The sequence below is a fragment of the Amia ocellicauda genome, chromosome 1, assembly GCF_036373705.1.
Source record: "Amia ocellicauda isolate fAmiCal2 chromosome 1, fAmiCal2.hap1, whole genome shotgun sequence".
Classification (NCBI taxonomy): domain Eukaryota; kingdom Metazoa; phylum Chordata; class Actinopteri; order Amiiformes; family Amiidae; genus Amia; species Amia ocellicauda.
The window spans coordinates 57,192,235-57,298,696 of record NC_089850.1 but is presented as its reverse complement, the minus strand read 5'-3'; the positions used below and the strand labels follow the sequence as shown (position 1 = coordinate 57,298,696).

At 46.3% G+C, this 106,462-nt stretch overlaps 2 protein-coding genes across 5 annotated transcripts; one reads left to right on the top strand and one right to left on the bottom strand.

Moving 5' to 3' along the window:
- The first annotated feature begins 7,879 nt into the window (after positions 1–7,879).
- LOC136754180 (serine/threonine-protein phosphatase 2A 65 kDa regulatory subunit A beta isoform) lies at positions 7,880–33,192 on the top strand. The gene is made up of 15 exons (XM_066710497.1): positions 7,880–8,218; positions 10,171–10,261; positions 11,333–11,433; positions 11,618–11,850; positions 13,256–13,403; positions 14,143–14,298; positions 15,718–15,832; positions 16,563–16,633; positions 22,008–22,142; positions 24,268–24,441; positions 25,128–25,188; positions 30,077–30,231; positions 30,885–31,027; positions 31,187–31,278; positions 31,681–33,192. The coding sequence occupies exons 1-15, from the start codon at positions 8,141–8,143 to the stop codon at positions 31,695–31,697; spliced, it is 1,770 nt and encodes a 589-aa protein (XP_066566594.1). The 5' UTR covers positions 7,880–8,140; the 3' UTR covers positions 31,698–33,192.
- Positions 33,193–45,948: 12,756 nt separating this feature from the next.
- Positions 45,949–103,740, bottom strand: LOC136754147 (serine/threonine-protein kinase SIK2). 4 transcript variants are annotated; one of them, XR_010817542.1, is made up of 16 exons: positions 103,283–103,740; positions 95,694–95,810; positions 90,666–90,729; positions 73,225–73,386; positions 64,787–64,911; positions 64,297–64,420; positions 61,921–62,147; positions 61,559–61,711; positions 59,728–59,886; positions 55,075–55,306; positions 54,591–54,875; positions 53,635–53,798; positions 48,862–48,975; positions 48,604–48,710; positions 47,731–48,394; positions 45,949–47,586 (listed from the first exon to the last, which is right to left on the bottom strand). XR_010817542.1 is itself a non-coding variant. In XM_066710483.1 (15 exons), the coding sequence occupies exons 1-15, from the start codon at positions 103,418–103,420 to the stop codon at positions 47,791–47,793; spliced, it is 2,775 nt and encodes a 924-aa protein (XP_066566580.1). In that variant the 5' UTR covers positions 103,421–103,740; the 3' UTR covers positions 45,949–47,790. The 4 variants fall into 4 exon arrangements, 3 of the variants coding, with proteins under 3 accessions (XP_066566580.1, XP_066566593.1, XP_066566589.1); XM_066710483.1 differs by having other exon boundaries at positions 45,949–48,394; XM_066710496.1 differs by lacking the exon at positions 103,283–103,740 and adding an exon at positions 99,482–102,080 and having other exon boundaries at positions 45,949–48,394.
- Positions 103,741–106,462: the final 2,722 nt, after the last annotated feature.

Genomic DNA, 106,462 nt, shown 5'->3' with positions numbered 1-106,462 from the left:
TGCAACATGAGTGACACGTCAACAAACACATGCAACACTATGAGATTGACTGACAGCCTCAGGATTTCCCCTGTGCCCAATAGTTCAACATCACCTCACTTATTATTATTTAAATAATATGGCAAATGCCTCCATCCCCCAGCCCGCAGCGAGACAAGCTTAAATTGCTGTGAAATGTGTGTTGTCTCTCAACTACAGTGTCTTTTGTATCTGAAGAGCTCCATGTTGGACGACAGGTCTTGGTAATGTTGGTGGTGTCCTGTGGGTTGTGGGAAGTCGGCATTCCTTGTTTATTTTTTAAAAATGTTTTGCCTTAAGAAAAAGAAAAACACTGCATAACTTCCTGTGTGAGATAGTAGACTCAGCTGAGCTCTCCTGCCATGGAAAAGATGATGGAATGAGCCTTTCATTTGGATTCAGTTGAAGGCAAGAGTCACCGTAGTGTTGTTGTATGTTTTTAGGAGGCAGTTAACTATTACCCCAAACAGGAAGTGACACGGCTTGGAAACGTGCTCACGAAGCAGAGTGGTAAAAAAATCTGCTGTGTGGGAAGGAATGTTGTTTTCAACATTGTTTGGAAGTGTCAACTTGGTATATTGGCCTCTGATTGAAGGTGACAGTATTCCACAACCAGACCGCGAAACCTGGCGAACATCCGTAACCAGCAAAGGTACCACACACCACCCATCGTATTATTCTCGCCTTCCTTCAGGACATCAGTGAGGTCTCATCCCTTCGCGAGCAGCTTCATGTGTTTTGTGTGTTTAACTGTGTCGTCCGCTTGAATAGATTTTAAGGAGTGTGTCTTGTCCTGTGTCGTTTAATGTTTGTCTCCAGAATTCGCCACATTCCAGCTTTGTTCTCCCATAATCCTCAGCCAGGCTTAGTATACTGTACTTTTTATTTAATTTAGTTTTTTAGGCCAGGCTGCTAAATGGGGGATAAGGCCCCTCCAGTAATTGTTTACATTTTGACCATTTTGTGTGTTGTACAGGTTTACCAAAAAAAAGTGTTAACCATGTGAGGAAAACAATTAATAAAATTCTCTTCAAATAATTTTATTTTCATTATGTGTTATAACGGCCTCTCAGCAGGGCATAGTGTTGATGTGTTGCTTACAGCAAGCGTGGGTACACCTGCTCAATATCACTGCTTTGCAAACTGCAAACTGTAGGCGTCTTGTTTCAACCTGGGCCCATGCCTTGCAAGAAAAAAAATAAAGCACATAAAGGAGGCGGCTCAAACACAGCCTTTGTGTATCTGGGAGTAGTTGGTCCCAGATGCATTGGACTAGCCTGCAGTGCTGACGTGGGTGGGGGGGGGGCTTCTGATGCAAGGGTTCAAGATTTGCAGTCGTCTCATGTGCTGGCTGGTCAGTGTCAGGGAGGTAGGATCTGAGCTCTCATTGACGTCAGGCAGGGAATCCTGGAGCCGGCCGAGTGTCCCTGAGCAGATTAAGGTGAGAGGCAGACACTGTGTGCGAGAGAGAGAGAGAGAGGGGGGGGGTGTAAAAGCTCAGCAGGGAGGTGACCTTGAAACACCCTAAACTCACATGGCAGAGAGAGAGAAAGGACTGCAAAACACCCAATCTACCCAACACAAACAGCAGGGTTTCCACTAGTGTGTCTGTCTTTTTCTTTCTTTTGTCATTCTCTTTATTTCTTGTGTTCCTTGTCTCCCTGTTTTCCGCTCCCCTTTTCTGGTAGTACTTTTCCTGCTTCACCGCTCTGGTCGCCCTTTGCATTTTTCGTCTTTTATTCTTTGTACGTATTATTCGTATGTGTACTGAAGTGTGTGCATGTGTACCTGTGTGTCTTTTCAGTGTGTGCCTCCCTGAGGTGGATTAAAACGCTGTCTTCCCTGCCTGCCAGGTAAGCTGCCGGAGACACAGACAGAGATCCCTGTCAAACTGTCCTGTTGACACAAGCTTCTGTGACACTGACCAGCCGCTGTCGTGAGAAGGAAAGGGAGATGGTATTTCTTTTTTAGTCATGCATTTGTGTGTTTCCAGGTGCTATTCTTTTTCCGTTTATTATTACAGCCTTAAGCATGACACTAAGGCGCGTTTGATGACAACAAATCCTGGGAAAATCCACCTTTATGAAGGAAGAAGCCTATTTCTGACAGTGAGATCCGAGCAGAGATCCTGGAGATTTAAATGACTGGGAGAAAATGATGGACAGGGGCCATTTGTTGTCCACCCCCCACACTGAGGAATTTAACCCAAACCCTCTTATGGAGGACCAAAGGTTTGCAATATAATAAGGCTTTTTGCTGCAATGGGATGTGAAATAATTTGAAAGCAGCTCAGCATTCCCTCACCCACATTTTTAGTTTTCATTATTTAAACTGGAGTAAAGGCTTGTAGAAGTGTGAAGACATTTTAATACACCCCCCTCCCCCTCACACACACAACAGACTGCACCAGAGTAAAGATGGTGACTTGCTATTTTCAAACGTTTTGGAAATGAATCTGAAAAACAAAAGTAATTCACCAACAAAATGTCTCACATCCACTCCTCTCTCGCTGGCTCATATACAGTTACATGGACCTCCCGCTGAGTGGTTATTAACCAGCTAGGCCTATGTAGTTACACACCATAAAAAGAATAGTTTATATTGTATTCTAATGCATGAGTCAGAGAGGGATCAACCTTAGGCTTTTCCAAAGTACCTGGCGCATCATCCACAGCATTCCAGGGGTCAGGTTCCCTGCAGTGTGTCTTAAGTGGGATATTGGGTTTATTTCTCCCAAAAGCCCCTGTCATCAGTTGTGATTTATGCTGTTTTTGGTTCTTTCTCTGTGACTCATTTCACCACCATGTCTGTGACAGGAAGAGCTGCAGGTAAAAAGATGAGTGTGGCGCGGTGCTCCGGTGCCCACTGGCGGCACAGGGTTCATGCCACGATGATGTGTGGCAGGTCCAAAATGAGAGCGGATGACAACTTGTGAGATGAGGGGTGGCTGCGTGGCCCATCTGACAGAATAATCGATCTGTCCATTTCTGTGGTTGGTTCTAGTTTCCCAGGACACTCCGATTGAAGTCTCGCCTCCTTTCTCAGTCCCTAATGCTCCATTTTGTGAATTTACACTTGGCCGTGGCCTTGGCTCCCCCATCTTGTTTGTGCTTAATGAGATTGGAGATTCCCAGTACCCTGCTTAGGGCCTGTTGTCACTTTATGGTCGGACACCATACAGAGGTTTTTTGGTTCGTTAAACGGATATAGCTGACCCCTTGTTGTTTACACCACCTCCATCTTGACGGTGTGCTGAGAAGGACGCACCTTGTGCAGCGTGGAGAGAGCTTGTGTGTGCTACACAGGGTTAACGTCATTAAAGCACAGGGTCAGCAGTAATCTGGCATTAGGCACACAGGATGCACAGGAAAAAGAATTAAACAACACGGCTTCCTGGCTGGGACCCAGAACCTGCAAATTAAAAGGGCGCTGTTACATAATTGAATTCAACTGATCGTGGCATCGTAGATGTGCGTTTGCATGTGTCTGTGTGTGTTCGTTTCCCGATCTCTCGCAGCCGAGCTCAAGGCCCGGCCCTGGGTTCCTCTATAGCTGCGGTTGGCGGCCATCCCCTGGTCCTGGAGAGCCACAGTACATCCGGATACGTCTCTCTTCACCATCAATGAGTGAGTGAATAGTGAATAGCTTGAAACCGTGGAAGAATGAAGTCCAATAAGTGAATCGATTAAGGAGTTCACAGGTTGGATAAAACAAAAAACTGAAAGCACGGTGGCTCAGCAGGACCAGGGTGGATCCAACCCTGTAGGCCGATCTGTACTTCCCGTTACTACACCAAAGGTCCCCTGTGATCGGCTTTCTTGCTATGTTGTTTTAGGTACACCCCACATTTGGATTCTTCCTGCACTCCGAATTTCTAATGCATACAAAAAAAAATCTAAAAATATGAGAGATAGAGAGAGAATTAATTGAGAGAATGCAGTCCAATTAACCAATATGATCTAGGTCTAAACCCATGCCGGAAGGAAAACATTATTTAAGCCATAACGCCTCTGTAATCTGAATCTACTGATTGAGGCCACATCAGACATTGGACACTTCAGAATCCTTAGTGTTTAAAAGCTGAACTGCGGACTGGGTTTTTGCAATCACACAGCAGTCCCAAATCTCAACAAGAAAATAATAAAAGTGTCCTGCTCAGTAGACCTTTAAGATTTTCTCTTTTTAAAACTCGGGAGATCCACCTCAATCAAGATTCACCTCAATCATACCTACTACTTGCAACAAAATGAAAAAAAAACAGAGATTTATTGTGATGCGGCTCTTGATCTTATCCGCGACATGTTCGAGGAAGTGGGGCTGTCATTTCCAGTCGTTGCGGACTGCTGGGCCCCGCTCAGTTGATAACAGCCTGACTGGAAGAAGGGAACAGGGGAGGCAAAGCAGACTTGATTGCTCACAATCAGGAGGGAAGGAATTACATGCATCAGACAGCTAGCATCCCTTAATTGCTTTTCGGAGTATGGCTAATTTCCGTTGTGCTTGTGAATGACCCCATTGATCCTCGCATTTATCCTCCCTAACCAGTTACACCGGACGGAACGAATGCAGCGCACACAGAGACGATCAATAGAGTGATTTGCAAAGCTTTTTTGGTTCCCACTCCTCAGCTGAATTTGCCCTACTTTTTTATTTATTTCCCTGAAGGTTTAGGGAGTGTAGTGTAGTGTAGGGAAAGAGTGAAATTACAGTAATGTATGGACAGGTGTAGTACAGCATGATATGAACCATAGAAAAGCACAGCAAAGGAAAGTGGATGGGGAAAACATTATAGGAACACAGTGGTTTGAGGAGAATAGTGCTGTATTTTATATTTTGTTTTTTTCCACTAGTGCGTGCGTGCTTGGGCAATACTGATGCACAACAGAAATGGTAATTATGTAATCTATAATTGTAGCTAGGCCAATCTAAAAAAAGGGTCATATAGCTGAAGAAAACCGATGGGAATTGGGTCTGAACATTTAGAACATGACAGGCAAGGCAATGACAGGGAAACACACAGCTGGGAAGAAGTAGGAAACAGGGAGTCAAATGAGGTCAGATTCGCTAATTGTACTCGCAAATGTGCTGATGAAAGCCTCGGCAGCCTCCATTCACTGCCACTTCAAGGTTCACAAACAAATACACATCTCTCTCTCTCTCTCTCTCTCTCACTCTCATTTTCCTATTTACTTATTGCGTGCTAATGACATGAATAATGGATGTCTGCATTTTAGCAAGGCCTAAATCAATTAATGAATTAAATGTTTGGGCTTTAATGACTAAAAAGCCTGTGATGCAAACACAGACTGCTGAGGGTGTTTTTTTTTTCATATTGTGCTTGAGTGCTGTTCTTGTTTTCATTAGGTGTTTTGGTAAACACGAATTGCCTGCTTTGATTGGTGCCGGGCACTGGCTTTGATGACGCAGCTGGGCGAGCTGTTGTGATCGTCTGTGTCTATGTGACTCAAAATATCTAAGTGACAGCCCAGCTTCTGTCTGAGCTAATGCAATGGTCAAGAGTGACTAACATAGACATTATTTTCCCTGTGTACCCCATTCTAGACCAGGGAAGTCCTGCCTTTTGTTTTTATCAAATACAAAAAAGGCAATTGATGCTGGATAATCTATCAAAGTTGATAAAGTGGAAGTGGTGGGTGGAGGGAAGGTTGTGCCTGTGCAACCCTAAACCAATACCCTGACTATTTCCTGCCTCTTATTGCAGCAGTTTAAGCTGTTCTACCCCTTGAAGTTACCAGAATGACAAATATGCAGAAACAACACCTTGATGGCAAAATTCTCATACCACACAGGTGAAAGAAATTGAAAAAAGTGGATGTAAAACCTGATCCACGCCATGCCTTTCACTCTAGTCATCCAAAGTGGGAAGGGGGGTAGGTAAACTTGCAGTGTAAACCTGACCCAGGGAGAACAACAACACGAGCACAGTTTGCGGTTACATAATAGTGACGTGCAGTTTCTCGCTGCCCGGCACCTGGAATTGCTTAGAACACGGAGAGAAGGAACGAGGCCATGACACTCCATGAGTTGATCATGGAAAATGTGCAAAAGGAAAAAAAGAAATAAGACATTTGGGGAGAAGTGCACGGCCAATTTGAAACAGGCAGGGATTAGAGAGCAGCCCAGTGTGAGAGGAATGCCTGATGTTTGCCGGGATGGCCTCCAGCTATGTGATTACTATCAGCTGACTTCTCCGTTCACTTCCACCAGCTTTCTTGTGCCTAATTTTGGTTATTTTTTGCCTTACACCCCCCTCCCCCCTTCTGTTTTGAAAAATCCTTGGCTCCTGATTAAAGGCGCAACCCTGTTCGCCTCTTGTTTTCTTTCCCACTTGTTTCGTAACCTTTCTGACTGAGCCTTCTAGCCCATTCTTATTTCCCCTCATGGGTGAGGTCATGGGTGGCCAGACTGAGTGCGTGCTGGGAAAGTTACTGACTGGCTACGGCAACAAACAGTGTCTTTTTCACCATAATCAATTAGTGACAGCTGTAAGTCCCTGAGTAAGGACATCTGCTAATAAATAAATACATACATACATAAAAATGAAGGTACTGATTTTTCTTTCATTACCTACACAACTCAGTTCCTTCACTTCATTATCATTTGAACTCCCAAATCATCTCTTCTCACAAAGCTGGTAGAAGAAACCTTTGTTGATATATATATTTTACAAAACACTTTGGGTGGCGAAATCTCCTGTGAAAGCTGAGATTCAAAGGGACATTTGGGAATAATGTTATTCTCTTAATTACTTAAGGGAGACATGAGCTGTAACACTACACTGGCTCTCCCAGCACTGTTCTGACCATTTCTCCAAAACGTTTCTACATGAAGGCGTGAATACACCAAGGGCCCAGTGACTCTGTGGTCTGGCCTTCAAACACAGCAGGTTGGGAAGTTCACCGTGGACAGTCGCTGTGTTAAGATTCCCCGTGTCTGTCGTCAACCCTGCAGAGAGATATTATACATTGAATCAGACCTGTCCCCGTCTCTTTCAAACAAACAGAATTGTCTGAGGTCACCGCAGGGCCTATGGGAAATACATTTAAACAAACACTTTTATTTGAAAGTCACTTCATTTGATTTGACCTCCTGCCTTTTGTGAAATAAAATCATTGTCAACATTGTGTTTGCATTAGCACTATGCTATCAGAAATCATTCCAGTTTGGCCATTCTATAGTTGAAATTGTTTTTTCTGCAAACATATGTATTACTAACATAGACTTCATTTTATTTGTTTTATATGATATCTTGAAAATATGAAGAGAAAGTTAATTCAATAATAATAAGCATAACCTATATTATTATTAGTTTAAACGGAGGGAAAGCTTAGTCATTAATTCATAATTGAAAACATGTTCTGCTGAAGTAGCCCCATCATCTGCAGGGCATTAGGAATAATACATCTTAGACTAGCTCGAGTTTTAATTATGTGCTTTTTCCCGCACGTTTTATATTAATGTATTCGTATAAGAGGTAAAATGTAGAATATATAAATATATATATCTGTATGTAGGAAAATACAGATGTGTTTAAGTAATGCAAACGTTGCTTTATATTTTGTTTCACCTGTTCTACACATGCATGCAAAATACAATAAATACAAAAAACGTGTGCGCTATACTCAATCTATATTTGTATATACTCATTACTCATAAATAAATGATAAACTATACAACAAAAAACGTGCGTGCATTCGTTATTTAATTTGTGCATACTGCGGTACACAGACACCTTAAATAACGGTGCCCGCAACAAAGATGGCGTCTCCTTGCATAGCATTTGTGTACCAATGCGCATGTGTACTGCCCCTTCGTTCCATCACTCAACTTTATTGACACACAAGTGAAAAAGGCTGATGCTAAGGAAAATCATTTGTTGTCTCGATGCGCCGAAAGCACGCTAAACTTACATTAGGAAGCACGAACCTTTCTAGATTGAAAAGCAATCTCCGTCCGCATAAAAGAGGGCTCGATCTTTAAAATAAATAAATAGCAGGAATTAGAAAAAGAGGTTTAGCTCGTCGCCCCTGCCGGTTATTGTCTTTCCCGCAGGAAACCCCGTGCGCGGAGCAAGGCGGAAGCAGCAAACCCTGATTCCAAAATGGCCGGAGCCGACGGAGACGATTCTCTCTACCCCATTGCCGTGCTCATTGACGAGCTGCGGAATGAGGACGTGCAGGTAAGCCTCCAAAATGGGTCCGTCAGGGAGGCAGGGGTGCCTCCTCCGGGTTTTCGGAAAAGACGGCCGAAAAACAAGCGGCCCAAGAGCGTGGACATCCACAAATGACGTCTGGGGCCTGGTCTCCACATCCCAACCGGCGGGCGCAGTGTAGTGGGGAATAATGGGAGTGAAAATGGAGATTCGTGTTTTGTGTGGCACGGCATAAACAACACCCATGAGGGGTGTCCTATAGATCTAGAAATACATATTTGAAATACCAGACGCCGGGTCTGGAGTGTTTTTATTGGGTTTGGGGTGTGTACTGAGATTAGCTCCGGTATCCAGGTCACTAGGGAAGCTCCAGGCGCTTGTCCCGGGGAAAGGGTGGGGATCTGCGCCAGGATGTGCATTGCGGTGCGGGGCTCTGATTTTAATAATGCGCACCGGTACTGGACATAGGCACGAACTGCGGGCAAATAGGGGGTGTTGGCAGCCTGTAAATATCGGGTCAGATAAGGTGTAGTTTCTTGTCGATAATACATGGGTGTCTATATAGGCTGCATGGTTAACAGTGCGAGATGGGGGAGGTAAGAGTCTGACGTTTGATTTCGTTATGATGTTAAAATTTAGAAGACTTGCACATCTCTAACCACAGATCTATATTTGTTATGGGGTGCATGCTGTAAGGCCATACTAGTCACGTTTTGTTTTCAGCCTTGGTGTCTATTTGCAAATCTGGAGTTAACGTAACCTTTAAACTATAAACTATCACTTTGTTTCCTTATAACAGTTCTTGAAACGTCACTGAGTACATCGCATCACGCCAAACCTGCCCATTCATAATTTATATTGTTTGTCAATGATTCAGTGCCGAGCTGTTGCAGCCTTTTTTTAACCTCCTATCCAGTTTAACTAGTTCAATATGTTCTCCTATTCTCATTGTGCCGCTATCCAGAGTGGGGGCTTTATATTCGCTCACAGTAAAGGGCAGTAAAGCTGAAAAAAACGAAATGTTTATTTCAAACTGCATCATTCAGACAACACCAACACAAGCCATCTACCAAAGCATGACCCATCAAAGTATGAATTGCTCAGGAAGACTGTTTATAATCTTGAAGTAGATGCAGATCTAATTGTCTTTGTGATTATTTCTTCCTGCAATTATTTTATTTTGCATCTCTCCCAGTGGATGCCAGCTGCTAATTTGGCTCTGGCTCTTATATCTCATCTCTGCATCAAGACCTTTGACGTGATGAATCATGTTATTTTTCTTAATTAAACAAAAAAATCAAGTCGTGACACTGTGGGCATATTGATGCGATAACAGACCTGTCTATTAATGAGACAGCACCACCGTGATCTTTAGATCTGAGGCCCCAGTATCTTGCAGACCTGCCAATGTGGGGATTTGCAGAAGATGACTGGTGGTTGTATTAGTTAATCTGTTACCATGGCAGCCCTTACGATCATTGCTTCTCATTGCTTCCGCAGCTAAATATAAATCCTCTAGAAAATGCACTGAAGCACCACTACCATTGCTCACGATTTTCTCTGCTCAAAAGGATTTCGGGGTGAAAGCTTTTTGAACTCTTTATATATATATATATATATATATATATAATTGGAAACCATAACGGATGTAGCGTTGTAGACCTGATTAATTTCCTTTCCTGAACTACATTGCCATGTCATATTGCTGTTATTTATGATGGGTGTAAGAATTAATCATTTCGTTCTTAAAGTATTGGTTTACACTTGTTACCCCATGAATGCAGGTAAAATGAGCAAGCTTACAATAGCTCGTTGAAGCCAATTTTTCAACACCCCAATAAATCCCCATTTAAAGATGTGACATGAAGAATCATGATTTGAGCAGATGATTCCCGTTTTCACCCTGTGCTCCATCTGACGGAGGCCAAGGTTTCACTGCTTTGGTATCCGATGTCTAATTCTCTTTGTTTCCTCCACAGTTGCGTCTGAACAGCATTAAGAAGCTGTCCACCATTGCCCTAGCGCTGGGCGTGGAGAGGACACGCACTGAGCTCCTTCCCTTCCTCACCGGTACGTATTCCACCGCCCTACCAAAGAGGTTCTGAATATCCACACACGAACCACACCATTGCTTACACAACTTTTCTCATGTTTGGCATTCTGTTTTTAGTTTCACTTCAATTAATCCTCCATTGGATTGTATACAAAGCCCAATTTTTCCCTTTCTCTGTACTTGTATATAGAGGGTGTCAGACCATTTCTATAGACCAGTCTTTGTCAGACAAGGCTGCACAACACATAATCTTAGTTAAAAGCTGCACTTGAAAGAAAATTCCAAAATAACCACACACAGACACAAATGGCATCCACTTGGAACTTGTTGACCTTGTTTTTTTACTAGTATTATTATGACTTGTTGGCCAGCTTGTTACAAGATCAGAGGAAACCCATTTTCAGCTAGCAACCCCTGAGAGTGGTTTTCTGATGAAGGGTTTGCTGTTTCCATATGTGGTGGCTTAGTGGTCTTTGCCTCTGATTGTTGGATTGTACAGACTGACATGTATATTTGTTATAGAGAGAGTGAGAAAACAATGTTAAAACTGTTTTTTTTGTTTTGTTTTGTTTTTTATTATTACTATTTAACTATGTATGATGCCATACATCCTAATAATTTGCTAATTTAGCAACACACAATTTTAAAAATGTCTTGTTTCAATGCCAGCTTGAGACCAGTGTTAAATTAGTTGGATTGACCAAATAATTAGTTGAGAGAGAACTTGGCAGCCCAGTGGAAGGGGAGCAGTTCTAGCCAACTGCTGTTACTAAAACTAAAATAATGTGCCCTGGTTCACAGTTATTTCAGCCCATAAGCAAAGTGTTTCTTGTAAATAAAGTATAGGAGCTTAAATGCACAGCAGTCTTTTACAGTCCATTGTTCTCTTCTGCTTTACTTCCTGAGTTGCAACTGAATTTTGAAAATATTTTACTGTGACCTGCCATCAGCGCCAGCCTTTTGTTTTATTTCTGGATTTTCACATTCATTTGAAGTGATGCAGAATTACCCTACACACACCCAGAGCTTTTGCTTCCTCTGTCCCTTATAAACCTGTAATACAATCCTCTCCCCTATTCTCCCCCCAGACACCATCTACGATGAAGACGAGGTGCTCCTGGCTCTCGCCGAGCAGCTGGGCAACTTCACCATGCTGGTCGGAGGGCCCGAGTACGTCCACTGCCTGCTGGTGAGATCACATTCGGCAATTTCTCTCTCCATCCCTGTCTCGATTCTACTCGTTCTCCTTTAATGTTTCTCGGGGATGGAGCCACTGAAACCTCGGCCCGCCCAGATCTCAGAGGCTCTGTTTGTGGCCTTTTTTTAAATTTGTTTCCTTGCCTCGATCTCCCTCATCCTTTCCTGTCCCGCAGCCGCCCCTCGAGAGCCTGGCGACGGTGGAGGAGACGGTGGTGCGGGACAAGGCGGTGGAGTCCCTGCGCAAGATCTCCCACGAGCACTCCCCGGTCGACCTGGAGGTGCACTTCGAGCCCCTGGTCAAAAGGTTGGCCAGCGGCGACTGGTTCACATCCCGCACCTCCGCCTGCGGCCTCTTCTCCGTCTGCTACCCCCGGGTCTCCAGCACTGTCAAGGCAGAGATCCGCCAGTGAGTATCACCGCGCACGCACTCGTTGAGAATTTGCCAATGGTCCCGACAACACAATTTACAATCCGCTGTATTTTACTAGACCTCAACACGACACCCACAATGCACTGTGCGGATTCATTAGCTTTGTCCTTTATTGAGCTAGTGTTTAACACGCTAACATTATTTATAGTGCTCAGTTTGTGTTAATCAAATTACCAACGGAAAACCATCTCCAATCTTTGCCTGAGTGGGATCTGTGGAGAGAGAATAGTGTTGTGGGTTCGATTAACATCCTGCTCTCCTTTTGGTAGAATTCATACTGTTACTGTTAAGTCTCATAGTTTTACCTTCTTGGGCTGTTTATTGATTGACCTAGTAAGAGCTCCTTAAGTTCCTTATTTATATTTTTAATTCTTCAAAACATCTTCCATGGAATGTAACATGAAGAATACGTCAGAATATAAAAGTGTGTTCTGTAGATAGATGGAGAGCACTTGCTCATTTTGGGGTGTAAAAGAACTTCCCATTCAGGGTCTGGTGAAGGTCGGCTGCAGTTTGTGCCCATATGGATCTCTCCAGCCGTTTCAGATGGGCCATAAGCATAATTTGGGGTACTTTAGTGCCATCTGTAATTTAGTCCCTTTCTGCAGAGAGAGAGAGACCCAGTAATTTTCTCTAAGTGATGCTCCAGCACAGGCTATTCAGTAGTCCTGGACAATGACAAGGCCATTTTTTGCCGAACAAAATAAGATCACGAGAAAATCACTTGCAGGAGAAAAGAGGTCTGAAAGTCCATCGAGCACTTACCCAGACGGGGCTCTTGAGAGCAGAGAGTGGGCTGCAATTGCTGTCAATCTTGGGCTGTCTGAGCAAGAGGCAAAGCTTGCAGAGACGTAGGCAGTCTCGTGGAGAGAGCGAGAGCTGCAGGACTCGCTGTTAATGAAAACAAATGCAAACGCACAGCATGACCACAAAATGGCCAAAGAGTAATAAAAAAAGACCACATCTGGCTGTTAGCAAAAGCATTGAAATTAAACCAATCAGATAAATCCAGGAGTGGGGAGAGAGGAAAAATAAATAATTTCATTAGAAATTCTCAAGTTAAAAAAAAAAAAAAATGGTGTAAATGCAGTGGTGTCATTTTGACTGTACGTTGCCTTGGGGTTGTCAGCCCTGCTTCACTGCTGACATTTAACTTTGTGTCCCCTGCCTGTCCCATCTCATCCCCTCTCACTTGCATGTAAAACATGTGCAGTGCACACTCCAGCACTCAGCGGCCCATGTTCACTGTGGAGTCTGAGATCTAATTGTCTCCATCACTCAGGTTTTAATGAGAAATTGCAGTTCAGTGACTTCGGTGGCTTTTTGGGTACAGGGTGCCCTTTCCCTGGCTCCCGTTGAGACTCTGCCTTTGTGTCCCCAGACATTTCCGCACTCTGTGCTCCGACGACACGCCCATGGTGCGCCGCGCGGCCGCCTCCAAGCTGGGCGAGTTCGCCAAGGTGCTGGAGCTGGACTACGTCAAGAGCGACATCATCTCTCTTTTCACTGCGCTGGCGTCCGACGAACAGGTGAGCCACCGGCAACTGCCGCCGCCGCAAATCCTGCGTAGGGGCTGTGAGCGCCTGGATATTCTAACAGCGCCTTTACTTGTTCACCTGCACAGCCCACCCAGCCAGCCGTCCGTCCGTCCGTCCCTCCCAAACATCACCCGCATCCAGTGTCTGAGCCCTGGGGCTTCAGGATCGGCGCAAGTGTCTAATTGTTTCCATGTTGCGCATTTTTTGTTGATGCCAGCACTGGCTCTGTATGGGGCCAGTGAACTGCATCGCTTAAAAAAAAAAAAGCTAGATTCAGTACTTTTCACATTTACTTCTGTTGCCCCCTGCCTGCCTGTGTAAAGCTGTAATTAGCACGGTTAATCCATGTCAGTGTCCTGCTTAAACCACGGAAAATCTTGCCGAGCGCTCAAGCGTTTTATTAATAATTCCCGTCCATTAATTCACTGTTGGAATTGCGATCCGGTGATCCGGAGCGATGCACCCGTTCGAGTGATTAGCACAGCACCGTGCCTAAAAATAACAAACGAGATGCGATGGACTGTATGGGCGATAATGAGGTGTGAGGAGCGCTACTGCGTTGGGAGGCAGGTTTGGAGGAGTGTGCGCAGGAGAAGATGGGAAGATAGAGAGTGTATTGTTTGACTTGGGTGATGCTTCTTGGGGGACGGGGGACTGTGGGTGATCGGAGATGCCTTATGTTGTCGATCTGAGCCGTAGAACTGAAGTGTGCGTTTTCCCCCCCTGGCAGGACTCTGTGCGGCTGCTGGCAGTGGAGGCCTGTGTGAGCATCGCCCAGCTGCTGCCCCAGGAGGACCTGGAGACCCTGGTGATGCCCACTCTGCGCCAGGCGGCGGAGGACAAGTCCTGGAGGGTTCGCTACATGGTGGCTGACAAGTTCTCGGAGGTGAGCCTAGCGCACCACAGTGGTCCCCAGTTCACTGCTAAGTCCCAGGAATGGAAATCGGACTCGTGGTTGCTTAGGGCTCAATCCATTTCCGACTTGAAGGGCGGTGGTCCGTCCTGTGCGCGATCTCTGTAGTCTGGCATTGCTGGGCTTTGTGTTTGAAGCCATTAAGCTCCCCTCAGATGTGTGACTTGCAGGGGATCCCATGGCACAGAATGAGCACATCCAAATAATATAAATAAATAACTAATTTAATTACATTATGATTGTCTATTTGCCCAGTGCCTTTATCCAAGGTGACTGGTGTGTAGTAAAACATTTGACTGACGAAGGAAATAGAACAGTTACTCAAGGTGCACAAAATAAATATGGAGTACAACACTCATTTATTGGCAGACGCCCTTATCCAGGGAGATTTACAGGTTACAGAAGTGCAGTGATACAGTTCAATACAAGATTTAAAATTAAGCATTAATACAAAGTATAATTTAAGTGACAGAAGTGCAGAACATTTAATAAAACCCTCAAAACAAAGAACACATCCTAATTCAAAGCGGTATCAAGTGCCAGAGCTAAAGAGAGGGTGCACGTGAGAATTGCGCTATTGGATATATTGTTATACTGCGAATCAGGCAGATACTCCTTTCCATTTTGTTTGTCATTACTTCGCCCTGCCAGCAGTTCTATTATTTTTAGTGTAAGCAGTACATGCAGGTATTAAAGCCAGTAGTCTTCAAAACATAATGTTCTATCCATTCCGTTGTTTTTCTGTATATTTAAACTATCGCACAAGATGATTATTTACTCTGTTCAAACTACCTGGTCTATTTTTGATGATGTTGTTCGCTTTTCGCCTCCCGTTTTGGATTTAAACGGCGGCAGATGTGTGTAATTAGTAACCATAGAGACCATAAACACCTCTGAAAACATGATCTCGAAGTACCAGGCAATCAGACTGATTTGTCTGCAAGAACAGTAGCATTGCAAAATAGAGAGATCTGAAAAAGTGTATAGTTAGGTAGGAAAGCAAAAGGCTCCTTAAAATGTTCGTTTTATGGTAATCATGCAAGGGTGAGGAAGTGAGCGTCCTTGAAGGCTGATGATGAAAAGCACAAATTGTTCCCTTACTGGCAATGTTTTAGTTTTACACTGACTTAATTAGGGTCCTAATTACCAATCATGCAGAAATAAACGTGGTTTTGTGTGTTTGCAAGTTTTCCTAGGATTGAAGCCTAAAGATTCTTTATGGTGGTTCATTTAAGCAGCAGTGTGGAAGTGAATGCTGACATTGTCTTTAGAATTTAAATTTATTTTTGGTCACTTTTGGAACATTCAGTTCCTTAGGCATTGTACAGGCCCTACTGTTCTGTCTGACTTAAATATTCATCAGTGCCCTGTGCTGTGTTCCTGCCTCTCCAGCTCCAGAAGGCGGTGGGCCCAGAGATCACCAAGAACGACCTGGTGCCCGCATTCCAGAACCTGCTGAAGGACTGTGAAGCCGAGGTTAGGGCAGCAGCAGCCAACAAGGTCAAAGGTCAGTGTGGCTACATCCTACAGCAAAACAAGCAAAGAAGCTGTTGCTGGCCATTCAGCTTCTAACACCAGGGTTGGGGGTTCTGTTCCACTTCAATTCCAGATTCAGTTTGTCAGACACATTCCGAATTCCAATTCAGTTTGTTGCAATTCCAAGGCTCTGGAATTGGAATTTAATGAATAAAGGAATTGTAAATGGAATTTGAATGGAAAACCTCAAATAGAAGCCAGCCTTGTCGAACACCAGTCCAACGGGGTTCCGGATTCACTGTATTCATGACCTTCTGGAAGATAAATCTTTCCTCTTGGAAGTAACTGTTTTGTGGACATTGGCTCAGTTCCACGGGATCAGCACAAGGTCTTCTGTTTGCTTCCATGAGAGTGAAAGCAGATTGTCTTTGTTATTTGGGATTTTGGTCTTAATTAACAAAAACACAAGTCTTCCATCTGGAGTGAGATTGCAGATCGTTCTGTTTGAGTCCCCCTTTCATGAGCTTAATGAGATATCAAACCTCCCATCTGCACACCTGTTTTTTCCTCCTAAATGAAATGTGTAAGAGTATTCCTGGCCAGTATCAAGGAAGCAGACTTGTATAAATCCTCTTTAAATATATATATATTTTTAATGCACGTCTGCTGCATGGAAAGCATTGAGTTTTTCAGTGACTTGCCCATTTGACCTGCATTCCCAAAACCCCTTCCTTTGCTAACCGGTCTGGTTCTCTCTACAGAGTTCTGTGAAAATTTGCCAGAAGACAGCAAAGAGACCATAATCATGAGCCACATCCTACCTTGTGTCAAGGTAAGACGTTACTCGACAGTATTGGTGTACAGGTGTTAAAGGATAAGGGAGAGATTTCTAGAACTTTAAAAATCAAATCAAATCAGTCTTATCCTTGAATTCTTGTCTGCTGCTCCTGCTGTCTTTGCTCTCATTTCTTTCCTCTTTTTGCACCCGTTTGCTCAGGTAATTTACCTTTTACTTTCCCAAATAACTTGAACTGGAATTTGGAAACACAAAGTGTCAGCTGTTTCCTTCTTCCTCTTGACCCTTTCCCACAGTTGTCTTTAGAGAAGTCTATTCCAAAGCACTTATTCATTTAAGTTTTTATTCCCCTCCCTCTCTCTCTCTCTCTCTCTCTCTGCCTCTGCCTGTGTTGGTGTGCATTAGCAGAACATGCCAATTAGGATATACGGGCAAGGAATGGAAGAGCATAGCTGCACCAATGACCCGAAACTTGTGCTTTGAACACTTCCAATGGGTCTTGGTGGAGAATAGAAAGCTCCCGTTCAAAGGCTTTTTGCGTGACGTCTTTCGTTTGCAAGGCTCGGCCCTGGCAACAATCAATCACTTCAGTATTTTGTCCTAGGAGCCCCAAAGTACACAACTTTCTATTGCAGATCAGAACTACTTGATGTTCTGCAAATATTGAGCTGAGACTTACTGCTGACGGTATGATTACTCATTACCCGCCTCACGCTGTGCTTGCTGTGGCAGAAGTATGTGCTTACTGCAGGTGAAATAACAGGAGGACTCATCGGTCTGCAACCTTGACGTCTTGTCAGGCTTTATGACATAGGCCATTTTTTTTTAAACTAATTGCTCCTTTTCTCACGATGTAGAAGACTGGGCTTAACTCCTTCCCCGTCCTTATAGAAGTTCATTTCGCAGGAGAAAAGCTGATGGCAGTTGTTGATACCTTATAGAGGAATGGCTATTCAAAGTACCCATACAGAATTACAAGTAATAGGGAGATCAAAGTGGCTTCTTCAGACAATTGACCCATTGGCTAGAAGGTGAAGTGGTTTAGATTTTAATATTACAATATCACTAATGGTTAAGGTGTCAGCTCAGCTTTAAACAGATACTCTATACCTGCCTTTTACCCCGGCCAGGCATGAGTCTCCAGCCTCTGGAAGGAGTCTCAATGCGCTGTAGGACCCGAGTGTCACAGCTCGTTAATGGCAGCTCGTTGTGGACCGAGTCTGACACTCGCATGGGTTTTGTTGGAATCAAGCGGAGGAGGAGAAGTAATTCCCACTGACAAGCCTATGCGGGCAAATACGCTGCCTGGCTCCTTCGGCTGCTCTGGGCCTCTCGCTGTCAGGAGGTTCTTCCTGGTTCATGGAAGACGTCTCGTAGACTTCCCAGCCTCGAGGAAGATGAGTGGCCCGGTTTTCCCACAGTATTGTGAGCGCTGTGGTCTTGTGTGATTCGTAGACCACTCAAAGCTAAAGCTTAACTAGTGCATCAGCCCTGCATGTGACCTGGAAAATGGGGGGGAAATAATGGGCTCCCTAGAGCTGGTAAGGAGGATGGCATTAAGCCCATGACTTTCTTTGGATTTACTTCTGTACCCCTGAAGTAGAGCCTTTGCCCAGTCATTGCTAACCTGTTGAGCCTGGAGTGTCCGAGCCCAGCCTGTCGGCGCTCCACACTGCCTGAGGGGCACCTTCTCAGTAGAGGTCGCTGTTGCACATTCGTTTGATCTACGTGAACCTTGGGAAGGCTGATGCTGTTCTTGTTTTCCCTTGCCACAGCCAGTAGCTTCTCATTCTGGGCCTAGGAGGAGCGCTCTTGGCAAAAGATGAAGCCAAGGAGAATGGGTAATGCAAGTCTCTCGGGTAGCCGCCCACCTCTGGTTTCAAAGGGAGAGCGGGCTTTCAAAGATGCACTTGATATTGTGGAGGAATTTCAGGTGAAACATTTTGGTTAACTGATTTCAAGAACTGCTTTCTGCCTGGTGTGTTCATCCTTTCTACAGTTTTTGTAATTACCTCCCATTTGGAGGTATTTGACGATTCTCATTGTGGAGAAGCGTTCACAAATTAAAATTCTACTCTGGAAATCGGCAAGAAATTTACTTTACGATCCTGCCATTGGGTCAAATATGTTCAATATTCTTGGCTCAAAGTGAACCACAGAGATGGCTTTGTGTGTCTCTGAACACCTTTCCTGTGCTAATTTCCTATTTTCGTAAACCTGTGCTGGCGTGCCGCACCCGGGAGAGCGATGGGTTTAACAGAGCTTGCCTGCCTGCCTCCACTCAGATGGGCCTGTGTGTTCAGTAGTGGCCGTGGTGTGCGAAGCCGTTTGTCAACACCGCAGCAGGGCACCCCGTGACTTGGAGCGATTCTGTTGCATTTTCCCCTTTTTCCTCTTGTAATCTGCGGCCTCTCCGTATTGACTCTAGCCTTCAGTAGGTTTCCCTTTCTCATTAATAGATGCCTTATCTTTGCGTTAATAAGAGCGGGGAGATTAGGAGTGATAGGGCTGGTGTTTGACAGAGACCGTGTCCTACGCGGCTTTGTCTTAAACCTCCTACACTGGGTGAGGTAGTCCAAAGTGCTCAACTTGGCAGCCTTTTCTGTCTGTTGCCCTTTAGCCACACAATCAATTTTCTGTGTGTGTTAATTGTTTAGTATGTGAATTAGGAGGTAATTATCAATTTACATACGAACGTTAAGGTCCTTTCACTATCCTTTTATTATCATGGGAATAGCTAGGCCTGTTTCTGTAAATAGCTTAAATTCACACCTGTATGCGTTGCTTGCAGTGGAGGTTTAGCTATAGTGAACAAGAGCTGGGTGCGAAGCATGTGTGCTTGTGCTTCAGAGTCTGTCTTTTTTTTGGTGGGAAACCCTGCTATTTCTGTGTCCGTATCAATAGATATGTGTGGTTTAGAGTTGGCCAGAGCAGGTAGAGTCCTTGGTTTTACCACTCCCCCCCTACCCCCAGACAGTCCATAATCTTACAGCACTTGCACCAGCACACATTACAATGATATAACCTGAAATGATTAACCTGCATTTTTTTTGTTCTTTGTTGAAATATCTGTTTTATGGTGATAGTTCCAATAGAATTACCAGGAGCTGAGTGGATTATGTTGGTACAGCTTCTGGCTGGTTATATACACACTAGTGTTCCCTCCCCCGATATAGCCACGTAATCCCAGCACGAAAACATTTTCAAATTGAACTGCTTGAGCGAAACGAGGGAGGTTGTGCCGTGACCTGCTTTCGCAATAAGGCCCCCCTTTACCAAGCTTGGATTATTCCTATCATCCAGATTTTTCAACCGTAAAAAGCTTTGTGTTTATTTAACGAGCCCGAGAGAGAGAGAGGCTGCTTAAATATCTTGTGATAATAGTAAGCAAATAGCCCCAACTAGTTAAACATTAAAACTGACCCCTGTAGTGTTTTTCCAACGTGGCAGTCCCTGAATTGACTTTGCCAGGTCCCCATCGAGCAATACCATGCCTTACTGTTTATTTTCCTCGATCTGAGGTGACCTCCCTCAACTGACAGGGCTCAGTGACAGGAGACCTGGACCCAAAAGTGTCTGTACAGTGTGACACTCATCCAACTGATTACAGCTGAGTGGAACCAAGCCTCGCCCCCAAAATATCTTTAAACTTTAGCCTGTTCTGTCGTTCAGATTTGACCGTTAACCCTCTTCCCCACCAGAAAAAGTCCTGTAGGGCTCCTCCCTCTGTTATCCAACAGATGCAGCAGAACAATCTTGCTAGGAAGCTTTTGCAGGCCTGCCCCTGCCACAGATGTGTGACCAGCAGTCAAACCTTCCCAGAAATGCCTCTTTGCGTGTGCACTGGATAAGTCAGTGTGATGCGCGGCTGTCCGAGCCCGTGACTCTGTCCTGCTGTTTGACAAGCATGGTGTGAAATGCCGCAGCCCTCAGACCTGCCCCAGGAGCCTTGCAATCTGAGAGTCGCTCGGTTGAAAATCGGTCCTGTCCGTCAGTCCCTGACACGTGGCACATAACTGTCCTTGGCCCCAGTAGAGATCCCCACACGGGTCATTCATATAATCTGCCATCACTGTTCTTCTTCCAATTTGCCTCTGCTGTTTGGAGTTTTGGGGCAGCTTCTGCTGACGTATAAATTGAGGAATAATACCCAAGTGCTGTGGGGGACCTGTATGGGGTGTGCACAGGCCCAGTGCACAGTGGGCTTCACAAGCTGTCCCCCCGTGATTTATGTTCCCCTCTTCCACGCTGCAGATCTTTCCAGTTTTACTGGAATGCATTTGTTTAAGATTAAATGCCAGAGCTGTACAGCAAGTGAAATGGGTGAAGAAACGCAGCAAAATGTAACCAAAAAAAACCCCGCAACTGCATCTTTCGGTCTTTGCCCTGTAGTTGATGGTTGTGAAACCAGTTCATATTAAAGTGTGAGAAAAGGCGGAGCTTTGTCCAGAGATTGCTGTAGGTGTTTTCAACATGAGGGTAAAAGGGGTACAGCGCAACCCAATCAGTTTCACATTCAGCAGGCCTGGAAAGTGAGTGCAAGGATGCATGCCAGCACCGTTAGACAAAGGCTTCCAGTGCATTAGTAGCTCGGCAAAGGTCGTGGCTGCTCACCAGTAACAATGCGGGAACCGCGCCAGCTGTGTTACGATTCCCCGTAATCTAGTGAAAAAGGTCTTCGGCTCCAGGAGGTAAAATCTGGGCGTCTGACTCGGCGAATTAAGTGAGCTCCGGTGTGCGCTCGCAGCGGTGTGTCAATATGTGGTTAGGGCTGTGGTTTTCATCAAGGCAGCTGATTCTTTTTTTTTTTTTTAAATATTTGTTTTTGAAACAACGCAGTAATTCCAAGTCCTTCACAGCTAGGGCAACCCAAATCTTTCCTCCTGGCCGAGGTTAATGATCCGTGCCGTGCGCAAACACAAGCGAGGTGGCCATATGATCGGCAAATGTTTTGGTCTCCACTCTGCCTTAAGACAGCCTGCCCGAAGCCTGCAGCGCTCTGGTCTGCAGATGGGCTGCTTCACGGTCACTTGTGCGCCAGACTTGTCACTGTTCAGTGCGTCCTGCTGATAGGGGTCTGAGTGATGAGGAACAGAAGTCAGCTCCATGCCAGAACCAATTGCAGAATAAATATTTACTGGATCCTAATGTGTTTGCACATGTTGTAGTCTTGAATAATTAAAAAATAAATGTGTGTATATATATATATATATATATATATTTCTTTTACACGCTTTCGGGGCCATAAAAAAAAAAAAAGCAATTAAAAAGCACACCAACACGGTTCATTTTCTGCAGCAGGCATGACAATGAAATGATAAACTCAGTGCATGAGTGTGTGTTTCCAGCTCTCCTTCTTTCCCCCCTGTGTATTAAATCCTTGCTTCTTGTTTCCCCCCCCCCCACACAGGAGCTGGTGTCTGACACCAACCAGCACGTGAAATCGGCCCTGGCGTCTGTCATCATGGGCCTCTCGACCATCCTGGGCAAAGACAACACCATCGAGCACCTGCTGCCCCTCTTCCTCGCCCAGCTGAAAGACGAGGTAAATACCCCCCCCCCCCCCCTCTCATCTTCTCACCGCAGGGGGGTCAGGAGAGTAAGTCTCTGGATTTTACTAGTTTGTTTTGGCCACCTGTTAACCTGACCCTTCCCTGCGCTGGATGACACGTGGTAACAATTACCAGCAACACCAGATTGATTTGATTTATCCCCCCCTTTTTGTTCTTGACTCTTTTTAACCTCCTGACTTTGACCAAGTTCCATTTTCTCTTATTGTTTAGTGTTAGCCGGATACCCTCCCCAGCTGAAATTGTTCTTTCGTCTTCGTACTGGATGTTAATGTTTCTATTTTTCAATTTAATTCCCCCCCTTGACATTCTCAAGAGCAGTGTATGCTATTGAGAAGCATCAGATTAATGGCAAAAGGCATTTTTTTCCCTGTGTGATATACAATTACTTACTATTCAGCACTTTTTTCTCTTAAACCGGGCTGCAAATACCAAAGGAACTTCCAAAAAACATTACTAATCATTCGACTCAAGTGCTAGCTTCGTCTCCCAAGTCTGTAAGTCCTATGTCGGTGTATGAATTCAAGCCTGGTCTTTATGGAAAACAAACCTGGCGAAAGAGTGCCTGATGGAAAATATAATGTAAATCACATACAATGTTAATTGTTTTTATTCAGATCTTATGCAGGATCTGTGATACTGTGAAATTAAAAATGTAAATTGCAACTTTTTTTTTGGATGTACGGCTGAATTAGACCTCCTTTCAAGCAGCAGGAAAATTAGCAATTGTATGGTGAGTGCAGGTGGGCATCTGCAGGCCCGTGTCACAGACAAACACAGCTGCTGGGGAAAACATTTTCATTTGGTCGAACTGCGTCACCGTTCATGCAAAACTCTTGGCACCTTTAATTTTCATTTCCCCCCCATCCCTCTCCACCATTTTTAAGTGCAACATGCCTAATGCCTAACAGTCCGACAACAAAATGAAAAGGAAACCGTTTGTTAAGGGGGCCCTTCAGAATCACACACTTCCCAGCGTTGCATGAGTTAGTAACCAACTGTTCTCTCTCACTTCGCTACTGTTCTGGAAACTCGGCTTAGTTCTCTCTGATAAAGTAGTCCGACTTTGCAGCGCTTCTTAGATAAGTCTTGTCATCTGCCTAAATATTGGTGCTGGTGGTGAATGATGATCCATTAAAAATATGTAGTCTGTCCTGAGGAATGATATTTTGGAACACTTCACACAGCTGTTTAAACTATTGTATTTTTTCACTCCTATTATAGATTACCAAGAGCTTAGCTTTACAACCACAATAATATGTAGCCTTTTAAACAGCGGAGAGACGTACAACTTGGTTAACTGGGAATCTTCAGAAGATGCGGTCATGCAAGGTCAAGGAAAATGTTGCGTTGTCATATTGTGTGCTTGTCCGGTATGGGAGCGTGTTGAAGTGGCCCATTGACACCTATAAAAAGAAAAACGCAGCCCTCCTGAATGTCTATTAACTGGGAGGTGCTTGCCGACTATGCCTTTGACTAGAATAATCAAGTTTTGTCACCAGAATACGGCTGGTCATTCCTGCTGTCAGGGGGCGGATCTTTTAATGTAAAGAATAGGAAAGTCCTGGCTTTGCAACTTTGTAGTTTTTTTTTTTTTTTTTCCCTGAGCGTTTCAGTTGAACTTGAGGCAAACATTGTTGCCTTCATCTCTACTATTGAGTTTAAAGAATTAGGGGAAAACATGTTTGGTGCTGCTGTTTCATATTGTTTAGTAGGACACATCTAAGGCTTGTTTTGCCCCTCAGAGATGCCAAGAGCTCACTTGTAATGTCTTTATAAGGCTGCCAACACAGCCAGCGGCAAGAGCTGGAACTCTGTTACTGTGACTTTGAAGATCCTTTCACGAAAGCCTGTTCAAAAAGCCTGTCCTCATAATGAGATAAAGAGACACTGAACTGGAGACCTCGGTGTAGATAGGATCTGCAGGCCTTTTCTTTTTTTCTCGCACCCCCCGTTTCTTATCCAAAGCACCAGATGTTGGCAGCCGCTTTCTCGGCAGCCTGTTTGCGTCAGAAGAACCTCTGATAAGCCATTCTCTCTCTCTCTCTCGCTCTCTCTCTCTCTCTCGCTCTCCCCCCTCACTTTCTCCTCATCTCCCAGTGCCCTGAGGTCCGTCTGAACATCATCTCAAACCTGGACTGTGTGAACGAGGTGATCGGCATCCGCCAGCTGTCCCAGTCCCTCCTGCCCGCTATCGTGGAGCTGGCCGAGGACGCCAAGTGGCGGGTGCGCCTGGCCATCATCGAGTACATGCCCCTGCTGGCTGGTCAGCTGGTGAGTTTGGCCCTGTGCTGCCCCTCGCTCACCCAGCCGGTGGCAGGACGCAGAATCGTGTGATGCTTGTGCTTGTCATACCCCTTGGGGGCGCTGGAAACAAGGCTGCATGAGTACAAAATGCCTTCACTTCACCGAACGTGTCCCTGTGACACCAGGCTGCAAAAAGACACTCCCTTTAGTTATGATATGTGGGTACATTGACACACTGTTTGTGTTTAGATTTCCAGGTCCTTTGAATATCTTGTATGCATGCCAGCACTGTATGCTCTAATGTCAGTGCAGCGTTTGTATGCCCCTGTGGAAATAGACAGGGCAAACGCTTTTTAACAATACAAAAAAACAAAGCACTGTAATTTTAACCATGTAATATCTGCATCAGCATTCTCTTCCTGGATATAATGGTGGTGGACCATAAAGTTTTTCACTGAGATTGTATTTTCGTCCTATTGGCACAGCCCGTGGGAATTGTTCTCACCCAAACACAATGCGTTAATGAAAGAATTAATCGATTGAAAGTGGGGAAAAAAAAAAAAAAAAAAAAAGGCACTTTGGTGCACATTCCTGAAAGTGAATCAGTCTGAGAGGGAGAGAGAACATGCAGCTTTCCAAGATTTCACAGGAACGCAGCAGGTCACGGCAAGCTCTCGTGTTCATGAGTGTCTGGTCTCTTGTCTGTTTCTCAGGGGGTGGAGTTCTTCGACGAGAAGCTGAACTCGCTGTGCATGGCGTGGCTGGTTGACCACGGTAAGATCCACCTCACCGCCCTCCTGCTCACCCTTCTCCTTCTGCATTTATCAATCCTTTTGTGTGTTTCTCTCAGTCGTCACCTCTTGCACACAGGGCAAGGCAATGCAGGTGCACAAACTGGTGCACGAGCTTTAGATGGGCTTTTTGTTAATGTATAGAACCGGTCTAAGTCCTTGCAAAGTTTTTTTTTTTTTTAAAGCACTTCCTAAATCTTGAATCTTCATTGCAACCTCAGACTTTTTCCTGATGGTGTTGCTGGTGGTGGAGGTGGGGTAAGCTGTTTGGCTTGACTTCAGCTGGCCCCTCACAGCAACTGGGATCTGGCCTCCGGAGACCCAGAACCAGTGGTGCTCCAGTGGGATGCTTCCACCGCTGGACCTCTGCCAGCCCCCACGCATGCTCTGGGGGAGACGTGCTGGTCTGCAGCTCTCTGGCTCCCTTGCTCTGGGCTGACTGGCTGATGACGGGCCCTTGTTTGGCCTACGTGGGGGCCGATGAGTGTAGGTTGATTGGGTGTCGGAAAAGGCGTCCCTGCACTGTAAACGCAAGACGTCTGATAAGAGAGCCTGTGCTCGGGAAATGCCTGTGTACGCTTTCTTAATTGCTTTCCTGGCTTCGTTGACTGAACTATGCATGTTTTTTTTCATGCTCATTCCCAGACCTCTGTCCTTCAGTGGCCGGTGGAAAAGCCATGTGAAAAGCAGTGATACTGAAGAGGCTGAGGGTCAGGGAGAGATCTATGTTGACGCGCAGGCTATTTCTCTCGTTTCCTATGGGGATTTGAGCTTCCTAAAGGAGCTCCAGGTGCCACTTTTATTATTCTTCTGAGATCTGTCTTCTGTGAGGGGGGCCTGTTGTTCCCCAGTAAGAGGAGAGTGGGTTCATTCTTTGAGCCCTTTTGCTGATGTATATTGTCGCTACACTTTGGCAAACTGTTCAAACATGATTTTTTTTTTTAAATATTTGAATCGCTTCCTTCAACAAAGAACATACCGATGACCCAGTTGCCTTTTTATCAGCTGAAGATCTCGAGGTATCCTTCCCAGATGCTGAGTAACTGGCCTCAGGATTTGTGTAAATCGCACAACTAGAAAGATTTCAAATAACATCCACTGCTGGCTAACCTTCATGTCTAAAAGATCCCATTATCATTCCCACTAGGGCTGTGTGATATGACGATATATCGTATGATAGATGATCGTTTCATATTATGCTATATCGTGGTGTCGCAAATTGCAATCTTTACGGCAGTATTTTTCGTCATTAGGACGCTTTGCGTTCTTCCCGGTTCTTCCACACGTGTCGGATGCGGCAAGAAATGTGCATCAGAAACACAGACCGACATGAGGAGAGTGAACTGACACAATAACCAACATAACAAAGAGATACTTTAATGCGCAAGCGCACACGGTCCACCCCGCTCTCGTCGCCGGGCTGAACTTGATCTGCAAGCACCCCCCACCCCGCTAATATAGATTGATATCATTTGTATAAAATGAATAAGTTTGTTTGCATTTTAATGAATTGGAAAGCAATGCAAACACATGCAGAAAGTATAATTTTATTAAGATGGTGATTCAACAGTTGTAGTAGTATTATTATTATTATTATTATTATTATTATTATTACTATTATTATAACTATTTTGTATTAACAACGTGCTGTACTTGTAAGTAGAATCGAGACGCGACAGTCAGAAAGAAATGTCTCTGTCTAGTAGATGTTAATGCGCCACTATAAACCCGGCTGTGGTAAATCTTCCTGAATCTGTACCATTTTACATCGCATGTGTTGCGTGATCACTGTTACTTGTGTTATTGTTGTTATGTGACAGTAAATCATAATGTGTATATTTATATGTGCTCTGAGGAAGATAAGTCGAAACGCGTAGGCATTATGATGTTCACTTTTTCTCTAATAAATAAATTGAGACATCAGTGAATATGGACTGTTTTTAGATGGGAGCTGCTGTCCTTCCTTCCTTGACCGGATAATTGTTCTATATAAAATCCCTGAGATAAGGCACCCCGCATTTAAGATGTATTAAAACTATTGTAACACCAGCTATTTTTAAACTTTGTATATGTGTGTATGTGTGTATGTGTGTATGTGTGTGTGTGTGTGTGTGTGTGTATATATATATATATATATATATATATATATATATCACACACACCATAACAACATAACACACGCAATAGTAATCACACAACACTTGCACTGTAATGTGTTGCATTCTGCATATATTTACCATGACAGCCTGCATGTAGTATTTGTTAGTTTTGCTTATTGGAGGATTAACGAAATACTTGTAGTTTGAATGTCTTTGGTCTTATTTTGTGGCTTGATTGGATAAAAACAAGAAATATTGATATTGTGTATCGCCCAAACTTCTACAAATATCGAGATTATTTTTAAGTCATATTGCCCAGCCCTAATTCCCACACAGTTTCTTTGTAACCACTGTGGATGACCATAAAATGCTCTCACTCTTGATTCAAATTATTGTGTTGGCCAAAATAACCACCACGGTAGGAAAAAAACAAACTACGAAGGACACATTTTAGGATCTTTTACGAATGCCGGTACGATTTTCACACGCAAAGTAAAACTCGGGACTGTTTTCCGCCTCCGGGAGCTAGAGAGCCGAGCAGCCACCTTCCCTGAGCCGCTCTGTCGGGTGCCGAGGTTTGCGTCCATGTCCTCGGGCCGTGAGCTCTGAGAGGAACCCTTTCATCTCCAGTCACTACCCTTTGCGGAGAAATGCCGTCTGTCCCCCTGGCAGGCGGGAAAGGGCAGCACGAGATTAAGATCCGCTCTTTGTGGTAGACCTCGTGCCCCAGATGCCGAAGGTTTTGAACGTAAAATCCGTACTTGGCCGTTTGTCTCATTGGGAAGTCAGCGGGGATGCACTCGCTCGGTTCCGCCACCCCTCCTTGTCCTTCCCCCGGCACCCCGATGTGTCCGTCTTCTGCTGTACCTGGAGACTGAGAAAAGTCAGATGAGCGGTTTGTCCAATTTAGGTCTTTGGTAATCTTTCACACATCTGGTCAGAGCAACATCATCAGTTTGGGGTGAGGGGCAATGGAGAGGAAACCCAAAAAGTGTGTGTGTATATATATATGTATAATATGCGTTTATGTATTCCACTCTTTTTCCCCTTTCATGCTGTCTGTGTTTGTAAATAGACGCACTGGCTTCGCTGCTCTGAATGCAAGTATTGATTCCACGGCTGGCCTGGCCCAGTGTGTATTGAATGGCTCCTCATTATTGTTGGCAAATGAAACCTAGAAGCAAGTCAGTGAAGTTCATCAGCTGCTGTAGAATTTGTATAATGGTGGTATTTACAAATTCTACAGCAGCTGATGAACTTGCACTGGAGGGAGATGCGAGATCAGCAGCGAAGCGGAGAGCGATTTGGGGAGTAGAAACTGCAAGTGCGGTCACTTTTTTGGACAGTACTTCACCGGGGCCTATTGGTGACCTTCCTCAGGAGAATAATGATCTGTAGACATCCCGAGGTTTCCCCAGAAAGCCGCTTTCGATTAGTCCCAGCAGGCACTTGGATGGTCACCTTTTGCTTTTGTCACCTCGGGAGTTTGCTCGACATCCGCAAATCGATTCCAGGGCCATGCTGGGCTCTCGCAGTGTGCAGGATGGTCTGAGTTGGCTGCACAGATCGGTAATCTATCTGCGATCTCTCTCTCTCTCTCTCTCTCTCTCGGCATCAGCTGTGCATCAGAACCGAATGCAAGCAGGGTTCCTGAACAGAGTGGGTGGAATGAGAGCCGGGCACAGCGGGCATGGTACATTTGGAGGGAGGTTACATCAGTGGATTTTTTTCCTGCCCTTCCTTGCAGGGTGCAGGACAGCTATTTCTGATTACATAAGAGTGCCAGTCAAGCTTTAGAGGGACAGTGGGGGCGGGGGGCATGATTTCCAGCAGCTGCAGCACATTGCCTTGAAAGGCCTGGCGCTGTTGCTGTGGGTCCCAGGAAGCTGCTGTCGGCACGGCATCACTCAGGGCTTTGTTCTTTTGAGGCCTGAGAATTTTTTTTCAGGGCACAAAGCTTCTCTTATCTTGGTGTCCTTTGACTATCCCGGAGTGCTGTGAAGTCCCTAATATCGGGGTGGGAGTTGCGATTCTGAGACTTGGGTTAAAAATACCCTTTGCATCCATCCCACTTCTTCCTATGTACATTTTGAAGCTTTTTACCACAAATGTAAGGGAATAATCAAAATGTGACACAAGTGCAGATGAAAAGGTGCTCTAACACATGGCTGCCAACTAGGCCTTGGCTTTCCAGTGTGCAGTTGGGTCCAGTCAGGAAGGTCGTGCATTTGCTGTGATGGGGATCGTTTCTTGAGCGAGAGATCAGACTTTCTCGGAGCGGCGGATGAGGATGGTTCATGCGAGACTGGTGCGAAACGCTGCATTCGCAAGCAGGTCCTCTGATCTCGGGGGCGTTATCTTGTGGTTGATATGCTTGAGGCTCTTGTCTTCCCCAAGACGGCCTCCTCCTCCTTCATTGGCTGTGAAAACTGACGCTTTAAGGTTTACCTTTGTGAATTAAAGCTGGCAAATCGTAACGAGGGACAAATGTTTGTCACTTTTTTTCTATTCAGGTTTTATTTCCTTTTTTGTAAAGCTCCCCACACACACACACTTATTTCCTACCTTCATGACTGCCTTGGGAATTAGGCCTGGCTTGGGGTGGGGGTGATGCACTTGCTTAATTCACTTTTGGGGTACATCTTTTAGGACACAAGACCACACGGAGTGGGTTAAAAGACACACGCAGTAGTAAAAGCCACCTGCGGGTGACACTATGTACTCTGCTTGCCTTTCGGAGATGAATAAACCCCCCATGTCTTTGTTCCGCAGTGTATGCCATCCGGGAGGCCGCCACCTGTAACCTGATGAAGCTGGTGGAGAAGTTTGGAGCCGAGTGGGCTCAGAACACCATCGTGCCCAAAGTGCTGGGCATGGCCAACGACCCCAACTACCTGCACAGAATGACCACTCTCTTCTGCATCAACGTAAGTCAGCGAGCCCCTGTTGCAGCTGCACTCCTGTCTTTTCAGTAAGGGGGTAATGGTTCCTCTGCATGTTATGTGAGCACACTGCTTCTTGCCAGGACTGTTAGTGTTCATGCATTTAAAACTGGGTTTCGGTAATCGATTTGTTGTGCTTTGCAACCTTGCTTTTAATACTCCACCTCCGATTAAGCTAAACACTGCCTTCTCTCGTCCTTAAACTGGATAGATGGGCTTTGTTTCTAGGATCTCTCAAACCGGTCCATATTCAGTCCACATTGAGAACAATACGATTGACCTTGATTGCAGCCTTCAGTTTCCATAACGAACGCCCTGAAATGTGGAATTGCTTTCGGTTGCTATTGCAGTATCGGCTCTGTGTTCTTTCAAGGGTCTGGCAGACACCACTCTCTGATCCCGATACCTACTTCTCAAAATAAAGACCACTGCTCCTTTTTACTCTGAGAGCCCTAGAAGAGCACTCCAGCTGACGCAGCGAGTCATTTACAGTGCAGGAGAAGCTAAGAGGCTTTCAGAGAGGCCCACCTATTGACCTTTATGTTCTGCGATTTTGTATTCGCCATTTGGAGGGATGTCATCAGTAGAATTGTTTTCTAAGTGCCCCGATTTTTCATGTGCCCTTTGTCCCATTCCAGGCTCTATCTGAGGCCTGCGGTCAGGAGATCACCACCAAGCAGATGCTCCCCGTCGTCTTGAAGATGTCCAATGACCAGGTGGCCAACGTACGGTTCAACGTGGCCAAGTCCCTACAGAAAATTGGCCCCGTCCTGGACAGCAAGTAGGTTCACGTGCGGTTTTGCTAACTGTAATCAAATCATGTGTGAGCCATGGGGACGGGAGTGTAGGTTGGGGATGTACATTGTGCTTGTAGCCTCTTGCGTCCTGCAGAGTTACCATAGGCCACTCGTAGGCTGACTCAACCCCCTCCGTCTTGCAGTGCTCTCCAGACGGAAGTCAAGCCTGTGCTGGAGAAACTCACCACAGACCAGGACATGGATGTCAAGTACTTCGCCCAAGAAGCTATCAGCGGTACGGGTTTGTCTCCCTCCCCCCCTACTCACTCCACGCACCACCTTGATGTAGTGGGATCTTGGCCAATACTAGGTTTTCATCCGTCCGAGTTCTGGGAAGGCTTTGCTAGAATTAACTTATTGACCTAATTCACTGATCCCAAGCAAAGGTCAGATCCCTGCATTACCTCACACCAGCAGACAGGGCTCCATAAATGGACCTGACAGCCGAGCAGGTTTAGTCATCCTGCAAAAGAGCTGCGTGACGTTGACATGGTCTGGCGTGTGATCATGGACAGTGCTGCCTTAGTTACATCCTGGCTTAGTTAGGAACTGATGACACAGAGAATAGGCTTGACTCGTTTTCTTTTGGCCATTCGCTAATTTTTCTTTTTTTGTCTTTCTCTTGTTGTCTTTGCAGTTCTCGCCCTGGCTTAAAAAACACACAAAACCGAAACAAACGAAATTAAAAAATCAGCCGGCCGCTCAGTCCGTGCCGAACGTACAAGACATCCCAAGACTTGCCGTGACTCTATTTATTGAATTCCAGGATCTGGCTACTTTTTTTTTTTTAAACTGGCAAAATCTGTGTGTTCCCTTCTTTGCTTTCAATGGTAGTAAGTGTACAAGGGAAGTACAGGTTTCCACAGTATTGGCAACGCTTGCTGTAAATCTTTAATTGCACTGAATGAGCCTGTCCGTCTGTAGACTAGACTTCACACAGCTCCACCCATCGGACCTGCTGTGGCCGCTACTGCAGTCTTGCATGGGAGTTGTAATCTCTTACTGTATCAATATTTCTGCTTAGTCTTCACCCTCTCATTTTGTACAGTCTGCTTTTGTAAACCCTCACTTTCCAGCACCAGGATACAGACGCTCGCTGTGATCCCAGTGAGCCGGGGACGGCCGTGCCTGCATTTTAGCCAATGCATGAGAAACACAGCCAACATGAAACCTGACCAGTGCGTCATACGTGCATCTTACCCTGGTCAGTGCAGATTACAGCCCCAGCGGGTTACGGTTTAATGTGTGTGTTTGGCAAGAAGTTGGAACTGCTCCCCAGATTTTTCTGTGCAATTAGTTATTAACTTCAAACTAGGGACCATCAAAAAATAAATAATAATTACCTCTGAGTGAGGATTAATAGACAAGCGATGCCTAAAATCCATTAATGTCTTGTGGTGAATTGCCAGGGCTAGATGTCAAATTTGCCTCAGTTCTGCACCGTTAGTTTGGCTTTTTCCCTTTCTGTACATAGGTCTGCTTCTAGCTTGTGCGGCACAAGGTGTGATGCTGGTCGGTCGGTGATTTTGTTCTGTGTTCCAGCCTATTTTCCATCACATTTCTTGGGTGTCTTAGGATAAACTTACTCTCCTTGCCTGTTTGTGCCAATGACTGTGCTGTTGGAAGCATTCACTGTTGGGTTCAGTTTTCACCTCCTTTCTCAACATTATATAGGTAACTGTTTTTTATTTTTGTTTATTCCGTTTGTATAAATAAAGTAAATAGTGTTTTTTTTTTTTGGCATTAAACCACAAACGAGCCATGGGTCCCGTGTACAAATGCATTGCATGAGGAGTTGTATCTTGCAACACATTTAGCTGAACTTGCAACCATTGCAGCCAAAGAAGCTGGCTATGTGAAGTCTCACTCAGTGTCCCAAAATCCTCTGGGTGATACTCCATGTATCCGGGTATAGGGGGGTAAATGAATTCCCATTCTACAATCTAGTAATTAACCAATTAATTTACTTGCTTGCTTCCCTCACTCCTGACCCCCTCTCCACCATTTACAGACATGTTTTTGAGTTTAAACCTTGATTGTCCTGTGTCAATAGACTGTGCTTTGGTTTTATATAAATTTAAAATCCCCTTAGAAGGGGTGATGTACTGTATATCTAGGGGAGAACTTAATAAAGTAATACAACAAATTGTCGGTTCGCTCGTGTGTGTTTTGTTTGGTCAGTGACCTTCAACGTCCTAGTTCCTGGTTTAGTGCTCGGCCTCAGGGTCCTGCCTGGGGAGCGATCAGTCTATTCCTGCCCGGCGCGGTGTGTTTCCTAGAAAGCGGACTGCACTGTGGTTCAGCACTTGGTTATTGTTTTCATAACTGACCTGCCTAATGACATTGTGTGCTGCAGATGACACGTTTGTTATTCGTATATTTATTTTGTCGTCTGGGAGTCTGGCTTTTTGACCTGCCACAGCAGCGCACTCGTGCCAATGGCAAGTGTGGACTGTGTCGGAGAAGTTGTGAATAAGATGCAACACGTCTGGCTTCTTACTAGTCCTGAAATGAATCGCTTGGCTGGTTCTGGGGAAGGGAGGCGTCTCTGCATACAGGATTTAACCGTATAAGTTTAAAAACTACAGATGCACCCTGGTCCAACCAAGATGTGTTTATGTTCGTGCAATTCTCCTGGAAGTTTCAAATGGTCAGTTCATCCCTGGTCACTTTTTTTGACATTTGGAGGTCTTCATACGAGTTTAGCTTGCGCCGAGATGGTGTAGTCCTCTCGGGTTCTCATGATTAACGGCAGTACGTCACACGGGACTCTGCAGGGAATTGCAAGTAATGCACATGGTGGAGGGGAGAAAAAAAGCACCTGTTGTGTACAAATGGGAGGGAGAGGTGCAAAAGTGCAAACAAAAATTTGGGGAGCATAAGGACTCTGCAGCCTGACAGCTGTCTCTCTCTATCTACATAAACATTGCAGGTTAGGAGGATTAGGTAACCAGAGCATGTTCTCCATTTTGTTAGTAAAAGGCTTATGAAGAGAGCATGCTTTATAGGCACTAGATGAATAAGTTATTGGCATCATAGGACAACTGCCCAAAACCTGGGCATTGGTATTCCACACCGTACATAAGCAGTCTAACTGGTGCGGTGTACTCGTGTTCACTTCTGATGTGTGAACCTCTCTGCCTCAGTCTAAGAGCTGCAGTTCACGTGTCGCTCTCTGGGGTCTGTACTGCCCTCTTGATTCAAGACCTTTTCCTACAGTGATGAGCTTCTTCATGAGGATGTCTCTCGTCTGGGCCAGTGGGTGTTCGTTCACTTCTGATTGAGCGATACACCGTAAAACCATAGAATAACCTCAAATGTTCACCTTTTAAGTGAACATCTTCCTCAATTGATTGACAATTGATTTCCTCAGCTATTTAAACTGCTTGCTTGGGTGCTGCAATTTTGGTCACTCTACACAATGTACTTTTTGTCACTGTCAGTGTTTTACAGGTTTTCTATCAAAGCCCAGTTTGCTCCCAATAGGTTTTCTGTTTCCAGATAAAAATACCTGTGTGTGTGTGTGTATATTCAATACATTGCCTCTTGCTGTGGTTGCACCTTAAAAATATCCCACTGACTTCCAATAACCGTGAGTTAATGAATGTAGGGCCGGGGCCAAACGCTTTGAGTTCCCCCCTCATTAGTGTCTTGGACAGACATCTGGAATGCCGATTGGCCCATTCGATGTTATGAGAAGTCCTTGTGGTTTTATGTTCTTGTGATCTGACACCAGATTAACTCTACTCTCCCGCTGTGTGTTATCCGGAAGTTTCCCAGCCAAAATCGGCGCCTCCGTGCAGTCCGGACTCGGGCCTTGGCATATCTGAGAGCCTACACAAACACACCAGATTCCCTCTGCATTCTTGAACAAAGAATGAGTTACTCATTGGCTGTCCCGGAGTGGAGTTGACCCGGGTTCAGGGTCACCTTTAGCCTGGAGTCTGGGGGCCGAGTGGGCGAGGAGACAAACGGGGGAGTGTTTTTTTCCCGATAATTCCATGATGTCGGCATTGACTCTAGGTATGCTGTTGATTCAAAGCAGGAGGGGCCTAGTTCTTTGGGGGATTATTACTATTTATTTTTATTTTTTACCTGTGGGAATTTTTTGTTTGTCTTTAAATCGGAAGGTTATTTCCAGATAGGAGCCTTGCCAAGTTCTCCCCGCTACAAACAGCAGCTACATGGCCCCCAGAGGGAGCGACAGATTGCGAATGGGGAAAGAACCAGAGAGCGGGCCGTCTGCAGCGCAGTGGGTGAGCTTCCAGAGAGGAGCGGGGGGTTTCTGAGCAACTTGAGGGAATGGACAAGTGAGAGCAGAGGCCTGTGTCAGAGTACCCAGTGGTGAACACACCATTATGACATCATCTTCCACTTCAGGGCCACGACACTGAACCGTCTTTCAAAAGCCAATCATATTGCCGGGCTTAACATGTCAGCAGTTGACTTATTTTCAGTCAGTGTCTGCGAGCCAGCTCCATCTGTCCTCCCCACAGAACACGATACCCTGCTGCGACTTAACCGAATCCTTCCTAGTAGCATTGCAGTAGTGCGTGGGAACACCTTTTCTTTTCCTAGGCTGTTGAGGCAGAGGTTGCACCATAATGTAGCAGTAAGAGCTGCCTGTCAAAGGTCTGTCCCTCTCCCTCCCCTCTGGCTGCAGGGAGGGCCGGTCGCAGGTATTTCAGCGCATGTTCAGGGTTGCGCAATGGCAGCTGTGCTGGCTGTAAATTTTTAATAATCTGCGGGGTGGTTTGGGCAAAAGCAAATGCTTGCACAAACATGCACATGGCATGGAACGTCCCGAGTCGTACGCTGAGTGCCCCCGTTTAAACATGGATGAGTGCATTTTTTGTTTGTGTGTGCTTTGTCCTGTTTAGAACAGGACCCACCTCCAGGTTAAAACAAATCTCCCGGCCAATCGGTGATTATAGAGTTTGCTAAGGTATAAACTCTGACAGGTGGGGAGATGGGAGATGTATCAGTTATATTAAATATAAGCTATATATACTTCCTTTCCTAAGATGAAGGAGACATTGGATACAAAACCCATAGGCAACTATGAAAAACCATTGCTGATGATTATGATTGATTATTATTTTTATTAACTACTTATCTGGCCCATAATGTTCAATATTATAGTGGTGACATCACTCAGGATTGGACTGCCGTTGGTTGAGGGCCATGCGTTTCTCAAGACGTTTCCCCTCCTGGGAAGTTGAAGATCTTATGAAAGGCCACACGAAGCACCTCCAAAATGGAGTCACGGAATCCTGATACTGAATCCCGTTGATCGTTGGGTATTTAAAAATGGATGTAACTGCTCTGGACAGATATTGGACTGATCAATACAATATCGATAGACATACAATTCTTACATAAAAAAACAAATAGTATTTGTATATAAAAAGGAATAGACAGTCTTTTTTTGTTGCTGCACTTCATCAAATGAGGGAATTCATTCAGAGGCTTCCGTGTGTGCGTCTGCCCTAGTTGTCAGGATGCAGTGTTGTTCCCGGAGATTCAGGCAGCCAGACGAGCTTGCTGAAGTACCGCTCTAAATATATGGGCCTGATGTGATCAGCGGGGGGGGCAGCGTGGGCCTGTACCGAGTGCAGTACTTCTCATGTAAAGTAGGTTCTTCCCTGATGAATTAGCCCTTCACTTGTGCTGTGAAGTTCATTCCTCAACATAATAAAGGAAGTGTCAGTGAATCCTGCTCCCCTGCTCTCGCCTCCACAGATCTGTCGCACATTCTGGGGTGTTTTTTTATTGGCTGTTTCTTCTTTTTTTCACATTTTTCATCATAGAACCATTGCATCCTCTTTGGTCTTGGAATCCCCCCCACCCCATGTGTATTCTTCATAATAAATAGGAGCTGTTCATTTGTCTTGTCTGTCTGTTTATCCATCTGCCCATTTCTTGATGTATCAGTGTGCTCATTTCTCTGTTATCCTATACATGTATATGTATAATGATCTACAGCAGTTAAACCAGACCCGAGGAATGTTGTTATGCATTGCTGTGCTTGCACTTGTTGCAGCTGCTGTATGTCCTCTGTCTGCAGCTCAATTAGAAGTCTTCCACTTGTCCTTTGTGTTTATTAAACACTATTAAGAGGCGACTGTTTCTCATTCTCATGAATTAGAGATCAGTATGGTTGAGAGAGAGATGGAGATGGAGATGGAGAGACGCGTTTCAAGTGAAAAATGAAACGTCTAAGATGACACTAGCTCCAGACCTCGGGGGGGGGGGGGGGCGTCACAATGTCGGCAGGTTTTTGTTCCAACGGAGTCTTCAATTATTCAACGAATGTGATTATTTTCTCAAGTAGGCGTATCTACGACTTTCACGGTTTCGTTTTACAGCCGATCACTTCAAAGAGGTGGGTTTACTTTTTAAATTGTTAATTTGTGTTAATTTTGGCAGCTATTTTAGAATTAGTTTTAGTCTTACTCTTTTGACTAAAATGCTTCTGAGTTTTAGTCACGTTTTAGTCATTTCATCTTTCATTAGTTTTAATTCATATTAGTCGATGAAAACTCATTTTAGTCTAGTTTAATCAATGTATTTTTTTTTACTTCATTATAACCATTATGCATTATGTCTGATGCCAGATGTTTACATTAATTAGTGGAGTGATGCAAAACATAAACATATTGATTAACAAGTCACAAACAGCTATTGTAAACTTCATGGTCCCAAATTACTGTAATTCACTTTTTTTCTTAAGTTTGAAGTCTTGAATACAAGAACAGTATGGAAGCATATAGTGCAAATGTAATTTTTCCATTTATGCATGCATTATTTAGGTCAAAATGCAAATATAATCATCCTATTTGTGATGCCATCCCATCCCGAGAGCTAGGCCGGGACGAAAACCAGCCCCCTAGGACCAGATTTGGTCCCTCTGCTGTGGAGTTACTGTAGGGTTGGGTATTGTTAGATGGGGTAGGTCAACAATTTGCATTTGGATCTGAGGAAAAATACCACATGGTTTCCCTTTCCTGGCAGAACACCCACTCCATGTGACACGCCGCGTCAGGCGGCGCACAGAGCCTCACCTAGGGCCCAGTCAACAACATGGCAAGGTTATAACAGTGGAGAAAAAAAGAAACGCACACAGAAACCTGGCCACCTCACACAGGACCCTTTGTACACAGTTCACCCCTGCTCACCGCCGGCCAGCTCCTCTCGCATTGTCACAAGAGCCGCGGAGTCATGTGTTTGGCTGTGTTCATGACATGCAAGACGGGCTGAGCTGTTTTTCCTGTTGAACTCCTTCGGACGAGTTTAATGTATAAAAAAAAAAAAGCCCCCACTTTTAGTTTTTTCCTGAAGGCTTCTTTTTTTTTTTCTCAAATCAGGCCCAAACACCAAACAACAACACATCACGGGCTCCTCACACGTAACTGTTACATTGACCTAAAATTGCAACATTCGGAGTGAAGCGTAACTTTACTGTGTCTAGGGGGGATGTTTCTGGTGGCTTCGATACAAAGGCTTTTCCATTTTAAGGACCATGTTCTTAAAGGTCTTTTTCTGCCCCTACCACACCACTACGAAGAAGATCTCGCATATTCCTGGGACGAGACCAAGGATGATGACCTTAATCCCTCTCACCCCTGCTGTCCATTTAGACAGTATCCCCTGAAGGTGGCAAGATTGAGCTAAACGTGAACCAACCTACGATCCCTGCTGTTTATTCCACTGCAGTTTCACAAGGATGGTTTCTGTTGTTGTCCTCTCTCTCTCTCCCCGTTTTTGTTTTTGATGCGGCGGCGGCTGCTACCTGGCTTTTTGTCACTGATCCGGTCGTTTCATGGAGAAAATCACGACTCCTCATTGTGTTGCCGAGTGCCGCTATCTCGTCGTCGCTCGCTCGCTCACTGAGCTAATTAATCACCAGGGGGATTGAGAGACATGCTCACCGGCGCTCCCAACCCCCCTCTCTCTCTCTTTTTGTTTTGTTATGTATCTCATGTTATGTACTGTACCCATGTCAGCCCTCTGTAATCGGGTGACAAACTTTTTAGGACAGCAGGCCGCAGCCTCACTCCGTCTTTCGCCCTCCGTGTCTGAGGTCTGGACCCCCGTCTCTCTCCGCCTGCGTGACTCGCCGACCAGGCCGGCAGAGCAGCTCGGTCCGCCTCTTCGAGACAGCTTGTGCAAAATCACCATAAGCCTTTCCTTTCGTCTCTTGCCATTTTTCTGAACTTGAACTCGGTCACTGACATCATTAACCCCTCCAGACAGATTTGTGTCTGATAATAATCCAATAATGGCTTAATCTGTCCAGTGCGCTGCTGCCGCCACACACACACACAAGCTCTGCTGTTTGGCTCTGAGACCTAAGGGTTAAAATGAAGGGCTCTGTTCGTCCCCGTCTGAAGCCATCGTCACATTGTTCTAGCGGCGACTGTAGCCATGGCGACAGGTGACGTCAGTTTAATTACAGGAAGGAGCAGATGTTTGGAGGATGCTGGTGTGTGCGCAGCGCGAGCCCCAATCTGAGGGCTTTTTAAATTTATTTTCTTAATAAACTTCGCCTTCCCTCTCGCGCCAGGCTCCTGCTTTGGGCTGCCGCAGATCAGGTGTCCGTGCACGCATTGCCGCAGCTCCCACTGACACGGCAGACCTGTCGTATGGCAACAAGGGTGGGAGCCCCTGTCGCCTCTTTATAGAAAGATGATAGCAGGGGGTCACGTAGCATATAAAACTACGAGTTGGCCAGACTTTAAAGTCGCCACAAGAAGTGTGTGATGAGCTGTGGATGGAACATTACAGACATTCTGACATGAATACGGGTCCTTCTTTGTGGAGATCAATTCAAAATGTATATACAGATGGAAAGATTGATCGATGGGGTGATGTGAGCTGGATGAAAAATAAGATTTAAATACAGATGTCCTTCAGAAGTCCTTTTCAAAACTAGTGGAGGCATTTACCAGAGAAAGATCCACATCACACAGCAAGCACTGTAACAGTCCCTGTGAACTGTAGGTGACAGAAAACTTGAAAGATTAAACGGTTACAGGCTTTGTTTTCTGAGCACTAGAGAGCAGTGGCCGTGCTGGAGTGGAGTGCAGGTCAGGAGCCGAATCAGGTCAGCTGTAATCTGGGCCCACGTGCTCCGATGCCTTTTCTCGGCCGATTGGGTTTCCCCAGGGGGCCGTGTTGGGGTTTTCACTTCAGTGTCATTGATTTGGACTTCACCTTAATTCTCATTAGGCCTGTCATCCCGTTAGAGGGGAACGTGCGACTCTGTATTGGTCTGAGGAAGATCCCATTCGTGGATCTCTCAAGGCATTTGGTTGGCGTTGGTCCTCAACTCAACACCCAGTGTCAGCTGTGTCCACATGTCTTGAAGAGCAAATTGTGTGTGGATCTCTGTTTATTTTAAGTACTATTTCTGCATTTCTCCTTTCATAGCTGACACCCTGATGTTTTTTTTTTTTTAATTTCACATTGTCGTCTAGTATGAACCTTGTTTCAGGGGAAAGCATCTGTAGCTGACATTTCCTTTTGCACCTAGCAGAGGTGTCCGACAGCCAACGGAGGCTTTCTCTCTCTCAAATGATTCAAAGGCACAGACAGTGTTCGGAAGGAAGAGATGTTAAGTCTATTTCCTGTCTCAGGTTGACCGGGTTCCTCTGAGCTTCTGGTCAGGAGAAAGTGTGTGTGGAGGGGGTGGGGAATCAGTTGGCATCACGCTGTGCTTGGAAGCCTACTTTGCTGAAGCCGGGGTAACGCCTATCAACTTCCCCACCTTGTTTCCTCCCTTGTTGATCCCTCACTGAGTCGATTCAGAAGGAGACACTCTTAGGAGAGCTGTGCAGTTTGGCCAGAGAGCAAGAGCACAACTGGAGTTCAGCAGCTGTAGAAATTATTCTGTGAGATATGACAGTGTACGGTAACTTGGGGAGTGTTTATTCCTTTAATTATTCACACAGGAAGAGATGTTTACACAATACGGAAGATATTTGAATACAACAGCCTTCTACAGCTCTGAAATAGACAAAAAAGAACGTGGGGGTGCTATCCCCTTTAATAATCAAAGAATGATCTGAGGGGGAGTCTCTGTCAAAGGCACATACCTTCCTATAATGGCCTGGACGTCTCCAGGTCTGTGGCGGTTTATCTCGGTACGCCCTGTCTTGTGCTTTTGGTTATCAGCCCATCAGAAGTGAAACACAAGACCTGATCATCTGATAGAGAAGCAGCAGGCACAACAGCACAAGGCTATATTCTCATGGCTGTTTTTCAGTTTGCTTTGCTTTGCTTTGTATTGCTTTTTTTGGGTATTGTTTAACCTAGTTGCCCGATTCCAAATCACGAGACCAAGAAGCTGACGGGGATAATGAGATTTGTGGAGAGCGAGAGCAAGATCCCACTAGAGTGGCGATAACCTGATTAGGGGAGCCGGCGCGCTGTAGTTCATGTTGTGTTCGTGACTTTTGTTATTGTTTATGTTTTTTTCACTTGGTTGAGAGAGAGAGAAAAAAATAGAACAGATTGTGCCAAGTTTTTGGGATAACACCGGTTTTCATTTAATTTCTATGGCTGTCTCATCTAGTCTCAGTTCATTACCTAGGCCACGGGAGCTGTGTCTGTCTCGCCTCTCCACAGGGCAAGTATAGCACCCTACCTCACCCCACCAACAACACCCTTTAAGCTGTATTGTGTGTGTGTGTGTGTGTGTGTGTGTGATATGGACTGTGCTGCCCTAGGACCATGGGTCACAGAGGTTCGGGAGGTCAATCCAGCTATCCCCCATGGCCAACTAGCCAGCCTCCTGCACATGTCCACGTCTGTCTCTCCACAGTGCAGAGGATCAAGCTTCACTCGCCGCCATCCGCAGACTTGCAGAAACCCTATCCGATCGCCGGGGTCTGCCTGCCTCGTCTCAAAGAGATCTCCTTGAATGACACCCCCTTTCTTTTGTTTTTGCATTGTGATCTCCGACGGCTTGCGTCACGCCAGGCTCTCTTCGAACCTGAGGAGATTGTGAGACCGGATCGCTGCTTGTCAGGCCTTTTGAAGAACTTTAATAATTAATTTAAAACACAGCTCCCGGGCATTTAATACTGCCGGCCGTGACGCTCTCCCTGAAATGGTTTAGGCTCTGTGCGGTCTCAGCTTGCAGGTTAAGACGTCAAGTGGAGGTTAAAATAGCCTACAATCCCGAGAGGGAGAGAGGGAGAGAGAGACAAACACCCAGACAGATTACCTGTCCTGTCACCACAGCTCCTCAGCATCTCAATTTCACTCAAAACACATTCTCAGATCATAACCCTCTTTTCATTTTCCCTGAGGAATTTGTGGACAATACGCAGATTTCTTCCCTGAAACGTGAATCTCCTCCTCTTTACCATGAGCCAGTCCATCTAGGCTGCCGATGCACCATGCTGGAAGACAAGAGCCTTCACCTGATTGGTTAAACCATTCCAGAACAAACTCGGCGGCAGGTGAATCAATGAATGGACGTAATTGCTTGGCCTGTGGCATGCTGGGAGCTGTGGGTAGGTGTCAGGGCAGTGGTGCCTGACCTGATGTTGAGCTCAGAGCACTGTTGGCTGATAGTGGTAGATCGGTGATAACAAGTCATAATAAAGACCACCAGACTTGTGAGCAATGAAGATAGGGGAGGAATGACACTTCTGCTGGTACAAAACACAGGAAACCGTTTCAGTTGGACAGCACAATTGGTAATAACCTTGCCATGACATGGGGAGTTTGTACATCATTCAGGGGAATGAAACATTAAAACTACCTGGTGTTTTTCCTGCTCTAAAGAAGCCATCATTTAATGCCCGACTGTTGGTTCAGCTGGTTCATTTTGAGAACCTTACGAACGTGTAAGATGATTTAATTACTTATCATTCTCCTGTTCAGTCCCTCTTCCCTCGTTCTGTCTCAGAGTTGCAACAAAACCTTGTCATTGTTTAGGGGCATTACCCAACAAACTGGTTGCTGCTCCAGTTTCTCTATCTGCAAAGTACCAGGATGTTACAGCATTACCCATATTCAGAACAACAGAGCACTTTAGGAAATTAAACTCATCCACTGCAGTGAAATACAGCAGGCCTTAGAAACGCTGAAACATCGCCCGCGGAATGGATCAGAGAGAGTCTGTACACCCCCTCAGACGTCTGCCGTCTCGGGGACAGACACGCAACACAAACGCTGCAGCCGTGCTGGTAGCCTGCACAGTAATCCAGCCAGCTAAGCAGTCTCATAATCTTCAATGCGAATGCATCAGATGGCAAAAAAACAGAAATCAACAACAACAACAACCAAACTATAAATAAAACAATAAAAGACAACTGGAGCTCTTACATAAGTGTTATGCCACTTCCTTTCCAGTAAATTACCTAGATAACGCACCCGTTTGTACAGATTGTCTCTGGAACAAAACAGAACATTTCACATGAACCCAGAACAGCAAGATTTCTCTTCGAATTGCTGTGTTGAAGAACTACAGAGGGAGTTTTTGTCCTCTGAGATCAAGGAGGGTGTGTGTGTGTGTGTTGAACTTTGTCTTTTTCCCAGCACTGTTAAGATCTAATCATTAAAGCTCCGATTGAGCTCGGACATCTTCTCTGGTCTTTCTGATGTAATTTCCAGGCTTGTACTCAGATGAGCCTGATATTGTTAGGCAGAATATCTTGCTACCTGTTTTGTTTGATTCAATAAAATAGCCATTATAGTCAGCAATGTGCAGGGCTCTCAGGCAGAGGGCTGAAGGGCTTTCTCACTCAGATCTGCACAAGACTGAGGTATTTGTGTAGGCTTTGTGTACCTTTTCTGAGCATTAAAAGAGTATGGAGCCCCCTCTCAAACAAATGTGTGTCACTAGCAAACTTCTGCTTATTATACAAGGCCAAGCTATGAGGCATGAGTTTCTGTTGCAGTCTGCTCTGTTGTGTGCCTGGCGATTTGTCAGACAGGGGGCCTGAAAGGGGACCTGGCCTGTATTCTCCCCATGAAACAGAGCCGGCCGTTCCTAATCGCTTTTGTTTCTGTGTCGTTTTGGTTGGCCATCTAGGCTCTGAGCGCCCTGCAGAGCTGTATTTTGAGATGCTGATTTGGTGGGATAATTTGCTTACCTGGACGAGGCTCTGGGACTTTCACCCTAATACTGTCCAGATGAGGATGACGGGGTTGGCTTTGTGTGCGAAAATAAGTCTCCCATTGCCGAGCAGGTCGGTCTATTAGACTTGTACGCCTTGTGCACAGGAAGCAGTAAATCTAATACTCTCTAACTGCCCACGCCAATTCACAACCTAACAAGCATGAAATATCCCTGGCTTATCTATAATATATACAAAACACGATATGTCTCAAACTGTGGGGAAATAGATGTTTTGTTTCCATCCCCCTGAGTAATGTTCATTTCTTTGTCTCCCAACATTGCGATTCATCAGAGTTGTTTTTTTTCTAAGACAAAGGAAAATCTCTGCTCTCTGTCAAAACACAGCCAGTCGTTATAAATGTGGAACAGTCAACGGAGACCAAAGTTGGATCTGCAAAGCCTCACAGGGAAAAAACAGACTTTGTATTTATAGGTGCTGAAATGAATTGGGCACTATCTCGCGTTTTGAATTATGAATCACCTTTACTTCTATATTTTCATTTTTTAAGTGAATCACTTTTTTTATGAATCACTCTTCCACTGGCCAAATTCCATCGCCGCCTCCTCTTTGGAGCAAGTTCACCGTGGCTCGCATGACTTTGTAATCATAAGCAACTGTATCTTCTGACAACTAATCATCAAAATGGGTAAAGAACAAAAAATATTACAGTTCTAAAAATAAAAACATGAACACCTCAACAGCTGTGTATCAAAGCCGAACATGTCTCTGTTGTTTCAGGTCGGAAATGCAGTCAGTGCTATTGTAGAACTATAAACAGATTGTCTCCACTTAAATGCTCAAACACCGCAATGACAAAAGACCCAAACTATTGTCAATCGAACGTTTGGACTCTCATCGGGATTGTGAGAGTACCTCTCTTGTGTGGATGTTCCTACTATCTATTTGCAGTCCGTTTGCACATTCCCCCCTTTGTTTCTGTTCAGCCTATTCCTCTCTGGTTCACACTGTCTAACCCTTCCGGATAAGCTGAAAAATGTGCTGGAAGAACTGGGCTTCCCATGTGTCTTGGTGCGGACTGGGAAGACACCTGGGACCAGGAGGGGGTGTGAGCTTCTGCTAAGCTCCCAACTACAAAGAAAGCTAGACAGGACTATTCTGCGAATTTCTACATCAGACGTACACAGTGTAAAGACCGCAGCTCCAATAAGTGTCTGTGTATCACAAAGCTACACTCGACCGTGTTTATCACTACGTAATCCCTGGCTTTCCCAGGACACCACCTGGCAACCGGCTTCCAGAGACGCTCTCCCCTCCCCCTCGGAGAAACGCTGGGACTTACGCAACGTTCCAGAAACCCCTCTTAATCTCCGGCTCGGCACCTGTCATCTCACTGCTGCACCGCACACTGCGCAGGGAGAGGATCTCTCTGGCTGCGCGACTGTAATCCATGGTCAGAAATCAACGGGCTGTTCGGTATTGGGGCGGCAGATTAAAAATTTAAAACATCTGCCTCACGGTAGGCCTACTATTTATTCTATTTCACACACTCGGAAAGGCAGCGTGTGTTCGTTCAGGCGACTGTTCCTGTCCGTGCGATAAGCGCATCCCTAAAGAGCTTTGGGTCTCCCACTAACCAAGCCTCATAACTTATTAACACGTGTCAATAGTGTAAGTGTATCCGCCTCCTCCTCCATCCCTTAATGGTTAAGAAAATATCAGGGGGGAAAAACCACAACACACACAGACTCACCAGCCACAGTGAGCTAGGCTGCAAATCAGGAAAGAAACACCAGGGAGAGACCGAGACGTTCAAATAAACCTCTTTTTAATTCTCAACAGCAAGTTAGCTTATGTGTGGTCAACATCAATGAAGGTAAAATGTTAAAAGACTGGATCTGTCCAAAGAATGGCAACGGCAGGATTTGTGAAATGATACAAACAAACTGATAACACATTCACTATCCTTATTATCGTCAGAATAATAATAATTATTTATAAATATTGCTATAATACTTCTGTACGGCATATACTGATTGACCAAAAAGCACTGTTAAGAAGCTAACTAAGAGAAGCAGCTCCCTGTTCTCCACATAGTGGGGTTTAACCAGGGTGCTTCACAAGGGACTTTGGTTTTGTACCTTTGTAAAAACGGGGTCTAATTATTTTTCCAGCACGGAAACAAAAAAGAAAACAAAAATCATCAAAACAAAAAATATATTTCTTTTTCTTTCTTTCTTTAAATTAAAAGAAACAAAATTAAAAGGCACAGCACTATCACACTGAACACATTTTGTTTCTCGAAAGCAAGTTTTGTCTTTACAATTTCTAAAACCCTAATTTATACAAAGCGTAATGAACAACCATCAATGTTTAAAGTTCTCGTTTCATTTTCAAAAGTCTCTTTTCTTGGAAACCTGCTCACGTGTTCACGTTCACCAGCGGCTGTGCGCTCAGGAACCTGGAGGACTGAAATGGTTACCAAGCCGGCACTTCCTCTTCCTAGACCTTTCTCTGGATGTCACTTCCTTGAAATGGTATTGAAGTGAACCCTCAAGAGTTCACCGTGTCCTTCTGTCATGAATAACATGTTTTGTTTTTTTAAATTAAACAAACTGTTTTTCTTCATCCGTTTTTTTATTTATTCTTCCAGGAAAGTAGTGTTTTGTTTTACCAAGTAATTGTATGTTCAGTCAAAGTTTATTTTATGTTGTAGTTGTAAGAAAAATCCTCCTTTCTTCTTAAAAAGTTTGAAGTGTAAGAAAGCCCTGAACGGGCTGACCGTCTGAATCCAGTGTCATGTGACTTAGCGTTATGCTCCCCTGAAGGCTTCAGTTGACAGAATAATTTTTTTCTTCCGTTTTTTGTTTTTTTGTCCAGATCACGTTGAAACAGAACGTTCCTTTGAGAAACCTAGAAACTGGGTTAAGGCTTCCTTCAGTCCCGGATGAAAATATTGCTTTAATATTGCCACAAAATCCACTGTCACAACACTTCTCAAGTGTGTTTCTACATATTTAAAAACGATTCATTATTGTTATTATTATTTCTCAGTTCAGTTGATTTCCGGGTGAAATGTCATTCACAACCCGCCCATTGAATCGCAAGCAAAAAGTGTCGTCATTGTCTTTTCCTATGCGAGCAACACGAAACCTGTTGCCACTTGTGCTCTTAGTCCGAGCTGGAAACGAGTGCGTCCCCTCTGCTCGAGGTCAGCTCTGAAGCGGCTGTTTTCTTCTGGTGCGTGCCGTTCTCACTGCAAACACGCGCACAGAGACACACACACACACATACACACATTCGCACACAATCACACGCATGTTTCACAAGGGCGTGTGACTGGAACGTATTTATAGAAATTGTACACGGTCTCTGTCTCCAGCTGCTCACCACTCTCTCAGCTCTCTGGTGCTGGTTCGGGGCGGTGGGGTGGTGAGGGCGGCGGATGTCTGGGGAGGGAGGTAGGTAGGTAAGGGAGGGTTTTGGTAAGAGTTCACAACGACCAAAAATTGATAGAAAAGAAAGAAAGAACAAAATCCTCTCTCTGGCTGCTTCCCGTCCCTCGGTACCGACTTCCCCCCAATCCCACCTACCTCCCCGGCTGCTGGGAAGGTCTCAGGATAACACTGTCATCGTTCCCCAGCCCGGCTCCTTCAGTTCACCAGCACAAAGCCGTGCTGGGAGTCCACAGTCTCCATCATCTCGCAGTCCAGGAAGGTGTTGTGCAGCTCGGGGATGGCCAGGCCCTCGTAGCCGTCCGGAGCCCCCTCTGTCCGCCCCATGCTGGCAGGCTGCCTGGGGTCCATGGGGTACGGGAACTGCTCCTGATACAGGGGCTCTGGGGAGCCAGAAAGCACAAGCTCGCAGGGGGCATAGCTGTAGTTCAGGGGCTCAGGGGGCTGGCCCTGGGCACTCAGGCTGGGGGGAAGGCCCGTGGGGCGCAGGTCCTGGTATTGTCCCAGGTAGGGGTCGTAGGTCAGAGGCTCTGCTCCGGTGGGCTCCAGGAGGGGGCTGAGCGGCTGTGCCCGGGTGTAGGGGGTTGAGGGCTGGGGGGCGGCCGGCTGGGACTGTTGTTGTTGCTGTGGTGGCTGCTGTTGCTGCTGCTGCTGGGGGACCCCTTGTGCTGGGGGGGCCCCCACAGAATCCTGGTGTCCCAGTGGCTGGCGTGGGGGGTAGGAGCCCTCAACGATGTGCATCTGGTTGAAGTAGGCCTGCAGCTGGGACTGCTTCTGGAGGTAGAGCCGCTTCTGGTGCAGCCTGATGGGGTCGAGAGAGAGAGATGCATAAGACCTCAGTAGACAACATACTCCCATTGGTGCTTGTGGACACTCTTCATCTCAGAATCTACACCTTCACACTCTTCCAAGATCATCTACACCTATGTCCTATGTTGCGTGGGTAGAAAGGTGTGTGTGTGTGTGTGTGTTGGGGACAGGGGGAGGGTTCTCTCTAAAGGGTCTCCGTACCTGTGCTCCTGTAGCTGCTGCTCCAGACTCCGTGGGGTTTCCTTGCAAAACATCTGGCAGCTGTTGGGGCTGTTGGCCAGAGGGTTGTTCGCCAGGAGGCTGGCCTTCTACACAAAGAACAAAAGGGGTATGATTACCCTCTGAGACACTAGCAATGAACATCAACATCGAGAAGTCACTGGAGAAAGACAACAAATGTGAGTGTGTGTCCAGGCAGCTGGCGTAACCCTCTTGGGGCGTCTGTGTGTTGGGATTTACCTGTAGCCGGTGCGCCAGGTACTGCGTCTCCAGACTCTGCCTCCGGGATAGGAGCGGGGGGTGCGCTCCGTTGGAAAACACTGCTACACTTTCCTGCTGCTGGGCCATGTCCCCCTGCGAAGAGAGCAGGCAGTGGCTGAGGGTTAGAAATAGTGGGGCTCATTATTGGCTAGTTATCATGGAATTGTTATGGAAATGACCCCGGGGAATGTGTAAAGCCACTGGACACATGGGCAAGCCAGCTGAGAAGTCGCTCAAGTCGCCGCAGATAAGTATTGCTTATCGCGTTTCCTAGTTTAGTTAAGAGTTACATTGATTGTTTACGTGGTTGGTTGTTAAACAACGAATTATATATCTTGCACCTGTATTGTAGTAAGAGCAGCGACTGTTAGTTAGTTAGTTAGTTAGTTAGTTAATTTAGCAACTTACTTAGCACACTCAACACAACCTGTCTGTAATCAGAAGCATTACACTGTAGGCTGTGATTATTTAGCATTTATTTAGCATTACTACGAGCTATTGTTCAGTGTAACTGCATGTGTCTGGCACTGTCTTGTCTGTATTCAGATATTAAACGGCCATTAATTGTGCTATTAGCAGTCCTGCGTGTGAGGGAGGGCCATCCTGACCAGCCTTGTGTCATTCAACGCAACACAGGTGCGCACTGTCCTAATTAGTTACAGGTGAAGTATTTAACAGCCCCCTGGAACCCTGCGCCAGAAAGTCAGCGCCAGCAGCCTTCAGTGCCCCCCTTCCGAAGGGCCCCATCTACTGGGATCTCCCCCAGACAACTCTACCACACCTGCTGCCTTATCCTCTCTGTTCGTCCTGTCCCACTCCCCTCATCTTTCCGGGCGGGGAGGAGGAACAGAGCTCCTGCTCTCCCCTTCTCGACTCTTCTCCCCCCGCTCTCTCCTCTATCACGACCCACAGCTTTGAATTCCATGCAGTGGAAATCACCTCTCCCTCTCACCACTTCCTTCTAGTTCTCTACCGTCCACCTGGTCCACTCACCTCCTTCCTGGATGAACTTGACTTTCTTCTCTCCTCCCTCCCCTTGCTGTCCTCACCTACCATCCTCCTGGGAGACTTCAACATCCACTTCTCCAACCCTTCCCACCTGTGCCGTCTTCTTCCTCTCCTTCACTCCTTTAACTTCTATCTCTCCCTGTCTCCCCCCACTCACAGGGCTGGCCATCAGCTAGACTTCATCTTCTCTAGAGGCTGCTCCCCTTCAACACTCTCCGTGACACCCATGGACATCTCAGACCACCACTTCATCTTCATCTCCTTCTCCTTCTCTCTCCCCTCCCTCCCCACCCCACCCACTCCCTCTGTCACCTTCCGCCGTAATCTCCGCCGTAGTCTCCCCCTCCTTCCTTGCCTCCACTGCCCTCACTCTCTTACCTTCCATTGACTGTTTTTCCCATCTATCTGTCAACTGTGCTACCTCCTCTTTGTTCTCCTCCCTCACCTCCTCCTTTGACTCTTCTCTGTCCTCTCACGTCTCGTCCTGCCTGTCCCTCCCCTCCTCAGCCTTGGCTCTCGGGTTGAGCGGAGAACAGCAGAACTAGTCTGTGCGCCGCTGAACATAATTGGAAAAGGACCAAACTCCCAGCTGCCCTCGAAATCTACCGCTCTCTACTGTCTACATTCTCCTCCTCACTCACCTCAGCCAAGAAGTCTTACTTCCAATCTCTCTTCGAATCCACTGTCAACAACCCCTGCAAACTCTTCTCCACCTTCTCCTCCCTCCTTGCCCCCCCTCCCCCTCCTCCCCCTCCTCCCCCTCCTCCTCCCCCATCTCTCACTGCTGATGATTTCGCCTCCTTCTTCTCCTCCAAGATTGCAGACATCCACAGGCTCTTCAATAGTCCCCCCTCCTCTCCCATCACACCAAAACCTCCCACCGATCAAGCTTCCTTTTCTTCATTCAAAGACTCTCGAGCGGGCAGTCCACCGTCACCTCTCTGACTTTCTGTCCCAACACTCACTCCTTGATCCTCTGCAATCCGGCTTCCGCACAGCTCACTCCACTGAGACGGCTCTCCTGGCAGTCACTGACTCCCTCAGCTGTGCTAGGGGCGGCCTCCCTCTCCTCAGTTCTCATGCTCCTTGACCTCTCCGCAGCATTTGACACCGTCGATCACTCCATCCTCATCTCCTGCCTCGCTGACCTTGGAATCTCTGGAACTGCTCTCACCTGGTTCTCCTCCTACCTCAGTGACCGGACCTACCAAGTGACATGGCGAGGCTCCTCATCCACCCCCCAACCTCTCCTCACAGGCGTTCCCCAAAGGCTCTGTCCTGGGCCCGCTCCTGTTCTCTCTCTACACTCGCTCCCTGGGCCCCCTCATCGCATCCCATAGTTTCTCCTACCACTTCTACGCTGATGATGCCCAGATCTTCCTGTCTTTTCCCTCTTCTGATCCTCTCATCCCCTCTCGCATCGCTTCCTGTTTGTCTGCTATCTCTGCCTGGATGCAATCACACCACCTCAAACTCAACCTCTCCAAATCGGATCTCCTGTTTTTCCCCCACTCTTCCTCACCTTCTGCTGACCTCTCCATCTCGATCCCCTTGGAATCCACCACACTCTCTCCTTCTTCTTCCGCTAAAAATCTCGGAGTCACCCTCGATCCTGCACTCTCCTACACCCAGCACATCACCACGCTGACACGCACCTGTAGATTCTTCCTGAGCAACATAGGCTGAATCCGTCCCTTCCTCACCGACTACTCAACGCAGCCGATCGTACAGTCACTGGTCCTCTCCCGTCTGGACTACTGCAACTCCCTCCTGGCCGGCCTGCCTGCAACTACTACCCGCCACTCCAGCTCATCCAGAACTTTGCGGCTCGTCTGGTATTGTCTCTTCCCGGATTCGCACATGCTACTCCACTACTCCGCTCCCTCCACTGGCTCCCGATACCGGCATGCATTCAGTTCAAGACATTGACCCTTACCTACAGCTGTCTTGACCACTCTGCACCATGTTACCTTCAGTCACTCGTCTCTCCATACATCCCCTCCAGACCACTGCGGTCTTCCGGTGCCATAAGACTAACTCTACCTCCTCTCACCTCCCCTTCTTCCAGAGCCGCTCCTTCTCATCCCTGGCCCCTAAATGGTGGAACGACCTTCCCACCGAAATCAAAACAGCAGAGTCCTTGACCTCATTCTGGCGCTTACTCAAGACACATCTTTTCAGACAGTACTTGTAATATTAGTACTTTTAATCCCAGTTAGATAGCACTTCAGAGTTTTATATGCTTCTTGCGTTTTTGATTGTTTCCTCCGTGCTCCCTTTCCCGTAGCCCTTGACTGTGACCCTACATCTTGACAGCACTTAGCTTTTACCGTCCAGGATGTATAATCTCACTTACTGTTCTTGCCTGTGTAAATTGGAAGTTGTAAATGTATTATATTTTGAATTGCTATGTTTGATGTAAATTGAATTTGTAATGATTGATGTCTTTACTGTATTTTTGCACTTTGTTTTGCACTTATGTTGTAAGTCGCCCTGGATAAGGGCGTCTGCCCAGAAATGACACAGTAATGACATGGGCAGTGCAGGCCGAAGCCACGTTCGAGTGCCCCAATGGCGAGGCAAAACCTGGCGCGCGATTTCTTGCAGAGGTTTAGCAGACGTTTTGTATGCACTGTAGGCCACAGAACCCGTGTGAGGAATGGCCACCACCGAGCCACAACAGGACCTGGGTTTGACATCTTTACCCATTGGAGGAAGCATTCCTCTGTAAGGGGTGGAAACCATGGGCTGAACCGGGAAAGGGACCTGCGCACCTGACTGCCTGCCTGTTCACATTGATCATCTCCACTCATGAGCCCTCACGAAGTATAACGACATGACACAAACTAAACAAATAAACACAATTCAGCTTCATTGGATCATTTTTCCCCAATTAAAAAGCGTTTTAACATTCTTCTGCATTAAGATGCTATGGGGCTGAACCGATCGCCTGTCATTTCCTTGGGTAGCACTGGTCTCTGCCGTGAAGAGACGGACCCGAACAATGGTTGCATTCAATTCTGTGCCTGGGCCTGCCAGTAAACAACAGACAATTGGCTACTTCTTCTGGTTATGACATAATAGGCAGTGGCTGATTTTTCGGGCTGTGATTCACTCCCAGCGCTGCAAGCAAGGTCTGCCCCTTAGTCTGAGGGCACGGGGGGCGAGCTTCGGTGGGCCGTCTGAGCCCAACCTGGATTGAAGCGGCAGAGCGCCTCGTCACATGAAACGGCCAGCTCTCATGCCGTGCGTCCAGGATTGCTGCAGCTCTTCACGGAGACGGAGAGCTCATGTTGTCAAACCCTTCCCCCGTCCGTCACGTCACATTTGCTAAAGCGCCGAACGCCTTGGAACAGGACATGGGAAGCGACACAGGAAGCTGGAGGTGGCAGATGTGATGACACCTCTGCGTTTGAGTGTGTCACGGTCTCCCAAAGGAAAAATGACAGGGAAAAGAAAAACCCCAAGGCGCCAGTCTCAGAACTGTGACCGAATCAGATTTCATTTATTTGGCAATCTTGTCGCCTAAAACTATAGGCCTAATGTGGAGTGATTTTTAATCATGCGATTGTTAAAAATCAGTTATTCCCATATACCTGATACCTATAAGAAATACTCCCACGGCCCTAATGCTAATCTGAATGCATTCAAGGTTTCAAAAGAATTGTGCCCTGGATTTTGTTTTTATTTTTCCTGTGGGATGTTACTGAAGACCCAGTGAAGGGGTCTGAGGGGGAGACTGACCTGCTGTTGGGGGTCCAGGAAGTCGGGCAGATGGGGGTGTGGGGGTCCGAGGGAGGGGTCCTCACTGGAGCCCATCTGCTCATACAGCATCTGCACCTTGTTGAGCTCCAGAATGCCTTTGGTTCTGGCCAGGTTCTGCAGGTGCTGTCTAAATGCCACGATACCTGGGGGATGAAGGAGAGTTGAATTAAATAACAAAACCCAAAAAAATAAGAAACAAAATGTCTGACAGCTGCTCTTTCTGAGAGATTCGCTGCAGACAGGACAAGGTTCTGGACAGCTCAGTTTTGTAGCAAAATCTTTGACGTTACTTTTTCAAATCAAACACTGACTTTTTTTTAATGTTTTGAATGTTTTACAACATCTGATCCCCACGGATTTCAGATCATACTGGTGAATTTAAATAGGTGAAAGCTGAAATACTTTCGACACATATCTGGAATTGCGTATGTGTGACGTTAGTATCAGGGAACATCAGGGGAATACAAGTATAGCTCGCTTGTCCTTGGCACAAAACGTGGGATTAAGTGTACTTCCTTCTTAACGTGTGAGTTGACTCATTTAATTAGTCACATCAATGCGGTGTTGGGATTGTTTCTAAGGTTTCTTAATTTGGGCGGATATGGGTGTACAGGAGCTACTTTAGGATGGCCCTGACGTGGTTCATTAGAGACAAATGCTGTCTATGGAAATGCAGAGAATAGGATTATGAATTGAACATTTACAAAGGACCTGGTGTTATGTCTGCAGAGACTGTCTCACTGTGACAGTGGGCTGGGAGCTTGAATCAGTGTGAATAATCACCACCAGTGAACTGACTGTCACTGCTGGGCACGCACTAACCCTTGGGCTACCTAGATGTCTACCTTTTAAGTACACAGTCAAATGCACGCTCCTAAACTGCCCTTGCAGTAGCATTTCTGGTTGCCATCACTCGTGGGCACGGTCTGGGCTACCTTGTGTGAGGGAGGTGTCCGAGGCGCGGCGGCCCTCGCGGAAGCTGATCGGCGAGCGGTTGTTGGCCTCCCTCTTCTGCGAGCTGAGTGCCTGCATGGCGGGGTTCGCCGGTCTCACGCCGATGAAGGGCGGGGTCATGCGGGTAATGGAGGTGTTGGCCAGGACCACTTCGTTGAGGTTGGGTGTGTCCTCCAGCAGGCCCAGATCGCTGTGCATGGAGCCCATGTCGTACTCTGAGTCCACACTGCCCAGGGAGGGGTTGTGGCTGACGTTGAACAGCTTCCCTGTGACCAAGACACAAGTGACCACAAACCCTTAACACCACACCTCATCACGTTATGCAGATCCAGTGACATTTCTTATCACAATCAATCTTTGCACAAATTCAAATAATACAAATGTGTCAATGTGTAGCAGGCCCTGTCAGCAGCATAAGATTCAGACACATGATAATCCTCCCCCCACCAGCGTCTCTGTGCTTACCTGCCCCGGGCACCATGCCAGGCTGGTTGATGACCTCGGAGAGTGTGTGGCGGCGCTGGCCGAAGCGGGCGGTCTGGAAGGCGGTGAAGACCTGCGAGGGGTCATCCTCGGAGTCAGGCTCCTCCGTCTCGATGCCCTCATCGATGGACGTCTCCATCATGTTGCTAGGGGAGGAGGGGCCCGCTTTGCGGATGGCGGCAGGGGGTAGGGGGTCCAGGAGGCAGCCGTTCACCTGGAGGCGGGGGGAGGAGAACAAGAAGGCTTACACTCAAAAGTACTACGCTGTACTATGGATTAGGCACCAGAATCACACGCACGGTCACTGGTTACCGCTACAGGGCCTTATAGACAGCTTTGTACTTGGGTTTTGAATGCAGCATGTTTTTGAAAGTTATCTGATTTCGTTTTAAGGAAGGAGGTCTTTGAGATGTTTCACTTTTTTGAAGATAAAAATAAAAAAAGCTCCTCCAAAAGCAAGACTAAATCCCAGTTATGCAGTCTCTCCTCCACGGGCGATGCCATGGTTTCCAGATTAATCTGTTCACCTTTCAACGACGACGGATTGACTTCCTGACTCAGCCCGCCTGCGGGGCTGGAGGGATTGGGCCCCTGTGCTGCACGGATAGAGGTTAAGCGGAGCCCACAGAGCCGCAAGCGAGTTGTCTGTGTGTCACTGTTTGTACTGGTTGGCTCCCAGCAATGTCACCCTAGAGTCTGAGATTTTGGGGTTCTTTCTCCCAGTGTGAGGCTTCAGCTATTACAGCCCCAGCAGTGCTTGGTCAAATAAACTGAAACACTGTCACTTGACAACAATGTGGTTGTACTACCGGGCTAAAGTAAATTCTGAGAGAAAGTGGATAGTGCAGCTCAATACCATGTCAATATGGCTATACCACAACGCCCCCCCACCACACACTTTCCACACAGACTACAGACTTCATCGGATGGAGGGACGGAGAGAGAAAGCCAGAGTCTCTCAGAACGCATGTCTTGCAGCCCTCCCTCCCTCTTCCTGCCGTTCCCTCAGACGGAGCGAGGGAGGAGGTGCGAGTCTGGAATGCAGTGACAGGAAGTGTGTTCTGGCCTGGAGGGCGTCTCTCTCTCCCTCCCTGGCACGGCGCGGCTGGGAGCGTTGCCAAGGAAACGAGGAGCCCCAGGGTGCCTACAGTCAAGCTGCGCTGACAAATCTGTGAGCGGCGAGACTACACCTCCCCACTCCGGCAGCAGCCTGGCTGCCTTCAGACACAGGAGGGGAAATGGTTTAGCCTCGGACTAATGCCTGACACGACGTCCCATCCCATTAAATGGACACCTTTCCAAGCAGATTCAAAGTAGAGTTTCAAAGGGTCAAAACTTGCCAGAGACAACGGTGTGGGGAAAAAAGAAACTTAATACTTTTTCCCCTTTCTCTTTTCTCACTTCAACAGGTCTATTAGTTAGTTGCAGCTTATCTGGACAAAAGGCACAGTGTATTGTGTATTTGCCACTGCACATAAAAAGGGGATTTTCCGCTGAGTATCCCGTTGATTGGTGGTTGGTTTGTTTACACCAGTCTGACCACGGCAACAGAAAAACACTGCCTGGACAAAACACAGGGACTCACAGATATTTCCGTGACCCTTAAAGGTGTGCGTTTAAATGTCAGGGGGCTGGTAACACGGATAGAGTTAGGTTTAGTAAGGTTTACTAGAGGGAGACAACTCTTAACGCAAACAGTCAACAACTGCAGTGAGCTCCTGTCCATGTGGCGCAGAGAGCACGGAGGTATGCGTCAACCCAGGGACGATGCCTGGAGATAGGCTCGTCGGGAAGTGTGCTGCCTGTAAGGGAGGTCACATGGGGTGGCCGCAAGGTGAGAGGCATGACAAGTAGGCATCTGTCGTGTCAGATGTGCACAGCAGCCAGTGACGAGCCTGGCCTGGATGGTTATGTAAGGAACCCCCTCCCCTCTCCTCGCTTGGCCCCTTGGCAGCTGCAGCTGGGCTGCCTGTCTGACTGTGCCGGGACGCACAGGGACCGGCCTGTTCTCCATGACTTCACAGGCCAGGCAGCCCGGCGCGGGGAGCAGGCCCTGGGATCGGCATCAGCTCCGCGCTGTGCTGCGATGGAGGGGGTAGCGTGCACGGTACGGGGTTTAGGGACATAGGTTACTGCCTAAAGGCTATGGCGTACTGGCTGCCATTTCAAAGCCCCAAATCATCCAGAACGCTGTAACAATGGAGTCTTTTGATTTGAATGAGGGACTGGGTGGCTGCTTTTGGGTTTCAGCGCATCTTACGGTCAATAATTTGTCTAGCAGGGTGTACAATTTGAGTCTTCTCTTTTTTCTTTCCACCCGACAAAAGCAAAAAGCGAATCAAGGTTGCTGAGGACAAAACGGTTCTCTGAGACTGTGCTCTCCCAGACGTGGACGGGCTGACAGGCAGTTTATGTGTGTGTGTGTGTGTGTGTGCGTGCATGTGTGTGTGTCTGTCCTCAGTAAATTCTCCTTCCTGCGCATATATAAATCCTCTTTAAAAACAGGATCGACTGCTCGGTTCACTTGGCGAGATGGCTTTTTAACAGGGGGCCCCTGAGGACCGGCCGAGAGGGGCCGAGCTCAGCCAAGCATGTCCCCGTCACTACTGTCTGACCTTGGCTGGACTGTTACTTAACAGCACCACAGTGCCGGAGGGAGCCGAGGAGTTGCCTGGGAGAGCCTGGACTGGTTACGACACCGAGCACATCTGGAGCCTCTCCTCCTAATGCTCGGCTTACTTAATTGGCTGATGTCCTGGGTGACTAATTGAATTATTCTTGCCGTGCCTAGGTGTTAACACAGAGGTGGGCGGAAAAAAAATCTGGGTGTGACCCCTGTCCTCCCCCATGCACTCTCGACTCTCCTAATAAGGCGTTTTATCTTGGCTAGTTAATCCGTTTAAAAAGAAATACAAAAAAATAAGAATTAGAAGTTCCTCCCTTGTTATATGCCATTTCTTTGGACCCACTGTGGAGAATTGTCCTGTCAGGCCAGGGAGCTGCATGGTGTTTTCATGTATGTGTGTGTATGTCTGTGTGTGGAGAATTGTTTTTATTTATGTATGTGTGCGTGCGTGTGCATGCGTGTGTGTGCATGTGCGTGCGTGAATCATTTATATATATACATGCGTGTGCGTGTGCGCGTGTGTGCATGTGGAGAGGAATGCCAAGTCTAGCATGCATTTCTGTTGGGTGTGTTTCTGTGGTGCAGTCTCTCAGTCCCTGGGTGTTGCTCTTTCCTGTGCCCTGTTGCCCTGAGGCCACAGCTAGGGCCACAGGCGACAGCTAGGCCAGCAACTCACAATTGAACAAATGTCAAACAAAGGTAGGAGACCTTCAGGAGACCACGCATTACCGACGTCTCCACATTACAGCCACCCACGAGCTGCATTTCATGCTTTGCTGCACCGCCGTAGTTCGAGAAAACCTAGTTACCACCGTGTGATGTCCCCCAGATTACTGGTGTGGATCTCTCATGTGGGTGACTAAGAACGCAGTATTAACCCTGGAAGAGACCACGACCATGTCTTTGGGACGACACCTGCCAGGATTGTCCCAAGACATCTGTGGGTGGCCATGTTACAGAAATGCCTCGCTACTTTTGTGTATTTCATTATTATTATTATTATTAAATGAAGGCCAAACACCACCAACAAGCAACTGACAAACGAAAAAACAAATCAACAAATACAATTTTTTTTTTTTTTTTTTTATTAAATTAGATGAATTCTAGTTTCTTGACCAAGGTGCAGTAACCCTGATAGCAGTGAAACCTGGAGCACATATTACCTCTCTGAACAAGAGAAATCAAAGCAATAAAAGAACAGGGATTGTACTGCCTGCCTAGACATGCCACTTACTGATGTTAGTGTGAGGGTCAGACAGGGTCAGGGCAGATCAGCCTCCTCCAGACAGGGAGCGCTGGGCCACGTTCTGGCCTGTGAGGAACCCCACCCCCACCCACGGGCCCCCGGGACGTAACAGTGTCAGCAGGCCGAGAGTGTGCGGATCCCATGCTGAACGACTTGAGTTGATGAGTCACGGGGAGTGGGAAATACCTCAAAATCGAAACTGTTTTTTGTTTTGTTCTGTTTGTTGTGTTGATGTGCTTGTATACAAAGTGGTTACGGTGTATCTCGGTCATGGGATCTATTGTCTCTTGTTCAGTCCTGTACACTGCAGCGCCCTGGGATGGCTGCACCTCTTTCTTCTGGAAGTGTACCAAGGTCAGTTTGCACAGTAATGTAAGCATGAAGTTGCCTTCCTTTGCTGTGGTTAAGTTGTTCCAGTAAAAAACAAATATGTAAAATCAACCTAGTTTAGTTCTGTATCTCCCCAGTTAGCTTTTAACCTTAAAACGACAAAACAACAAGGGCCCTGTGAAACATGAACTTAAAAATGTCCTAAAGACCGGCAAATTTCTTTAATAAAAGGGCAAGTTTATTCCCAATTTGTAACGGCAGTGGTTTGAGGTAAAGAGACACCCACCACAAACTGGATAGTGACCAAACGTATGGAGAGCAGTGGGTTGTGTTCATATGTGCTATGAGCTGACACTGACAGTGACAAGCAGACCACTTTCAGTGTAATGTCACCTGACCCCTCAACCCCCTCCACCGGGGACCCCTGACTGACCTTGGGTGTGCCCACGTCCTCTTCCATGAGCCCTGGCTCAGGCGGGCAAGGGGATTGTGGGTAGGTGAAGGCTTCGGCGGAGGCCTGGGGGAGGACAGGGGAGCGCAGGAGACGCATGCTCTGAGGAAGGAGGCTGACTTGGGGAGGGGCACTGCTAGCCTGAGAGAGAGGGAGAGGGAGAGGGAAGGAGAGTGGGAGGGTTAATACTGGCACCCTGACATGGCACCAAGTGAACAGGTAAAACAAAAAACTAAAAAATGCTACAAATGGGAAATGGAAAAGATTCCAAAATAAGTAAATCCCATTAGATTTAAAAAAATCTATTTATTTGGCTGTGGATTAATTCTTCATTTGGGGTTTTCTTTACGTTTAAAAACTTAAATCAGACCTTCCTTTATTATGCTTGATTTGCGGTGCCATGTGTTTTGTTTTAATCATATTATTGTCATTATTTATATAAACTTATTGAGAGATTGTTAATTTTGCCATTTGTGCTTTTTGCCCTGTGGGATTGTCTGTGCATAACGGACACTGCGTGTCATGTTGGGAAAGGGACTGGATGACTGCACAACTAACACTGCATTGAAAGACACACTGGACACTAGATTCACACTGAATGATGATCATTAATAATCATATATGACTATAATTGTATTTTTGCATTATTTATATAAATGTAATTGACGATTTTTTGTCGCTGATAATTTTGTCGGTTCATATTAAAGCGAAATAACATGCAGTGCCTCTCTTAAGCCCGGGACACACCAGCGCGTCTGTTCATCAAACACCCGCACTTGGTCAACTGATGGGACGTCGTCGTGCATCGTACGCCAGCCGGGCGGAGGAGAAATAAGGCAAGTGCAATATTTCATTTCAGTTTAAATCCAGTTTCTGAAGTGTTGGAGATAATAGTTTACACCATATATAATATTTTTATCTACGAATTCGCAGGCATTCAAAATAACCATATCGCCGACGTCATTGTGTTATATATAGCTTAGTCAAAGTCAGTGTGTTGGTACTTAGCTCTCCTTATCCATTACAAAATCATAACACCACCACCACCGACAATTTCCAAAAAACACTTTCCTGAGGGTAAACGATTATCAACTGAATCTGGTCACAAACCCCCAGTGTAAAGGGACAGTTTTAACATCGATGACATCGATGACACAAATCAACAACAACAAAAAAAGGTGTTTAAAACAAGTAATGGCTCTCACATGTTTTTGATAACTTTCTGTCAATACTGATATGTATTTGGTACTGGATGTTGTCCATTATGGAGGAATAAGCAAACAGTGAAATCCTTGCTCACATATGAATGTTTTTATTCCTACTATACATTCAATATAATAAAAATAAAAGATCCTTTACACAGTTATTCATAATGCAATGTTTTTGCAGAAGTGATACTGAATAATAATAATAATAATAATAATAATAATAATAATAATAATAATAGTAAGCGCTTCATTAATTGCCAGGCGAAACCTATTGTAACGCAGCCAGTGAGTTGTGAAACCGACCGTACTGTTGTGATGCAGAATGTACACCCTAAATGATCTTAATAACAATAATCATCATCAGAAGGAGGTGGTGTGAGGCACGTTTGGTTATTACAGCTCCTGCTATTATTAAAACTGCTCTGTATATGTGGGCTGACACCCGCAGTGCGCATGACAAGAACGCAGAGCCCTGAGTCCAGAGTGGCAGCCAGGCAGGGCCGGACACGGTACCGGGAGCCCACGACACCGGTCACATGTGCAGGACAATGGGAAAGCCGCAGGCGGGGGGGGTGGGGTGGTGCATTGTACGACGCCCCAGTTACCTTGACGACGGTCTGCTCGGCGATGGTGCTGGGGCGGCGTTGCCGGGCGTCCAGCCTCTGGTCCACGGGGAAGCTGCTGCGGTGAGACTTCAGTCTCTCCACCAGCAGGTAGTAGATAGCAGCAAAGTGGTTGTAGCTCTTGTTCTGCAGGGACTGGGGGAGAGAGCGGGAGAGAAAGACAGGAAACTCTTTAGAAATGAAAAATCACAGATCTCTTCCTCTTTAAAGGTGGCTGTGCATGCCCAGTACAGTCATAAATATTCGTATTAGCAAGGGGGGGGGGGATCGGTTGTGTTGGCCACCTGGTTCGCCTCCCTAGCTCGGGTTGTCCGTTTGGCCCCTGCCCCGGGCCGTGCTCTCACCTCGACGGTCTTGTGCTGGTCGATGCCCAGGCTGTGCATGAGTCTCAGGACCTGCTCGTTGTGCTCACAGAGGCCGGCCTCGCCCTCCTCGCTGGCCGTCTGCTGGTACAGGACCGGCCTCTGCACCGGCACCTCCAAGGTCATCCACTTGTGCTCCTTGATCTGGGCGATGGACAGTCGCTTGGAGGGGTCGAGCACCAGCATGCGCCGAATCAAGTGCTCACAGTCTGAGGGAGAGAGGGTTGTGGGGGGGAGAGTTACAGAGCGGTCTGATCCTCGTCCAGTAACATAACAGGCTGTCGAAAGTGCTACTTCATGGTGGATTGAGATGTGGTTCCGGCTGCCTTTTTATTGATCCACGTTTCTATTCAGCAGCAGCTTGTTGCTGTAACTGGTGCTGTACTTGGTTTCACTTTAGAGTTTATTGCCAAGCTGTGTCCCGCATTGCTCATTAAATCAATTTACCCACACCAGGCAGCTTCTGCATGCTGACTTTATACAGTTTATCAAGTTAACAAATGCAATTGGGTCGTTGAATGTGGGCAGGCAAATAAATGTGTAAGAACAACACTACTACTACTACTACTACTACTACTACTACTATAACTAACATATACTACTACTATAACAATAATATTAATCTTTATAAATAATAACAATGAAAATAATAGTGAAAAGACTATAGAGCAGTTTGTATCAGGTGGATACAAGAAACATCTTTACTCCCAGAAGAAAACAACCCTCTGAGAGCCAGAGGTGAAAACCAGGGCCAGAATGGGACGCTCTGCTGCTGAAATGTGAAGACCAGTGCTCTGACTCGGGGGAGCACTTAATCAGGCCGAGTGGAAGAAAGGAAAACAGACGACATCGCGCTGGAATGCACAGAGACGATATCTGACGAAGGCACCCTTGAGCGAGGACTGGAAACTAAACCGTTCCCCCTCCGCACTCTGCACCTACAGGGGCCGATGTCGGCACCCACCGCCTTCCTATCAGTCATCTGTGAAAGTTATGAATCTCATTTCCTTCAACACTGAGTAGCAAAACACAAACTAACTCAAATGGTGCTGCGGATCTGATCTCCCGCAGTGGGTGAGTGAGTGTGAAATTGAGCAGTGCTGGTGATAAGGGTCTACTGGCTATTCCTGTTCATTCCCACCTGCTAACAAAGCTCACCCATTCATTCTCCAGATGAGGGTGAGGGGTAGGAGTAATACTACAGTAACTCTCCCTGCTTCAGTAGACAGGATTAGAGAGGGAGAGCGGCTTATGAGAGTATGTGTAACACTATGGTCAAATGTATAGAAGCCTCTCTCTTTCAGTGCCGAGAGCAGAGACTGCAGCAGACCTCCCCAGGGCCGGGGACGGTGGGAGGGGTTGTGTTGCACGATTACATTCTGGAAATAGTTAAATTCTTTCAAGGTCTTGAACAAAGCTATTTGACCCCTACGACCCCCCAACCCACCCACCCACCCCACCTCCCTCCCTCCCTCCCTCCCTCCCTCCCTCCCCACAAAGTCACAGCTGGTAGGATCCGAAGTCCACTGGCACCTCCCCAAGTTACGTAAAGCATTTGAGCCCTGGAGTTAATCTCGCTCTCCGTGCCGATCAGGCAGAATTAGCTAACCTGACATCCCGACTCTTGTGTCAAGCGCACCCTGTCTCGGACTCTACTGAGGATACTGCCAAAAGCTGGCTGCTGGCCACCAACACAACATGCTTCTCTCTCTTTCTCACTCTCACTCTTTGCCCACCCCACCCTCCCCACCATTATAGTTGCACAACCCCTACCAATGAATCCACAGGGATTAGGGCTGTTGGGGGGCTGAGGGAGTATAGTTTAAAATATATACATTTGCTCTATTTTGTTTGGGGATCAGAGTCTGCCAATGCAGAGGCCATTGCAGCAAGATCCAAACAAGCCTGACTTCAAAGCAGCCTCTTTGTGCACCTCTGTGTGGCTGCTGCTGCACAAGCATGCACAATTAGCCGCCACAGAAAGCTAAGATCGTAGTAAAGAGATTGGAGCGTTTACCTGCTAATTGTTGTTTGGATAAAAACAAAAAAATGACAACCCCTCCAAACAGCTGAGTTTCTTTTTTTGATTCATGATTCAGTAAGGCATTTAAACACAGGGCTGAGTTATAAACCAGTTTAAACCAGTGCAAATACACAGAAACTTGTGGTATCAAAATAACTGGATCAGAAGTAATCTAGCAAGGAACAAAATAAAGCCAATATTTTTCTTTGCTCTTAAGTAGTGGTTCCCATACTCCAGTCTGTGGACTGCAGCATATTTCGTCCCACACCCTAACGCATGCATCTGAAATCCACATGAATAAATCAAAGTATGACGGCCCGCCCCACGTTCTTTACCTTCAGTCATGAAGTAGGGGATGCGGAACCGGCCCTCCAGCACCCTCTGTCGCAGGATGGGCAGCGTGGGGCCGTCGAAGGGCAGGGCGCCGCACACCAGCACGTACAGCACCACGCCCATGCTCTGTGGACACAGGGGGTGAAGGTCAGCGCTGGCAGTGCATCTCAGTTAACTGGATCACAAAGCCACAACACAACATCACAGCCAGGGGGCCCCGTGTCTGAGGGACTGCTCCTGTCACAGCATTGTCTGATGGGGGATGAAATCTTTTTAAGAGTTCAATTCACATTGTTTAGGCTCAAAACGGGGAACCATGAGTTGTAAAGGCAGAGCAAAACAGGATCTAAAAATAATAATAATAAAACTTTGCATTTATATTCTGCTGATCATCTCAAAGGAAATATACGTTTATATATGCCTCTACCAGACACAGACTATGGACCATGCTTTGGCAATTAACGCTACTGCTTGGCCTCGTTGGCAACGTACCCAGATGTCGAGCTGCGGCCCCTCATACTGCTGTCCCTCGAAGACCTCAGGGGCCGCGTAGGGAGGGCTCCCGCACCAGGTGGCGAGGGGCTCCCCCGGCTGGAAGAAATTCCCGAAACCAAAATCTGGAGAGGGAAAAAAATACATAAATATATATACGTGAAAGTATATAGAGACAACCTTCACTTGAGTCAGATTATAATATGTACAATAACAATAGTTCTTTGCGTTTTTATTGTGCTTTTTATCTTGTAAAATGCAGTCCACAATGTTAAGAAATTACACATCATCTTAACAGAGCATTTCTCATTTAAAAATGTACTTCTTAAGTCTGTAACCTGTCTCACTGGGGGCCCTTGGTGGAACCATGGTGTATATCCAGTAGGGATTATATAATTAACATCTGAGCCCCTGGATGTGTGAACTCCCAGTCTGAGCACACCTGTCCAGTTACACAACACGCTGCGGGCCTTCTGTCAGAGCTGGGGGGGCGTGTGTGTGTGTGTGTGTGTGGGGCACAGAGGGGCATTGAAACCGAGGCGGCAAAAGTGAGAGATTAAAAGAGGGGGGGGGAATAAACAGACAAAAAGACAAATGGAAAGCAGAAAAAGGCATTGACCAAACAAATCGTCTGAACTCAACAGAGATTGGAAAATCAACAGAGAGAGAGAGAGAGAGAGAGATACACGTACACGTACACAGAGACAGAGAAAATTAGACCAAGTCGACAGGGCTGTGCTGTAGAGAGCGCCTGGTCAGGAATGCGGAGTCCTGCACGCACTCAGTCCGTACGACTGCCCGCAGCAGTTTAACGCCTCCCACAGCCCCAACCCCCGGGGACGCAGCTCTCACTGGTGCACAAGATTGGGAACCACATCACCTCAGAGAAGCACTTACCAACACGTGCCACACTGAACACGCCTGTCAGTGTTTCCTCATGACAAAAAAATGGTACGATGCCAAAACAGTGCTTTTAAACACTTTTGTGTAACATGGGGGGCATGTTTGTTCCTTTTTGTGGTGTGTGTGTGTGTAATCAACTTTTGTCGCAAAAATGCTTTTTTCCCTAATGCGACACAAACAGAAAGCAGATTCTGGCCGATACTACCCTGCAAGTTGAGATTATGCAACAGGGCCGGTACATTTGTCTTTCACTGTGGGGAATAAATAAGGAATGCAATGATGAGGTGACACCAAAGTATCTGCAAGAGACATGAGGTAACGCTGTACCCCGGTGCATTGTGGGATTGTTCCAGTAGCACTGGACTCTTATGCAACTCTCTGATCTTCATTTTTCTTTTCTTTTTTTATATATTCAATTTTCTCTGACAATTATACCCCCCCCACCGCACCTCAGCTGCCCCAGTAACGCCTTTCTAGACAATTACCATCTCCCCCTCCCCCTTCCCGTGTTTCTGTCTTTCTTTATGAACAAAAGGAAATCAGCAGAATTCCACTCCCTCTTATTTGGTTTGTGCTGCAGAGCTTAAAAAAAATCCCTGCTCTTCTCTCTCTCTCTCTCTCTCTCTCTCTCTCTCTCTCTCTCTCTCTCTCTCTCTCCTTGGGCTATGACATCAGGGGTCATGTCGGTTTGTGAAAAATATATATATTACATAAGAGCTGTCAACTGGGCTGGTATCATGAGCCTGTGTGTATGTGTGTGTGCGTGTGTATGTCTGTAACACAATCATGTGTTCATCAGCTCTGGAAATTGATTTAGCCTCGTCAGCAGCCCAAACGAGGGCTGTGTGTTTGTGTGAGCGCTGATCTCTTGATTGTTGCCACATGCCTACCCTATGGCTGCTGACTGTCGTGAGGAAGAGGGAGAGAGAGAGAGAGAGAGAGAGAGAGAGAGATGGAGAGACTCAATGGGGGCAATAACAGGACAGCAGATTGGGGGTTTAAACAGGGAAGGATGGAGCGAGAGTGACAGAGGAGTGAAGGAAGAGACCGGCAAGGAAGACAAGAAAGAGGAATGGAGTGAAAAAAGAGGGATGGAGATGGAAAGAGATTAGTAGGGCGGCAGAGAAAAGAGAATGAGAGAGAGAGAAAACACGACGGTCCGCTGGGAGAATTCACTGCCGCCTGACCATCCCTCTGTACTAATGAATTTGACTCTTGCGTGACACATTCCAACACACTGTTACACAACCACGTCCACAACCGGCTCTGCTCTACTGTGGACAGCGTGGCCCTTCGCAGTACACACACACTCCGACGCACACCATGGGACCGCTATGCCCCCTGATGCACACACCCGTGCCGTATCAATCCAAGTTGTGTTGTTAAACAAATGGTGTACGCACGTGTATTTATATATTAACATGCAGAGAGAGAGGGAGAGTTATGGTTGGATAGATAGAATTAGGGACAGTGTGCCATTTTAGCACGGCAGTCAAAGTTTGTCAGCTTGTCGTTCCTGAACCCGGTGTTTAATAAGCTCTCCAGTGAAATGCTGCTCTGGCCGGGGGGGTGGGGCACTCGGGTATTTGCCTAAATATGGGGAAGTGAAAGGGTGAGTCTGTGGAATAATGGCCACAAATTCCTGGCGGATCCCACAGGAATGTCAGCAGAATATCAGACGAATATATCCAGACCAGAGCACGCACAGCCGTTGCCAGTTTCGGTCAGGTCCCGAGCTCGGATTTTCCTCCAATTCCCGCTGTTATGGTTCCCAAACTGGAAAGCTGAGTCCAGAATGAAGTTTGGATGGAGGGGTTGTCGATCTGTTGGTCACACAGTGTCCTACTAAGACCAGGCTCAGGCTACTGTGGTCAGTTTTGGGCTCCCAGTTAAAAATGGGACAGGACTGGAAGCAGCCCGAAGAATATCAACAAGTCATTCCCATCTCTTACGTGGACAGGTTACTGAACCCCTCTTTTCTCGGAACGGAGGAGATTAAAAGAGGATTTCATTCAGAGCTTCCTAGTCGTCACAGTTACTGACAACGGGTCAAGTGTAAAAATGGAGAAGTGTAAAGGAGTAACAAAACAGAAGGCACCTCTTTTGGGGGCAGTTTTGGGGAATCTAGAAACTGTCTAATTGTTGGGATGGGTTAGCTACCAGAAACCAAATGAGAAAGATGGTTTGAATGTCCTCTGCTATTGTGAGATCTGACCCCTGATGTATAGTAGGGGACAGAGAGGGTACAGGTGTCACAGTGGACCAGCCTAGGGCTCACAGGTCAATGGTCTGATCTTTTTGTTTTATATTCTCATTTTAATGCTCTGATTTACTGTCAACCCCCACCGACTCATTTTCAGGTGGGGGGCAGAAACGGTGCTTGTGAATGGACGGACGATTTCGACTTGGTGTTACAATGGTGATATTTTCCTTAAAGAACCCTTCCCTGGTCCTCTTTTGACATGTCGGGGAACTGACAGAGGACGCGGAGAGAAAGAGAATGAGAGAGAGGGAGGGAGGGAGGTAGAAAGCATCAGATTGACAATAGCAAGGTAAGGCAGAGCTGCGCTATGGACTAAATCGGCAGCGCTGACCCACTTCATGGTCTGAATACTGATCAGCCACAATGACGTCAATGCTTCAGTGCTGCCCAGAGGAGATGCTGATAAGAGCGGGGGGGGAGAGATTGGGATGGAGAGGCGGGGTACGCTGCTTTCAAAATAACAGTTTCCCTCTCTCTAGGTCTCTCGGTCTCTCCATCCTCACACACACATCACGCACACGCCCGCACACGCACCTGCTACCTTAGCGTCACGGGGTCCTAAAAACACTCCCTGCCCTCCGAAGCAGTTCCTATCCCCCCACACAACTTTCTGTGCAAGGGTTAAACACTAAATAAGTGTACCGTTCCCACTGTAACTGGCACCTCAGACATGACTTGCACCCAGTTCCTTTCTGCAGAGGGAAGGGAAGAGAATGCAAGCTTTGGCGAGGAAGAAACACAGTCACGCCCCCGGTGGCTGTCGTTAGAAGTCATTTGTTTTTTACGTGCGTCCAACACATGGTTGGTCACCCAACCCACGTCATTTTGTTGCAAGGTCACCCTCCTGAAATACGACCAAGTGTGAGGAGAGCTGTTCCGATTGTCACAAAATGCGCCAACATACGTCTGCAGTTAGGGATGCACTTCTTTGTTGGAGTAAGACAAACAGAGAGGATCGCTTGGTTGGCAAGAGAGAGACTGCTCCCGAATCACATTATGGATTCCTTATCAGTGTAGACTAGTGTACGCACCGAGCAGCTGGGCAGCACTTTGGCCTTGCGGCACAATTTAAACAACGGGGGGGTTCTTGGCCAGGTTTAGTGGTGCCACCATACAAGGTGACATCAGTGCACCAAACCTCACTGACTGAGCTCGATGCCCTACATTCAGCGGGAGACGAGGCAGCTGTCCGTTTGAAGTCGCCTCACTCTGCAGGGTGATGCTCTGTAAGGCGGGAGGGGGGACTCACTCATCTTTGGCTCCAAGAGAATTGCCCACCGGCCTGAGGAGAGCGAAAGGTGAATGGTCTTCAACTGGTTCGAGCAGTGATGAGAAGTGGTTTGCCTGAGCAGGGCCTAGCGGGAGCCCCGGGGTTACTGTTACGGATCTGAGTAGGCTAAGTAAAAAATCGGAAGGTGGACTTTTTCCAAGGCAGGAGTTAATTAATGCTGATTTTAAATGTTATTGATGACAAATAATAGCGCTGCAGAGCCTGCTATCTGCAGTCCCCCATCTCTCCACTGTAACACAGGCAACCCTCATCTCAGGTAGCATATGAAACCCAAGGCCTACAGAGTGGCAGAGACTGGGGAAGCTGGTGAACTAACCGAAAAAAAGAAAAAAAAATCAATGCCTCTCAATTACTGAATGAGCCAAACTGCTTATGACAGTGTTTAGAAGCACACCTTCTTTAAATCAAACTTAAGCTTCACTGCCACACTCTGTAACTGCTTCAGTACGGGCTACGTCACATGTCGGCACAAGATTCATTGTTTGGAGTCTGAGTCACTGCGCTCAATGCAAATACCAGTCATTTTTAGCATCTTCACACACACAGGCATGAAAAAACCCTGCAAAGGACAGCGTTATTAACCTTGCAGCCGACAAGGACTGCTGTTGCGAGCCCGGGGATGCTGTAAGTCGGGGGGGCAATGCGCACACATGCTTTGCAATGCAAATGTGCATGTGTTGACTGGGCTCCAGAGCGGTGTTTACACGTGTTTGCACACCCTTCTAGAACACACGCCATACGGCATCCCTGATCGTAGCTGCCGATCTGGCAACATGACACCTGCCGAGATCTTGAACTTTGACCCCCAAACCAAACGCAAATGGCAAACCCTGTTCTTGATGGAGTTTCCACTGGGTAGAAACCAGAAGCTTCAAACAGAGAAAGCCAGCGTCAAGCAATGGTATAGTAATGTACATTTAGATTAACACGGAGCCCCGGCTCTCTGCACACCAGTGGACATTTTTCTATTGAGCTTCATTGCCATGACTTTGTTGATACTTTGTGGGGAGTCGGAATTTGACTCGGAACCGTTTGCATTCCTTGCAGCGGGTGGCCCATTTCTTTCAAAAAAATTTTTTTTCCCTCAATGATCGTTACCAAAATGGGATGTTGCATCGAATCGGGAGCAAGCTGGAGACTGTGTTCAGACACCTCTGCACAAGAAAGGAAGCTGCTTTCTCCAGGCTGTCTTTGTTGAACCCGTCTTAAACCCTGATGGTTTATGATTTTTATTTTTTCTATGCTGAAGGTGGTGGGGGAGCGGAGACAACGTCAACTAAAAAAAAGCAGGTGTAAGAAGTATGAAGTCAAACCAGAATAGGAAAAAAACTCAACCAGGCCTTCATTTAATTATCTGTGGTTTTATTGTGTGGTTTTCTATCAGCTGGGAAAGGATTGTCCTACAATGAGTCCCCTGACAGCTGGGTCAGTATCCGTGTCTGCTGTGAACCACAAACAGTCTCTGGGAAGGACGGGGCTAAAATGAGCAAGACTTCCAGGAAGCTAGGGGTGTCTAACCCTAAGCTCTTGCACTTTTCTGTCCCTGACCATAAAGATCCTCCTACAGCTTGTTTGGATTTGTGCAATTTTTTTTAAGATGATGCTTGAGAAGAGTGACTTTGGATTCCAAATAGCTTCTTTTTAAACGGGGGGCAGCCAGCACACAGATGAATCGCACAGCCAGACTGATTCAGTAAAGGAGATCTTGGGGCAGAATCAGAAGCCTGAGCTCACCATGGCTCCCCAAGCAGCTCCACTGCCTCCCCGCCACCCCAATTAAGTGTTAATGACCTCTTATCACCGCCTGCTGCTGACGCTGGCCTCTGGGCTTTGATTGGTTTAATCAATGTATTTAGATAAAGTGAAAGAAGACAAAGGTCAAGGATGGCAAGGTGGGATCGTGTGCTTCTCTCTCACTTTCTCTTCCTCGGCGGAGACAAATGGAAAGGGGGCTGGACTGGACTGGAGCAGACTGGATTAAACTGGGAGTGTACCGTTGGCAAGTGTAGCCGTGATTAAATATTGTCAACCTTTAAAATCTGAACACCCAGGCAGATAAAAACACAGAACGAAGCTGAGGTTGAGCAAATAACTGCGATCTGGGCGTCAGAGTCCTGGAGAGAATAGGATGAACGAAGCCAGTCCTGCCTGGTGGGGGGGTTATGAGGAAATAACTGGCTTGGACAATTTATTCCCGCATGCAGAGACACCCTGCCAGTGTCTGGGCCTCACACTGTGTTGACCTGGTGTCTTGGAGCTGGACAGGACAGACTGTACTGGCCCGAGCTTAGCATCAAACGCTCAACAGTGAGTCTTTGAAGCAGCACATGAAAGAGCAAACACTGACCCCCCCTGCCAGTCACGTGCGCCACCTTTCGTGAGAGGTCGATGATGTTGAGGGTTTCTGAAAGGCTAGTTTGAGGAGCTCTGGGGAAGGGGTGAGAGGGGGAGGGTGGTGAGTGGAGGGGGTTGTGATGGTGTTGGTGATGGTGTTGGTGGTGGTGGTGGTGGGGGGTTGGGTACAGGACCTGGTGGAGCCACCCCCTGTGCCGGGACATTTAGGAACAAAATTATTGGCCCCTTGTTAAATGTCAGCTCTCCCAGCTTGATTTAACATCAGACGGGTTGAATGAGAAAAACAGGTCTTTGGGGAGAGAAAACAGAGAGAGAGAGAGATTTGCAGAGTAGAAGACAAACAAAAAGGACGCCCAGGGGTAAAAAGGAGAAGATGGAGAGGTGGGGTTTAACAATGGACACTGAGGGATGTTGCTTTGAGGCAGTGGGCTTAAGGGCCCCTTTAAAACCTACAGGGCAGTACCAGCTGTTCTTGTGAAATTCTGAGCAACAAGGTAAAGAGAAGGGAGTGAGATATCCCAGTCGGTTGAGTCGGACAAACAAGGACAGTCCTGACGGGCAAGCCTAGCTTCCTGCATCAATCAAAGTCCTGACCCAGGCTGGACTGAATGTTACACCCAAGGCCCAACAACGCAAGCATTGCCTGGCGAGTTAATCTCAGGGCTGGCTATGTACATGTGTGCATAGTGCCCCATACTCCCCCTCACCCCTTTCCGCTCTCTCACAGACCTGCAACGGTACATTCTCACCCCGCTGCCCAAAGTGCCGGCTATGTGATAATTCAAAAACAACTCCCTCACTTACTCCCTCACTCCCTCCTTCACTTCATCCCTCTCTCACTCCACTCTCTCCGAGTCCTGCTATATTTTAGGCTTATCGATCAACCATCACTCTCCACTCAACTCCCCAATCCAGCAAAAGAAGCCGAGATTTCATTTCCCAGAAGACCGTTTTGCGCGGCTGATTATCAAGCAAGCGGGCCGGCAGCCAGAGCCGTCGGGAGAGCAGGAATGCCGAAGCGTCTCGGTCTGATCTCTCTTGGCCTGGGTTACCGTAGCTCCAGCTCTTCCAACTCCCCTTTTCATATCTTATGCCAGTTTCCCGCTTGAAAGGAACGTATTGATCCAGTTCACAGGAACACCGCATCTGTTTTTTTCAGGCCGGTCGGGGCAGCGAGAGGGCACGGCTATTTCGCACAATGAACAAAGCGGATGGATCCTGTGCTCGTTCCAAACCAGCTGAGCCACACAGCTGCCTGAACCACAGTCTCACAAAGAAGTAGATTTCGGATGGGGGGTTAGGGAGAAAATGCATTTAAGAGTGAAACGGGAGGTGTTTCTCCAAGTCTGGGCGGTCTGGAACAACTTCTCCAAGCCAGGGTTGTGATCTCTGACTCCCTGGGATCCATCAAGAACAGGATAGATGAGATGGGATATAAATTGCTTACTAAATAATCAAACAAGAGACCTACTTTGGGAAGCTTGCCTATTCCCCAACAACGGGCCAAGTTAATGATAGCCAACCTCCCATTCTTTCATTCAACAAACCACACCCACGCCGACAAGGTTGTGGGAGTGGCGCTCTCCCCAATGTTTTGGGATCTGCATGTCGGACTGGACCCCTCACCTGCGATCTTGATGTTCATGTGCCCGTCCAGCAGCAGGTTCTCGGCCTTCAGGTCGCGGTGGACGATCTTGCGGTTGTGGCAGTACTCCACGGCAGACAGGATCTGCCAGAACTTGCGCCGGGCCTCCGCTTCACTCAGCCGCCCGTGGTTGGCCAGGTAGTCTGCGGGGAGAGAGGGATGAAGGAGCGCTTGTTAGTCTTCACATAGAAATTCAGGGAAGAGGTCCACGCAGTCCCTGAGCCTATCCCCAAACCCTGCACTTTATACTTCAATGTGTTTGGGTACCGAGTGGTGGATCGTGTGGGTGGGTGGGTCCAGTAAACACTATGCACTTTTGCCTAATTCTTCAATATTATGCAATGTAGAACAATCCTGAATCCTGTCTCTGTGCTGATCTGTGGCAGAATTAGCTTTTTTTTTTTTCCCTCCCCAGTTATGATTTTTTTCCTTCCCAAAGCTCATGCTGGCCTGACCTACATGAAGCTATTGCATCGCTCTCTCTTTCCCTCTCTCTCACACACACACACAGACACACACAGTGAATTGCGAATGCACTCCAATTTCCCTTAAGCAGCAGCAGCAGCAGCAGAGCAATCAGTAACCAGTCTCATTCCACCACGTAGATCGTCAGTGCCTGTCAGGCGGGCAAAACCGGGAAGGAGGCCGGTGAAGGTGACCTAAGCTGCATTGATCTGTCTGCGTTTGTACCTGCATTGTGCCGGGCTGGGTGTGCCCACTCCCCACACTCTCGAGTTAAAGGGTTCACTTCCAGGGTTTTGCACAACATAAATAAGGAATCAGTGTGTCGACTCCACAGTAACAAAACTGAAAGAGGCTCCACAACATGCAGGAGCATTTGTGAAAAGGCATCGATGAGTCCACAGGATAATCAACTGTGAACCGTGTCTGCTTTCTTCCCTACTGGGGGCTTTTAACTGTGCCTCCCAGGAAAGACCTTTCACAAATCACCACTCCTCTCTGCTCCGCAAAACCCATAATGTGTTGGCACCAGCACGGCAATCACCACAGAAACAAGCGGCTTCTGTTGCAATTCTCGGTTCTGCAAGCTCAACTGTGTGAGCGTTCCCTACTTCTGCATCTCATTTGCCAATGTATATATGCCATATCTTGTACTGGGTGTTGTGTTCTTTAATAACAATGTAATGTAGGTAGCTTCAGACAATGATAGCACTCTGTATAATAATAAGAAGAACAAGCATCCACTGTGAACTAAACCAAGTAAATATTTTTTGTTGTTATGTCTTTAATCTCTCCCTCCACTGCAAAGATAAAAACCTCTCCCTGTCAGGGTATAAAAACAGTTTTATAATGTCTGGGCTGCAAGCGTCGTCTCTTTCCTTTTGTGTTCTCCCTCGGCGCTGTGCCTGTCAGAGTCATACCTGGCTGTTGTGTAAGTGTAGATCAGTAAGCCAACCATAGCGCACAGGCTTTTTTATTTTTTCCCCCCTGCCTCTCTCGCTCTCTCTCTCTCTCTCTTTTCTATGTAAACGCCATCAGGCCCCCTGGAAATGTTCTGCTCTGCAGCGGGGTCGTTGGCCATAGCAATACTGACGTCAGTACTGTCACCTCCTGCAGCTCACCCGGTAATTAGGAATGTGTGTGTGTGTCTGTATGTGTGCGCCTGTGACTTGTGTAATTCATTTCAACTCCATAACAATCCCGGAGTGCATGTGTGTGTGTGTGTGTGTGTGTGTGTTTGGATGGGGAATTGGTAATGCTAGGTACCTTATAGCAAAAACAAGTAGCAAAAACAAAAAATTAACCACAAATTAACAACACATTAATAAACAAATATGGAAATACTGCCATGTTTGCCCAGGTTGTGAAGGGCTTTAATAATAATGGAAGAGTTGGAAGTGAAAAAAGACTGGAATGGAGAAGTGCTGCTATTGGCTTGGGGTGGGGGAGTTACTGAGCCACAACCCGATACCCCCAGCCTCCCAGTACGGCCTTTCATAATCCACTTCCCAGCGAGGGGCAGCGCCGGTCTTTGCTGCAATTCAGTTCTTTACAATCCAACAGTTTAAAAATTAATAATAATAATAATAATGACTTCTGTAAAGACCTTTACATAACGAAACACCTGCAGGTTACGTCATAATTGATTGTGCTCAGCTTGAGCCGGTCTCCCTCAGAAAGCAGACCACAGGGCAGGGTTGTGGGGGACTTAGTGAGCGACAAAGTGAGGGACTCCAGAGGCCGGGGGGGTAGAGAGTTGCTGGAGGGGGTTATTTTATTACCGCTTCCTTCATAGGATTTCATTAAGTTGAGTTGGCATAATTACAATAGTTACATAATTGTTGTTGTCATATTGTACTTATTCATTTATTCTGTTCCTGTATTCGGGCTGCCTGGTTACGGAGAACCAACCTCTCTTGACAAAAGCCAAAGCTAACTTCCTTCACATGAGAGCCAGGGTGGCCAGGTAGACAGTGTGCTCTCGTGACTGGACACACCACCCACTGTGCCCCCCTCCAAGTGACTGCATCTAAACTCGAATTGCAACGGTCGTGCCAGCCCCCGATTATACAAGCTGAAACACACAAGCTTACTTAGCTTTCACTGTCATTGTTAGGCTCGTTTCACACACGTCTCGTTAGCGATCGCGTTTACAGCTCGTTAGTTTCTGTAACAGCCGAGGGCAACACACAATGGTACAGTCACTTCCTAATAAGCCCCAGCACTCACCCCAGCGGTGAGCTAAGATTGACTGAGGCCAACCTGCAGACTGGAGCAGCATGCTTCCTCTTCTCTCTCGCTCTCTGCTCTTTCCCAGTATTTTCAAAATTAGCGACTTAGTTCAGCAGACGCAGATGAAGATTCGATTTTAAAACCTGCGTTTTGCTGCGGTGAAGGTCATCTGCAGTCGCCAACAGAAGCTGTCTGCGTTAGCTGGTCGTTCCTCTTATTTTATACCTTCTTCACATCCTCACATGTGAACGTAAATATATCTATAGCGTGCATGCCAACACGTGTATAAAATCTGTTAGTGGATAATGGCATATGATTACATATGTTGGAGTCGTCAGTCTGGGTGTAAACTCGAGGCAATGATAAGTGTACTCTCCTCTCGGCTCAAAGCCAGGAGGGCTAGCCGTTGGACGAGGCGATGCCAAGTGTGCACCGTGGTCAAATCTAGCCAGGCCCTCGAACCCCACTAAAGGATCTCGGACACGAGAAAACAAAACTCATTTACATCCAGAAGGGCCCCATTTTTCTTCACACGGGCATGAGCACAACTAATTATGTCAGCTAGCCTGAGTTGAGGGTAAGGGGGGAGGCTGATAGGGGCTGGGGGGTTCTGTGCAAGACGCACAAGTAGCATAACATCAGAGCTCAGAGCCTTGCCAAGCAATAAAAACTCAGCGAGCTGAAGTGGGGAGATATGTTTAATAAAAAAAAAAAAACAAGTAAGAGAGAGACGACAAGGCTTCCAACACTAACATGAGGAGCTAGAGGGATTGCCAAGCCTCGGCGATGAGAGAGAGCGCAGATGGATGATCGTAGAGCTGTGCGAGGCAGACAGGACGGCAGACAGATATGGGAGTGCGGTGTCGTGTGGCTCGAGCCCCGAGAAAGATGTGAAGGTTTTGTTGTGACTCGGCTGAGTTAGTGATGTCATAGTGCCACCCCTAGTGTCTATAAAAGTTACTTTGGGCAAAAGCATATTATTGGTTAGTCGTACCAGTAAAAGCCCAGAATGCAACAGAACACCAAACAGTATCTGGTGTCGCTTTGTCACCGGTGCTCACACAGAGGGCTGACGCATCGCCGTGGTGTTTAGGGGGTGTGTCTATGTTTGGGTGGGCTCGGTACAGCAGGGTCGGGTGTAGGTGGTCCGGAGAGCAGAAGTGGCGTGATCTCGTGGCAATACGCATGAGAGAAATATCCGAATAGGGGGAGGACCCTGTGATTAATTAGCACCCGGCTCCAAGATTCTGCCTCACCTCGTGGGGTTCGGGACGAGGTGTCTCCGATAGAGCGAGCTGTTTGCCTGCCAGCCGTGCGAAGAATGTGATAATGAACAGTCAGGAGGTGTGACATTCCCCAACACAACCCCAATCACTTTAGTTTTTTTCCTTTTAAACACTTGCCTGGACCGAGATTGCTAATAATACCAATTAAGGAGAAAGAACAACACAAAAAAACATGTAGCAGCTCCGAATCTCGTGGGACCTTCTGAATTGAGCTAGCCTGTGATGCGTTTGTTTGCTGACGTATACTAGCTCTCGGTCTGCCCTGACGATCTTTAGGAAAGTCATTCTCGCCTTCTTGGAAGTGCGTAATGCCCCCTTTCGTACGGAGAGTGTGCACCATTCCCAGGAGCATCTTTAAAAAGAAATAACCGGGACAGCGGGTTAGAAATAATAATAAAAAATTAAAAAATAACCGCCCTGATTCTTATGGTACAACTGCACACTTCCTGCTGATTTGTGCCAAAACACCCCCTCTGTAGACTTCCGTTAGTAGAGCCAAATAAGGGGGTACGGCAGAGGGCAAGGCGACAGAAAGTGAGAGATCTTGCGTAACTGTGGCGAGCAGCAAAACGAACGACAACAGGAACTGGCTCCGCGGAATTGACACTTTACTGGGTGTGATCTTGTTTTCCCACAGTAATCTGGTTCGGGGATTTGGTATTAATTATTATTTTTAATGGTGGGAAGGCGTGGGGGGGGGTCTGGTCTCAGGCTCAGCATGTACTTTCACGCAGATGTCTGACTCAGGCACACAGACCCACCTGTAATTCACTGTGCATTGATCTGTTGATCCGTCAATTAATCAATGCTTCTACAATGTAAAATTCAGATCTGATAAGATCTCGCTACCCCCACACCCACCTCCCCTCCTTGTGTCTCCAGTGCTTTTGTGTTCGTGTTTTTGTTTTATTCCTCTTGCCGGTTTCTTTTGGGCATTATTCTGAAGGAGGAAAAGGGAACATCGTTTAAGGTCATCTACGTTCGCTCTCTTCTTAATTTCTAAACGGAGCAGCATTTACTCCCTAGATTAGCGATGCATGTTGTCACGTACCAGTAGTGCATGGGGATCAGTCAGTCGAACACAGTTTCACCTCACCTGGTAACACCAAGAATCTCCAGCAGATCAGGGGATTTCTTATATCTTTTCGTGTTATTTCGTGCTTGTTTTTCTTTTTTAAATACGGCAGATCATATGGTTTTAAAAAGAATGAACATGTCTCAAGTGCTAAGCAAGCCAGAGGCCAGAGTGACTTGAGACATTGACAGCAAGAATCGGCCCAACAGACGCAGGCTACATCAGTCATCTTTGGCCACCCCAGCTAAAGGGCAACAGAAAAAATGGGGAAAAGCCCTCCAAGGCCAGGATATCAGCCCTGGGAGTGATTGATGAGGGGGAAATGAAATCAGTTGGGAGTTAAAAAGAAGAGGAGGAAAAGAGGAAAAAAGGAAAAAATAAAAAAAAGCCCTGTTTAGCTTCTGTTTAGAAGACAGTAATCTCTTAACAGCTGGCCCCGGTTTTAGGGGATTGTGAACAGGACGGCCGGACATAAATCACACAGTTGGCCTCCCTCCAGTCAGCGTGATCATGGTGTGTCGGCCGAGAGGAGAGAGTATAGACTCCAGACTCCAGCTCCCTGTCTTCTCCCCAGAGAACAGTGAGCAGTGGGCTGGAGCCGGACGGAGCTGGGAAGAGCAGGGAAGACTGAAGGACACACGCGCTTGGTGGCATGGCTTCCTGATCCTTGGCCAGATGTTTATTTACTTTTCTTTTTGTTTTTATTGAAAAAACACACACACAATATAGACACATTATCTTTTGTCCATTTCCTTCTTGGGTCCTGATTGAAAGAGTTAAATGTACAAGGTCAAAAACAGGACAGCCTGCCTCGTGTATTTTTTTTTCCCCTTCTCCTTTTTGTGTTGGTTAGTTTTGTTCTGTTCTTTGTGTATTGCCTGGATTTGTAAAGCCTCGGTCAGGCTGTGGTAACTTAATAAAACATGTCTTGGTCAATGGGACAATAACGGCACAGTTTCAGCAGTCCTGGGAAAGGGGGAAAAGAGAAACTGCAGGTCAATGTCTTGTTTAACAAGTGGCTTTACAGCTGTAGTACAGGAGCAGTAATTGTTTATTGGCTTTGATGATGCAAGTTCCACAAGGAAGTCAGCTGAGATTCTCGCTGTCTCCTCCTCTATCTCCCTCATTCCTTCCATCCTGATAAGATTACTTCATGCTTGTTGGGCTAAGCTTTGATGATACGCGCACTGCGGTCAAGTGCGAGACATACGTAAACACATGCACACGCACGCACGCACTGTTCCACTCTGTTTACAGGAAACAGGCCAGCGACAGAGATGGTTGCAGTTTTATGGCTGCAGTGTGGGATTATGGGAGACGGCTGTAATTGCGGCATGTGTGGCATTACCTCATCGCCGGGGGGCTGCAGGGGGGTGGGGTGTGATTTCATTGTGTTGTCTTACACTGTCCCAAGGCAGAAGCGGCAGCCCCTCAACACAGGTATGATTGAGGGCAAGGCACGTGACCACGAGAGTTCGTGAGGCGAGGAACAACACGTCAGCCGTGTCGTTTGAGGGCTGTTAGACCCTTAGCAGTGGATCTTTTCTCTTATTCCCTCTCTTCCTGTATACCGTCCTGTCTTGTATGTTTTTCTTTTGTGTGTGTGTGTGTCATTCTCTGATGTTACACAAGACCATTAGAAAGGTTATTCCTGAAAACTCCAGATCCGTGAAGGTTGCCAGTGCACAACAGACGTGCCTCCTGTTAAATACATCTTAAATCTCATCTTAAATACAAAAAAATGAAGCCTCAGCAGAAAAATTCGAAAAATCAACACCAAAGAATGGAAGATTACAGCGGAGAAGATTTGAGCTCCAGACGTTTTGAAGATCACTGCGGTATCCCGTTCCTTCCCCTCTCCAGCTCAGAGCGTCTCACTCCACCACTGCGCCTTTCTTAAAATATGCATGGCCTACATTTATCATCCAACCCAAATTCAATTTGATGTCTTACTTTTTGATTTTGATTCTTTGTCCCCTTGCTCCCGCTCTTTCGTTCTTCTCTTCAGTGGCGCCTCATTATTCATTCCTGACCCACTTATCCCCTCTTCTGTTTGTTCTCTTACCCGCGGTGTCGTGCTGTGAGTCTCGCAGCAGCCTGCCCTGAAGTCACCCACTTCTTGGCAGCTGAAAGCTCACAGTCACTAAACCTGCGGAAAAAGCCCAGCCTAACAGCCCACCAGTCTGGCACACGGTGCAGACAAAGGTTCACTTTCAAAAGTCCTTCATTCTATTCTCTTCTTGCCACACAGTCCCATTTCAAAGGGAGGCATGTCCCAGTTACTCCTTGATGATGCAGTCTGAGGTACAAAGTAAACTCGCGAATAGGTAAAAAGTTCACGTCTACCTAGCACCCATTTGGACGCGTCAGATTTGAAATTGTGGCAATAAAGATCCGGAGTTTAGAAAGGTGCTCATCACAGACTGCTGAGAAAATGAGCGTGGAAAAGTGATGACTCACACTTGGGCATATGACACAGGGCATCTGTCTGAACGCACCTACCAGTTTCACCAGTCAAAATATACAATTATCCTGCACTTTAATATAGGGCTGGTGCCACTGGCAGGTCCCAGGTTCGCAAAGGCAGACAACAGCTGCTTAACTGCCGACTGTGAAAACGCAATGAGAAGGGCAACCACACCCAAAAGAAAATGACAAAAAGAACGCAAAGGAAAACAACAATCAAAGCGCGCTGGTACCTCTGTTCACCTAGACCTCACATCTAACGCATCCTGACCCTGAAATCAGAGTAGGTGAACTAATCAGCTATAATAACTGGAAAGAAGAAGAAGAAAATATCCTTTATATATTGGAATGATATCATAATGGAATGATATTAGATGACATTGCTTTGTCCACTCATTGCATGTTTTATGCATGCATGTATTTATATCTGATATTTACATAACAGTCATGGACACATGCTTATTCATACTTGTACCAAATGAAAACAGCCTTTACTCATCGGGGTGAGATTTCATGCTGCTTTGAATAAACAATACACAGTTTTTTCCTACTAAAGGTCTAACTTGGTCTATTTCTTGGCGTACGTACATCTGAGTATGTGCGTTTCCGGCTCTCCCTCTGGCACTTAACTAAAATGGTTGGCTTTCAAGGTCTGTTCCATATAGCTGTGTAGAATGTGCTCTGGTTCTTAATGTAAAAACTCTGGCTCCTTTAAATCCTAAAGAGAGGTTCACATAGTAGTCTTCTGTTTATGTATTTTTAAAGGATTCAAAGGCAACTAAAAGTCAACACACACGTGTACAGTGTAAACTTACAAAAGCATGTAAAGTATGAGAGCATACTAGACGACTGACACAGTGGGGAGTGGTTCACCATAAAAGCCTTACAGAAATTGCATCTCTTCAATGACAAACTGGTATTGATAGCAACGACACGCTACAGCAGCAAAGAGGAGTGAAATGCTGCAGGTTCTCTGTGGGGCTCTTATATATATTGGTATAGTCATAAGATTATGATTTATTGGAATCATCGGTCGTCTTCAAAGGGCCGGCAAAAGTATGTCTGTGAGCTTCATCCAGGGCGATGCACATGTAGGAGAACAACATGGCTCAAGGCTAGAAAGGGAAGGGGTTGCAAGCACAGAGGGACGCAGTATTTTCACTGTGCAGTAGAACTTCACAGTAACTTCAATCACGAAAGACTGGCACCCTAGGGATCCCTTTCTCGCTAATCCAAAATCCCAGAAAATCACGCAACTTCGCTTTGAAGTGCGGAGAGAGAACCCCAGGCTTCCCGGGAAGGTCAGACATCTTCAAGGCACTCTGGTCTGGGCTGCCTCATCTTCTCCTGCCTTCACTTCATACTCGCCTGGTCAGCCGGCTCCGATCTTCTGCCTCTCATTAGCACAGAGGACGTGGCCACAACAACAGGGGTGTGGTTCTCAATGGCAACACAGGAGGTAAAGACCAGGGTGCTAGGCGGTGTATTCTCTTCCATTTGTTTATGTGATGGGGTATTTCGGTTTGGGTCGTTTTCTTGGCTGTTCAGTGTCAGCGGGCAGGGCTGTGACACGGATTCGACTTGGGAACCCAGTGTGATCATCCTGTCACTTCATCACTGACACAGGAAACCCAAGAGCAGGATAGGGCATCCCGGCCAACTTTGAAAGATGGCATGGTGTCGTATGCTACTCATCGTGATCTGATGTGCCATGTGGTGACCTCTCGAAAGCTGAACAGGACGCAACAATGATGTGCAAAAAGCCTGCCATCGTATAACAAATGCCACAAAAGAGCTTGGAATTGTACAGTTTGTTCGCATAACATGGTTCTGCAAATATCTCCTCCCCGATTGTCAACATCAGGTCCCGCTGCATATCTATCTATCTATCTATCTATCTATCTATATATATATATATATATATATCTATCTATCTATCTATATATATATATATATATATATATATATATATATATATATATATTTTTTTTTTTTTTATTATTATTATTATTTTATTTTTTTCCTGGAAGCCACTTCGCAAACCACAGTACAGTGTGAGACACACAAGCAGAGTCATGCAGGACGCATGTGATAGGATATGCAATATGCAAAAGAGGCAAATAACAGGAAAAGACGGGACAAAATGCAGCACCCCTGAGTGACACTGTGCTGCGCCAGACTCGTGACAACACGGGCCCGGGCCGCACTTCCTGTCTCTCTGGATTGATCTGATCAGACAGCACCTAATTAGTGAACTCCTTACAAACCATTACATGCTTTGGCATTTCAAATGGACTGTGAGCTTTATTCACTTACCTCTGCCAATCTGCAATGATTACATATACGTTTGTTTTTTTACAAATTATTTTTTCAAGAGGGACTGTCCTTGGGACAGAAGCACAAACCTGAATCAACAGCCGTGTCCATGGATCAGGACTAGGAGGAACAACTCTACAAGGTGAGGGAAAAGCTCAAATGGTGGATTTGAACCTGGGCATCTAGTACAGCAAGTCAATGACCAATCCCAGGCCAGCCAGGGACCACTTTTTTGCGGCAACAGACAGTGTCCTCATTCAAATTTGCACAGAGGACACATCAGCCAGAGTCCAGCAATGGAGGGTGAAACGTGTTACAGAGCACACATCTTCGGGAAAGCTGGAGGGACTTTCCTTGTAGTTTTGGACACAGATTGAACGGCCCGCATTCCTGCCTCCCCCTTCCCTCTTCACCTCCCTCCCTCCCTCCCCGCTCGCTCTCAGCACTGACTCACTGTTCTTGGAATCTGAAAAAGCCGAACCGAGGTGATGTCACTCACCACAGATACAACGAGAGTGCAGGCACACTCCCAGGAAGGGGGCCTCCTCAATCCCCCACAGTACCGGCCATCAGTACACCCAGCGCGTCTAAACCACACCGTGGCTGCAAATGCACAATTAATCAAGTCATGGACGTGCTGGGCAGGCCGGTGGATTAGAAGGCCTGGTATCTGCCTGGCTGATACGAGAGCCGTTCCGCAGAAGAGCAGGTCCATTTTGTCTACTTTGACAGTTTTTCTGCTGTTAACGGGTCTTGTATAGCTGAAGGATCCCTGTGAATCAGAGTCTCTTGCCAATGGGCGTTTAATCTGCACAATCTCTCCAAAAACAAGGAGACAGATCCTGCAGGGGATAAACCACAGAGTTTGTTTCCATGATTTAGCAGAGCGTGTTGAAGTGCACCGTGCGTGTCAATGCGTCCATGTGTCACCATTTCCACTGAGGGCCCTGCGGTCTCCTCTCTCTGGGGGCTGGGGGGATGTCTCCCTGGCCCTCAGTCCCTGACCTCCGGTGTCCTGACAGACCTGTCATTGGGTGACTGTAGGTACATCTTCCCGACTTGAACCAGAGAGTGCGATTGATTACATTTCTGGGCTGTTTTATTGCCGTCGGCTGTCCAGACACATGTTGCCATTGCCTAATGGTGAATCTCATCCCTCGGGGAAAGTCACGGCCACGAACAAAAGCCTCGGTCTGTTGTCTCTGGGCTTTTCCTGTTTAAATAAAGGGTTCTGACTGATCTGACACACGCATAAACTCTTAACTCGAACTCGACAATCTGCCGCGGTGCCCCGTCTCCTGCTCTCATGTCAGCTGAAGAGAGCAAGTATGCCAGTGGGATACATCAGGGGCATTTAAGGATGTATGAACACTGTGCTCCGTCCGTCTGTCTGGCATTCAGTCCGTCTTCTGATCGATAGTTAAGGGATCTCAGTGTGCAGGGAGGAGACTGATCTGTTTGTTGACAGTTTGGAGGGGCTGTTTGTGTGGACTGGGTTGAATCTCAGCTCTCCGTAGTACATTGGATTCAAGAGTGGGATAATTGGAAGTGTCTTGTGTACGTGTTTGGATTTTATTTTAAAAAGAGAAACTCCCCAATTAGTGAATGTTGGGGAAGACACTGGTCAATAGCATGGAATAGATAATATCCATCATAATATTATTATTATTATTATTATTATTATTAATGCTACACATTTATAGCACTAAACTGCAGGGTCAAAAATCTCTATGACAAGTGGGAATACAAAACGTTCGGCTCATCAGAGGTCAAAGAAGATTTCTAAATGCATCGTGAGTTACCAAGGTGTCAGCAAATACGCTCCAGGATTAGTGAACCACAAAAGAACAAGAAAAAAGCTCAGGAATGCACATTTAATGGTGTGTGTGTTTGGGGGGGGCGGGGGGTGAGAACCCAGCACATAGTCATGGGACCAGCCGCCTCTGGCTGAAGCAGCCGTAGCCACTCTGAGTACACAGACCCACTCCCTGGCCCAGAGGTGCGAATAAGCTACGTCTCCCTGCCAATAAACACAACAATGCTGTGCAGCTGTCCTGGGGCCAGACATGAAAGGGCTGATTGTGTTGAATGCAGGGAAGTTGGTGTTCTTTTCTCTCTTTTTTTTTTTTTTGGTAACACACACAAACACAAACACTTCTGTATTGAAGAGATGTCTCAAGGTGGAAAAGCAGAAGCAACCACGCTTCATGATTTTTTTGCTCCCAACACATTTCCATCACTGCTGCCCTGAATTGCCTGCAACTTTCAACTGACGTAGGCTGTTAAGACAGGGTTGGCTGGCGTAGTGCTGATGCAGTGGCCTAGCCCGGTGAGCGACACCAGTATAATTACTGATAATGAAATCATGCTTGCCTGAACACTGGGAAGAGTGCCGTTGTTTTGACAAACAGTGAGCACAAACTGGGGGCTAGCGACGAAGAACTCGGTTTGGTCTGATAGTCTTTGGTTCCCAGCAAGAGGCCTCATTGACCTGGAGCTGGAGACTTAGGACACCAGACCAACTGTGCTTGTTAAGGAAGGTCTGGGAGAAGTATTCTGTCCAAACATGGAGCAGCAGACTTATTTTACTGTTTACGCCTGATGTTTGAATGTTCCTTCCACAAAACTTTGAAGTTTGTCCAACGAGCTTAAAGTTTAGCCAGCTTTGACGTGAAGTGTGCGCTGGCAGCAAGGCCTTTCGTTAGCCAGCACGTTTCAGCTTTCTTTTTTTTCATTTTTAATTTTCTCTCTCCTTACATTAAAAGCTCCCTGAATTGAATTGTCTCTGAGCTTGTATTATGAAGCCTGAAGGCAAACTCAGCTTGTTTCTAGGCATGTGTGCATGTGCGCCAGAGACTGGGGTTTCAGCAGCCCTCAGTTTGGACCTTGAAGAGAGGAAGTGGAAGATAAGAACCCAAAACAAAGCCTGTCGTGGAGACTGAGGTTAAGAAGTAAGGCATCGCTCGCTGAACGGCACGTCTCCACTGTAAACACACAAGCCACGCAGCAAAAACAACCGGGGTGTTTCTTGTTTTCTTTCTTTCTTTCCTCTCTCCCTGCTTTCTTCTGCCGACAGCTTTTTTTGGTTCAGTTTTACTTCTCCCACAGAGAACGTTGCGTTCTAGAACAAATGACCCCAGTCTCTCCCGCAGTACTCTAAACTCCATACATGGCCATTTTCTGCTCTGCCTGTTGGCCCTGAGAAACCTGGTTTAGTTTCCCCTCTTACTTCACACTCTGACAAGCAGGCCTTAATCACACACCTCGCTGCATGTCACATCGGAGCCTGGCTCTGGCAGGGCTGCGGGACAGACAGCCAGGAAATCATTTCAACCGACTGTTCACTTTGGGTGGGGGCATCATAATTTTTTCACTGCAGGGATGCTGTTTTCACGCCATTTTATTTTATTTTTATACTTAATCCAGTGTGAGTAAACTTTGCCGAGCCCCTCCAAGCACCGGAGAAGGTCCTTTATCAATGTGGCCTGGCCTTATTGGACTCTCACTATACAGGCACACCCACATGTCAAAGACTCAAACTGTAAAAGCCTCCCCCAGGAGCACAGGTTCGGCCCTGTGGTCACATCTGCATCTGTTGTTTTAGGTTTTGTCACAGCTGTGAAAAATGTCCACGGGATGAAAGATTGCAGCCTCTTACAAAACTGAAAACTGGCCCCATGGCCGTGTTTTAAGGCCAGGTGATTAACTGGGTAATCAGAGAGAGCTCCTTGCAGTGCGTGCTGTTTGCTAATAAACACCGTAGGACACCCAAGCAGCGCCAAGCTGTCGGTGCCACACAACTGCACCATGGGGGAGCATCAGCGAAGAGCGACAGATGCCAGAGATAAACAGGCCAGGTGGGCCAGGACGCTATACGACCGCGCTCTGACAGGAGGAGGGAGATCGGAAAACCATGCTCTGTGGAAAAGTGACAATGGGGAACGTGTTCCCTTGACCAATGACTGAACACGGGCTCAGCAGATGTGTCCAGGATAGCGTCCGTGCCTGGAAGAACATAGGACATCTGCCTGCAGCTGTTCTGTGTTCAAGAGGACGATATGACGTCAGATCAGATTTAATCTGGTCCCCAGTCTTCACCATGCAGGTGGGGGAAGAGGCCAGAACTGAATTCCTTTTTTTTTTTTTATCTCTTCCAAAATATCTACATTTAAAAAAAGACTGGGATTCTTATTATGCTGCGTTTCTCATCTTGGCCAGGCCCAGAGGAAGCTCTGACTTTCAACTCGACAGCAGGAAGACCTTCCCCTGTCACAACCCTGAGTCTGTCCGCCTCGCACCAGCAGCGAATAAAATGCAGACGTCACGAAACAGGCCGGGGGAGAGACGCTAGCAGGCCATCGCTCCAGCTCACTGAAATGTGCCGCTCAGAGGTGAACTTTAGACCAGGGTGATGTAAAGCAGAAGGAAGCGAACAGATTGAAGACTCAGTCCCTATCAGTTCCTTCTGAAAGTTTATTACAGAGAAGTAAAAGGTTATTGGCACCTACTGCCCAAAGGCCAGCGTCAACGTGGAATGACTTCCATTTCTAACTTCTAGTTGCACTTTGAGCACTGTGACTTCCAACATAATACTGAGTAGCTGTCCTCCTCCTCAGGGCAATTATAATTTATTAGTAGTAGTTGTATTCATTATAATTTGTATTTTATCATTAGTAGTAGCAGTAGTATCAATTAGTATTATTATTAGGAGGTGTATTAATAATAATAATTGGATGAGCTCTATATGAGGGACAAAAGATAATGCAATACATTGAAAGCAAAACACAGCACATGATACAGCAACTTCAGAAATACTGGCTTACAAAATAATGTCGAAATCAAAACAAGGATGAGATCACTACGGTTCTTTTTAGACCCCAGAAGAAAGTAATTTACTGTCACCTACACAACAACAAAGCTGGTTCAATAACGACAGTTGCTGTGCACTAGTCCAGCTCTAATCTACACCACGGTCATCACAGCCTGGCCGAATGAACTGCAAAGTGTGTCAAAAAAATAATCTTACATTTGCAGTCTGCTCCCGTGAATTTAGGTATATATTCACATATAGCCTGTGGTTTTACATTTAAACATGGCATGGCAAAAATGGGAAGTACTTCATGAGCAGCAGAACCAGAAAACACGTACAGTAAGCCACAAAGCAATCTTAATTGCAGTTTGTTATGAATTAAAAAAAAAAACACATATTAAAAAAGTAATTTTATAATGCATTGTATTCCTATCAATATCATAACTCAACGAGTATACGATGCATAAGTGCACAACATAGCTTGTCTGCTGCGCCATCTGGAATTTTATCAGATCAAACGTGCTAGCTGTAATGTTTGGCATTCGAAGGCCCTTCATCAGCGTGACAAAAAGTTAATTTACTGAGGGGAAATGATGATCAGTTTAATCTGTTGACAGAAATTGACCTTTATAACTGATAACTTCTGTCAGCATTTATTCTGTTTCGTAAATGCAAGCCTTTATGCAATGTGTGGAAATCTGTCTTAATGTAATCTCTGTTATTGTAATTATTTTGTATTTATATATTAGACAGATAGGTAGGTAGACACTAACAGTTTGTATCACGAGTTATCATCCACTTCCATGCCCTGCCTGACAGTGACTGGTGCTTGCCTACACTGTATTTTTACCACAGTATACCACAGTAAACTATGACAAGGTCTGGATGGCAGCCAGGACTGAAGGAACCTCAGTACCTCCGTGGTTCACTGGGTGTCAGTAATGGAAATACTGCTGACCTGACACAGCACTCACGCTGTTGTGAAAACAGAGCAAAAGAGGCAAGAAGAGGGGACACGTGCCTCCAGCTTTTCTCTTTAATTGCTATTGAAAGATTTATAGGGTCAATATATCTGTTTTCCTCTTTGCAAATCTCTCCTTGGCATCTTCTTCATCCTCTTGGTCCCAGTCAAAGACAAAATATGTTCCAATGCTCTGTTTTTTATATATATAATTTTTTTTTTACCTAATCTGTTTTGCCATGATGTAGTCAGTCTGTTGAAAGCTGTCATATTGGCACCCACACTCCCCTATGACTCAGTGTCGAAGTGGGGAACTGACACAACACACCAACAAATGCGTGAAGACGACCTCACAATGTTGTCAGGCTTCACTCAGTCTTACAAGAAGTCTCACCAGTCCTCCGGCCGATTTACCAATCAATGTCATTTGCTTTCTTTAGATCAAACGACTTTCAGGTTGTTTTGAAAATACACATTAAAGTAATAATATTAATTATAACAACCCCAAGGTAATAGTGCCATTATTGTTGAAAAGGCATCTCTTGATCAACTTGAAGAATTAAAAGAAACTCTCACACTGAAGGTTGAAGGTTTCCTTTACAAACTCACACAGCCCTGTTAAATGGTGACTAAAAGATATATATATATATATATATATATATATATTCATATATACAGTATTTGCATATAGACATTGTTTTTTTTTTTTAGATCAACAACAATCCTCTTGCAGAAAATACAGTGCAGAATACATTTTAACATGGAATTTCAGTTTTCCCACGTGAGAGGGAACCACTCTTGGGAACATCATATCCTATTCTGTCACACTGTCGACACAATTTCAGGGAATTCTAAACGTACAACAACAAGCGCAGACCAGCGGCTAAAATACATGAACATGAGCTGAGCTGGCGCCGCACGAATCCTCTGCCCTCTGTCCCAGTCCCTCACTGTGCACCAGGTCCTGTACACGTGGACAACTCCCTTTAATGAGACCACAACAGCCACAGATCAACGTTCAAGGACTCTCTCTGCTCTCCTTTCAGCTACCCACCGTCTCATACAGGCCAGGGTTTTCTATCGGGTGCCCTCTGTGCTTGGCTGGGCTGGGAGCGATCAAAACAACGGCTTCAGGTTCGCGGTGCGCAGGTATTCTTCTAGAGAGGGGCGCCAATTCTCTCGTACACCCGTTTGTTTCCAGAAACGGAAGGAGACATGTTCCTTACTGCTGCGATTTCTCAACACAATCTCATTACTCAATTAACACCACTTGGCGGATGCACCATTCTAACTGCCTCACAGTCCAGTCCGAATGCGTTTCTCTCAGGCCTGAATTTAAAAAATGGTAAACAACTGAGTTCAACACAGGTGAGGGCTTACTTTGGCAGTATGGATACACTACATGAATTGGGCAAGAAGAGAAGGCCTTGAATTCACAGCTCAAGGTTGAAATCAGAAGTCTGAACAATTATAGGCTGTATGGTTAATTCATTTAATCTCTCACCGGCTGTCTGTTCCATCAGGTGTGTTTTTGAAGCCGTGCTTGTGTTATTTCAATACTAAACACACTGCTTGCCTGACATACACGGTTTCTGACACCAAAAAACCCTCCAAGGAAGGGAAGGAGGCAGAAGTGCACAACGCAGTGAGCAGCACGTAAGAAGCGGAGCTCCAGAGAATACCCCAGTGAGTTCTGTAAGCATTCTGTCAAGGTGCTGTCAGCACCCTGGCGCTCGGGAAAATACAACAGGGCTGTTGACAGGGGGAGGGCGGCCTCGCCAAGAGGGGGAAAAAAATTAACAACAACAACTTACCAAAAATCTCCCCGTTTTTGGCGTACTCCGTCACCAGGTAAAGCATGTTCTTTGTTTCCATCACCTGCGGGGGAGAAGAGAGCCGTGTCAAGATGGAGCATGCCTTTCTCTCACTTTTAACCCCCAATACCAACAATGATGTAATCTTGTGTGGCTTTGATGGACGACTCTGTCCTCCTTTGTACACAATAACTCAGAATCAAAGCCCTTTTCTTGCCTGACTGTTATAGTCAAGTGAAGAACGCAGAAAGACTAAGTCTGGCGTATGAATAGGTGGGCAACTTGTAAGATTTGAAAATGTTATATTGATAAATATGCTTTCTATACACAATGTAACATTACAAGGTCTTAGAAATTGTATGGAATCATTACTGATACTGCCTTAAAAAGGAAATCTTATTTAATGGCAGAAAAACGAACACTTCAGAATACAAGCAGTGCTTTCAACGCACAATCTGTGTGTAGTATGCTTGGCCTTGGAATTTCAGTTTGCACAGAGAAAGAGAACCACTTAAGGGAGTACAGTTTTCTAATGGAATCGTAGTTATTTACGCAGCGTATCAACAAGTAGGCCCATAGGTTGTCCCTGATTCAGTACAGCACTGCACCCAGGGCACCCGCAGATACACGTACACTGGAGACAGTACGGCCTGAGACTGGCATCCCATTGGTGAAGCCCAGTGCATGATGGCTTTTCCAGATACTGCCTGTGGAGAACAAGGTGCTGTGCAACAGACGTTCAAAACTTAGACACAGTTTGGCACGGGAGTTTTTCAGTAACGTCGGTCGCTGATTGCCCAGAACACACCCCCCACCCCCCCCCCCATCATCCCCATTGGGGCTGTGTGTGGATTTCAGAAGGAGGCCCACTTGGAGTTTTATTCATAACGGCAATCCTAGACACCGAGACTCCAGTCTGGCATCATTCTGCGCACTTGGCCCATGTAAAGAAAATTCAATGGGCAAGGACACCGGTGACTGACTTCTGAACAGCTCCTAATGTCTGAGAGAGACCCTTTCGTCTCCCGTCTGTGAGAAATGACCGTACACGAAGGTGACTGTGTTAAACCAACATAGCACTGAAGGATGGTGAAGACAAGTACTAATTCATATTCTCAAACAAAACAGACTGAAACACAAGAGAGCCCAGATCCACGCTTTGTTCTGCTATCCATCATTCAAAAGACTGGTGGATGGGACTGGTTTTGCCCTACCCTTCCCATGGAAGCAACGGGGGAAAAAAAATGAACCAAAATGAGCAGCCAGTGTTTTCCCACTGCGCAGCTTTTGAAAGGAGATGAAATACACTTTCAGTCTCAGAGGGAGAGAAAATAAATATATTACAAATCAAACCAAGAAAAGGGACATATGGCTGCAATCACACACAGCACCGTATCTATTAATACCAAAAAGGTTTTTGAGTTTTTTTTTAACAAAATATTTAAATAGCTCTGTAAGTGGATGTACAAAGCACCCACAGTCTTATTAGCTGTTCCTAGACAATTCAGGAATGGCAACAGATTTTATTTTTGCTTTTCTTTTTATATTTATTACAGAAAAACCTGAAGCATACCGTGGGCCCGAGCCACTGTTCCTCACTGCCCCTCTCCCGGACAATGGGGGCAGTGCATCATGCCTGCAAAAGCTTTCTATATAACCCCCGTTTTCCCTCCATTCTGGGCAGCCAGATCTTGAACAATTGTCTTCGTATCACATTGAAATAGAAAAGCAGCGCTTTCCTTTCTGGTCCGTGACGCCCACAAAATACACACAATCTCTATTCACACTGTATTCTGCTCTGCATTACTGCACCAAAAATACAGCGGGTCTCTTTTCCAAAGCGTGAAGAGAAGCTTTGTCGTGATCATTCTCGCTGCACATTTTGCCCAGTTTACTGAGCTGGGTTGCAGGAGCCCACTGTCTAGGGAGGGGGTCACAGCATAAGAGAGAGAGTTATCAGAGCTGTCAATCAGAGTGTTAAATTTATTTGACAAATACTTACCCCTGTGTATAATAAATGTGAGGGCAGTGAGTGCAGGACTGAAACTGGTAGATAATGTAATCAGTATTAGACCACACTGACCAGTGCAGTCCTCCCCTATTCTGGATTGGGTATCTCCTCAGGTGATGGAATCTGGGACCCCTGCCGTTTTCTTTCTTGTCCTGATGCACAGTTAGGGTCCACCTTGTGTCTCAATCTCACGCTTGCCACGACCAAGACCGCCGTAAGCCATGCCCCCTCTTTGGACAGCTGCATCTCCAATAAGTGCCAAAGCCAGAATGGTAAACAATGCTTTTTCCAAACACTGTCCTTCTTTTGTCTCTGTGTGATCTTTCACAACCTTGTCAAGAAGACAGCAGCTTTTGCAGCATATTGCTCTGTGCTTATTTATTTTTCTCTCTCTTTTTTTGGTCCCCCGACTGTGAAAGCACTCCCTACCCAAATTCACTTTGACACGTCTGTCAGAGTATGCAAATGTTTGGAAGCAACCAAAATTGGCTCATGCAAATTCTGTGTGATCAAAGTCAAAGCTCTTTTAAAATGCCAGGAGCTCATTGGACGGGGGATTTGGAACGATCAGATCATTTCCGGGGGCTAAAGTACAGCATGTCAATTTTTTTGGGGGGGGAGGTGGTTAAACAAACAATTCCCAGCAGTATCAAACAAAGTATTGTATGAAAAACTACTACAGACCACATAACTGCATTAGAGCATCTCTCTAACAATGCCAATGAGCAGATTTGGTATGCACGCACAATTAATGCTAATTAGGCACTTTTTCCTCCAACTGGAAAACAAACAAATTTGGTAATGGAAATAGCACATATATATCAGGGATGTCAGTACTGTATGCTGGGGTAGAAGTGACAGACCACACAGCAACAGCAAGGTAGTAGGTCCAGTAAGCAGGTGTCACTAAACCATCTGAAAACAAATTTGGGCTCCAGGGACCCCTTGGCCCTTCTGCACACACTGTGCCCCAAGGAAAGCAGCAACAAGTCCTGTATTTCATACGTTTGTACTATGACTAAGGCCTAGACCAACACCAAACCCTGACCTACCGGTGTATCAGAGCAAATTACAGACTTGTTCCCTGTCGTGTCTTTGCTTCTTAGTAGTAGAAACCAAACGAGAACTCGAGAAAGTACGACTGGGCGCAAGTATGTCATTTGCTTTTGCTGGTAGGTCAATGTTTTGATTTGGTCTAGGTCTGCGTCTGGAGTTGAGCCCTGCCTGCCAAACATGGCGGTACCACTGATCACCAGGCCTGCAAGTAGCGAGAATAATACTAATAATCACACATACAGCTTCGATGTGCGGTGCTACTAAACAAAATCTCAGCTACACCCTGACCGTGCACAGGCAATTGGCTTTTTTACATGACCGAAAGCGTTACTGCAGAGGACAGCTGACTTTCGCCACTAGCCTGTCGCCTCCCCTTCCTGGGGCTCATGTAGCCGTTGTTTTTATTGTTCTTTTGTGGTGCTGTTTTTATTGTGACATCACAGAGGACCATCAGACCACTGATTCCCTGAACAACTGAACAGGAAGTCATGAGCTCAGCCCTGACTTCCCCTCACTGTCCCTTTGCCTGTCAGAGCTCAAGAACTCAGAGGGAGAGAGAAACAGAAAGAGAAAGATACAAAGCTTGTTTTGTTTAGTTTTTCAGATGTAAAAAAACAATGAACCAATTAAATGTATATATAGAGATGGATAGATAGATAGATAGCCTTTTCCTATTGCTCCTTCCTCACTGTAATTGGGGAGGGGGATGGAAACTATGCCTTGGCATGTCAGAGAATCAGTCTTCTCTGGTGCTCTCTGATGTTTCGTAAAGGCTTCAAGTCACATGGTAACTATATTCCCTCAATCTTACGATCAGAAGAAAACTAAAACATCGTCATTATGAACAAATAGGTGAGAGGTGGCCTCACACGTCTGTTTTGTATTAACCGGATAACCTAAGAGCCGCAGTCTAAAGAGTTTCTCAAAGCTTCTAGTGAATCAGCGGTTTTATTTATTTTGTTTTTTTAACAGAGCAGGGCTTTCGATACTCTGCGTTGGGCAACACAGATTCCGTTCCCAAACTTCAGATTCCAGATACATTTCCCAGGCTATGTTTAAATAGTCCTTAATCGTTTCTGTGTCCTCTCAAGCTAGATTTGCACCCTTTTCAGCTTTGATTATAGAATGGCGAGAGCTCATTTTGGACTGGCCCAAAAAATAATTAAATAAAAATTAAATACAAACATATATCAATAAGTACATATATGAGTAAGTGAGTTGAGCTAGTAAGTGAATAAGTGAGTGACTCATGTAGTGAATACAAAATAAAAATAAACTATCTGCAAGATCCAGAAAACGTCACACTGAAGGTCCATGGCCATGTGTGGACCGGCCGAGGGGGGAGGTCAGATTACGCAGTGCCCTTGCATCGAGAGCAAGGCTTTTCAGCTCTTCCTGTCCTGCCGTGGGGGGGGGGGTTGAAGCGGGCCGGCGGGCACAGTGTGGGGCTGTGCTGCGTTTATGAGATCCTGAGAGGAAATGACTAATTGACCTATGGAGCTGAAGAGTGGGGCTGTTGGAAATAATGGTACGGCTTGATTACACAGAACGGTCTGGGTAGGGGCCTCTGCGTTGTGTAATGAGTGAGCTGCTATTCATATTCTCGGCAACTACAATTACCTACATTGGCCTTATATAATATCGTGAAGTCATCTGAGCACTGCGGGAATCTGGGATGTATTTCAGTAGTGGTTGCAGAGAGAACATCGATTGCTTTTTTTTTTGTACTTTTTATACTGCGAAAGTTCAATTGCTCAACATTTTCGAGCCAACGTGGGCTTCTCCGTGTGCTATTCTTGTAGTTTCGCTATTGAAGTTCTGTTTTTTTTTTATTGGTATTTTTATGGAAGCAATATACACATGGGCACCCAGGGAGCTATAAGAGCTCAGAGCTCTGTCACCTGAAATAAAATCAATACCACAAATTCAGAGAAAAATCGTGGGCCAGAGAGAAGGGCTACCTGGTAGAGCTTGATGATGTGTGGATGGTCCAGCATCTTCATGATCTGGACCTCTCTGTAGATCTTCTCCAGGTTCACGGCATCCAGCTGGGACTTGTCAATGATCTTGATGGCAACCTGCAGAGGCAAGGACAGAGCGATTGAGATTGAGGCAACAGACCCCGAGCCACGACCAGAAACGGTCTTTAACACAACCATCTGGCGCAGGTTGCTTATCGGGAGCTGTGAAGAACCTATCTGTAGACGTGTAAGCTTGGTTTGCATTTATTTCGACTGAAATGTCTCTGTCACTGAAAATGACACCTTGCGGTTTTCTTCGCCGTCAAACCGAACGTGTCGATTGAGCGGAGTCGACAGAACAAATTCTGTGGCAAGGGCACTGGAGACATTAAGGGTGCCGACAGAGTTGCTACTGCTGGGAAGAGCGTTTTCATAGTAAATCCACTTGATTCTTTCACGAGTTAACCACAATGAACGGAAGTCACACGCTTACGATATTGAAAAACCTGTTTGAAACTCGTAAAACTGGAACGGTTCAGATTGCACCCCGAGTAGGATCTCCCTGCATTGGCACTGAACTCCACACTCTCACCCCACACTCTTGTCTTTTTCTGTTCAAAGGAGCAATTTAATCACTGCTCTCCTTAAGGCAGCTTGCTCAGAGTGTTTTTTCAACAAGTGTCTGTGAACCCAGCGGAAGAGTAAGGTGAGGAATTACGATACTAGAGGCAAGGAGTCCCTTAGAGGTGCTCTCTCTGGTTTCCATCCGCTTGACTGCAGTGTGGCTGAGGCCCAGCTCGACTTCACCTCGTCGAGTCGTGTATTAGCAGGACTTAAGACAGCCACTTCTGAACCAGGCCCCCGAGACTCCCTCTGACAGACTTGACATATATTAGGGGGCGGGCTGACATTCAGTGTGACCCCAGTTAGAAAGTCAGAACAGAGTCACAGCAATAAGACATGACATTTGCCGAACCTCAGAGACTCCAGAGCAGGTGACACGGAAAAATCTCTGAATTGGAAAGTTACACTGACTGGTCTAAGAAATGGCTGTTCTTCGGCCGGTAGCGTAGATTAATTTAAGGGGAATTGGTGTTTAAAATGACCAGTACAGGGACTAGAGAATTTTTTTTTTTGGTGTCTCTCACTGCATTGCACTGGGAGATCAAACCCATCTGACCGATGCGCCAGAGCGAAGGGCGTTGAAAGCCGTGCCCGTCAGCCCTTCCTCGATCGAGAACACCAGCTGGGCAGAGGAGAACAGTGCGCATCAGAAGTGAGCACAAAGCCGCCCCTGTGTATGTGCGTCCTTAACTCAAATGACCCTTATTCACAGCATCACGGCAGAAAACCCAAAGCAGGGGAAACAGAGAGATCCCAGAGAAATCTCCCCTCCACTCTGCCTGTCACAGCAGGTGCTGTTTCTGCACGTCCTGACTCTGACACACACGGCAGCTGGAAGGATGAGAGGGGGGCTTCGTCTGAATAAAACTTGCCGTCTCCTCAGCGTCGGCATCTCGGGTCAGCCGGAGACGGCCCGACATCACGCCGCGCCCACCCCCCGAACTGGCGGCCTCATCCACCCCGTTTGCAGTGCGGAAGCTGATCCCGAACCTCCCGCCCCTCCCTCGCCACTGCGCACAGACCTGACCCCACAAGGCCTCTGTCGTGGCTTACGAGTCCGCAGACCAAACGGCGCATGTCTTCGGCCCAGAAAAGATTAGAAGCCTAAGCGAGATAATCGGGCATTATAACAGTTTAAAAAGCTAAGCAGGTTAGTGTCTGCGTAACCTTTTCAGGAATGAGCGAACGCAGAGCAGGACTTGGCAAAGGTCTCGAATTGGTAACGTTTCGGCGCCTGTTTTTATTCACGCAATTCTTGTCCCTCCACTGGTTGGCGCTGCACATTGAAATCTGTCCCGTGACCACATCGGAGGGAGTCCTGGCAGGGGGCGGGGTCTTTAGATATCCAATGCGATGCGCGGTTGAATGGATCCCACCTAACCAGTGCGCTTTGGAGACAGGTCTGGTGGCCACGTGGGTGGATCCCGAGAGGGGTTTGAGCATGTCGGCCCTCAGTCGGGATGACCTCAGACGACAATGCACAGAGCACCGTTCTGAAACATGGCGAGAGCCTCCAAACTGAATTAAAAAAAGCCTATTCCTATTTTTGTACTCATACTAAAATGTGGTAGGCGTATGGTAATATGTTATCAAGCCATAGCATGGTGCTGACTCACTGGGATGTGTTTAGATCGGGCTGGGTGAATTGTCAGAGCCACCTACCTGAGAGCAGGATAGGTCTGTCCTGAGCTGTCTACTTGTGCTGTGCATTCCTGTACACAACAGGGCCAAAACACACTTATAGCACAGGTGTAGGCCGCTTACGGGAGCCATTGCTTCAAGCATACTCCACGTCTGTTATCGTGCAATTCTCTCATGTCGAAGTGCAGGTTTACCCGTGTGATATACCCAACAGGGTGTGTGTGTGTGTGTGCGCATGTGTAGCAATTTGAGTGTCGATGAAGGGATAAAGAAATAACGTTCTTGGAAAGACAATGCTACATGGAAACGCAAAGTGTAGGAAAAACTCTGTGCCTCGAACCACACAAGGTAAGGATGAGATGGAGCAATGCCAAGCCACACCGAGATGTGCTGCACCATGGGGGAGGGCACACATTTACACACATGCTGCACCTACAGCCGAGGAGGGAGGGTGGAAGGGGTGGACACAAACTGCACCGCCTTTCTCCTCCTGCCCAATTATGCCATGAGCCGGACGTCATTAAAAGGTGCTGTTCCTCACACACATACCCCCATATGCAGGAATACAGAGTGTCACCGTCCCTCTGTCTGATGTGCAGCACATTTATCAGCAGCACTGCACCACTTTAGACCGCCCACTACAGCAGATCACATGACCTGTACCCTCCGTGTCATTTTGGGGTCTTCTACACGTGCCACGCCTGCCGAGACGTCGTCTTTCACCCGTACCTTGTCCCCCTTATGCTCCGTCAAACCACTGAAGACTGTTCCACTAGGCTGTATTTCATTCACCCTGCACGTGTATAACACTTTAGTTTGTTTAAATGCCAGTAGACCTGTATAAAAGCATCAGCCCAATTATTATTATCATCATCATCATCAATAATTTTGGAGCTCTGCTGAATGACGGAATTGACGGAAAACAAAAACTCTGCAATTATTCCCTCTCTCAGACAAACACTCGTACAATGAGACGGAGTTCCGCTGAATGCTCGTCTATGTAATGAGATAATGCGTTTCCAGAAAAAGAAACCCAGCATAAACAGCTTGTAAAAAGGGCACCAATAAGCAAATTGCAGACCTGTGCGCCTGTAATGACAGTGTGTGTTACAGCGAAACTGCGAAGCCCAGTGCGTACCTGTAATTCACTGCACTGCTGTACAGTTACCCACTGTTCCAAGCATGGCCCTGCATTTGCACCGTGTTTACATTGCATTCCTTAACTATATTGATTATATGTAATTGTTACTTAACACATTTAAATTATTTTCAGTTTGTGATGTATTAAAGTGTGTGTCTGTATATAGAGAGAGAACTGAATTTTGTAAAGTTGCAAGCATTTTCAAATCAGACTGATAAAAGGTCAGTCAGGAACAGGAAAGTAAACTAATTCTGACTTCTGGCTGGGTGTTACTGTGAAGTTCTCTGGGCCGTTTCGCGGTCTAGAAAAGCATCGTCTTTAAATTTGCACTTCAGTAGTAAAGGGAGAACGGGACAATTCAGTGGTGGACACCATTTCTCACCCTTGATGTCGTTCCACTTAACGAGTCGATCTCGTTTCCCTGCCGAGCGTCTTCTGTTGTGGTTCTCACTCAGATTGAGCCTGGCTGTTAGGTCACCGTCTCCGCAACAAAGAAACAGAAAACAAACGCTTCCCAATCTGATTTCAAGCAAGCAAGGAGGGGAGGCACATTACTGTCACGACATGGTCCGAATGCCACACGTGTGAACACTGAGCACCGAGGCCTGTGTTACACTCTTATTTGTCCCCAAGCAGGACTTGTAAGGAGTGTGAACAATGAAACATGAAGCAGGTCAGAGACAGGGATGGAGCTTAACCTCCATGTGGATCTGCTATGAAAGAAAGAAATAATATGCACAGACATCAGTGATACATTTGACAATGCCACGTCTCCCTGTGCCGATCTCCAAACAACCAATACATACACAGCACGTTCCTATGCATGGGCCTACAGCACGTAAAACCTGGCATGGATCAAAGTGCCACACAAAGGGACTCGCCTTATCATCCCAGAGGATACGCAGCACTGAAAGAATCGTTTTTTCTGCAGATCACTGTAATCCCCGTTGCACATTTCACACAGGATCTTTTTATGTTGACCGAGCTCCACTGAAATACAATCATTTCTTAATTTCCTTGGACTTGCCACAGAGATGGAATTATTATCATCAATTTTTATTTGTTCACAGCTAGCAAACTTACACCAATATGCATTGCGCACTCTCTCTGCCTCTCCTACATGGCACCACTTCATTTATCAGGCAGGCGTGATCGTCCGCTGTCCCTGTTCTTTAATATTGGACCATGTGTAAAATTCCTTAATTACATTTGTAACAGTTCCAGTAAACTGTGCATGTGCATGACTGTGTGTGTGTGTGTGTGTGTGTGTGTGTGTGTGTGTGTGTGTGTGTGCACCAAATATATATATAAATTTGGACACCGACTTGTAACGTCAACTGTCGCAGAATCTCGGGGTAGAAAAAGAATGTAAAACAAAAGCATAATCATAACCATCTCCAAATCCTGAGGGGAAAACCTTGATTTCAAGATATGTTGGCGTTCAGTGGAATGTTGGGATGAGGAAGATTATGATTATATTTTTAAATATTCATAAAGTTTTATGTACCTGCTGTGCAACCTACTTTACACTGCGCACACGGCAGGGTTAGATCAGAAGCTACAGTTTTCCATTTGATTCCCACACACTCTGCTCACCTCCATGGCTTTACCTTGCGCTGCCAGTTCCTTTGTTTGAGACGGGAATGCGTTCTGTGTTTGTGCTTTAGCCACCCTTGCGCGCCTGACCTTTGCACTCTTTTCATGGTTGCTTCTTGAATGCACAAAGCCGGGGACAAAGGCAGTGGCCAGATCATATAGTAACTACATCGTGAAGCTCAGTAGTAAATTGGGAGAGGTGGATTTCTTCTCCCCCCGTGCGTATGAAAGCTACTCACAGCAGCAGCAGTCCTCCGTCTCTCCACTGAGCTGCTACAGAACAGTACAGCCACAAACTGTCACCGTGTTCAGTGTCTCGGTGGGGAGAGAGGGAAACTCAGCCTCTGGTGTCCAGACAGGCAGGTTTTGTGGTGTGTGTGTGTGTTCAGTTGTGATGTGGTCTCCAATTAGTGCCGACTGTCTACATGGGGCACCAGCTGTACTGGGTGGGAGAGCGGAGAAGCTGGAACAGACAGAGGAGGGAGTCTGACAACCTGCAGCCTCAAACTGCGAATCGTTAATGTCACACCAGTGGTAGTATGGTATTCCTGCCTAGCACGACAGTGTCACTCACAATGTCGTTTCTTATTGCTAAATATTTACTCCATCTTTCTCAGCTTTCAAACAATATCATAAACACACACAGCAACAACGTCATATAATGCTAATTGACAACTGATAGATTTTCAAAATTGTTTGTTTGTTTTGCTATTAGCTCCCGAAAACAACAGCATTGTTGTGCAAGACTGGCAACAACTAGGCTTCCATATGGCAGAAAATGTTCAAACTGTTTCGCGCCAGGGATTGTGAACATCAAAGTGTAAGCCCAGCTTTCTACAAAGGTATGACACAAATATACTGACTTTGTGGCATATACTTCAAACCTATACTTTATCTGCAGTTCTGTGTACTTTGTTATTCACAGGCAAGTTATTTGTATTTTACCTTGAGTTCAAAGAGATGCTTTGATACATTAACTAGGCAACTGATAATTTTGTTGCAGTGCATGTAGAAGGAAAAAAACAAACAAATCCCCGCAGACAATCTTAAAGTGTGGTCTTTAATTAAAGCCGCCGGTCTTGCAGAGCCACGCAGGGATCCTACCCTCAGCCCCGGGAGCTCTAATGAAGCGCGGCGCAACCAGCGGTCCTCACGGGCTTTCACTCTCACTGCAGCCTGAAGCATCAATTAATCAATTAATCAGTGAAAATCAATTAACTGCAGGGAAAGCACACACTTAATAATAATAATATTATTATGCACAAAAGTAACAGGTTACGCCATCATGAACGGTTCATGTAAGTTACTGCAATTAAACACTTATTTTTGATTAGCAACTGGTGCAATTACTTAATTGTCTATTTCAAATTCGAAAATTAAATTCTATAAAAGTATTATTTATAATATTTATAGTTGCACTGTTAAAACACAACAAACACAGGATATAAAAAAGCCTATAGTTAACAGTTTGCTGATCTCCGCAGGAAAATAAAACAATTGCAAATAGCAAAAAATTAGCAATTTCTTAATATAATAATCTTGTATGAAATACAACTGAAGACAAACGTGCTCTTATTTATAATTCTGACTTTAATACATTGAATTGTAACAATATCCCAGTAAATCACTGATGCCCGCTGTTTTGGCAATGTAGTGTCTGCGGGCTGCTTCGAATAGCGATTCTTTCAGTTTTTTTCCTCCTCTCTCTCTCTCAACAAAATGACAGTTATGTCTCCAAGAAAGTCTGTGCGCAGTCATTGAAAGTCTTTGCCGCTTATTTTAAAGATGCACACTGAAATCCCCTGCTTGCACGAAGAATAAGCACAGAAACGCACAGAAAAACACGTTTTGTAAACGTTATATAACCCGGTGCACAGGCTGAGTATGTCCTAGATAAAAACAAGGCTGGGTTGTTTACATTGGGTTGGTATCACTGGGAAAAGTAAGGGAGACGTGCAGCTACATTTGTACTAGAAATTGTGTCATTAAATGTTTCTAACCCTTAGAAACAAATAAGATGCATTCACAGCATTGCATTCCTTTGCAGGGGGAGGGTATTAATGTATGGAAATGTTTTTATTACTGTATTAACAACATCAAAAATATATTATAATTACAGATGTAAATATTATTGTTATTATTATGATTATTATTATGAATTCATTTTGCAGGGGGAAAAATAAGCGAGCTCCCGTTGTGCTCTGGCAGTACATTTTGTTTTGCAAAAATGCATGACAGCAAACAATGCAACTTTTGCACGATTTCTGCAACAAGCTGTGCCGCTCGGACCTGACTGCAGCCTGTGCTTTGACCCGGTGCAAACACGAACCAAACAGCCAAACTTTCAGCTACAGATGTGCTCAGCTGGATCTCTTTCCCTCAACCACCTTTCATTAGAGGCACAAATTGAAAGCACATTTCCAAACACACGGGACTAATGCAAAGGCAACGCTGCTTCTCACTTCGCCAGCTGACCCTGCAGACAGAAACAGTTTCACCAGTGCAGCACATTACAGCAGCTGGGAACCACAATACCCCAGTGCCCAGCAGTGCCAGCGCGGATCGGGCAGAAGCACAGCGTACTTGCCTCGGTCTTGGTGATGCGGTGTCTCGCCAGCTTCACCACCGCGAAATTCCCTTTTCCCAAAGTGCGCTCGATGTCGTAAAAGCCCACTCGCACCGGACCCCGATGCATCGCTTTCTGGTTACCGTCCGCCATAACCATGCTGTTGTGGGGGGTGCCGAGGGGGGGACGGGGAGAGGGGAGGGGGTACCCACGACTTGAGCCACCAGATAACGAAGAGAGAAGAAAAGAAGAAGAAACAGCCACCCTGCTAGAAAATATCTATGAAGAAGAGGTGCAGTACAGTCCCCGGGTTGCGAGCCAGCTTGGACGCGGGCGGCTGTCTCACTCCGGATCCACAGCTGGACATTGACCGGTGGCGAGGGGGATGGCACGCCGCCCTCTCGATACAAAAGGGCTATAATATGTCAGCCCTGTTAGCGCGACTACACGGGCTGACTTCTCGCAGGAGGCATCATGTTCTCTGGTTGACGTGCATTGACGTCAGAGCCGCTGGGGGTATTTGTACAGGGGGCGGGACTTTGAAGCAGTTCCACACTTCAGTGCCAATTTGTCTCCAAGACGACCAGATCCACCTCTGACGTCAAAGCCCGCGATTGCTATTCTAAAAGCTGTCAATCTGTTTGCTCGCCCGGCGCGGAGCAGATAGGGCCTCTGAAGCTGCGCCGATGGGAGCTTTGATAATAGCTTTTGTTGCAGGGCTCGGGCTGGGGGGTGGGGTGGAGGAGGAGGAGGAGGAGAGGTGGGGGGGTTGCAGATAAAATGTGCATTTGTAAGCCGTTTAAATATCGTTGACCTTGTGGGTATGTGTCAGGTAGGCATTTCCAACACGGCTGCCCAGCGGTCGACTTTCTCAGAAGTGGGGTCTGGATGCACCTCCACCGGCAGCACACACCGTAGTTACAGCTTTAGTGTACTGTACTTTGCTGCATGGGCGGGCTCTGGTTGTTATTATTATCAACTTACATGCATATTCGATATATTGTATGCATGTTTTAAATCTTTCTTTACTATCATGTCCATCTACCAATCTGTGCACTATGTATTATCGTACATATAGACAATGCAATGCAAATGTTTGCATATAAACCTTTGTCAATCACCTTAAAAATATAATTATAATAATAATAATAATAATACAAATCTGCATGTTAGTATAGCCTCGAACAGTTCTGCGCTTTGCGGCTGACGGTTCGGCTTTCAGACAATTACCCAGTTAACCCTCTGTGGACACAGCCCGGGCACCGCGGCCAAGGGCACTGCAGAAACCGCTCCTCGGCAGTGAAACACCGCCGTCTGCTGGTGGCCGTGGGTATTGCAGCCAGCACAACACACGGCGGTCTGTTGAGACGGTGTAATGGAGCACCGCAGCTCCTCACGGACACCTCACTATTCATCACCCTCAAGCTACTTGAGTTCACTAAGCTGAGCAATGTAGTAATGGATTTCACTGTAGTAATCGGATGAGGTGACCTCAGGTTCTCCATCTTCCAAAAGGGGGGCACCCAAGAGTAATTAATCCGTTTTTAAATCAGATTCCTTTAGCATGTAAACACCAGCAAAGTAAGGAACAGACGTATGGAACAGTCAACGTGTCCTCTAATATAATTTGGTAATAATAACCCCATGCACCCATTTAATGCCGCTCTTTTCATGCTATACATATTACAACAACTTCTACTTCTACTATAAGTACTACAGGGTGACTGTCCCACCTGCTTCTGCCAAGTGTTTGTTTGAACAATACACCTCTGATCTGCAGTTGGTCTTGTACGTTTGCTGTGATGCCGTGCGTTTGGGGGATTGAGTGGCCCCAGGCCCCCAGCACAGGTTCATGGCCAATGGAAAGAACTGAAGCACACATTAGGGGCACAGGGTGTAATCTGGGGTTTGCTGGGAATGTTTACACTGTAGTTCCAGAAACACGAATGCTATGGAGACACCAGGACACAGGTGTAATTTGCGAGGTGTCCCCCCCACTTTTTGAAATGTATCCAATCCCCCCTCCCACACACACACACATTTTATGAAAGACACGATCATTCATAGATGTTATTTATGAGCTGTACAGGTGAAATCGCTCCCCCCACTCATTGACAGGTCCCTCCCCACAGGAGAAACCAGCAGCAGCCCCCCCCCCAACCTGCTCGACAACCCCCAACAACTAAGCAGCATAACCCCGCCCCCTCCGCAACAACTTGAAGAGCAGTCTGACTGCATTGTTTGGCATCTAGCTGTCAAGTAATCCGATTACCCGGCTGCAGTCCTTGAGAGACTGTGATTAATCAGGGGCTGTTTGTACACCATGTCCTACACACAGGTGAGTGAATACAGAGCATGTTCCCCCCTGCATTCACTGTACACTGTCAAAGAAACAAACCTTGCAAGAATAAAGGGATTTCAACATTTCTTTTTAACCCAGAGTCCCAATTGTGTAATGGGGCTTAACAACCTGAAATCTGTTTGTGCGAATTGACTTGTCAGTTAACTGGGGGGTGTGTGTGACATGTTGGACTACATTATTAGTGTGTTACTGTAGTTGCACGCTGGTCCGTGTGTCACGATTCAAGTTCTAGAATTCTCAGATACAGGAAATTCCATGACAACAAGAACAACAATAATTATAGTCATACTATTAATAATAATAATAATAATAATAATAATAATAATAATAATAATACAGTGAAAGCTTCAGTGCTTTCACCTATCAGAGCCACAGTGCGATTGTCTGCCTCATCGTGTATTAATGTTATTTCTAAATATACACCCTCTGAGTCGATCGAACTATTCTCTCTCGGCCCTTTCATGCGATTGTCGTCACTGCCTGCCTGATGCAGAGCAAGAGGCTCGTGATGCAAATTGCGCCATTACCCTCCTGAGCCGAGAGTCTGGCCCCTTCCATCCGCTCTCCAGCCGGCGCACAAGCGCCCTGGGCGTGTCTGTGTGCTGGGCTTCGCCCGCTAAGACAGATGGACAACTTTATTCAGCTGCCGTTTGTCCACTACTTTGTTCACTTCCCCGAGCCCTGAAAAACAAGAGCGCCAGAGAGACATGCGGCATGTACGTCACACTTACACCTGTTGTTTTAATTTGTCCCCCAACTATTTATTTTGATTTCAACACCATGAGTCGTAATTGCAAACACACACATTCCAGTTTTACGAAATTAAAGTCGATTGAAGT

What these genes read in the sequence shown, in the direction of transcription:
- LOC136754147 (XM_066710483.1), bottom strand. Translation starts at nt 103,420, where the DNA reads ATGGTTATGGCGGACGGTAACCAGAAAGCGATGCATCGGGGTCCGGTG. An exon ending in CATGAACATCAAGATCGCAG is followed by an intron (nt 64,912 to 73,224) that starts GTGAGGGGTCCA and finishes TTCCCTCTCCAG; the next exon opens with ATTTTGGTTTCGGGAATTTC. An exon ending in CCGAGCAGACCGTCGTCAAG is followed by an intron (nt 59,887 to 61,558) that starts GTAACTGGGGCG and finishes CCTCTCTCTCAG; the next exon opens with GCTAGCAGTGCCCCTCCCCA.
- LOC136754180 (XM_066710497.1), top strand. Translation starts at nt 8,141, where the DNA reads ATGGCCGGAGCCGACGGAGACGATTCTCTCTACCCCATTGCCGTGCTC. An exon ending in GCTCCTTCCCTTCCTCACCG is followed by an intron (nt 10,262 to 11,332) that starts GTACGTATTCCA and finishes TTCTCCCCCCAG; the next exon opens with ACACCATCTACGATGAAGAC. An exon ending in TCGCCCAGCTGAAAGACGAG is followed by an intron (nt 22,143 to 24,267) that starts GTAAATACCCCC and finishes CTCATCTCCCAG; the next exon opens with TGCCCTGAGGTCCGTCTGAA.